The sequence below is a fragment of the Cuculus canorus genome, chromosome 19 (genome assembly GCF_017976375.1).
Source record: "Cuculus canorus isolate bCucCan1 chromosome 19, bCucCan1.pri, whole genome shotgun sequence".
Taxonomy (NCBI): domain Eukaryota; kingdom Metazoa; phylum Chordata; class Aves; order Cuculiformes; family Cuculidae; genus Cuculus; species Cuculus canorus.
The window spans coordinates 5,634,828-5,738,570 of NC_071419.1; the positions used below are offsets into that span (position 1 = coordinate 5,634,828).

At 57.1% G+C, this 103,743-nt stretch overlaps 3 protein-coding genes across 7 annotated transcripts; all 3 read right to left on the reverse strand.

Annotated features, from left to right (window-relative positions):
- Positions 1–6,184: 6,184 nt before the first annotated feature.
- ASS1 (argininosuccinate synthase 1) lies at positions 6,185–35,432 on the reverse strand. Of its 5 annotated transcripts, none has more exons than XM_054084424.1 (16): positions 35,357–35,432; positions 33,223–33,328; positions 32,393–32,504; positions 31,882–31,950; positions 31,426–31,614; positions 28,488–28,544; positions 27,927–28,001; positions 24,819–24,889; positions 24,438–24,468; positions 20,618–20,708; positions 18,521–18,605; positions 17,112–17,176; positions 12,481–12,612; positions 8,449–8,605; positions 6,983–7,048; positions 6,188–6,468 (listed from the first exon to the last, which is right to left on the reverse strand). In XM_054084424.1, the coding sequence occupies exons 1-16, from the start codon at positions 35,415–35,417 to the stop codon at positions 6,414–6,416; spliced, it is 1,422 nt and encodes a 473-aa protein (XP_053940399.1). In that variant the 5' UTR covers positions 35,418–35,432; the 3' UTR covers positions 6,188–6,413. The 5 variants fall into 5 exon arrangements, with proteins under 5 accessions (XP_053940398.1, XP_053940399.1, XP_053940397.1 ...); XM_054084425.1 differs by lacking the exon at positions 35,357–35,432 and adding an exon at positions 33,611–33,750 and having other exon boundaries at positions 6,189–6,468; XM_054084426.1 differs by lacking the exon at positions 35,357–35,432 and adding an exon at positions 33,611–33,629 and having other exon boundaries at positions 6,189–6,468; positions 33,223–33,295.
- Positions 35,433–36,328: 896 nt separating this feature from the next.
- On the reverse strand, positions 36,329–74,655 carry HMCN2 (hemicentin 2). Its single transcript, XM_054084475.1, has 82 exons — positions 74,180–74,655; positions 73,196–73,266; positions 72,114–72,272; positions 71,745–71,867; positions 70,756–70,927; positions 70,284–70,390; positions 69,950–70,070; positions 69,589–69,852; positions 69,281–69,425; positions 68,887–69,008; positions 68,509–68,781; positions 68,275–68,416; positions 67,538–67,665; positions 67,212–67,325; positions 66,915–67,064; positions 66,014–66,208; positions 65,779–65,874; positions 65,279–65,403; positions 64,849–64,993; positions 64,624–64,736; positions 64,214–64,370; positions 63,849–64,011; positions 62,251–62,378; positions 61,992–62,100; positions 61,466–61,635; positions 60,831–60,926; positions 60,547–60,723; positions 60,105–60,259; positions 59,624–59,747; positions 59,269–59,444; positions 58,924–59,011; positions 57,609–57,728; positions 57,278–57,439; positions 56,639–56,920; positions 55,884–56,051; positions 55,603–55,716; positions 55,325–55,411; positions 54,636–54,827; positions 54,009–54,182; positions 53,482–53,595; positions 53,036–53,178; positions 52,712–52,862; positions 52,285–52,503; positions 51,922–52,035; positions 51,668–51,855; positions 51,379–51,475; positions 50,948–51,109; positions 50,431–50,544; positions 50,178–50,309; positions 49,143–49,286; positions 48,891–49,050; positions 48,038–48,162; positions 47,771–47,954; positions 47,527–47,624; positions 46,941–47,213; positions 46,653–46,843; positions 46,498–46,579; positions 46,099–46,235; positions 45,843–45,984; positions 45,529–45,676; positions 45,304–45,431; positions 45,025–45,178; positions 44,799–44,920; positions 44,394–44,558; positions 44,198–44,305; positions 43,960–44,094; positions 43,472–43,606; positions 43,160–43,350; positions 42,567–42,780; positions 41,961–42,095; positions 41,700–41,890; positions 41,209–41,290; positions 40,793–41,062; positions 39,891–40,040; positions 39,556–39,693; positions 39,246–39,367; positions 38,911–39,148; positions 38,715–38,777; positions 38,503–38,631; positions 38,055–38,375; positions 37,271–37,808; positions 36,329–37,182 (listed from the first exon to the last, which is right to left on the reverse strand). Exons 1-82 carry the CDS (start codon positions 74,412–74,414, stop codon positions 36,840–36,842), a joined length of 13,032 nt encoding a protein of 4,343 aa, XP_053940450.1. The 5' UTR covers positions 74,415–74,655; the 3' UTR covers positions 36,329–36,839.
- Positions 74,656–76,813: 2,158 nt separating this feature from the next.
- NCS1 (neuronal calcium sensor 1) lies at positions 76,814–100,823 on the reverse strand. The gene is made up of 8 exons (XM_054084283.1): positions 100,632–100,823; positions 85,964–85,988; positions 83,770–83,908; positions 83,216–83,294; positions 82,993–83,081; positions 82,603–82,680; positions 82,110–82,226; positions 76,814–81,449 (listed from the first exon to the last, which is right to left on the reverse strand). Exons 1-7 carry the CDS (start codon positions 100,693–100,695, stop codon positions 82,128–82,130), a joined length of 573 nt encoding a protein of 190 aa, XP_053940258.1. The 5' UTR covers positions 100,696–100,823; the 3' UTR covers positions 76,814–81,449; positions 82,110–82,127.
- Between the last annotated feature and the right edge of the window lie 2,920 nt (positions 100,824–103,743).

Genomic DNA, 103,743 nt, shown 5'->3' on the forward strand with positions numbered 1-103,743 from the left:
GGAATGGGGCTGGGGGTGATGCCATAGAACTGGGGTTGAGGATGGTGCTGTGGGAGTGGGGACAGAAGTGATGCCATAGAACTGGGGCTGGGGGTGATGCCATGGGATTGGGGACAGGAACACTGGATTTTGGAGGCTTAGTACCTTCAGAGGTGAAATGCCTGCGTGGCATGTGAGAGTTGTCTGTATTTTCCACTGGGACTCGTGCATCCCATAGTGTGTGTTGGGAAGGACTGGATGCTGCCACCCTGGCTGTGTTCTCCCCGCAGTCCACTGCTTGGGTTTACTAAGCTTACGAACATCTTTTACCTTCACTTCCAATCTCCTGTAACAACACATCCAACACTGAATACACAGCTCAAAAATCACTCACCCGACTCCAAACCCCAGGCAGGCAGAAGCAGAGCCCGCTGAGCACTCTCCCAGCAGCCACATGCTCACAGCCATTGGCATCCCCCAGTTCCTCTGCCGGTCATCCAGACCCGGTGAGCACCCTGCACCCTCGCCCACTGCCACCCCCTGCGCACAGCACCCCCGACTCACGCTGGGTGGGGAGTTGAGGGCTGAAGCCACGCCAGCTCCCCAGGTGTTGGACCCAAAGGTAGTGTGGCCACTGTGCCACAGCGCAAAGCTCAAGACCTCCAGGCTTGGAGATGCCGAAGACCCCAGTCTGAGCCGACATCCTCAGTTTGGCGTCTCTTTCCCCTCCCAGGTCAACCAAGCACTAAACCAGCCGTAGGGCTGTGCAAACAAGCAGGACCCCCCCCATCCTCCTCCCCCAGAGGGGTCTTCCTTAGTCTTGTGGAAATATTGATCTAGAAAAACCAGGGACACACATTAGGCTCCCTGGAGGGGGGGGTCAGGAGATCATCGGCTCAGCTGGCCGCCTGTCACCCTGTGCCCACAGGGTCCAGGATGGGCAAGAGAAGCTCTGGGGCCTTGGGAAGCCCCTTGTGCTGCCAAGGGGGCTGAGGCCAAAGTGCTTTTGCCAAGGGGAGGTAAAACAAATCGATGAGGGACCGCCGTGACACTCTGACCCTGGCGCTGACAGTAAATCTGGGTGGGGGGCTCAGAGGCAGATGGCTGAAAGGGGGGAGGCGAGACTGGGCAGTCACTGGTGGGACGAAGGAAGTGCTAGAGCTCCCAAACCGAGTGGAGGCTGGCAGAGCCCCTCGGGAGAGAGAGGAGGTAGGAGAAAGTGGCTGGATACCAACATGGGGATGGCGGCACCTCTGCCATGACCAGGATGTTCCTCGTAGCCAAGCATTTCTCCTGAGTGGCCCTTCCTGCTGCCACAAGTGCCCTGGTCTGGCTGGGAGGGCTGTGGGCAGCCAGAGCAGAGATACCCCAAGGCTTTCTCCAGATCTTTTTCCATCCAGTGGAGAGGAAGCATCCCTTCCAAATGGAGCCCTCCAGCCCTCAGCTCCTTGCTCCCACCTCCCATCTCTCACCCCTGACCGAAGCCATAGGAGAGGGCAGGAAGGCACCAACGGCTGCGGATCTGATTACCTGCTGCCAACAAAACCTACCTGTCCCTTCCCGGCCCCTTTCCCAGCCCCTTCTTGGGGGCCTGGACCAGAAGGACCCCCTTGGCCCTCTCCAAGCATCGCCGGGTCGTTGCCCACTGCGATCGAGTGACCAGATGGACGCACGCAGCCTCCTCTGTGGGTCCCTTGTCCCCCCTCCAAGCCGCTGAGCTTTGACGCTCTGTCCCCCCGGGGCAGCCTTTTGTCAGGGGCGTGCAGAAGGGCCCCTGTGTCCCTCTGATCCCCGCCGGCCCCACGGCACCGGCCCCACGGCACCGCGTCCCCGGCCGGAGCATAAAGCTGGCTTTCAGGGATCTGGCATTGGGAAACTCCAGGGAAGAAGCAAGGGAGCTTCTTGTTATGTGGGGAGACAAAGCCACCTTGTTAAGGGGTTTACAAAGGCGACCATCTCCCCCTTTGCTTGGGAAGCTCGCGGCCGGCAACTCCCAACCTCACCGGGGGGGTGACTTTCCTTCGGAAAGATAGAAACACTTAATAGCTGTGCTGTAGCCCTGTGACCCGTATGCTCCCACAAATCCACTCCAGGCTGCATCTCCAAAGGAAAACAGAGACCAAATGCTCATCGCTGGGTCTCCCCTGATTTTCCCATGAGAGCATCGCTGGTAGTGGTGTCCATGGTGAGGGACACCATCCCCAGCGCTGCCAGACCATTACTAGCACACAAGGAACACTGCCTGCCCTAAATTATGTGACATTGGGCTGTACAAGAGAATTTTCTGCCCCTCTCTTGGAAGAGCTGGGCTGGGGTGCCCTCCCACACACCCTGCAGGTGGGGAGATGGAGCCCCAAGAGGGGACGTGATGGGGATGGAGTCCCACAGGTCACAGCCACACAACACCTCTCTGGTTTCCCATAGCCCCTTTTGCTCGCGTAGACCTGGTGAACCATTTCACCACCCAATAAAATGAAGTTTAAACAAAAGACCAGCAGCCCCACAGCTGCCCCATCCCCTTTGCGAATTTTCTCTTAACGTCCATCAGTTCTTACTGTCTTTTGCAGGAAACAATCCCTGCGTGCACAGAGGGATCTTTTGCACAACTGCTGTGGGACTGGACGGTTGCTCAGCTTCAGGCAGGCACCTCCAAGTCCCTGACCCCCAGTTTGCAGACCACACCTGGGGGCTCCTCATGCTGTGGCCATATCCAAGCTTTCACCCTTCATGCTGTGGCCACATCCAAGCTTTCAGGACTTATTGCCCAAACCTGTGCATTGTTCCGAGTTGTTCTTGGCAACGCTTGCACTAAAATCCACATGCATATCAAACCTTAAACCTGGTAATTACCTCTACCTCCAGAGAAACGGGAAAATTGATTTTGCCATAGTGATGCCCCAGGCTGCGGTGGCTGGTGTTGAACGGTCAGCTTGGAAACACCGTGACCCCCTGGGCGTGTACAAAGCCCACCAGGGTGCAACGGCCAGCTCGGCAGGAAAAGAGAAGACCTGTGTCTGCTAGCAGTCCGTAGGGATGGGCAAAACGGGCCAAGCCCTGTGCAGTGAGCCCTGCCAGGCAGCGAGCACATTGCCAGCAATGCCAAATTAACAGTGAGGCGTGTTCCCCCCTGCTTTTCCCTGTGGCACACGCTTGCCTCCCACCTACGCTTGCAGGTGGCACTCAGAGAGATCCACATCTCTCCTGGCATTGTCCCCAAATCCTCCTCCTCCTGTCCCTAGGGAAATGCCATCCCCAGGGGTGAACAAGGCTGAAGAACATGTCACCTTCTCTGCTTCGAGCCAGCAAATGTGAGCTGCTGTGGCTGCCCGTGCTGTGCGGTGCCACCCGTGGTGGGAAGCTCTGAGTTGAGGTCTGCACCCCGTGGGGTCGGGCTGGAGGCAGCTCTCCCTCGCTGGGACCAGCAATAAATTGGACTGCTGCAGCTTTAAAGAAGTGTGTCTGCTCCTTAGCTGGCTGCAGGGCTGGTGGCAGCAGGGAGAGCCGGAGGACACCTGCGGAGATCCTGTACAGCTGCGGAAGATTAGCCTTTTCCACTAGACAAGACCCATTACCATGTTCCAATATACCATCACTTCCGCTAGGAGAGCCTGCAGATGAGATATCGATTGCAGTGACCCTGGACAAGCCCTTCCCCAGAGCCTGTGAGGGTGGCACAGCAGCCCCACAGCACAAAGAAGGGGTGCAACTTTGCAGGGGCATCCCCAGAGACCCAGCCCCAGGGCAGCAAGCGGCAGCCTTGGAGCAGGCTGGGACTCGAGCCATGGGTGGTGCTGCAGGGGATGCACAGAAGAGCTTTGAAGCTCAGCAGTGACCCAGCTCCCTTCCTGAAGTCCCTCTGGGCTCTTACCAGCTGCAGCTCTGCCCTGGGATGGGGAGCCCTAAACCCACACTCTCTGCACTTACAGCCAGGTAAGTGTTGCAGAAAAAGACTTGCCACCTCAAAAGTCCAAAGCATTGTCCCCCAAATGCCTCTGCCAGGGGGTTACCAGGTGGTTCAGGAGCTGCTCACACAACTCACCTTCTTGCTTCAACATGTGGCCAGGAGCAAGAGAGGCTGACCCGGGCAGCCTCCAAAATACCACCCCAAGACAAGCTGGGTGTGGAAGGATGCTGGGAAACTGCAAAGGGGGCAATGAGAAACCACCAAATCATGGGAACTGGCAGGGCTGATGGTAATTAAAGTAGTAAAGTAATTAAACATGTGGGTTTTGACTCAGAGCATCCTATCACTGCAGCCTGCTCCACCTGCACCAAGGGAAAAGGCCAGGCAATTGCTGAGTCTTCTCTATCCTGTGACCCTGCGAGGATTTTTCCCTCCTGCAAGACTCACACTGGGTTTTGACTTTTTTGAACACACCAAGCTCTACTTTTCCAACATAATGCGCTTCCAGCTGACACACGCTCCTCTTCCAAGGCTGACCACAGCCACATCCTCCACCAGCTGCAAGAGCAACCCTGCACTGCCCAAGGAACAGGAGCTGCCGTGGTACACAGCATCCTCTATCCTCAGCAAACCCTCATCGCGCATCCCAGCGGGTGTGGAGAGGTGCAGGTCACCCTCGGGCCCATGCTCTGAAGCGTGGCAGCACGAGTGCTGGAGGAGGTTTGAGGCCTTGGGGTGAAATGGCTTTTTCCAGCCGATGCTTTAAGCATCCCAGGGAGAGGTGGCCCTGCTGGTCCGATGAGCCCTCCCCGAGCATGTCTAGCATTTCTCAGGCATTTGGACACAAGAAGCTTCTGGTGTGACACTGCCAAGCCATTTTGCTGCCAAGGATGGGCAGAGCAATTAACACCCACAGCTTACAGCGCTGCCTGTTGTCCCATGGGCCAGCTTAGCATTTTTCTCCAGCATTTGGGAGGGCAGCAGCCCTGTTCCCATCTAGGTTTTTTGGATGATTCCCCCCAGGAGATATCTCCTGAGAGGTTTCAAGCCCTTTCTCAACCCTGGGAAGAGGCTGCTGTGGGAGGAGCAGAGTTGGCTCAACAGCAGGCACCCACCCATGCCAGGGTGGGCTCAGCAGTACATCCTTGCTGACCACCACCACCTCCGCAGAGCTTCGGGACACTGCTCACAAGGGATCGTCACACGTAGCTGCGCTTTCTGCATGGACCTGCTGCTGAAAGCAATGGGATGTAGGGAACAGGGCAGCTCTGCGCTGCATCCCCCCTCCCACACCCCACGGGCAGGCTCCATCAGCCCAGAAAAACCATTTCTCTTGCCTTGCTTGACAACCCTCCACTGCTTTCTCCTCCCAAGATGGTCGCTGCCAGTAATAGCAGGGAAAGTCACATCCAAGCTGGGAAAATAACATGTTATTTTCCCAGCTGTGATGTCAGAGCTTGTCACACTTGCCAGCTCGGCAGCGGGGTGGGCAAGGCACGCCTGGACATCCCCAAATGGCCACTGGGTCTGTCTGCCCCCCTCCTTGGGGCTGCAAAAACATCCCCCTTTTTTTTAGCGGAGCTGTGTTTTGCTCCCCAAATGGGGAGGAAAGAACAGATGCCTGCCACAGGAACGGGGCTGCCTGGTGCTCCACAGCCATGCCAGGCACTGCAGGACACAGCGTGCGGATGCGTCGCTCCTGGGCCCCGGAGAGCATCTCTGCACCCAGCCTGGGGACAGCCACCACGCTGACATCCCAAAGCAGGTCCTTCCCCGTCCTTGGCGGTGCAAAGCAGCAATGCATCCTAGGAATTTGCATGGGTTAGAAAATGTTTTCTTTCTTCTCTCCTGCTTCCACCATACGTTTCAAAGCAGGTTACCCTCGCTGAAGCCATCCCTGCATCCCAGCAGAGCACTGCAGAGGAACACACAACCCACCTTGGCATGACGGGGGAGAAACCTCCTGCTCCTTGCCCCCTGCAACACCACCAGAGGATACTTCCCTTACCTTTTTCCTTTTCAACAAGCCCCCACCTTGCTCTTAAAATGCACTAAAACAAAGGACAAAGAGGAAGGTTCAAATCCTCTTAACCCATCCCTGCCACCCAGCTCGCCCCTCCGGATGAGCGCAGTGCGGGGCGACATCCCCTTCTCCCCACCTTCACAACAAGGTACCCACAACCTCCTCCACGTCCTTCAGAGCCACTTAATCCATTACAAATTTCACAAAGCCTGGCTTGGGGAAGCGCTGGGCCAGAAGAGCAAACAAACAAGGCAGGAATAAAGCCCAGCTCTCAATGAGCGAGCCCAGCGCGTGGCTGGGGTTTTATTTCTTTCCCCACTTCTCCTCCAGCCGACCACCTTTTTTTTTTTTTAAATGATTGCATTTCACTTGCTGCCCCATAACAAAGCCATCACCTCCTTCGTGACTCTGCGGAGACGAGTTACAATTACAAATTACCACCACAATTAGTGCTAGTTCTTAGAGAAATCAGAAAGGGGAGCTGAGAGGCTTGGGTGCGATTGATTGCTATTCATTCTGCTTTACGGTGACCTTGCTCTGGAGACGATGATATTCCTTCAGCCTGGAAACCGGATTAGAAAAAAAAAAAATTAATTGTAAATTAACAGTAATAACACACATTTCCTTTCAATTAATTTAAGCAGAATGAGGGGGCGTGAAGAGCAGGCGTTTGTTAAGGCCTGTACAGTTTAATTGTATTTTTTTTTTTTTCCACGAGATAATGTAATTAATTTATCTTAGAGGGGTGGGGGGATATGGCAGATCGGGGAGAACAAAGCAGTTAACAGGCAATGGAAAAATTAAGAGCCCATTATGTAAATGCAGCGTGTTTTACAGCCCTGGAGTCGGGGGGAGCATGGAGAAATAAGTAAAATAATGAGACTGTCTGTCCTGAGGAAGGGTGTAATTAGGTAGGGATGGTGGTGGGGGGACACTGGTTGCACCCCGGTGGTTGGCAGAGGTTAGGGGGAGGTCTTGGTGCACCCCAGAGCCTGAGCGTGAAGGGGGTCGTATCCCCCCAGCCAGGGGCGAACCCTGGGGATGCCGGGGGCTTCTCCCCTGTGCCCCCCACAGACCTCAGTGAGTTGATGTTGATGAAGCCGGTGGCATCAGCAGGCTCGTAGTCTCCTTGCACGTTCATGCTACGGAGAGAAGACACTGTTAGCGGGATGGGGCATCCTAGAGGGGTCTTGGAGCTGCCTTTTGGAAAGGGAGAGGATGCAGAGAACCCCGGAGCTGGCTGCTCCCGGCGGCTGGTGCCCGCTGCTGCCTCTCCTCAGCTGTGAGGGGCTTGGAGCAGAGACGCCAGCCCCGAAAAAGGAGCAGCAGAGCCACGGGATGGCTGTTCCTGGGCTCGTCAGGCCCTACTAGTGACACACGGCCCCAGATTTACCTCCATGGTCCTTCACGTACATCATCATCCTCCCTCCCTGTGCTCTTGCAGGGATGCTCCCCCTGCCCCAGAGCTGTCCCATGCCAGGCAGGGACAGGGGCTTGGGCAGGGGACATTGCTCCGGGGCATGGCACAGGGTCCTGGGCAGGGCAGCGGTGTTGGACTGTGCTGATGGACTTTATGGCCACAGCAGCTGGAGCCTTGGTGCAACCCCGAGAGCATCCCCCTCCCCAAAGCAGCAGCCACCCACCAAATCCCAACTCTGATTCCAACATCCCCAAAACACACGGCTCATTTCCCAGAAACCACAAACCTTAAAGGAGGAAGAGGGGGGAAATAAAGAAGAAAAAAAAAAAGAGAAAGAGTTTACAATGATTTTACCTCCCCTGACGGGCTACAGAAAAACCTCTGCGCTTTTATTTTTGCTCATTCGAGTGGTTCTGACCTGCTCTATAATTACGTTACTTTCTACCTACTGTGCAGAGGCATTTCCACACAGCTCTGCCTCTCACAGCTTTCTCTCGGGTTCCTGTGACGCCGTCACTCAAAGGCTTTCAAACCAGCGATGTAGAAATCAAAAAGAAAAGGAAAATGGTTGGAGACGCAGGGAGAATAAGTGCCCCTGCTTTTCTCTCCCTCTCTCTTTTTCCTCCGTCCCACCCCCCTCCATCCTCCTTTTTTTCCTTCCTTCTTTTTTTTTTTTTTTATACTTTATTCATTTAATCTCTCCAAGTGAGAGCACGAAGCATAATGAAGGGTTGGGACGGATTATTAGGAGCTGTTGATTTTGAGGGGGAGGGAAGGGGGGAAAAAAAGCCAGAGAAGAGAAAGAGAGAAGATAATTTGACATTTACTCCGACTGATCTAAACTCATTCGGGTGTATTTATGGCTTATAAAGTGTTTAGAGAGATTGAAAGGGGTTGAGGGAGGGCTTGGGGGGAGCGAGCAAGCGAGCCAGAGGGAAAACAACGTGAAAAAAGGGGAAAGGCCAGAGGAAAAAAAAGTAATATTGACTTAAAAACATGGCTTGTGCTTTGGCCGGGTGCTTGGCTGGGAGGACAGCATCACCAGTGCCTCTGGGGATGGGATGGAGTGGGGTGGGATGCTCACTGCCATCACTCCCTGCCCACTCCCCAAGCCCCACTCACCTCACCAGCTCCTCGTTGTAGAGTGACCGCGGGGACTCCCTGCCCAGGATGTAGACGTGGCCCTTGAAGACTGAGAGGCGCACGGTGCCCTCCACCGCCTCCTGGGAGCTCCTGATGCAATGCCGGAGGAACTCGCACTCAGGGCTATGCCAGAAGCCTGTGGGCAGGAGGCAGTGTCAGCAGGGACTTGGGGTGTCTGGGGTTCCACGGCGTGCCTGCGATGGGTGGTATCCCCTGGCTAAGCCCTGCAAGGCAGACCTTGGGTAGCTTGTGAAGGAAGGGATGCCATCGCAGGACCAGGTGAGGGAAATGAGCTGCTGGGACACCTGGGTTCAGCTCTGACTCCATGTAAATCCCTTTGTCTTGGTGGCCCTCGGGTTCCCCCCAGAAAGGAGACTGGAACCAGCTGATGGAAAAGCAGCAGCAAGGTTCTCCTTCCAGCTTCTCTGGGTCAGGGCATTCACAGGAATGAAAATCTTTCTTAAGTTATTAGGAAAGTGCCACTCAGACCCCGGCATCTCAGGAGGGTCAGGTGGAGACAGGCACAGATGTCTCAGCAGCCCGGGGTGGGTTTATCTCCCCGGCCCTTCCTTGGGGAGCGAGGCTCCACTTTTCCCTGCCACCATGCTCCCCTGTCACTGCTCACAGTTTGACTTTTTCCTCCACACTCCCAGAGAAAGGGCTGCCAGGAATTGGTGCCAGCACCCTCTCAAAGTTCCATCTCACCGTGACCTCGGCAAGCACCTCTCCCCCTGCCCCAGCTCCGGCTGTCACAGCAGCCGCCCGGCACCCCAAGACCCGGCAGCCGGGCTGAAGCCCAGGCTGGGACCTGGGGTGATGCGCAGTCACACTGTGCCCCCAAAGCGCCTCTTGCAGGAGCAGCTGTTGGCGTTGCCATCCATCGAGGCCACCGCGGGCGCATGGAGGGGCCATGGCCCTGCCCGCCACCGTCATCCCCCCCTCCTGTCCCTAAGCCAGGTAATTAGCCAGGGAGCCCTTGGAAACCTGGGATAAAGCCTGGGAGATGGAGAAGGAGATAGAAGCAGAGAGAGAAAGAGCCCATTCACCACCCTCCGGTCATCCCCAGGTTTTATCTCTCCCATCGCCCTGCCCGCTTGGCCGCACACCGGTGCCCTCTCACCTTTCCCTTCCCAGCTGGGCTCCATGGCTGAAGCCATTAAAGAAACAAACAATTTCTTTTGTTGTTTGGCGGGGCTGTATCCTGCAGCCTTGTCCCTGGGACCTGCATAGCCCTACTCTGAGCCTCAGCATCAAAGCCCTGCAACCTCCCAGCACCAAAACCATCTCCCTGACCCAGACCCACTATGGCACTGCCAGGGGGTTCAGGACTCCTTCCCGACAATCGGTGCAGCCATGCAGGCAGGGACCCCAGCAAAATACATTCCTCTTTTTGGTAAGCACGCTCCAGGTACAACCCTTCAAGCACCAGGATTGATGTAAGGCTGTTACATCCCCATAAAAATAAACCTGAGACACGTTAAAATAATAACCAGCTGCTTAAACCCCACCTCTGACAGCTCCAGGTGCGAGGATGCATCCCCCCTCCCTCCTCGCCCCCCACCGCAGACGCATTCCCCACTGGAAGCGATCCCCCTTAATGACCTTCCTGCCTTGTAACCATGATCCTGCCCTAATCACGGCGTGGGCAGGGGGACAATGGCATTTCCGCACCTGGCCGTACCTGCCGGGATGGGAGCTGGCTTCAAAGCCACCCGTCCACAATGGGATCAGTGGGAACAGGGGAAGATAAACACTAATTCTCCTAAAATCAGGGACTGGTTGCAATAATGAAGTGTTGAAGGAAGGGGAGCTTGAAAGCCTGGCCTCTGGCAGGGAGACCCACGGGTGCTGCTTGCACCCCATTGGGGTTGATCCTTGGGTCTGGGCTCGGCTGCCAGGAAAGCCCAAAGCCAGGGTGAAAATCCACAAGGATTCAGCATCTGGAGGCAGGGGAAAAGCACCCTTCGCCTGGCAGAGCTGGGGAGGGAGAAGCAGGACTATGAATCCCCAAGTGGCCCTTTAAGCTTGTGGCTTCTCAACAAGCAAGTGGTTAGAAATAAACGCACAGGTTTATGCTTAAACTGAAGAAAAAACAGGTCAAAATAAAGCCAGCCCAAACCAAAGTCTAATAAAACCAGCCAGAGGGAGTGAATTAAGGCGGGGGCTGTGGTTCAAGGGGAAGGTAGTTGAGATTTCATCGGACTCTGACGGACCCCTAAAATACAGTTTCATTCTCAAAAGGGTTCGGGCATCAAATGCCAGGAAGACAGAGGAGGGAATGTCCTCAGAGAAGGTGCTGAGGATGAGCACAAGCATCAGAAACTGCAGGGGAGCAGACAGCCTGACCCAGTGCCACCGGATCTGCTGCTCGAGCCCAACTGAGCTCTGCGAGTCAGGTTATTTCCATGGCAGATCCCATGGGAGTCACCCCAGCCCTCACAGTTAGAGAGCAATGTCCACAAAGTGATGGGAGGCTGAGAAATCAGGAAATGTTGTTTGAACGAGGGGCAGGAATTCTCCCGGGTGTGGGGTCTCCAGGGACGGCAGCTCTGATCTGGGCAGGGGAGGAAGAGCCGAGCCATGAGGAGACACCACTGTGCCCGGAGCAGGTGCCCAGGTGTGGGCACCAGGGTTTTGAGCCCACCTATGGCATTTTGGGCTAATCCTGCTTCCTTCCACTTAGCACTACTGACTGAGTCAGGGTTGATCCATGGAGCAGACGGCAGGGCTGTGTCCCAGGGATGCCATTCCCAGCCCCTCCAGGGGCAGCTGCTTCCTTCCAGCTGGCCGTTCCCTGCAGCACCCACCCCAGCAGCACGAGGGGACTGAGCTGAGACCCCTCAAACTCAGTGCATGCGGGAGGCTGAGCAGCCCCGAGTTGGTGCCACTGGGTGCGTCACAAGAGAAAGGGCAAAGATCTTTTCTGTCCGTAACTGGGGGTGCAAGCCAGTGTCCCCATGTCCCATAGAGCTCCCTCCCAGCAGTGCTGTCCTCCTCCAGGCCCCTGGAAGCCCCTCCTGCAGCCCCCGGCGAAGCCACAAGCCGCAGTGCCGCTGTGTGGGCTGCACACCACATAGCACAGCCAGGACCCTCCGTCCCCTCCCACAGCCCCCAGACCCTGGCAGCCAGGGCACAGGGAGACATCCCCTGGCTTCAAACCCCACCGCGGGGACAGCTGTGCCAGGACCTTAGGTGCTTCCATACCCCAGACGTGTGATCCGGTGGGGTGAGGACAGAGAGATGGGGGCGACAGCTGGGGAAAGGCGATGCGAGGAGGACAAAAGGGATGGCGAGTTACAACCTGGGAGACATCCAAGTGTGCTGGATGGGGCAAAGTGTTAGCACTGGGCTGGGAGAGATGCCAGGAGCATCTCCTGCCAGCATTCATGGAAGGCGGCAACACCTCCTGAATCATAGAATCACCAGGTTGGAAATGACCCGCTGGATCATTGAGTCCAACCATTCCTAACGCTCCCTTAAACCATGTCCCTAAGCACTTCATCAAATCGTTCCTGAAACACCTCCAAGGAAGGTGACTCAACCCCCTCCCTGGGCAGCTGTTCCAGTGCCCGATGACTCTTTCTGCGAAGAATTTTTTTCTGATATCCAACCTGAACCTCCCCTGACAGAGCTTCAGGCCATTCCCCCTTGTCCTGTCCTCAGTCACTTGGGAGAAGAGCCCAGCTCCCTCCTCTCCACAACCTCCTTTCAGGCAGTTGTAGAGAGTAATAAGGTCTCCCCTCAGCCTCCTCTTCTCCAGGCTAATGTGAAGGCACCTGAAGGCAGGTGTGAAGCCCCTTCAGGACCAAAGCAGACAGGGTATGGGGTTGAGCTCAGCCCTCGGCAAGAGCAAACTCATCTTTTCCCCCATGAGTAGCCTCAAAACCAACACCTGAATTTTACAGCCCTGAGCACAGGTACCAACAGGACCTACAGCCACCGGTAGCAGGGAAGGAGGATGAGGAGGGCTGAGAGGATGCTGACAGGGCCAGGCAGAAGGACCGTACATACCATTGTACACCAGCTCGGAGAATTTCGAGGCGAGCCCCTGCTTGATTTTCCGTACTTCTCGGTCCATGGTGAAGGCCTCGATATCTAAATGCGCATGGTATAGGATCGTTCCCGCTGGGGTCTCATAGATACCTAGCCATTTTTCCAGGCAGGGGGAAAAGCAGCAAAAGAGAAAGAAACGAATGAGACCAAAACTGTCAGCAAATGACAAAAAATAATGACTTGGCTGACAGAAGGAGTTGTGGTCGAGCGCATTCAGTCCCAGCTTGCTGTAAAATGCATCTGTCATTATATTCATGCTGGGGCCGAGACAGTCCACTCCGCACCTTGCGGAGAAAATTTCTAGATTCCCCTCTTTGAAGAGGCACTCTGACGAGGCTAAATGACAGGGTTTGGGAACCGATCCCCCCACCGATCCATGCCCAACGGTCTTCGGATGAAAACCTGTAATTAAAGGAACGACGCGGGGCACAGGCACGGGGAGCAGAGGGCCTGAAATACCCTCCTCTCCTCTCGGCTGGCGAGAAAGAGCCCTGTGCATCCACTGGGAAGCGATGAGGCTACCTAGGGGCTGGCAGCCCCTTTCCCCAGTCCCTGCCTGCCCACATCATTGCACAAGAGCTAAGGATGGAGTGATGCTTAATTATTTTGGTGATGGGGGCTAACACTGCAGGTGAGCTGCTCCCTTTGTTTCAGCTGCTTGGGGCTTATTTGCTGCGTAATATGTTTATTCGGTGTTTAAATACGTTGGCAGCCTTGCGCTGCTCCGCTCTGGGTTGGGTGCGGGTGAAACACTGAGCTAGTCCGGCAGCCAACAGGCAGTAGCCAGTGCTGTTCCACCAGCACATCCATGTCCCCTGCCCATGGGAATGGTCCCCTCGCAATGCCAGGCATCTGTGCTATGGGAATGGCAAAGGGCGTCCGCATGTTGGGTTTTGCTGGCACACAAAGAATCCCTGTAGGAAACTCTCCCCTCTGAGAGGGATGAGCTCCCAGTCACCCCCAGCCCCGAAAGGGGGAGAAGGGAGTCCACAGGGCTGCCACGGGGCTCAAAGCCACACCAGGCTCTGCCCACTCAGTGCCCTTGGAGAGCAGCTCAAGCACGTCCTGTCCCGAGATGGTCACGGGTCCCATGGGCACAGCATAAGTCCTATCAACCATGACAGACTAAGCTACTTCCATGAAACCTTATTCCTACCAGACTCCCACCAGCTCAGGTGTAGGACAAATCTCCACAGCCACCTCTCTGCAGGGACAACCCTAACCCTAATGATTTCTTGTAGACACTTCTCCTCCGCAGAGAATTGTCCCTTCTTGCACCAGGTCAGCATCCTACAGGATTGGGATGGGTCTCCATCCTAAAGGAGAGCCATTCCCTCCCTCTCAGGCCACCCCCGTGACGTTGCAGCCCTGGTGCTTGGGGGCAGGTCATGGGGTACTCACCAAAAAGCCATCCCCACGAGGCTGCAGGAGGAGACAGCCAAATTAACACCCAAAGCCAGCCGTGCTCGTGGACATGGTGGTGGCACAGAAGGCTGCTTTATGCTCCCTCCAGGTACCAACTGTGAAGCCAAACGTACCACTAACACAATAACCCCCTTTCCTTCCCCTTAAGGAGGCATTAAAGCCAACTTGGGCTAAGCAAAGGTTTGGGTTCACGCCTTGACACTCACCTCCTGCCCATCTGCTTGCACCCCATCCCATCCCATTTGACCTGATGATAGAGGACGGGGGACCGGAGCCTGACAGCCAGGGTGGAGGGGAGCTGACAGCCGCCTTCCCAGCCTTGCCACCGAGGAGACAAGAGACACCTTCAAACTGACACTCGCAGCATCTCCAAGTGTCTATTTTCATCTCCCCGTGTTTACAGGAAAAAGACAGAGGTGTCAGCACTGCAGCCTGGCGAAGCTTCAATCACCCCATAATTACCGCTGGGGAAGGGGGGGACTGGAGCCGGGGGGGGGAAAACATGGGGGGCAGCCAAGGAGACAGCTGCTGCTGCTTAAAATTTTCTAATTTGTAACCTCGGCTGTCAGTTCACCTCCATCGGAGCAATTTTTCCGCGTTGAGTGCGAGCTGTCACTCCCGACAACATCCACGGGATGGGATGGGATGGGATGGGATGGGATGCAGCGGCTTCCCGAGGGGAAGAGGAGGGTGATGCTGCCCATGGGAAAATGCTGCCTAAATTTCTCCCGCTGCTCCAGGGCTGAGGCTGAGCATGGCCTGGTCTAGTTTCATCGCAGGGAAGGGTTTTTCCGCTTTCTTCCTCCATCTGCCCAGCGCATCAAGGGAAGGAAAGGGGAAAAGGAAGGGGAGAGCAAGGCGAGGAAAAGCCTCAGCCAAAGGCAGCGCTCAGCTCTTTTGGAAGCAACCGTCCCCTCCTTCCAGCTTCCTCCCTACTGATTTCATTTACTTCACTTAATTAGCCCCCCTTCGGAGTTAAAAAGATAATTTGATAATGAGGATGTGAAAAGGCGGGAGAGGCAGGGCCGTGCTCCCGCTCGCAGCCAAGAGCCCCCGGCTGAGCCGTGGCCCCCCAGCTGGCTGCAGCACCGCTCCCCGGCACCCCATAATTACCCACCCCTCCTCCCACTAAAACAAATATGGCAAAATTGAGTTAATAGGGCTTAAAAGGCTGGCACAGGCACACTCAGCTCACCCTTCACCCATTAGGCCTTAACGAAGTTCAATTAGGAGCTTAGTAAAAATCAATGCAAATGAATTTTTCCCTTCCCCAACATCCCGGGTCCAGGAGGTGAGGAAGAGGAGGCACCTGGTAGGAGCCTTTGCTGACACTTCCGTGGCCGTAGGGTGTTCTTGCTGTACTGCTGCCTGCTCGTGCCTCAGTTTCCCTTTCAGAGCAGGGTTCCGTGGGGTGAAGGGGCTCATGTGTCATCTTGAGGAACTGCAGAACCCTGCGCTACTGGGATTTAAAGGACCATCTCCTATCACCCGAGAGCTCAGGTCCTGTCTCTTTCCCTGTTGACCATAGCACCATTTAGGGTCCAAAGTGCTCCTGAAGAGCAGTGATGGGGACCCCCCTGAGCTGCCCCGCACCCCAGAACCCTGTGGCGAGGCTCGTGTCGGCAGCACCCTCCTGCTCCAGCCCTCTGCCACCCCAGCTCTCCTGCAGAGCATCTCTTGGCAAGGTTTCTGCTGATCCCAAGGAGCAAAACCGGGACCGCGATCCTGCTCAAAGCAAAGGGAAAAAACCCACCACCAAGGTCTCGTCCCCGAGGCGCGTGCACCCCCCGCTGTCCCCAGAAAGCCTCTGTCCTCCCGCATCTGCCGGCGCACCAACACGGCAGCGATCGCTTGGCGATGTCACACAGGAGACAGACATGACAGTTAAATGGGGTTTAGAGAAATTATTAAATGCTGGAAGGGTCACTAGAGCGTGTCAGCGGCTCTTGAAAAAATAAAACAGATTTTGACAAATTACTCAGCACCCTGCACGCAAACGCGCGGGCTGGTCTGTGCGGTTTGGGGTTGGGGTTTCTTTTTCCCTTCTTTCAGCTTTAATTTGATTATTCAAACACAGCTCAAATGATTTGGGGTTTTGTTTCTCGCTGTTTGCGGCTGACGCTCTCGCAAAGGGGCTGATGCCCTGCGGTGGGGAGGGAAACCGCGGGCTGACTCTTATCAAAACATTTGTTGCCGCTGTGCACAGAGAGCAAGTTTGAAGATCTAATTAGTTATGAACAAGATTTAAAACAAAAGAGTAGGGGTAAGGAGATAAAAAACGATGAAAAGGTCACCTCGTTACTTAGTTCTTAGACCTGAGAGCAGCCTTCCCATTCTGAAAGGGGAAAGCTGGGAAGAGGCTGTTGATCAGGGAGAGCGGGGATAGGACAAGGGGGAATAGTTTTATGCTGAAAGAAGGGAGATTAAAATGAGATTTTAGGAAGAAATGTTTTCCAGTGAGGGTGGGGAGGCCCTGGCCCAGGTTACCCAGGGAAGTGGTGGCTGCCCCATCCCTGGAGGTGCTCAACACCAGGCTGGATGAGGCTTTGAGCAACCTGATCCAGTGGGAGGTGTCCCTGCCCATGGCAGGGGGTGGGACTGGATGGGCTTTGAGGTCCCTTCCAACCCAAACCATTCGGTGATTCTGCATGGGGCAGCTCGCTGCCTCTGGAGATTTCCAACGAAGCTGCCCTAATGGATGATCAATACCAAGAGTCACTGCCTCAAACGTGCATAGATAAATCAAAGAATTTGCTTTAAAAAAGCGTCAGTGACTCGCATTGGCCTTCTGTGCTTTGCACCTGCATTATAGAGCCCTGCGCTCTCTACCACCCGCCATGAGCATTCGCCCACCAGATTGGTGGTTTTCTCCTTGGAGATTGGTCTCACCCGAGTCTCTGGTGGCAGTGGGACCCAGGGCTCATGCAAACCATGGCGCTGGCAGCGAGCGAGCACCTGCCTTCGTTAGAGAGCAATCAGAAGTCCCTGCCATAGAGAAATCTTAATCAAAAGCTGATGGGGAAGGAGCAGTTGAGGGCTGCTGGTGTGACCGGAGCCAGAGCACCCCAGCAACGCTGAGCACCCACCACGTCCCATGAGGTTCTCCCTTTTTTTTTTTGCTGGTTTTAGGGTAGGGATGGCACCACTGGCAGGTGACTGCTCACCTCTGGACTTCATCCCGACGAAGCGGTTCTCCACGATGTCAATGCGTCCAACGCCGTGCTTGCCCCTGGCAAGGAGAAGGGAGGTTGCAGTAGCACCAGCCCGACAGTAGCATCTTGAGGGGGGACAAACCCTAAATGGCAGCATGGTCAACCCCTGAGCAGCATTGGTGACCATCAGTAGTGACCCCTAGATAGGACCAGCAGCAAGGAGGTGGATTTTCTCTCCTTTCCCCCTTCTCTTTGCTGTACCACTGCCTTCCCACCTGTGTTCACTGCTGGGGCTGTCACTGCAGGCAGCGGTTGTACTTGGGCTACTGGAAAATAAACCAGGTGAAGGGACAGGCCACGCTGCAGCTGTATTCCCGATGGCTGAAGTCATTTTAAAACCACTTAATTAACATTTAAAAAGCAAACTACATGGAAAAGTTCATTCCCATTCAGCGCTGGTGGGATAAAGGCAGAGGCACAACGGAGGATGTCCAGGGACTGGGTGGCACCAGGCACAAGGCAGGAACAGCGGGTGCCCCCATGGGTGTTGCCACATTTTTGGGCAAGCTCTTGGGGATGGTTTTGCCCAGTGGAAGTAGAAACTGAGCATGGGATGACACAGGGCAGGAAACCACGCAGGAGCTGTTGCTGTAGAGGCAGGGGGAAGGTCATGGGCTTGACCAGCAAGTCTCCATGCACCAAAAAAGTTGAGTCTCTCCACCTAAAAGGGACACTGAGGCCCCTCTGGAAGGCGAGATGAGGCAATGCCCCACCGGGACACGCTGAAGCTGCAAGCAGGGGCAAAAGGTGCCCTGCAGGCAGAGCAGCCCTCACCCAACTGCACAGCCGGGGCACACGGTAAATGCAGAGGGCTTTAATAAGACTTTTTAGCCCTTCTCATGCACAGGGAGCAGAACCCTAAATACCCCCGTGCTCCTGGCCATGGTGCTCAGCTCCGCTCACCGGCATGAGTGGCACAACTAGGACCCATCCCATCCTTACACTGTTGACCAGCATCCCTGGGCACACTGGGACGTGCTTGCTGCGAACATCCTGCTTCCATCCCACCCTGGAGACCCAGGGACACTGCCCTTGTCCCAGCTGCCAGCCAGAGACAGGGGACCCTTTATCAGGGAATACAGCGATAGGATGAGGGGATCGGTTTGCAGCTTAACGAGGGGAGATTGAGATGAGAAGAAATGTTTTCCTGTGAGGGTGGGGAGGCCCTGGCCCAGGTTGCCCAGAGATGTGGTGGCTGCCCCATCCTTGGAGGTGTTCAAGGCCAGGTTGGATGGCGCTTGGAGCAATAGGATCCAGTAGATACCCCCGCCCATGACAGTGGGGTGGAACTGGATGGGCTTTGAGGTCCCTTCCAACACAAACCGTTCTATGACGCTATTCTATGACACCGTGGTACTTACGCAATGTCATTCAGGTACACGAAGAGCTCCAAGGCTGAGCAACGAGTGGCTCCATCGCCGGTGTTGGTGACCTTCACGGGGACACCTGCGGAGGCAGGGAGGGAGGACGGGCAGGATCAGCCGGTGTCAGGATCCCCCCCAGAACATCACCCCGTAGGCGTTAAATAGATGTGACAGATATGAACTCTAAATAACTTCTTAAAAAGGCATATCCAAGCTGGTGCTGGGGGGAGGCGAGGGGTGGGGGACCCACCTCAGGAGAGAAGCGAAATAAATAAATAAAAAGGGCCATAAAAACGTCCCCTCCCTCCTTTCCCCTCTCCTCTCCCTCTCTCTTTTTTAGGGTCTGTGAAATTGCAACCAGGCCCTTAACTAATTGAATTTCACGCTCGGCAATTGTCTTATGGCACAGCACCTTCTGTCCCACCAGCCCCTGCGGGGGGGGGGGTGGTGACAAATGTCTCCCCCCACCTCCCCAAGCAGCACGGGGAGGGGGGGGTGCTTGGGGGGGGACCCCCACGCCGGGGCACGGCTGCTCGCACACGCACGCACACGCACCCCGCGGCGGGGTGCTCCCCGCCATGAATTAATTATTGCCCCCTTTTATGTGTTGGAGTTTTTTTTAAATTTTATTTTAACTCTTTTTTTTCCCCCCCCTTAATTTTTTTTTTTTTTAAGGGTGTTGGGCAGGAGCGGGGCGGGTAAAGGGGGGGGGGGATGCTGAATAGAAAGAGGCATTTTTCTTTAGCGGTGTGAAATGAGCAATAAATGTATTAGGAAGCTGACAAGGGGGCTGCGGGGCCCACAAAGAAAAGCGGTGCGGAGTTGGAGGCTAATCCCCCCTCCATCTGCCCTCCTCATTACCATTTAACGCACTATCAGTTGCCAATCAGACTCAATGCCTCCCTTTCTAGTCTTTATTATTGAGGCGCCCTGTCTTAGTGATGGGGGCTGTCAGGTCCCCCCCCTCCCCATCCCTCTCTTAAACCCCCTATTTTCCAGGGGTTTATAAACTCAGTTGTAAATTGCTATTAAATGTAACTCGCGGCAATAATGAACCTTAAGCTGCTTCTCGGCGCGGGCCCCCCCTCGGCGCCCTCCCTTCGCCCCAGCTTTTTCTATTCGCATCCTCTGCCGGGGAATTGGCCGGGGGTCCGCTCGGCAGAGAGCCGAAGTTGTCGGGGCTGTTGTTGGCGAAAGCTGCTTAGCCTTTAAAATAGTTAATAATTAGATTAAAACTTCAAATAAATTAACTAGGGGCTGAATGGGATGCTGGAGGAGAGGCTGCTCCTTGGGGGGGGCATCATTAGAATGGAGCAGGGATGCTGGCAGCAGGAGGGGAAGCGGGAGGGGGTGCCTGCTCCAAGCGGAGTCTCCCCAGCGCCGTCTGGGCTCGCTGCCGCTGCCAGGGTGGTGGCGTGGGGATGCCATGGGTGGCAGAGGTGGGAGATGTTGCCCTGTGTCTGCTCTCTGGGTGATAGAATCATAGAGTCGTAGAATAGTTTGAGTTGGAAGGGACCTTAAAGACCATCTAGTTCCAACTCCCCTGCCACGGGCAGGGAGATTCCATTGGATCAGGCTGCCCAAGGCCCATCCAACCCAGCCTTGAACACCTCCAGGGATGGGGCAGCCACCACTTCCTTGGGCAACCAAGGGGATAGCTCTGGGGCTGGGCCCTGCTCCCGGGACGGAATGGGGGTGTCCCAGTCTCCTTCGTGCGAGACTAATAGCTGGCCAGATCCTGATGGAGCATCTCTGCAGCTGTGACACCAGCTGGAGCCACCCAAAGGGCCACCCACGTGCCACCTTGCAGCAGAATGACCTTGTGCCCGCTGCACCTGGGGCAGGGGCTTGGATCCCTCTCCCAGCAATCCCCCAAGATATACCCAGACCCGCTACACACCTCGCAGAGCCCCAGCGTGCTGGAAACACCATCCCGATGCCACGATGTGGCCCGGTGCAACGAGTCGGGGCTCACCCCACCTGCCTCCACCCCGAGATGTTCTGGGCTGCCTGCATCTCCTGGTCCTGGCGGGGGAGTGGGGTTTGGCTTCAAGGGGCAGAGGTGCAAGGCGTTGGCTGCAAGGATGCGCTTACCCCGCTCAAACTCGATCTCCAGCACATCCGGGGTGTTGGGAGAAGTGGCCGGATCACAGGTCTTTGTGTAGAGCCCAGGTGGGGCCTGATTCTGCCAAGAGTGGGAAAGAGAAAAGGGAAAGTCAGTGGCATTGGCACTTCCAGCCCTTCCAGCAGCCCCAAACCAGGTGCGCATCCCTCATCCCAAAGTGTGCATCCCCCCCATCCCAAAAAGTGAGGGGCTGGCACAGCACCAGCGTTTACCGGGGCGCTGGGAACAAAAGGGTTGAAGAAATCAGCCAATTTTTCCCCTCAACTTGATCTCATCTTTTCCTCCGACCCCTCCACAGCTGGAGGCGGGATGGCTGCAGAGAAGCAAGTCAGGCAGGGAAAAGCGGGACGACGGTAGCGAGCGGCAGGGCGGGCACCCGCGTGTCCCTCCATCGCGGCCGGGCTTATTCGGCGTTGACCGAAAAAACTAATGAGGAGCCCTGACCCCAGCAGGTGCTCCAGGCGCACCGGCTCTTTCATGGTGTCCCCGGGGTTAATACACACAGGGGAAAATAGAGGAACAAAGCAAAAACCCATTTCAGAGCACATCAACCTTTATGTATATTATTTTTTTCCTAGATTTATAGGAAGGAGGCATCTTATCTCCGTCAGAGCAGGGCCACTGGAGGCTTGGGTGCCGGGGATGATTTGCCTCAATTGAAGCGCATGCCAGAAGACAGGGGGTGAAAATAGAATTAAAAAACCCCCGCTTTCCGTCCCAGAGAGCAAATGCTTTGCAATTTCGCGTGCCCCCGCAGCACTCACGCACGACATAGCTGCGTGCGCTGGCCCCAAAGCATTTTTAGAGCAGCGTTTGCAAAACTCCTGTTTCGAAAGAGATCCCCCTCCCAATCCTCAACCGCAGCTCCGGGAGGCACAGGGGAGGGAAACTGAGGCACAGAGTGGTGGAAAGGCAGGCAGCCCCTACAGAGCAGCGCTGGGTCAAAGCTGTCCTTGGCAGAGATCGGAGGGAACATGCAAAGGAGTCTCCAGCAGAGGAGTGCCAGCAACCTAACTCCCCTGTGCAAGCAGCTCCAGTGGAGTTTCTCCAAACAGAGCCTCTCCTGCAGGTGTTTTAGAGGATGGGTAATTGGTATTTCCCCAGAAAATTTGGCTGGTGAGAGCTGGAGCTCTGGGCATCCCAGGGCCCTGCCTGCAGCCTGCTCTGTGCCCCTCTGTTTCTTCTCTTCTTTCTGAAGCACAACTTGTCTCCTGTTCACTTTTGCTTTTTCTCCCTTCTCCTCCTTCCCAGACAGGAAAAAAGGGATGAGAGAGAAATCTTACAATTTTAAGCTTTTTTTTTTCCTCAAGACAAAATTAATTTCTCTGCCAAAATTTTCATCTAAAATTTTAAAAGATGAGGAATAACCTTTTTAGCGAAAACTTCCTATTCTATTTTTGGTCCAGGAAATAGCAAAGCCCAATCCCTGCCACATCTGAGGTCAGCCTGCCTGGCTGCAAGCATCCCTGCCATCCTCCGCACTAAAGGGAGCCCCCTTGCCTCACCCCAAATCCTGGGGTGCCCATCCTGGCAGCAACCGCAGCCAAGTCCTGGGAATGCAGGCATAACTACCCCAGCGCACTCTCCGGCAAACCCACCCTCAGGTTCCCATTTTATCTCATTTTTAGCCCCTTTCCCTTGTTTTAAACAAGAGGCGCTCACACGCGCTCTTCCCCCGTGCCCCCCGCGCGCGCGCACGCACAAATTACACGGGCTGCGGATTTCAATTTTACATCGTCTGGCCTTTCCTAGCCCTGATCACACTTATTAACTAGACGAACCCGCGAGAGATGATGAAAAACTTTGAGTTCAAAAGGAAAGACGGGGAGGGGGGGGGAGGCGGGAGGGGAAAAAATACTGGAAAGTATTAAAAACTCTTTACTAAACATTGGAAGTCAAAGTCAGGTAGTTTCCAATTTTCCGAGCCAACTATGAAAACCCCTATTAAATAAAATAACTAAATAGAAATAAAAGTGACATTTGGCTTGCATTCCATCATTACCGTGCGAGTCTGTCCTCTTTTTATTCTCTCCCCTAAAAGCACAGTTCAAATGACAAATAGTTTGTTGCAGTGTATCAATGCCTCCTATTTATCCCTCCCCGCAGGGGGGCTGGTCCTGCAATGTCATCTTTAAAGGGGAGAGAGGATAAAAAAAAAAGAGGGGAAAAAAAAAAGGGAAGAGTGTGTGGAAAGGGAAAGAGGGAGGGGGGAAGAAAGAAGCAAGAAAAACGGGGCAAGAAGAGAAGAAATTGGAAGCAAATGGTCCATGAAGTAAACCATGATGCAGAGCTATCGATGCCGCAAATGGTTTATTCATCCGGCTGATATTGTTGTGCCCGGGACTGAATGAACTCTTTCAGAGTGCCATATGAAGTTAAAGCAAGTAAATTTCTATCTTTCTCCGCATTAGCTGCCTCATTGCCCTTCAATCGGGCCTCACAGAGGCAGAAAATAGCTCAACCATCTGCTTTCAAATCCCTGCGTTTGGCAGGTCCCAGGGGTTTGGGGAGGGGAGCTCACCGTGCCTGGCACCCCGCGTCCTGCTGCGGCCGCCCCAGTGCCACCACTGCCACCACTGCCCAGGCTGGGAAGGGGACAGCGGTGACACCGCGCTCCAGGAAGGCATCTCCAGGCGCTCACTGGCAGAGGGAGAGATGCCGGAGCGGAGGATGCTCAGGGATGGGGTCAATGCTCTCCATGCTCTGCTAAACTTGCCCCGTTTTCCAAACAACTGGCTTTGGGAAGGAAGCGGGCAGAGCCTTGAATGGGAGAGTCTTCCCTAAGGTGAGAGGTGCTGGGTTGGAGGGGTGGATCAGAGGGCTGCACCGGGAAGGGCGCAGGTCAGTCCCTCGTTAGCTCTGCCTAAAGGCATCAAAACTCATCTCTATGCCAACCGCTCTCCTTTGGAGGAAGAGACCCTCCAAAGGCCTGGCTTTGCAAAGCCCAACCTGCAGACACCCTTTGGAGGGCACTGAAGCAGGAGCCGGACCTCCTTTCCACCTTCTCCTTCCTCACCTCCTCGCAGGAGGCATGCGCCAGCCCAGTCACAGCGAGGTGGCTGCGGGCTGCCGAGCTCCAGTCGGCTCCTCTCCCTCTCTGCCTTCCTCCCCCTCCTCTCCACAGATTGTCTAATTAGCACTGATGGATAGTTTAAGTAGCCACCGAGCATCTCGACCCGCTGGAGCGTGAATGGCGCAGGCAGGGGCCAGCAGGCAGCTGGACCACAGGCACAATCCAGACCACAAGCGGTAGCGGGAGGCAGCCCGGGATGGATCCACACCTCCGGAGGGATGTGCCACACTCACCGGCAGCACTCAGCCACATCACACATTGTTATGGGGCTCCAGGCTGGGAGCCAGCAGACCCACGGGTGCCCTTGGGATCTCCAAGCCTCCCATGCAAGGGGAGGTTTTACCCCGTTCCCCCTTGAATAGCGGAGATGGGAAAGCAAGGAGGGCTGCGAGAGATGCGGGCATGGGCTCCGAGCTACCAGGGCCAGCCTGGACCTCCATCGCCAGCCCCACTCTCCCACCAGTGCCTCATCTGTCTAATTGCTCTTTCATTGCTGCCCCGTGACATTGTCTCTTCCAGTGTCACCCTGAAATGGTCCCTTCCCCTATTCATGCCGGCAGCAATTAAAGTGCCGGGAGAAGTGGAGGGACCAGGGTGGGCGGCAGAGCCTCCCCATCGCACACCGCCCGCCGTGAAATTTCCAATTAGGCTGCAAATACACGAGACGCCCTCGGCCCTGTGGCTGCCACGCTGGCCGGGTGGCTGTGATCGATTACCTTGGGGTTCTCCAGGATCCCAGCTTCGTAGCTGTGGAAGGCGAGGAAGGAGAGAGAAGTCATTACAGTACCTGCAACCTGCAATCCCCAAACCTAGCGGGTAGACCATCCCACTTCCACCACACCATGAGGATGGGCGTAAACGTGTGTTATGGATCTCCAGGGGCTTTTAGCAGCAACTCTACAAGGAGTGATGGGCTTGGGAAAGCCCAAAAGATGGGTGCTGCCATGTGAAATGTGGAAAACTGAGCAGAAAGGAAGGCTGGAGGTTTTGAGACTGGAGATAGGAAGGGCTGTCCAGACCATGCAGAACAGAGGGATCAGGGCAGCAAGCTCTACATCTTTACCCCACAAGAGCTCCCTGCCCACCTGGCCTCTCACCTGATGTGCATGAGGTTCTCATCCATGCTCCAGGGTGTCTGGGGTGTCACCGGCACGGGGATCCCATTTTTCTGCAGAGAGGAGAAGAGTGGGGCTGAGTGAATCCATGGAGAGACACAACCTGTGCCAGCACTGGCTCCTGCCCAAATCAACCCTGATAGTGCAAAGGCACAACCCACGGCCACCAGCAAGGCAGCACAGAGCAAGGTAGACAGCTGTGTCCCTGGGCAACATCACCTCCCACAACGAGGGCCACCTCAAAGGGAACCTCAGGGGCACAGTGCTGCTGGGAAGAGAACAGATGCCCCATCCTCACCATGAGCAGAGATGAGGCCCCAGAGCACCCCATGCACCCAAGCGATGGAGGTGTTGGCCCAGACATTGTGTGCTTTTTCTAGCTCCAGGTCCAGGCTGGTGCCTGCTGAGCTCCTCATCAAGGGTTGGTGACACAGAGACAGAAGTCCCCAAACCACATGACGCTCTCCAGCCTAAACAGGACCGATGCTTTGCCACGAGGGGACAACACACATGTCCCCACACCTTGTGCAAGCCCATGGTGATCCAGGCACACGGGTGGCAGACCTCCCCCTGAGCCCAGCACCCTGAGTGCTCCGTGCCCAGGGCCACACGGCTCCGTACCGGCTGCCTCCCCGGCACAGCGCCGAGCCCAGCTCCCTAACAAGGTCACCGGCGCGTTCAATTATCCACTGACATTTCAATGGGGGAAATTGCCTGTGAAGACGAGGTGAATACGCAGGGGAATTAGCGGGAGAGGCGACGGCTGCGAGCTAACAACCAGAGCCAGCGGGGACGTTGCCCACCCTGCCGGCGTGCTGAGCCTCGGTGTCTCTGCTGTGGGACGGCCACGAGGAGCTGATCTAGAGGCGGCAGGAGCTGCGGGTTCCCACCATGCCTCAGTGTCTCCATACAACGCATACATCGTCAGGCTGCTCTGCCATCTCAGTGTCTCCAACAGCAGGGACATCAGCCAAGGGCATGGCCAAGAATAGAGGAGCAGTGCTGAGGAGAGGCTCCTTGTTTGCCAGGAAGAGCAGAAGGAAATGCTTTGGGTTTTTAAAACATGGTCCTCAAGCCATCACTTGAGACAGGAGCAAGGTCCTGAGATACCTCCTAGTGCTGCAGAGGGACCAACTAAGCCTCATCGTGGCAGGGATAAGTGTCCCAGGTTTATGGGTCATGGTTTGCTGGTCCCACACTGCACTCCCAGTGTGGAGAACCCCATCTTGGACCCTGGAGGTAGTTGCTGGCAACTTTCACCTCCTTTCCCCAGGACCTTCCGCAGGGAGGTTTTCTTTAACCTACAGACCTCATCCATGGGGAAGAGCAGGCAGGGCGTGTTGATGCTTCATATGGGCTTCAAAACACAAGTTGGACTTGCTGGGAGGGTCAGACGGTGCCTGCTGGGTGCAAGTGCTGAAGCTCACCTGACTTCCTCAGGAAAGAGTGAGAAGATGCCTCTCCCTATCCCAGCCCTTGGACAGATGGAGCTGTGGATGCCTCCCAGCCCTCCAGAGCCACCCCGAATGCTGGGAGAGTGCAAGGACTTGGGGACAGACCTCGACCCTTCTGTGTGGTCAGACCGCACTCCATCAGCACCTGCTCTCTTATCTTCATCCCAGTGCCCTCATGGATGTTGGTTTATTTTCCCAGCCAGCCTCCTCCTCCCTCTGCCTTCTCCCCAGGCCCATCCTTGCCCCACGTTATCACTTCAAAGGGGCTCCCCTGAGTCCAGACCCACGTTCCAGCATCCTCCAAGCCCAGGCAGCCTCGGCTGGGGCAAACATGCCATGACCAAGGAGATATTTAGTCTTCAGGGCACAGCCCCCATGAGCTCCATCCCTCCCTCCCAGTTCTGCCTATGGCTATGGCTCATCCTGGAGCAGCATCCAGCAGAGCTTTGCCTTTCCCATGGAAGTGTTTCAGCCTCAGCTGGTTGCAGGGATGATGCAGTTGCCGGAGCAAGGCAGAAAATCTACAGCAAGAGCTGTGCTGTGATGGCACAGATGCCCACTTTTCCTCAGCAGCAACCAACCCCTAAACATCATCGCATCATCTCCCCACATCCAAGCACTGAAAGGACCTGGCCATGCATCTCCCTCGCCTGGGTGTGAAAAAGAAGGGGAAACATCCTTCTTTTTTTTTTTTTTAATGCTGAACGTAACCAAGGACTGAGAGGCACTACAAACCCTCAACCCCAACCTTTTCTCTTTGAACGAGGCTTCAGCCCATTTCATTTCCCTTCGTCCCCCTCCAAACAACAGCACAAAAAAAAAATACCCCAAACAAAACCCCCAAACCCAAAACACATGTTCCATTTTCCATATAATAAAACCGCGGCACTCTTAATAACTCCCTTATTTGACAATTTGTTTGGCAACATATGGAAAGCTCTCGTAAACTCGCCCCTTCATAATACAACAGCAGATGGCAAACACAATCCTCAACACGCCACTCTCGGCGGCCTTAATGGGCTCGGAGGGCTCCTCACCCCACACCGCGTCCCTCTGGCTCCACACCTCGCCTTCCCAGAGATTACCCAGGCAGCCTCGACGGCAGCTATTTAAAAACTGAAGCAATTTTCTGGTTTATGCACAGAGCTGCCTTTTCCCTTTTGATTGATTGAGCCGAGTTGTCAAGCATTTCCATGAAGTCGCTAAAAAAGAAAGGTACCCTGATGGGCACGTAAAAACCTGATGCAAAACTTCTAATATGTTCTATTGCAACTTGTACTTCAAAAAGGAAGGGACAACAAAGGCAAACATATTTGCTTTATCTGTTGCTCGAGTCAGGGAGCTGGGACCTGTTTCCTTGGAAAATGGGTTACAATTAATAGACAGGTAATTATGGGGCTTTTAGAAAGGAAGGAGAAAAAAAGATAAAGGGGAAAAAAAATAAGTCCCCAAGCAGAAGGCTCCAGTATAGTGCTGCAGGGGTGTCGTGCAGGGCTCCCCGTGGTCACTGCCACGCTGTGAGAGGGATTCTATGGCCACCCTGAGCCTCCTGCAGTCACCTCAAGCATCCTGCGGCCACCCCGAGCATCCTGCAACCACCTCGAGCATCCCACAGCCACCTCACGCTGGCTCCTACCTTGGCATAGTCCATCAGCTCACGGCGCCCAGGGAAGCGCTGGTAAAACTCGGGCAACCTCCATGGTGCGATGACCTGATGGGAAAGCAGGAGTGTGAGACAAAAAGAAGCCCCCAGCCCCATTGCAGCCCTTGGGCCCCCTTTGCTCTTCAGTATCCCCTTGGGTTCCCCCCAGCAGAGGGCTCCTGACAACCCTGGGGAGCCAGGATCCAGGAGATGTTCCCTCATCTGAAATTGAATCTCCCTGCACAAGGGTGGAGTAACCTCAGCTCCTGACCCTAACAAGGCACTGGATGCAAGGGAGAAACAGGCAGCATCGATTATCCAGCAGCTGCCTTGGTACTGTTTCCTCTGTGGCCTCATGGTGTTTGGGGTAAAATTAGGTCAATTAAGGATCATTACAGCCCCCTCAAATGCCAAAGCTTTGCTTCGTACAGCTGGCAGTTTGTTAAAGCGAGGCACGGCCGCTTGCATGGGTGTTAAAACAGAATTCCCCACCAGTTGGGGAGGGGGCACCGAGCCCAGCATTGGGGTCCCAGGGGACAATTTCAGGTGCCTTACCTTGATGTTAGGACACAGGGCGTAGCAGGTGAGCTCGAACCGAACCTGGTCGTTGCCCTGAAACATGAATGGGAGACGCTGAGGGGTCACCCCACACCGGGCAGGCTGGGAGGTGGGTGCCCCCCGCCCTGATCCCACTGATGGGGAACAGCGCCTTGTCCCTGGACCAGCTCAGCCAGGGCCACGCAGCATCCTCAGGAGAGGAACGTGGCCTGGAAGGGCTCCGGGTTTGGATCTGGGGAAAGAAACTGCAAAATCTATGGGAACTGTTTAAAAAAAAAAGAAAACCAGAAAAAGCATTAAAAGCACAGATGACAAAACAGCAGCTCCTGGCTGTGCCACAGCCCTATAGAGCTCCATCTAGGGAGCCGGGAAGCTCAAATGCCACTAGCTGGGAGGGCACACGTGTGGCAGCGCACATACATGTGACAACACACCTGTACAGTCTTTGAGATGCTGCTTGGCTATAAGAGCAGCTCCCATTGCAAAGCTGGAGACCTCAGGCACGGTGAGCAAGAGGTCACCACCACCCTGCTCCGAGATGCTCTCCCTGCACAGGGATGGGACTAAGATTGCCCCACAGGGAGCTAGAGGGGACATGGCTCGGGGTTCTCAGCTCCACCCAACACAGGACAGCGGCTTGTCCTATGCCCACTGGGAAAAGCATCCCATCCTGTGGCTTGGGAGACCCTCGGCTGAGGAGGGAGTTTGCAAATCCCTGAGAGAGTCACCAGCCAGGAGGGACATCCACCAGCCTTACCCAGGACTTCATAGGCTGAGGGTCTCTGTGCAGGAGAGAGGTCACATTTGTTCCCAGTAATGCCACTGGGATGAGATTGCTGGTAATTTCCTCTGGAAAAGCAAGGTGTGAGGCCGAGGACCCATCTATCTCCTCTGCCCAGCACAGAGGCAGTGGTGGGAGGGGATGATAGTGGGTGGCAGGACCCAGGCTGGCTCTGTCATGCAGGGTCACTCCTGCTTCTTCTCCACAGCTGGTTTGAATCCAAATCCAACTTTCCTACTGCTCCTAATAGAACTGGGCACCAAGTGAATAAATCTCCGATGCAGCTCATTCACCCAGCTCCGAGGGAGCCCGGCTGAACCCGGATCAGCCAAGAGCTGCACTGTTTCCTGGGCTGACTCTCCTTAACACTGAACAAGCAGAAATCCAGATTGGAGTATTTCCCCCATCTCAAGCATCGGAGGACACGTGGAGAAGGGAAGGGGAGAAGAAGACTACAGTGCCCAGGAGGATGCAGTAGCTCATAATTAAATAGCTCTGAACCTCCCTTTATCTTAATTGGCCCTTGTTGATGAGGTCCTGCTAATGAGGCCAGGTATTCAGGAAGGGGCAAAGATCAAACCTGGGAGTTATTAGCATTTCCAAGGGAACAGCCCTCACCAAAGCCTATTTTCCACCAGCACCAAGGGATGTAAGGACCCCCCTCCCCTCCTCTTCACCCTGGCCTGGAGGATACATTTACAACGGGGCTGGTTAATCCCTGAGGACTATTACACGCAGGCAAGTACATCCACCGAAGCACTCATTTCCCTTACAGGCCCAAAACAAGTCCATCTGCTCCGGCAGTGGGGATGCCGCAGATGGCCCACATTTAAGACGCCGCAGCCGGGGACGGGGTGCAGCCGTGTCGAGTTACCCGCAGTTGGTCCCTGCCTGCGCCCGCGGCTTAATGGCTTGGGGAGCAGGCAGAGCCAGGGGAGCAGCCGAGGGTGCCCCTGTGCCAGCGGGATTGGCTGCTGCTGGTTGTGCTCTGGAGTCAAGGGGACACCATGGCGTTGCGGGTGTATTCCCCCCTGAGTAGGATCTTCCAAGAGGTGGCTGCTGGGGATGGGCGAGATGGACAGGGAAGGGGTGCAGGGAACGCGTTGCAGCAGGAGCAAGAGTTATTTCAGCCATGAAGTCCCCCCAAGCTCCACTGCTGCCCTATCTCCTCAGTGCTGGCATGTCCCTTGGCTATCATCCATCATCTCGGCTGTCATCGTGCCCCTGGCTGCATCTAACAACCCCCTGATAGCAGAGGACCCCCAAATCCAGACCCCTGCACCCAGACCCATCCAGGTGGGCACCTCTCCTTTGCCTCTAGGCTTAAGGTGAGCACAGTCTATGCTTCAGGTCCCTGTGGGACAGAGAGGAGGAGACATCCAGCAGGTCCTGGGCACACGCACAGCACCCGAGGGTCCCACAGAGCTGGGACCAGCTGGGCTGGTGGCCTCTGGTGACAGTGTCACCTTGCCCCGGGTGTCCCTGCCCCGGGGTGAGCAGCATGAGGGCAGGAGCTGGAGGTACCAGGAGGTGGTCCATGGTCACATCCTGCAGGTCTCACGCTCCTGGTGGAGGATTCTCGCTCCCCGGGCAAGGAGCTGATCCCGAGAATCCTTACCGCGGTCTCTGGCTGCCTCTAGCGGCAAAGGGTCCTCCCTGCGGCCAGCGGCGACGGATGGGGACAGGGATGGAGATGGAGAAAGGGATGGAGATGAAGAAAGGGATGGGGATAAGGATGGGAATGGAGAAAGGAATGGGGATAGGGAAGGGGATGGAGAAAGGGATGAGGATGGAGACAGGGATGGGGTTGAGGATAGGGATAGAGACGGATGAGGACATCTACATCCCGCCCTGGACTGCTGGCTCACCCCCTGGACCCGCAGCCGGGTCCTGTCCCCTGCACCCTATGTCTGTTGCAGCTTTTCAAAAGCTGGTGCCAAACCCAGCGCGTTGGACTGTGACCCGAGCCTTCCTGGCAGGGAACCAAAATTAGGCACAGAAATCCCAGAAGCGAGAAGGAAGTGTTGAAACATTTCCCCTAAGAGCACCCATAAAATGCCCTGTGGGCGCCTCCTGGCACCCACAGCCTGGTCAAGGGAGTGACTGGGTGTGCCCCACGCACCCCACGCCACCCCTGCCTCCATCCTCTCTCACCTTGCCCGTGGCCCCGTGGGCAACGTATTGGGCTCCCTCCCTCTGGGTGATCTCCACCAGCTTGCGGGCGATGCAGGGCCGTGCCAGCGCGGTGCCCAGCAGGTATCGGTCTTCATAGAGCGCGTTGGCCTGCACTGCCGGCCAGATGAACTCCTCCACAAACTCTTTGCTGATGTCCTCGATGTAAACCTGCAGGGATGGAGAGGCCGATGATGGGAGAGAAGCTGAAGCAGGTCCTCAGGTGGGGACAACACGATGAAGGCTCCTTTTGCCTCCCTTTTCCTAGACGATGCTGAAAGGTTTTGGTGCAAAACCTCTGGAAAAGGAAGTCCTCACCCGCACTGTCCTCCTCTGCAGCGACCCCAGCCATGGGCTGACCCTAAGGCTTATTCCAGCAGTGAGGAGAGGGAGCTCAGACTCCTCTGTGCACTTGGAGGGATGGAGAAATGCTGTTACCTTCTTGGCACCCAGCGCCAGTGCTTTCTTTCGTGCTGCCTCAAAGTCTTCCTTCTGCCCAATGTTAGCCTGAAAGGAGGGCAGAAAACAAGACTGAGTTTGAAAGGAGACCACAAAACTCAACACAAGCCCAAACTGTCATGAAAAATCGCCCAAGGCACTGTAGAGCCCATGCTGGCTGGGCTCAGGGCCATCCAGGATGGGCAGGATGGGGCTCCCCCCACCGAGATGACATATCTCAGGGCCATGTCTTCTTCTGCCAAGCCCTTTGGCTCCGTCCCCATGCGCTGCTCTCGTTAGCAGAGGGTCATTTGCGGCAGGGACAGGCTGTGCCACACAGGGCTGGCAGCTCAGCAGAGCAGCGCCCAGGCTGGGTGATGATTACCCAGCAAAAGCAGAGCTGCTGCCACAGCCACGCACACCCTAAGATCGCCGTCACCCACCCAGGTCCCCATCCCCGTGGCTCAGCACCCCCTCCAGCCCCCAGGGATGGGCTCCACGCAGGGCTCACCAGGTAGGCGACAACATCATAGCCTTGCTCCTTCAGCCACACCAGGATGCAGGAGGTGTCAAGGCCCCCACTGTAGGCGAGCACCACTGTGCCCTTAGGCTGAGCCATTGTGCTGGGAAAGCAAAGAGAAAGGGGTTCACGACCACCCCAACCCCTGCCCCGAACTTCAACCTGCTCTTGCTCAGCGCCATCAGCTGTGAAACCCTCCCCAGTGCCTCTGAACTGGCCGAGAGTCAGCTGAGCGCTGAGGGCAGCCAGGGGTGAGGGCTCTCCTGGGGATGGGATACTCTGGGAAAAACAAACAGATTGTCCAGTGGATGAATAACCAGGAAGCAAAAAGTGAAGCCCATAGCAAACCAAACACTCGGAGCCAACGGCAGCTCGGGTAGGTAGAGGAGCACACGGTGGAGGTGTTGGTGCCAGGACAAGCTCTCTGGTTAAAACACGGGCTCCCAGTACTGCCCTCGTTCATGGGCAGCAAGGGCTGCTGCCATCAGGTGCTGGTGCTCCTGCAGGACCAGGGCCACGGGCAGCACACCGGGGTGGACCATGCTCAGCCTGGATCTGGTGGAACCTCCTTCTCTGCCCGGAGCGCCAGGCTGGGGGCAGTGAGCAGCAGGAACGGACTCATCGCAGCATCAGGGGGGATTAGGTGGACCAAGAGCCCTCTCGGGGCTGCAAAAAGCAGGAGAGAGCACTGGAGCAGGAGGAAAAGCCATGGCACCACCACCAAGCTGTGTCTCTCAGCCAGGGAGGGCACCCTAACCATCTACCAGCCGGTGGGTGGTAGGGGGAACCAAAGGAACCATCAAGGCTGCTTCATGCCCTACCTTTGCTCCACAAGGTTCTCGCTCTGGCAATCCTGGCACAACCCACTCCACCCTCTGCAAGCACCCTGCGATGCTGGAGGGCCAGGGATCAGACGCAGGTGCCCAGCTGTGGTGAAGATACAGCCCGATGCCGTGCTTGGGCATCACCCGGCATACGGCAGCCCTGCGCCTGCTGCGGAGGAGCTGCGGCAGCAGACGGGCACAGCCACCCACCAGCTTGGCCCCAAGCACCCACCGGCACTGCCAGGTGTGTGATCACTGCGGGGCTGAGGTGCTTAGTAGCATCTCCACAGCCCAGCCTGATTTCTAATTAATGCTTAATGGGCATTTTTTTCCTAATTACGCTGCCCTGTGTTTCCTGCCAGCTTAGAGATTCAATGCCACTCACCCTTCAGTCAGCGAGATCAAGAACTTCAGCCAATAGCAGGAGATGATGGACGCGTCAGCCCAGAGCTCAGGGGAAGGGATGGGGGCGTCCCACTGTGGGAAGGGGTTCGGGGCTGTCCCTGCAGTCCCCACACTGGGCTGTGAATCCCAGGGCCCCGAGAGGAGGCGACGCCAGCTAACCTTTGCCCAGGGAAGGCAGACAGCAGAGCCAGCAGATCCTGTCCCAAGCAACTTTCCTGCTACAGAGTCAGCACAATCCTGCTCCTTCTGCAGGCAGGGAAGGCACCGTGCCCCTTTCAGAGCGGGATGTGCTGGGGTGTGTCCCAGCATCCCCAGTTCTGCCAGTGCAGCATGGGGCCAGCATCTCTCAGGGCATAGCTTGGAGCCAGCGCCAGTGCAGGATCTGACCTGCTTCTGTTTTCTTATTGAAGAATAAAGAGGTCTGAAAGCTCCATAAGCATAATTTAGTTTCCCAAGGCTGCCAGGCTGCCTGTGCAGGCAGCACCCAGCACCCAGGCTTGTGCAACTGGCGTTTCCCTAGCGGGTGTGCCGAGCTGGGTCCCTGCCCAGGGAGGCTGTGCTGTTCCCTTCCTCACCAGAGCATTTACAGGAAGGCAGCTGAATTTCCCGAAAGGGCTCAGACCATGCATGACCCTGCCCCTGCAGCTCCTCGCTAGGCAAATTCCATTCTTTACCCCCAAAATCGATCCCTACTGCAGCCGTCAGCGTTGCTGTGGTGGCTGCCAGCCTGACTAAGCACCTCTGAGACCCGGCACGCTCGCTTCACAAGTGACCTAGCAACAGGTTGGAGGAAATACCTCCAGCTTTTGCCTGTTGAGACACGCCGCGCTGCCCAGGCGATGCTGGGGGTACCCCGGGCACCTTGCCCTGTGGACACATCCTGTATCCCAGGAGCAGTGTGGGGGCACCAGCATTTCCAGCTCCAGAAACAGGGCTGGTGCCGAGCCTGCCTGCTCAGGAAGGGAGAGCCCCAAAGTTTTGGCGTTAGGTGGTAATAAATCAAAGCAAACAAAGCTCAGCAAAGCGGAACGTTGGGACTTTCTCAGCCCTGATTACTATTCTGTAGCGATTTCCGCCTGAGTTAGGGCACACCAGGGCGATTCTGGCTGCTCTGCTCAGGGCAAACACTGTGCTTTTGTTTTTAAAACCAAGAGAAAAAGAAAAGAGGATGGGAATAAAAAGCTTGAAACTTTGGTACAGGGAAAAGTGGCCTTTGACAGTGGGGCTGGAAGAGCAGCCGCTGCTCCGGTGAGTGCTGTGCGCGGGTTGGGATGGGGCAGGCAGCTCTCCGGGGGTTCCTGGGACAGAGTCAGGCAGGGATGTGCTCACTGGTGCTGGGTTTTCCCCCAGTATCGCTCCTCCACTTTGTAGGGATCCCATTCTGCCCTCTAGAATCCCCAGAGCTGAGCAGGAAGGGTACGAGGTGGTGTCGGTTGGGGTTCCAGCTCCCCACCCTGGGGGTGGCCAAGTCCAGAGTCCTCATCAGGGAAACAGAACTCGCTTGCAATCCCCCTCTTTCTAAAACTGAGCTAGGAGTGCCTTAACTGAAGCCCATACCTCCCAGGGCTGGGAAGGGACTGGACCCCCCGCTCTGCTTCTGCAGGAACCAGCGACCCTTCTCCAGCACCCAGGGGGGAGTGGGGAGGAAACAACCAGGGACAGGGGGTCATGTTCCCCAAGGAAAACAGCCCCTTTTGCCATCCTCACACATCATATCTGCACTCACCCTTTCCTTGGCTGCCCTCGACGCTCTGGTCTGGTGCCTGGAGCATCCTCCTCCTCCTCATCCCTTATACCCTGGTGTGGGCAGGCGTGGCTGTCACAGGGCTGTCCCCTGCGTGGGCACTGTCCCAGGACAGGCAGAAAGGGGGGGCAGCTCGCACCCCAAGCAGGGATAGAGATTGTGCCTGGCCCTAGCTCACGGCACTGCTGCTCTCAGTGCTGTCACCCTTGTGCCCCGACTCCTCCACAGAGCACCAAGGGAGTGCCCCCCATCCCAAGACCCCGCAGCCTGCCCCGAAGTGTGGGAAAACAAGGGACAACAACTCGGCTTTCGTCCCCAGCACAGTGACAAGGGAAGGTTGAATTTATTTGAAACCCCATAAGGGGGCAAAGCTGGAAGTTGGGAACTACAGATTCCAGGGAGGCTGAGTGGGGCGGGAGAGGATGGGGCAAACCCACCTCTGTCCTGTGTGCACAGGGAGCCCAGACCAGCAGCAGACCTGGCCACAAGGGACGGGAAAGCCCTAATCCAAGGGACAGGAGGCATTTTGGAGGCAGATCAATGCCCCCACATGCGAGCTCCAGCAACAGCATCTGACCATGGCACCTCCGCTTGGGTGCATGGCCACCATCCCCAACCCCAGCCTGGACACGGGGCTCAGGTCCTCGGGGCCAGCACTCCCCATCTCTCCAGCCAGCACCGTGGAGCAGGACCAAAACAGGTTTTTGGGAACAGCCTCCACGTGCACCACGTGCAGACAGGCCATATCCTGCTCTTGCTGACCAAGGGACCTGATGCTGGGGCAGAATTGGACCTTCAGATGCTGGACGTTGGACGTCCAGCATTGCCACATCCAGACAATCTTCTTTCTATGGTCCAAGGCTGTGCAGGGAGGTGCCCAAAGCCTCAGGAAGTCAGGGCTGGTGCAGCCCCCTCCCACATGCTGAGGACACTCTTTTCTTCAGGCATGGCTGATATTTATCCACAAAACACCTTTATTTGGAACAAAACCATAAATAAATATATGTGCACAGAAACCAAGTAGATTAAAAAAATGGAACACAAGGCTATTTCAATTTAATATATGGTTAATGCCAGGTGCTCTGTGCCATCCCCAGGGGAACCTTACTGGACCCTGTCACCCTGCTTATCATCCCTCTACCTCTATCTCAAGGCTGATAGTGACCAAGGCCATCCAGAGCTGTGTTTGCTCCGGGGCTGCCGTTGCAGGGTTGCAATAAAACCTGATTGCAAGAGACTAGAAGAACATCTTGTCATCCCCCCCAAGACCCTGCTGAGTCAGGGACTGGCCCAGGTGAAGGCAATGCAGGCAGGGTCTGGGGGGGCAGAGGAAAGCAAGGGGGTGTCTAGGAGGAGAGAGGAAAGGTGCAAGCTCAGCTCTCGCTGAGCCACGTGCTTGCACCGGCACGGTGATGAGGGACAGGAGGAGAAGTGATGCCGTGTCCCCTCCTGTCCCTCAGCTGTGTCAGTAGGGGTAGGGTGAGACGGAGATGATGATGAGAAAGATGCTGGGTGCCCGTCGCCCGCCCGGGGCCAGCGCCTGCACCTTGAGGCGGTGGGTGCCGGGGTCCCGCAGCGGGCGCAGGGTGGAGATGATGCCACGGCCCCGCTCGGTGCGGAGGGCAAAGGGGCTGCCAGGCTCCCGCTCCAGAAGCGTGAAGTCGGGGCGGTGGTGAAGGGCAGCACCCGGGGCGAGGTGCACCACGTCACGGCCGGCAGCGATGCCGAGGGGCAGGGTGAGCAGCTTGTACTGCAGCGTTGGGGGACCAGCTGAGCCGCAGTCTGGGGTGCAGCGGCCAACGCACAGCCTGCGTGAGAGCAGGGGTGTCAGGAACAGCCAGGGTGCCATGAGAAAGGGTAGGGGACGGGCACCCCCTGCCCCACAGCAGGGCTCACCCAGGGCTGGAGCTTCTCTGATACCCAGCCGGGCACGGCACATCCGCACACTGGGCACTTCCGCGGGTGTTGAAGCACATCTGATCTGAGCCACACTGGATTGTGCCCTCCACACACTCATCTATGTCTGTGGGCAGAGAGGGGATAGGTCCGAGCGTGCTCATGTGCCCTGGGCAGAGATTGGGATTCAAATCCTGGCTCTCCGACCTTTCCACACCCTGCCTGGGGTGCTGGACACTGGGGCAGCAGGGTGAAAGCACCCAAGCGTGGTGGCCTGGAGACAACCCTCCCCGGGATGGAGAAAGACTTGCAGCCCCAAAGGAATGACATCCGGGGCGCTGTGGGGACTGGGTCCACACTGTGAGGGACATGGGCACCCTGCCAGGGCAGGGCACCCCCCCAACACCCCCACACTGACCTTGGCAGGTCTTCCCGTTGGGCAGCAGCCGGTAGCCAGGAGGGCAGATGCAGCGGTAGCTGCCGGGGCTGTTCCTGCACTCGTGTTGGCACTGGTTCGGCATCTGGCACTCGTCAAGGTCTGTGGGGCGAGAGGGGTGAAAGCAAGTGGGAAAGCATCGACCCCCTCCACTGCCCCGGGCCAGCCTGGCCCTCTCCTCCCCTTCTGGGCACAGGCAAGCCCAGGGAGACCCCAATTCCATGAATGGGAGTGCAAGCAGGATGGGAGATGAAGCAGGAATGTGCACAGGAGGTGCCTTTTGGGCACAAAGTGGTCTCCAAACTCCCTGCAAAGACCTTCCTGAATATTTCCCCTGTGTACACTCACCGGTGCAGGTAGCATTCCTTCTGATGAAGCCCCTGGGGCAGGAGGGAGCCCTGGCACCCAGCCCTGCAGCCTTTGCCACGCGGCGGAGGGCGAGCTGGGTGAAGAAGGACCGTCCCCGGAGGTGGCTGCTTGGCCCCAGCCAGCTCAGGAGGAGGTCCCGGGGGGTGCTGCCCATCGCAGCCCCTCCATCCCCTCCTGCTGCTCCACACTTGCCACCCGGCAGCAGGGTGCTGCCCGGAGGGCACAGGCACTCGTAGGAGCCCGGCAGGTTGCGGCACTCGAAGGCACACGGTGGAGGAGACTGCAGGCACTCGTTTACATCTGGTGGAGGAAAGAGCTGAGGAGTTAGAGCTGGATAGGGAAACTGAGGCTGGAGCAGGGCTTGGGAGTGACCGTCACCTGACACCCTGTGCCCAAGGACGTGTCTCCTTGAGACCTTAGCTCGTACCCAAGCACGGCCAGCCGGCACCCAGCGAGTGGTAGCCGGAGGGGCAGGCGCAGTGGTACGTCCCTGCGGTGTTCTGGCAGAGCTGATTGTAACGGCAGACGTGGGACCCCTCAGCACATTCGTCAACATCTGGAGAACAGAGGGGAGATAGGATTGGGGAGGCAGCACCACATAAAATGTGCCCCTCACCATCCTCCCAGAAGGGACCCTACCAACGCAGTACAGCTGCTGAGGGCCCAGCGTGAATCCTGGTGGGCACTGGTCACTGTTGGCCCCTGGGAATCAAGCAGAGAAGGTGAGAAGGGATCTGTCACTGCAGGGATATGGCCTTTGCACCCACACAGCCACCCAGGGCCAATGAAGGAGCCCAGCATCTCCCTCCTCATCCCTAGGATCCATCTTGTTTACCAGCATCAAGCGAGACACGGAGCTGGAAGCGGAGCTCCTCTGAGGCTGGGTCATAGGTGGCTTTGACGGCGCTGGCACGAAGGCGCTGCACCCGGGGGGGCCGCTGGCCCGCGGGGGGGTCATACACAATAGTGTGATTGCAGCGGACACGGGTGAAGCGTCCATCCCGCAGGAAGCTGTGCACTGAGCTCCCCGAGAGCTGCCCTGCGCCCGTCTGCACATAGCGCTCACTGAAGTCCTGGGGAGAGGATGAGAGTGGGGATCAGGGCATGACCTCCTCCACGCTCCCAGCATGGGAGTCCCAAGCCCCCGTGGAGAATGGGAAGCACCAGCACCTTCAGCAGCACTGCAGCCTCGCCGATGCTCTCTGGCACAGAGCCGCTGATCGCACTGTTCAGCAGCAGAGCACCGGTGGCATCTGTGCCCCGGGTGAGGTGGGTGACCCGCAGGAGCTCCCCTGCCAGGCAAAAAGCAGTGAGCAGCATCACACAGCCCCCCAAAACGCAGCTCCATCTGCGGCTGCGAAAGCTCAGCCCAGGGGTGGGATAAGTTTCCAGAGATGGTGCATGGGAGAGATGGAGGCTGAGCTGGGCAGAACAAGGCATCACAGCCCCTGGCACGCCTGCGGCTCCTGGAATGGCTCACCTGTAGCAAATTCCAGCTGGGACTCGTGCCGGAAGGTGTCCCGGGTGAGCAGGAACCCACTCTGGGTCTCCCCACCAGTGTGTGCCAGGGACCAGTAAATTGGGGCGATGATGGCAACCAGCACCCGCATCAGCGGCCCTGGGGGTGAGGGAGAAAAGATGCCATCGCAAAGCCAGCACCCAACCTTGCCCAACCACCCCAGCCCCCCTCTCCCACAGGGCACTGCACAGACCTGGGGCGCTGCCCTTGAGGAGGAAGAGGAATTTTCTCCCCAAGGTTTTCACCTGACAGAGGTCAAAATCCTCGCCGGGCTGAGGGCAGGGGTGACCACCTACCGACAGCAGGTGAGATGTTGCTGATGCTGCTCCGGATGGTGGCAGTGCCGGAGTGTGGATCGTGCAGCACGCTGGCATCGATGCTGGCGATACTGAGCTCGTGGGTGTTGATGACTCCAACCAGGCTGCCCCGCACCCGGCGTGGTTCCCCTGGGGAGAAAGGGACAGGAGCATCGGCATCGAGGCTGCTCTCCCATGGGAAAGTGAGGCGGTTTCCCAGCTTCCTCTCATAATTTGTCCACCAAGAAAAGCTGATTTTCTGGAGATGAAGGCAGCCAGAGCAAGGTAAGCAGTAGCCCTACCTGGCTGCAAGCACAGCTCCCAGGGGTCCAGCACAGCGTCGAGCCAACAGCGGATGCTGCGAGCACAGCCTCGTGCCTCATACACACTAACACGCACCAACACCCCCAAAACCTGCTCCCTATCAGCCCCCGTGATCCTGGCTGCAGCCTCAAGCTTTTATTTGCTTCTCCTCTGGTGGCCTGGCAGCAGAATGCCCGCAGCCGCACAGGAGGCACGCAGGGCACTGACGCTTCCCCGACACTACCGGCCAGCTTGGCCCTCTGCTCCGTGGGAGGATGTGTCTGTACATTTAATGGAACCCCTGGGAAACGGGAATTCAATCATGGGCAGCAAATGCAGGAAGGCTGAGAAGTCAGGGGGTGCAGGCTGGCATACAGCGGCTGCTCCGGTAAGGGTTTGCCTGGACTCTGACCTTCAGAAGAGCAGCAGCAGCAGAGGGCCAACCAGAATGTGAATCAAGGGGTTTCGAGCAAGCAAGAAAAAGCAATATCCCTCCAAACCACTGTGCAGGTCTTACCCCAGGGTGTAATGGCACTGCGGGCAGCCCCAGCCCCTTAGACCAGGCAGAAGCCCCCCGAGACACTAGAGAAGACACCCACCTTGGACCACCAGGGAGGCGTGGGCGACAGCAGACCCCAGGGCATTGTGAGCGTGGCAGGAGTAGCTGCCAACATCGTGGAGGGCAGCGGCGGGCAGGAGCAGCGTGGCGTTGGGCAGGACACGAGCATGGGGACCGTCGGGCAGCGGCTCACCATCCCTCTGCCACTCCACGGACGGGGTGGGCTCCCCCGACACGGCACAGTGCAGCAGCACCCGCTGCCCGGCACGCGCCACCACTGCTCGTGGCATCACCGCCACAGCGGGGGCACCTGGGCAGGGAGAGGGGTGCAGGCAATGCCGTAGCATCCCTGCAGCGCTGGGGCATTTCCCCAGGGGTTGGGGTGGTCTGTGAGGCTGAGGGGTGATAGGATTTGCAGTCCCTCAAAAAGAAGGAGCACAGGAGGGAAGCACTCACTCTGCAGGGCCAGGGTGACCATCTTTGCTGCCATGCCCGCATCATTCTCAGCCACGCAGCGGTAGTGCCCGGCGTCGGTGCTCTAGCAGGACCAATAGCATTAGCACAGAACTTAACTTGGCCATGAAAGGCTGAGGGGAGACCTTATTGCTGTCTACAACTAGCTGAAAGGACGTTCTAGCAAGGTGGGTGTTGGTCTCTTCTCCCAAGCGATAGGAAATAGGACAAAAGAGAATGGCCTCAAGTTGCACCAGCGGAGGTCCAGATTGGACATTAAGAAAAATTTCTTCACTGAAAGGGTTCTCAGGCACCGACAGAGGGAGGTGGTGGAGTCCCCATCCCTGGAGGTGTTTAAAAAACAGGTGAAGTGCTCAAGGATATGATTTAGTAGTGGACAGGTACGGTTTAGCTTGATGATCTCAAAGGTCTTTTCCAACCTAGTGATTCTATAATTCTAAAGCTCCCACTGGCACCCCGCAGGCCCCACTCACCCGCACAGCACGGATGGTCAGGGAGCCATTCTGCAGCTGCTCCAGTCGTCCATCAGCTGCCACCCGCACCCCATCCTTGCTCCAGCGGATGAGAGGTGCAGGGTGACCCCGGGCATCACAGTCAAGGAGGGCATCGCCCCCGGTGGGTTCCACTTGGTAGGTGCTGGGGTCTCCCTGTATGATGGGTGTCTCTGGGGAAGGAAGATGAGTGGCAGAGGAGAGGGGCTGGGCAGGCACCCCAGTTTTCCCACCGGCACCTACCTCTGATGGAGACAAAGGCGGTGGCCCTGATGGAACCAGCGCTGTTCTCAGCTTGGCAGACATAGGTCCCACGGTCTGCATCGGAGGCTGCGTCCCGTCGCAGGGTGCTCTGTCCACTCTGCCCTGATACAACATCTGTGGGGTGCAAATCCCCCAAAAAAGTGTGGTTGGGGACCAGCTGGTAATGACCCCGCACAGCCAGACACGTCAGCGCCCCGGGGACCGCAGACGGTGGAACAAAGACTGGCATAGCACCAGGATTGTGTCTTCCCCCCAAGCTCAGCATCATAGAATGGCTTGGGTTAGAAAGGACCCTAAAGATCATCCAGTTCCAACCCCCTGCCACGGGCAGAGACACATCCCACTGGATCAGGTTGCTCAAAGCCCCATCCAACCTGGCCTTGAACATCTCCAGGGATGGGGCAGCCACAGCTTCTTTGGGCAACTTGGGCCAGTGCCTCCCCGCCCTCACGGTAAAGAATTTCTTCCTAGTGCCTAATCTAAACCTCGTGCTCTCCAGTTCAGTGCCGTTCCTCCTCATCCCATCACTACATGCCCTTGTAAGATGTCCCACCCCAGCACCCTCTCCACCCCCTTCCCACGCACCAGCGATGAGCTGCCCATTGGCCATCCAGGAGACACGAGGCTGGGGGCTGCCCGCAGCACCGCACACCAGCTCCAGCCTCTCGCCCCGACTCAAGGTGACGTTTCCGGGCAGGTGAGTGAAGGTGGGCAAGGTGTGAACGGAGAGGGAAAGCTGGCGAACAGCCCTCCCAGCCGAGTTCACTGCTGTGCAAGAATAGCTCCCGGCATCCCCTTCCTGTATGGGGAAAGGGGAGGATGAGAGGGAAGCAACTTGGGTCTGGGGCCCAGCAGCAGCCCTGGCTCACCAGGCTGTGTCTCTGCTGGCTGTTGAACACCTAAAAAGCTATGGCTTGGCCACGGCCACTTTTTCTAGCCCACGTTAGCAAATTCACAGTACTTTGTCCCATCAGGCTGTTGCAAAGGACTGAACAGGGCTCTCCCTCTGCCAAATACTTTTGAATGCAGCCGGGATGCAGCTTGGCTACGGCACCTTGTCCTGTTAGCCCCAGCCCAGGCACGGAACAACCGGGGCTTTCTTTTCAGCAGCAAGACACTCTGTTTCTCCAGCTCTCCAACATCACAGCTGCTCAGCTGCAGGAGGGGATGGTGCTCACCTGGACATCCTGGAGCAGCAGCTCCCCAGAGGGCAGGACGGTGGCTTTTCTCCCACCGCCTTGCACCGGGGCTCCCTCCCGGCTCCAGGACACGCGAGGCTCAGGGACACCGCGGGCAGCACAGGGCAGCAGCACCTCCAGCCCCTCCAGGACAGCCAGTTCCGCTGGGCCAGCCGCAATGATGGGGGGCACTGGATGGGGCAGGAGGACGGAGACTGACTTACACCTCAACAGTGACTTTTCACTGCGAGGCGTTGGGGAAGGAGCCAAACAGAGGAGAGGGCAAGTGCTGGAGTCCCGGTCGTGCCTTACCTTGCACAATCAGCCTGGTCCTGCCTGCTGCAGTGCCCGAGGGGTTGTGTGCCACGCACATGTAGGTGCCTGCATCCGCGGGGGATGCCCGGAGGAAATGGAGCTGCCCATTGCGGAGCACCTTCATTCCAGGCCCTGCAGGGATGAGAGGCAGGATGGGACAGAGCAGCCATCCCAGGGTGTGGATGGACAGTGTGCAGGAACTGCGGCACTTAATGATCAAAGAGGACTTTTCCAACCTAGTGATTCTATGGTTCTATGACTGATATCCCTGCAGGTGTCCCCCTTTCTGGAAAGTGACCAGGGAATGGCTCCAGCAGCTGCCACATCCACCGTGGATGGCAGCCAGGAGAACCCCTGCACAGCATCACCCAGCACCTTGCTAGCATGTCTATAATGCCCAGGCAGCTTGGTTGTACAAATCTTGCCCCTGGCCAGGGGCTGGCAGGCAGCACGGGCTCTGCAGCCTCTAGCAGGCTCCTGCTCACCTCCAGCGATGCTGACACCATCCTTCTGCCAGGTGATGTCTGGCCGGGGGACCCCAGTCGCCTCGCAGGACAGCACTGCGCTGGTGTTGACCATCACCATCACCATGCCAGGCAGGGGCTTCAAGGCAGGAGGCTCTGCGAGAGGCAAAGCAGCATTGTCCACCAGGGTTCCACCAAGGTGGGGCAAGGCACGGGGAGTGGGACCCCTGGGAGCAGGACCACCAGGAGCCGTGTGTACCATGCACTGCGAGCCGGATGTGTTTTCGGGCTGTGCCAGCAGCGCTCCTTGCTGTGCAGGTGTAGCGGCCAGCGTGAACAGGCAGCGCCTGCCTGATCTCCAGGGTCCCTGGGAGGAGAAAAGGCAGAGGGGAGGCAGCAGGAGGGCTGGCGGGGACCTGACACCCCACTGGGATGGCACTGCCCTGCGCCCATACCTGTGGGCAGGATGCGGTAGCCCCCTCCTCGGCTGCCCAGCTGAGCCCCCTCCTTGCTCCATGACACCGCGGGTGGGGGCACGCCGGATGCGTAGCAGGTGAGGACCGCAGGGGACAGCCGGGTGACAACCACATCTGTAACATCATCGGCAATGGTGGGAGGTACTGGAGAGATGAAGAAGGGAGGTGAGCAGGGCTGCATGGAAATGTGGAATGGGATCCCATCCTCACATGCATAGGCACAGATATTCCTTTTTTTTCCCTCTCTTATCCACCCCCCACTCCCGCTCCTCTAAAGGGGACCCAACTTTGGAGAAGGCTGAAGCGCTCTCATATCACACTCAAGATGGTGACAGACCCCAGGAAAGCCACTCTTGGCAAGACCCACAGCCCCTGGGATCTCACCATGTATGGACACAAGGAAGACCTTGCGTGCCTCTCCAGCAGCACTGGTGGCGATGCACTCAAACCGCCCCTCATCCCAAGGGCTGGGGCTGGTGATGAGCAGTGACCCCGAGGACTGCAAACTGTGCAGGCAGAGCACATATCAGAGTCAACCTCTGTCCCACAAAGGGGACAAACCCCACTCTATGGTAGGACCTTCTGGCAGGTGAGGCAGCCAGTGCTGTACCTGTAGGCACCAGGCAGATGTGGGTTCAGGAGGCGACCATCCTTCTCCCACTTGATATGAGGCTTGGGGGTTCCCCAGGCTTCACAGCCCAGCGTGACCGGCTGCTGAGCCAGCAGGGTGAGGTTGGAGGGCCCGGGGGTGATGGCAGGAGGGACTACAGAAGGGCACAGCAGCAATGAGCAAAGGACAGCAGCACATCATTACACCAAAGAGAGCAGCCCCAGTGGTGGGCTGCAGGGGGATGAGCCCAGGAGGGATCCATCTGGCTCTTCTGCTTACCCAGGACATGGAGATCCAGGCCTCGCCGATCAGAGCCAGCAGGGCTGGATGCCATGCAGAGGTAATAACCCGAATCCTGGACCCGAATGGGCTTGATTTGCAGGGAACCTCCGGGCAGGAGCTGCAGCCTGGGGAGGGAGAGCAAGGGAGCCCCATAGGAGCTCTCATGGCCAGGCTACAACTGAGCACCGCCTCCTGATTCTGCCAACACGCAGAGCCTCATACCTGTTGCTCCCATGGAGAGGCAAGAGCTGGCCATCCTTCCGCCAGGTCACCTGGGGAATGGGCCACCCCTCTGCCTGGCACGGCAGCACCACCGAGCCGTTCAGCAGCACCCTCACCTCCTCAGGGCCCGGCTGGATCTCCGGGGCCACTGCGGCAGCACCCAGGCAGCACCACAGAAAGACAGAGTCAGGGCTCAGAGGATGGAGAACACCAGCCCAAACAGCTGGGCACCATCCACTCCCACCTTCTCGTTACCCCCAACCACAGGACACTCCATAATATCACATACCCCTGACCTAATGGAAGGCACTCACCGTGAACCTCCACCTGGACGCGCAGGCTGATGTCCCCCAGCGCGTTGGTGGCCCTGCAGCTGTACTCCCCACCATCCGCCGCCCCCACATCACGGATCTGCAGGAAGCGCCCCTCGGCCAGGACCTGCCTGCGGGCATCCTCCTAACCCGCCCAGGAATGCCTGGTCAGCAGCTGCCCCAGCATCATCCCCACCGTGAGCATGATGGCGCTGGTGAAGGTGCATCCCAGCACCATCCCGGGTCCCATCACACGTACCTGCAGCGGGGAGCCCTCCCAGTGCCACTCAACGTGGGAGGGTGGCACAGCATCCTCGGGGCACTCCAGGATGAGCTGCCCTCCTGCCACAGCGGTGATACTGGGGGTCTCTCCAACGCTTGCAATGTCAAGAGGTGCTGCAGGACACATTCCAGGTGGGTCAGGGGGTGCCAGGCTTCCCCCGTTCCTGTCCCCAGGCTATGCCCATTCCCACAAGTCACAAACAGCTCCCCTCTGACCACCAAGCTGTGCTCCCAACACCCCTCTTGGAAGCTTACAGTCATCTGCTCTCCTTGGCAATCCCAAGAACGGGTGCATGGGATGCTCTGGTTCCCCAGAGCTCCGATCACAGCACCCTCTACTAACACCCTCCTTGCTGAACCGCTGGGGTCACAGTACCTTGGATGCTGATGTGGAAGCTCCTGCTGTCCTCCCCAGCGGGGCTAGTGGCCAGGCAGGTGTACAAGCCCGCATCAGCCACCTACACAAAGCCAGAAAAGGGAAAAATTAAGACATGACAATTAAAATACAGGTGGGGAAAGAAGAGCCCCTACCTTTGTGCTCTTGATGTGGAGGGTGCTCTCATTCCCTGACACGATCCAGGGCCCTGCCAGCAGCTGCCCATCCTTCTCCCAGGTGACAGTGGGCATGGGGACACCCGTCACCACACACGTCAGCTCTAATGGGGTACCCACAGCCATAGACATCTCAGTGGGATGGGATCCAGCCTCGACACGGGGAGGCTCTGCAAGGCACACAGTGAGGAGGGTGGACTTACCACTCCTTGCTCCCCAAAAAATTGGCCAGCTGTCCCTCCCAGATCCCAGGGGAAAGACACATACCCATCACCAGGAGGTGGAAGGCTTTGCTGGCCTCCCCCACCTCGTTGGCTGCCAGGCAGGAGTACACCCCTGCATCAGCTGGCCCCACGGCCACCAGGCTCAGCCGCGGGCTGCCTGGCACCCCGTTGCTGTGCCACGCCAGGGGCTCGCCATCCTTCAGCCAGGTCACCACTGGTGCTGGGGACCCAGTGGCTTCACAGGTGAAGGTGACATCGGAGCCCTCAGACACCACCTGCTCCTCACTGCTCTCCGGGCTCTCCAGGACGGGGGGCACTGAGGAGGGAACAGTCCACCTTAGTGGGGTCACGGAAGCAAATCTGGGTCCCCACAAGCACTGGGGATGGGTTTGGCAATCCCCTAGTGTCCTGTGAGCACCCAGAGGCAGCTCAGCCTCTCTGCAGGGTGGTCTGGGACTGCTTTCAGCCTGATCCTGCCTTGCTCCATTCTCTGAGCACAATTCGGCAGCCAAAGGCTGGATCGGGATCCTAATAGAGACGGAGCCACGAAGCGTGACGTGCTCTGCCAGCAAAATTGGTGCTCAGGTGCCCACTGCTCCGCTCTCCCCAAACCCCCAGATGCTCCATACCCTGTATCTGTAGGACGAAGCTGCGATCTGCCACTCCTGCCTGGCTGGAGGCAACGCAGGTGTAGAGCCCATCGTCAGAGGTCTGTGCCTGGGAGATCCTACCCCATGGAGCAGGGCATGGGGAGGAGGTGTCAGCTCCAGGTCCTGCCTGTCCCCCAAGGTCTCTTGGGGCCAACCCAGCACACAAACCTGGGTACCAGCCCCAAAGCCTGCTGCTGAACATCTCTCCAGGGTCACTTCTTACCGGAGGACGTGCCCATCTGAGAGCAGGGTGATGCGGGGGGACAGGCGCAGGGGCAGCCCATCCTTCAGCCAGCTCACATGCAGAGGAGGAGACCCTCGCGCCCGGCACTCCAGCATCACCGCTGCAGACAGGATGCCATGGACCACCTCCGAGTCATCGGCACCTCTCTCGATGGCGGGAGGGACTGGGTGAGGGGACAGAAGGGCTGATGGGGCTACCAGGGCTGCGTGGCCTTGCTGCTGCCCTGTAGATCCCAGTCCCTCTCACCCAGCACAGTCAGCGTGTGCAGTTGTGCGTCTTCGCCCACACTGTTCCTGGCCAGGCAGGTGTATGCACCCGAGTCAGCAGCTTGGAGACCCTCAAGGAGCAGGGAGCTGCCATCCGGGGACATCCTGTGCAGGAACAATAGGGCAGTGACCTGTGTGTCCATCCCTGACCTCTCCATGGGGCAGAGATGCTCTGTGCTCGGTTGCAACCCAGACTGCAGGTTTTGGGGCATGCTGCAAGGTCAGGGCAGCAGCTGGGATCCCGTCAGGGCGACAGTGACCACGCCAGGCTGCAAGCATCATCCAGGACATCAGGGCTTAACCCCAGATGACACTTCTCCAACAGCTGGGATGAGCATAAAGTCATAGAATGGTTTAGGTTGGAAAGGACCTCAAAGCCCATCCAGTCCAACCTCCTGCCATGGGCAGGGACACTTCCCACTGGATCAGGTTGCTCCAAGCCCCATCCAGCCCAGCCTTGAACACCTCCAGGGATGGGGCAGCCACAGCTTCTCTGGGCAACCTGGGCTAGTGACTCGCCACTCTCACAGGAAAACATTTCTTCCTAAGTTCTCAATGAAATCTGCCCTCTTTCAGCTTAAAACCATCCACCTCTCATCCTGTGTCTGCACTCCCTGATAAAACGCCCCTCCCCAGCTTTCCAGGAGCCCCTTTCAGCTCTGAAAGCTGCTCTAAGGGCTCCCCGGAGCCTTTTCTTGGCATGTCCCAGCCTAAGCAGGGAGAGTGAGAAGAACCAGTAGAGCTCAGCTGGCCCCGATCTGCTCTTTTGCACATGGGTAAACTGAGGCACAGACAGGGCTGTGCCATGGGTACTCCCCTGACCCCAGGCTCACCGGGCATGTGAAAGAGCCTGCAGCCGCAGGGGCTGCCCATCCTTCAGCCAGGAGATCTGAGGGCTGGGTTGCCCCTCTGCCCGGCACTCCAGCCTCACCCCTCCGCCCTCCAGCACACTGTGCTCACTGGGGACCCCCATGCTGGTGATCCGGGGTGGCACTGCACCAAAAAGAGGAAGAGGTTGAAGAAAAGGAAGGCTCCTCTCCAAGGAAGAGCCCATGAGAACCCCCACTGCCCTGGAAAATCCTTACCTCGCACCAGCACCATGAAGTCCTTGCGCATCTTGACGCCCGAGCCCTGCGCTAAGCATGTGTATTGGCCCTGGTGGGAGGGCTGCAGGGGGCTGAGCTGGAGCTGCCCTGCTCGGGACACCAGACCCTGCTCCAGGCGGCTCTCTGCGAGGACATGGGGCGAAGGGGGCTACAGCAGCGCTCCTCCGCCAAGCCCTCCACAGGCACCTTGTCACACTCCCCTGTTCCCGCTGCCAGGACCCAGGTTTGGAGCAGTTGTTAAAGCAGAGGTCATAGAATCATAGAATAGTTTGGGTTGGAAGGGAACTTAAAGCTCATCCAGTTTCACCCCTCCTGCCATGGGCAGCGACACCTCCCATGGGATCAGGCTGCCCAAGGCCCATCCAACCTGGCCTGGAACACCTCCAGGGATGGGGTGTCCACCACTTCCCTGGGCAACCTGTACCAGTGTCTCACCACCCTCACAGCGAAGAAATTCCTCCTTATGTCCAGTCTAAATCTGCCCCTCTCCAGTTTATCCCCATTGCCCCTCATCCTAGCCCCACAGGCCTTTGTGAACAGCCCCTCTCCAGCTTTCCTGTAGCCCCTTCAGGTACTGGAAGGTCACCATAAGTTCTCCTCGGAGCCTTCTTTTCTCCAGACTGAACAATCCCAACTCTCTCAGCCTGTCCTCATACAGGAGGTGCTCCAGCCCTCCGATCATCTTTATAGCCTCCTCTGGTCAGGGCTCTGCAGAACGTTTGCTCCATGTGTTGCTGGAGCTTCGCGAGAGCAGAGAGCTGACGGTTTGGCAGCAAAACCCCACCCCAGCAGGTCCCCCAGGGCTGGTACCCAGAAAGCTCTCTCTCACATCCCTCCGTCACATCCCAGAAGCCTCTTAAAAACATGCAGGGAAAACGCCATGCCTCTGCCATGAGGCCCAGCAGGTTTCTTGCAGCAGGATCAGAAATGGGGAAACTGAGGCACGACTGCTTCAGGTGGGGTGGCAGCAAGGCTCAGGATGGCAGCCCAGCACCGTGTCCCCTGTGCACATACCCAGAGGGCTCCCGTCCTTCAGCCAGGTGACAGTGGGCACGGGCACACCGCTCGCGTGGCAGGTCAGGACGAGGGGGCTCCCCACATCAGCGTGGAGTGTCTCCTGCTGCCGGTCCTCAATTCCTGGGGGCCCTGAGGAAGAGGAGCAGGGATGGGGCGGGTGACCAGGAACACACTGACCAGTTTTTGCCACCAACTCCTTTTTTGTGTGTGCTTATGCGGCAAATCTCACGGCCAAGCCCTTGCTGCTCACCACGGACGGTGAGGATGAAGCTCTTCTCATCGCGGCCAGTCTCGCTCAGTGCCACACACGTGTATGTGCCCGAGCTGGAAAGCTGCAGGCGAGGGAGCTGCAGCACACGGGAGCCTGGAAGGAGCAGAGAACAGGGAGTCAGCGCAGACTGGAGCAGGACCAGGTTTTTTTGAACCACTGTTCCACCAAGCTGACCCAACCCCAGCAGCCAGCCAAGCTGCACGCAAGAGGTGTCTGGCCACCAAAGTCTCTCTTTGAGGTCCAAGGCCTCACTGTACACAGCAGAAAGTGCTACGCTTCTGGGGAGTGGCAGCACAGAGTCTGCAGGGTGCAATCCTTGGTCCTCTGCATGAGGAACCACTCAGCGGCAAGTGGTGAGTGAGTGGTTACAGGTGAAAGGCTGAGCTTAAGTCCCATGTGTGTCATCCGGAACGGCAGTGTAGGGAAGTCAGAGCCTGCCCTTGGGGGCTGACAGCTGCCCGGTCACCGGCTGTCACCCTTGTGTATCCCAGCATACCTGAGGTGATCGTCACCTCTTCGCCAAGCTGCAGGATGCGGCCATCCTTGTACCAGGCAATCTTCGCAGCAGGGTGGGATCGAACATCGCACGGCAGCGAGATGCTCCCATCGACGATGCCATCAACGCTTTCAGGGTTTGCACCCACAATCCAGGGAGGTTCTGCTCAGCACACCCCAAAAAACAAGCCAAAGGGAAACGGTCATCGCAACCACAGAGGCTGAGTTCTCTCCAGGGTTTCCCAGGAGGAAACGGGCACCAAGCAGCTCTCCTGCTCAGAGCATGGTGGTACCTTGACCTCCTTGCACAGGGGGACAAGAGCAGGGGGACAGTGACAGCCACACGGCTGAGGAGCCATGGGAGACTCCAGGTGGCAGAGGAGGGGGGAGGCAGGTCAGTGACCTAGGGAAGGGTTGGAGGAGGTGCCTCACCCTGCACAGTAAGTGCAAAGTGTTTCTCCGCTGCGCCAGCTGGGTTCTCAGCCACACACGTGTAGCTGCCAGCATCACTCCCCTCCACCGCGGTGACCTGCAAAGGGGGAGCAGAGCCCTTCTGAGGGCTGTCCTAAGCCAGGGAGCTGCTGGAGCTCCCATGGGGACCTCAGCATTTGGCAACACCAGAGCAGCCTTTTCCAGGGGAAGGAAGAACACTCTGTCCCCTCTGCCTGGTGTCTCCAGCGTTGCACCCTGGTGCAGCTGCCCTGCCCGAAGGGACACCAACCTGCAGGACAGTGCCACCTTCCAGGAGCTGGTGCCGTGGGCCAGCAACAATGGGGACTTCATTCCAGAGCCAGGACATCACGGGCATCGGGTGCCCAGTGGCTTCACACTTGAAGCGGACGGTACCATTGATGGTGGCTGTTACCTCCTCAACCAGGTCCTCCGTGCCACCGTGGATGACCGGTGCAGCTAAAAGCAGGAGCTCAGGGGTCTGCCACGTGCCTCCATCCAGCCCCTGCCCCAGCCCGTACTCACTTAGCACCTCCAGCTCGTAGTGCAGGCGGTCCTGGCCCGCCGCGTTGGCCGCCTCGCAGGTGTACCTGCCTGCATCCTCCTCCCGCACGGCGGTCAGCTGCAGCACCCGACCCTCTGCGGAGCAGGGCAGGGGATGGGGAGTGCTCTGCTGAGCGTCAGAGGATACTCTTCAACCTCCCACTTCCACCTCCATGTTCCTGAACTCCCATGCAGCCCTGGTGATGTGGTCCTGGTCCTGCACGTGCTGGCCAGAGCAAGGGAACAGGATCCAAAACCCCCGCCCCATGCTATGGATGCTCTCAACCCGTAGAGTTGCTACAGGAGACCCCCCCAGACCTCACGCTGAGGGTCCATGCCCGTTACCTAGCAGCATCAGCACGCCGGGGCCAGGGGAAAGAGGCTCCCCATCCTTGTACCAGGTGAGCCTGGGGGGTGGGATGGCATTGGTGTCGCAATAGAGTGCAGTGGGCTGGTGGAGCACAGCCTGCCGATGCTCCGTCACCTCCCCATCCTGGTCTTCCTCCCGATAGAAGATCTCAAAGGCTTCAGTGGGATCTGTCTGCTGCTGGAAGAGGGGTGGCACTGTGGGGACAGGATGCGGTTAGCTGTGGGGAACGGGGAATCGCACCTCCAGGTGTTACCAGAACATCTACCCAGGCCTGACCAGAGCCAAAGAGATGGGGTTTTTTTCCAGCAGATATAAAACCTGTTCCTCCTCACCCTGTTCTGCTCCCACAAAGAACCCCTCCTTGTGCCGAGACACCCACTCCCCCGGGCACCCAGGTCTCACCTTGGACATGCACAATGAAGTCCCTGGCATCTTCACCCACAGCATTGATGGCCACGCAAGTGTAGTGTCCCGAATCTGAGACACCAGCTGGTTTGATCTGAAGGACCTGCCCATCGCTGAGGATGTGGAGGTGGTCAGTGCTTTCCAGGAGCTGCACAGGGACCCCAACAGCAAGGCAGGGAAGAAAGAGAAAGGTGGGAGAGGATTACATACCCAGGAGTGGGAGAGAGACCAGCCAGACATATAAAGGGTATTTCCACCTCTAACCACCTGGAAGAGTCCCCAAAACCAGCAGCTCCTCCCTGGTCACAGTTAGAACCTCACCTGCTTGTCCTTGTACCACCGGATCGTCGGCTCAGGCACAGCCCAGGTCTCGCACTCCAGCATCACCGTGCTGTTGACCTTGGCTTTCACCTCTTTCATAGCAAATTCCCCCAAAGGGTCATCTCTGGCAATCCAAGGAGGAACTAGTGGGGAGAAGCGGCATGGCTGGGGTGAGAGAAGAGCCCCCAGTGCCTCACTGTGCCCTAATCAGCAACAGGCAATACCCTCAGGGTGCTGCTGACATCACCAGGTGGACCTCTTTGCCCTCCCCAGAGTAGACCAGAGGCTTTTAGGGGCCACACGGCAACGTGCATGTGACTGAGCACCAGCTGCAAGAGAAGCAGCTCCCCCAGTTGAAGGCACAGGAAGGGAAAGTGCACTGGCCAGGTTATGGTGGTGGGATCATTACAGGGATTAGGAAGGACACAGAGAGTAGAAACCCGCACCCAAGACCTTCACAGCATAGTTCTTCACAGCCTCCCCAGCTTCATTGGCCACGATGCAGCTGTACGTGCCCGCGTCCTCCTCCTGGGCATTCAGGATCTGCAGCCCATAGTCACCTGGATGAGGGAGGCAGGGGGGTGGTGGTCCTGAAAGGGTCGCCACTGACAGCCACAGTTATCTATTCCCATGCAACACAAGAAGGCATTTTAAGGGACACCCTGATCCCCTACAAGCCCAATTTGAGGGGTTCTGGTGCTCTTCTAGAGCCCATTTTCCAGGCTTGGAAAAGCCCGTGCTGTCTCACTGATGCTGCTGAGGATGCTTTAGCTATTGTCAGACGATGCAGCACCTGCAAGATCAGCATCCACCTGGTAGCCTGATCATCCTGTAGGACCCTAGAGGCTAAGTTCTCATCATCCCACTGCCTTGAACCACAGCCAGACCCAGAAAAAGCCCCACTCCCGCTTCCCTGGCCACAGAGCAAGGGGCCATCACAGTCATGCAGGGCCAGTGGACACCAGTGCAGTACCAGGAAGCAGGTGGACGTTTCTAGACTCTTTGAGGGGAACCTCATCCTTGAGCCAGGTGATGTTGGGAGATGGGTGTGCCAGAGCCTCGCAGACGAGGGAGATCGGGTTGTTGATTTTCACCGTGACTTCTTCTGTGGTGGCATCGTGGGCATCTCCAGCAAATGTAGGAGCGGCTGCAGAGATGTGTTTGCACGGCGATCAGCATTAACACCCACGTGGGCTTCCTAATGCTTCATCCTCCCACCAGAGAGCATAATCCAAGCTCAGGGAGTTGGACTTGACTGCAGTATACAAGCCGCACAGCACGTACAGCTTCGGACTCTGCCCTGTCTCGCTGCTCTCCAAAAGCACAGGGGACACAGAGGACATATTCCCCTCGTTCCCACCAGCCACCCTTAGAGACAGACCCTGCACCATCGGAGGGGGATCCTGCACTAGATGTGCCCTTTATGCTCCTCAGAGGGGTCTCAAGTGCTTTCTGGGAAGGCCAGGGCGTCATGCCATGCCGCTGGCCGTAGGCTTAAGGGTTCCTCACCACCTACTTGGGGCAGGCAATCAGAAAGCCCTCTCAGTCCATGTCCCCTGCTCACACCTGAAACTCTGCCTCCACCTAAAGCATCTCCTACCTGAAACATCTAGCAGGTAGTGCTTGGTTTGATTCACCCCAGCGCTGGAGGCCACACAGGAGTAGCGGCCACCGTCGGGCAGGGAGGCTTGGGGGATGTGGAACACGGATCCTCCAGGGGAGATGGAGAAGGTGTCTTTGTCAGGCAGAGGGTGGCCGTCTTTCAGCCAGGTGAGCGTGGGCTGGGGGTTGCCTGTGAGGGGTGGAAAGCAGGTTTTGGCCTTTGTGCAAAACTTTTCTGTGCGCAAGGATAGTCTGACTGGGGTCACTGAGCCGGAGCTTTTCTGGGAAGCAGGGACATCCAAGCCCTGTCCAAAGTGATCACGATCTGGATTAGGCTTTTAGAGACTGCTGGATGAGCCAGCGAGAAGAAAGAAAACTGTCCTGAGTAGGAGGTGATTAATTATTCCCATCACTAAAGGAGAAACCAGATAAGGGGAATTTTAGCTCAATTTGGGAAAGAATGGAGCTTATGTCGTGGAACAAGCTCTCAGCGTGGGCCCAGTGCTTCCCGGACAGCCCAACTGCAAAGCCAGGAACTATCCTAAAAACCTGCTTCAGCCAATTTTAGCTATTTTCATGTCATCGACTGGCGCCATCCCTTTGCTCCACACCCCAAAGGGAGACTCAGATCCCTGAGCCCCATCTCCCAGCTGCTCGTGCCGCCTCTGCTCCCCATGTGATGCTCACCTGCAGCCAGGCAGGACCAGGTGGCAGAGTGACCCTCGGGTACTTTGATGGTCTCTTCTTCATCTGCATTCTCGATGTGGGGAGGAACTAGGAATACAAGCCACATGGGATCTCAGCAGCTGGTCAGCTTCACCGAGTCTCCAAGATCACACGCCCAGGCATGAAAGACTCCAGCACTGCAGCTCTCACCATGCCCAGTCTTAACTCATCACTGTTCCTGTGAGGATGGAGTTCTGAAATCCCACCAGGAATCTCACAGGTGGAGGATCCCTCCTTACCTAGGATGTCCACATGGAAATGCCTCCTGGCCTCTCCAGCTATGTTCCTGGCCAGGCAAGAGTAGTGGCCACCATCCTGGGTTCGTACACGGGTGAGCCTCAACACCCAGCCTCCTGGAAGCATGGAACAGAGAGGTCTAAGAGCCCTGATCCAGGCACCAGCCCATCTCAGCAGTGCTCCTGCAGGACTGGAGCTCCACCACCTTTAAACCCATCAGCACTGGAGCAAAAGATGCTCCCAAAGTGCTCATCTCTAACGGTATCCATGCTTTGTCCCTGACCTGAAAGCACATGTATGTGCTCACTGGGGGTGACAGGGGAGCCTTCCCTGGTCCAGGTGACTGTGGGCAGGGGAACGCCGGTGGCCTCGCAGGTCAGTGTCAGGGTTTCATGCAGAGACACACTGACATTTGTTGTCAAACTTGATCCTTGAATGAACTCAGGAGGAACTGCAGACACAGAAAAGGATGGGCATCCGTTTGCAAAGCAGTCTCTAAACCAGCAAAGGAGCAAGGCAAGTTGACTAAACACAGCTTGTTCCCACCCTCCCGCTTCTATAGTTTGAGGACACGAGCCCAGAAGAAAGATAAGCATCATCTGAAGCTGTCAACTTCAAAGGCGTTATGGGACAGATGACTTCCAGCAAGTATGTGAAACCTACCCACACCTCTAAGCCCACACTTACAGGCGTGGCACCAAGGTAGCCACACACCCAGAGCCACCTCAGGCCTTTTCCAGCTCAATTGCATGGGACCTTGACCCTTGGGGTTTCCCCAAAGCCTTGCAAAGCAGATGACTTTATGAAGTGTGAGACAGTCTGCTCTGATGACCCTGGAAAGAAACTCCTGCCTGATAGAGCCTGTTCTATAGCTACACCTAAAGCATCCCCCCTTTCGACCCAATATCTTCTGTGTTCTGGGTCATCCAAGACTTCCATGCCATCTTGTTCCCCAACTTGTGGAGTGCCACAGCACCACCCTCCCAGGCCTCCCTCCCTCCACACCCCTCGGCTGCCAGTCCTGTCCTGCACCCCTACCGTGCACCACAACGTCGAACTCTCTCTGCTCCTGCCCTGCAGTGTTCGTCACCAGGCAAGCGTAGCGCCCTGCAAGGGCCACCTCTGCCTTGAGGATGCGCAGCCGGGTCCCCTGCTCCGTGAGCAGAAGCCCATTCCCACCAGCCACAGGCTGCCCGTCCTTCATCCACGTCACTGTGGGTGGTGGCGTCCCCGTGGTTTTGCACTCCAGAACTGTCTCACTAGCCTTGATGACAGAAACCTTCCTTGGAGCTTTGCTGCTGCCCTGGATCGTCGGCAGCACTGCAGGCAGAGACACAAGGCAGAGGTGATGCTGTAGCAACTCTCTTGACCGTATGCAAGTGGCAAAACAAACACTGTTGGTCTGGATGGCGCAGCAGGAGAGAGAAGAAAACGTGAGCAGATGCAACAGGTGCAATTGGGTTGCTGGAGTGAAAGCCAGCTGCAAGTAGCTTGGAGCCAAGAGGGAAGCTGGAGGAGCAGAGCTAGCCCAGCTAGCAGCATCCTTTCCAAAACACCCAAGGCAGCAGGCAATGGCTCTGAGCCTTTGGGTCCAGCTGGACCTTGCTTTGGGAGAGATCATGGCACCTCCAGCCGTGCCCACAGGTCTGCGGTGTCTCTGGGGCCCCTCCAGCTCACCATTCACCTCCAGGAGATGCTCCTTGCTGATGCTGCCAGCGGCATTCTTGCACTCGCAGGTGTACGTCCCCTTGTCCACCAGTTGTACCTTCTCGATGTACAGCATGGTCCCTCCCGTGGACACCAGCTTCGGGCTTCCAGGCTGAGTGGAGAGGGGCTCACCTGCCCGGGGAAGGGGAGAGCAGCATCCTCTAAGGTTGCCAGCAAGACCAATTCCCACCGAGAAGCTGGATACTGCTCCAAGTTAAGCACTCCTTGCTCCAAGGAGACCAACTTCTGTCTAGTGGGTCAATATATGCGTGGGGAGGAATGAGAGTGAGAAGGACCCTACCATCCTTCCACCAGCTCAGGGTGGGGAAGGGGATCCCATGGCACTCGCAGGCCAACCTAACGGACTCCCCCTCCAGCATGGACACGGTGACAGGCTCTGCCGAGGAGAAGGACGGGGGCACTGTAGGGGATGAGAGAAGAGCAGCAGCTCAGCTATGGTGCCGGATGAGTGGAGAGGAGCCGCTCCCTGCTGGACTCCTATCCTGCTGGCTACACATCACCCGCAACTCTGCTGGGCTCCACACAAAGAACCAGCAAGATTCCCCTGCACTGGCTCCATGTGGAAATAATAATCTTCACTAGCTTAAGAGCTGGAGAGTCTTGCTTTTAATTGCACGTGGCCTGCAGCAGAGGACAACTGAGCATCCCATGCCAGCCACACAAGGAGGCCAAGCCCAGGTTGGCCAGACACAGCCTTATTAGGTAGCACTGCTCCCTGGGAAGGTTACCTAACTCTTTCCATCATCAGATGCTGCTCTCTGTTGCTCATAAATACAGCTGGCTGGAGAACAGTGACTCCTTCCCATGAGGAATATCAATTTGTAGAAGAAAAACCCCAACACCCAGAAACCCCTGAAAAACAAAAACAGCAGAACCCAAACAATCCACCCAAGCCAGGACGCCAGATGTGCAAAATGTTTCCCTGGGAAGGAACCACAGGAACAAGCCCAGATCAGGAGAACTGGATTTTCTCCACTCCCTGGCTACCTGCCTGCAGGATTTCCACCAACTGGCCCAGAGCATCTCTGAGGAAAGCCAGACCCTGGCTCAGCCCCCGGTGCTGTGGGTGTGCTGAATGGGCCGGGAGGCTGTAAGGATGCTCGAATAAAGCAAGAAAGAGCAGCTGGTGCCCGTCCTGGCAGTGGACTAGGACCCACCACTGGCATCATCCTGACTTCGACATGGGGAGGGAAGGGGAACGCCACCTGCAATGATCACTGTGCTGACCAGGTAGAAAGAAAGAACAGAAAAAAACCCAGCAATGGCCAGGAAATCCCTTCCCTCTCCTGCCTGAATTTTGGAAAGACACTTTTTCTGCATCATGACTGAAATCTGTCCCCTAAGACTCAGGCGAACATTGGTTTCTTCCCCTCTGATACCCATTCTGGTGGGGATTCCCTACCACCTCCAGCTCCACTGTTCTGCAGAGGCTTAATATCTTGGGCTTAGTGTTTGCCAAGCCAGTCCCTTACCCCCGGTACACGGTATACGTACAACAAAAATCACATATAATCTATTATATTTGTGTGTGTACATGTGCTCACACACACACTATATTTGCCCTGCCGAGCTATTTCAGCCGCAGTGGCCCTTACCCCACACGTCGAGGTTGTAGTGTCTCTCCGGGTGACCAGGCACCCGGCACGTGTACCTGCCTGCATCCTGCATGGTGGCTCGCTCCATCTGCCGGAGAAAGCACAGCCACTGAGATGCTCTGCAGCAGAGCTGGACCCATGCAGCCCCTCCGTGGTGGGACTTTTGTGCCAGTGAAAGCCATGGGCATGGGATCAGCATGAGGATGGAATGGTCCTGAGCCACAGGCAGCAGGAAGGGACATCCCATCCCTCTGCATCCATTCTTTTCCATGGGTGGAGAGGGGGAAACAGGGTTTTTCAAAGCTTCGTTTACCACCCATCCTCTGTGATACTTTGAAACATCACCTGGAACTTGGTCCCCCCTGCAGACAGCTGCACGCCCGGCTTTGGGGTGAGCAAGTTCCCATCCTTCAGCCAGCGGGACCCCTGAGAGGGGACCCCAGGAGCCGGGCAGTCCAGAGTCACTGGCTGATTGATGATGACAGAGACGTTCTCCTCCTCGCCCAGGGTGGTGGGGGGTACTGGAAAACAGATCGACAGGGCAATACCTTCCCCTTTAGTACCCCTCCCCAGGGCTGCTCCCCCACAGCCCTGCACGCTTGCGAGGGGTCAGCAGAGCAGCCTCATAGCCCCGAGCATCACCTCCAGCCACATAACCACACACTGGTGGGAAGGGGCTGGGGATGCACAGGGTACTTACACTGCACCTCGAGGGTGGCCTCACGTCTGTCTTCACCCACGGTGCTGGTGGCTATGCACGTGTATGTCCCGGAGTCCTGGAGGTGGGCAGTGGGCAGAGACAGCACGCGTCCACCAGAGAGGATCTGTGCTTCCCCAAGACACAGTAAGAGCCCAGATAAGCATGAAACCAGAGAACCTCACAGGCAGCTGGGCTGCAAGCCAGCACAAAGGAACAGGGATAGGTGGGCATAAGCCTGCCTTGAGCCCATCCTCGTCACATCCTGGACACCCTCTGCCCATGCATGCTCCTCATGGTAGGAAAGACCAGCACAGGGCTGAGCAGGTCCATGCTCCCATGGACCAAATGAGGGTCAGAGAAGGGCAGCATTGCACGTACTCAAATCCAGCAATTGTTGTTTAAAAGAGTCAAAATGGTAAAAGAAGCATCTTCTTGAAGGGACATCCCTAGTGAGCCCTGACTCCTTCAGGAGCTGCCTCACCTGCACGCCATCCACCCCCATGCTGGGCACTGGATTGCCATCCTTCAGCCACAACAGCACTGGAACTGGGACCCCTGTGGCATTGCACTCCAGCATCACCGGCTCGTTCACCACCACCGTGAGGGATCTGGGGCTAGCTGTGATCCGCGGGGGCACTGGAGCGGCAGAGAAATATTACCAGGAGCAGTGGGGGCAAAGAGGGGTGAGTAGGACCAGACACTGGTGTGGACCAGACCATTCCCATCCCTGGGACCATGGCTTTCTAGGACATTTGGGGTGAACATAGGGCAGCACATGACTGGGTGTCCAAATGGAACAGAAGATGGAGTTCTGCTAAAGTTGTCTTGCAGGGACGTGTGCTGAGGGCTGGGACAGCCCCGTTGGTTCCCATGCACCCAGCTTTCAGGCAGCTGTGGTTCTTCCCCTGCTCACCACAACTCACCAGTCACCCGCAGGCTGTACCAGAGCTTCGCAACACCGGCTACGTTGGAGGCCACGCAGTGGTAGCTGCCAGTGTCAGAGACCTGGGCGCGTTGGATATCCAGGCGCTTCCCATCCCTGGAGAGGGTCCAGCCCGGTCCAGTCGAGACCTGTTCATGCCCCTTGTACCAGGCAATGTCTGCAGGGAAACAGGGAGCCTGGCTGTAAGGAGCGATGCTGCTGCTCCTCTCACCAAGGGGAGCCAAGGGACGCATGAGCGAGAGCTGAGGAGAAGGACCAGCTCACCAGGAGCGGGCAGCCCTGAGGCCAGACACTCTAGGGACACTGTGCTGTTCTCCAAGACGGCCAGGTCCACCGCGCTGGGTTCGATGTTCGGAGGCACTGCAATCCAGCACACACAGTCATCGGTTCTGCGCAGCCCAGGCCAGCTGCAGCCACACAGTGCAGTGCCTTATGGCACAACTGCGCTCACCGAGGGCTCTCGGCACGCACCGAGTCCTGGAGAGCAGCAGCCAGCACTCAGTCCCCGCTCTGGGGAGCGCCTCTGCTGCTCCCTAGGTCAGCTAGCAGATTTGTGCTCTGCCCCAACGAGAGATTCATCCTTCCCAGGCAGGGATCTCCATTCCCTGCTTGGTTTCCCATTAGGCACCTTCAGATCACATCCTGCGATGCTAAGGGATGCTCTGGCCAGAGAGCAGACAGGGCAGGGGACAGATTCTCCACCACAAAGCACGCTTCAAGGATGGATGCTACGGTTTACTGCAGTGCCAGTGGCCATCACTTCTCAACCTCATTGGCAAAGGGATCAAGCTAATGATCCTACGCCTCCCAAAAAGCCAAACGAAGAACCCCCTTGGCTAGGCACGTTCTCCCTGACATGCGGGATGGATAGCAGATCTGGCCCCAGATGCTTCACTCACCTTGCACCGAAACCTGCACCTCCGCCTGGGCTGCCCCTGCCCAGTTGCTGCCTTGGCAGATGTAGAGCCCTTCGTGACCAAGCCCCACGCGGGTGATCAGCAGAGTCCCACCATCCTCAGAGATCACCACACCGTCCTGCTCACCCAGAGGATGCCCATCCTTCAGCCACCTGCGAGGAAGGGAATAAGCAGAAAGTTCTTGGTCTGTCCTGCTACCTTCTACCCCCCCATCACTACACCAAAGGAGTGAACAGTGGGATGCTGGCAGCGAGGGCTGTCCCCTTGTCACCTGGAAAGGGGCTGACAGTGCTCAGATTATTTGGCAGAGAAAAATCCCAGGGAAAGGAGCAGGAATGCATATCTCCTATCCTAGGCGATACCCCAAGCCAGAGGTCCCCATCACTCATCCTGAGCTCCCACTGTGATCTCTGCCGCAGCTTTGCGTGTTGGGCTGCACAGCACCCCAAGTGAGTTAAGCAGCTCTCGAGGGAGCTCAGGGCAGGACCCACCACTCCACAGCACTCACTGGATCTGGGGTGCAGGAACACCCGTGGCCCGACAGCGAATCCTCAGGGAGTCATTTGTGACAGCAGTCAGGTGGCTTTCCCCATCACCGATCAGCAGCTGGGGAGGCGCTGGAGGGGAAAGTGGACCTCAGGCTGGAGCCACCCTCAGACCCTGGCACAGGGATGTGGGAGCAGCCGAAGGCTTGGAGAGTGCAGGACCCCAGTGGTGCGTGAAGACCCGCAGCCACGGGAGAAGCATTTTAACCAGTGGCTGTGAACCTTGGACACGCAGGCGGTAGCTGAGCGAGGCGTTCCCTGCTGCGTTGGTGGCTGTGCAGGTGTAGAGGCCGGTGTCTGTCACCTGGGGCTCAGCCAGCTGGAGGGACCCTGACGAGAGGATGCTGTATCTTGGGGAAGAGGGAACAGGAAAGCTGGATGCGAGGAAGAGCTATGCCATCCATCACCTACCCCTGGGCAGAAGCTAAGGGCTAAGAGCTCACCACTGCTTTGAGACAGCCGAGAGAAGGTCCTGCACAAGGAGCATAGCAAAGCTGCCCATGGGTGCAAATCCCCTTTGCTCGGCTCCTACATGAGCTCAGCGTGAGGCAGCGGCGTGAGCCACTCACCTCGGGGGTGAAGTGGGATGGGGGTCCCCACGGAGCACAGCTGGAGCTGGCCATGCTCTCGCTCCCAGCTCTGTCTGCGCTTCACAGACATAACATCATCTCAGCCCACGGCTGCAGATTCCTCCTCGTGTGCTCCCATAAATCACTGGGACACGTGAGGACAAGCCAGCTGAGATGTGGGGAGCAACACAAGTCAACCAGGAGCAGCCGTAGGGAACCAGACAATAAGAAGAATGCAACAGAGTCCCTCAAGAGGAGCAAAACCAAGATGCTTTTCTGCCTTCCCAGGCCACAGCAATCCTCATGTGCATGGAAAGAGGTCATTAACCCCAAGATCAGGATCCATGAATTTAGGGAGCGTGATGCTAATCTACTGAGAAAGAATATCCTGCTTCTAATGGGGAGAACCAAGACACTTGATAAATACATATCCAACCACTCTCCAGGTTATCTTTTCCCATCATACTCCATTAAATGACCATCTCAAGGCTGTCATCAGCCTCAGCACCACCACCAAGTGAATTTGGCCCTCCAGAAGTCACCCACTGGCACAGAACTGGGCTTTAAACCCACACTGCAGACAAAGCTGGGCTCACAACTGTGCTTCTGCCAAGCTTTGTCCCAGAACCATTTCAATGCCCAAAGCCCATGAGGTCACCCCAACACACGGGCTGTGAGGGCAGTGGAGCACCCTCAGCTTCCCTGGCTGCCTTTTCTCCTCTCCACGCTGCTCTCCTCCTACTCCAGACCTCAATATTCCTCCTGCTCTGTGCCCTGCAGCCACCTGGGTGTGGAGCAGCATCAAGCCCTGATCCAACATCTCCCAACGGAATCCACCATCTCCAGCCACATCCTTGGCCTCGTTGCCTCCAGCACCATGACGGCACAAGGCAGGAATGTGCATGAAGGCGGATGGGTGAGTGGGGCCGAGGAGCTGTGCTGGAGCCGTCTAACCCCAGCCCTGCATCCAGGGCAGGCACGTGGAGGGTCAGGAGCAGCTGCTCCATCCTAGCAGATGTTTGTACAATGTAAAAAATGTCTGGTGGTTCTTGCTCTGCTTTCCTTGAAGAGCAGAACTAACATGTACCACTTGACTGCCTCAGCTCACTCCACAGCAATGAGCATCATCCACTTATGCCAAGGATGCCTTTCACATCCTCCCTACCAAGCAGCTGAGACCCTTCATGGACCCAGCATCCCTCTGAGGAGATACACAACCCCAAGAGACCACGGCCCCACCACTCTCCTCACCTCGCAGTGGCAAGAGGTAGCAGCTGGGACTCCTGGGTCCACACCACCAAGGGAGAGGGGTAGCCTTGAACCTCGCAGGGCAGGGTGGTCTCCTGCCCAACCACAGCCAGGATGGTTATGGGGTCCGATGCCTGCGATCCATTCACGCTGATCCTGGGCTTTGCTGGGTGGAGAGGGAACGCAGCTGGTGCAGGAACACTTCAGGTGCCCCTAGTTGATGCTCTTCCCATCCCACAAACCCATCTGGCACCTGGCTAAGCGGCCCAAGGAAACAAGGAGGGTCCCCAGGTGATTGTCTCCCAGTCAGTCACCTTCTGGAGCTGCTTTACTGGGAGCTGGTACCAGGGCCAGTCCTGAGCACTCACTGATGATGGAGAGCTGCATCTCCCGGCTGGAGAAGCCTGCTGCGTTGGTAGCTGTGCAGAAGTAAGTCCCAGCATCTTCCGGGGAGGATGAAGGGATCAGGAGGGTCCCATTGAGGTCAAGGTGGTAGCGTGGGCTCAACGAAATGGGCTCCGTGCCCTGCAGGGGTAAAAGAAGGGAGAAAGACAAGCAGCAGAGACTCTCCCACTATCTGAGCAAAGACAAGAAGAGGGCTTTGGACCCATCAAGTCACCTCCCGGTCCCAGCTTCCCAGAGCCCTCAGTGCTACCTCCCCTGGCAGCCACAGCCACGCTGTGAGCTACACCCCTTCCAAGCACGTCACCCCACACCCAAGAGTGGCCCACAGTCTGGCTGGCGTGAGGACAGCAGCCGGCCCGTCCCTGTCACCTACCTTTGCCCAGGTGATAGTAGGAGGGGGCACGCCTGTGGCATTGCACTGCAGGGCAACTGCCGCTCCCTCGGTGGCGGTGACAAGGACAGGGCCAAGCTCAATACTGGGAGGAACTGGAAAAGAAAAGAAGCAGCTCACGCTGCACGGCCAAGGCCACATCTGCTGGAGAGAGCAGTCCTCTACCACTCACCGCAGAGCGGAGATGCTCAGCATCCTGCCACTTACCATGGACGACCAGGGAGACATCCAGCTGGTGCGAGCCGAGGGCATTGGTCACCCTACAGGTGTATCTCCCCGCATCCTCCTGGGATACGTGGTCCACATGCAGGCTCCCATCAGCCCGGACAGTGTAGCGGCTGCTTGGGGCTACCTGGGCGCAGGCAGAGAACAGAAAGTGGGGTAGATGAGGAGACCAATCATTACTGTATCACTGGGTCTTTTGGGCATATCTAGGAACAGATCCTCCAGCAGCAGGAACATCCTAATGTGGCGATAAGCCCACGTTACCCTCCCAACCTAAATGTTCTCCTGGCATTTCACCAGCAGCTTTGCTCCTGGGAGGTTGGGGCACCCATCCTGCAGCAAAACCTCTGATGCAGGTCTGTGCTCGCAGCTACCCACCCACTCCCCATCCCAGCAGGTGCAGAAGCCTCACCGGCTGCCCATCCTTCAGCCAGCGGCGCGCTGGGAGCGGCCTCCCAGCCAGGATCACGCAGGGCAGCGACACAGGCTGACCCGGGAGTGCGCGGACCACAGGGGAGGAAAGAGCTATTTCTGGGGCTGCTTGAGAGACGGAAAAGGGAAAAGAATACTAATTAGAGCTAAATTGGCCAGAAGCACTCAGGACAACAGATCTGGATTGTCTTTCTTCCAAGATCCAAACCATGGCTCAGCACAAGCTACATCTGATATTCAGCTGCCTGAGAATTCAGAGATTTTTGTCTGCAGTTTGGGTTCAAGCACATGTCAGTGCATTAAGAAAAAGATGTGGAAGTGCATTATCTGAACCTCAGGCTGGGAAATTGTTGCTAAGCATTCACCACGGCCAGCTCGGAGCAGACGTGGCGGCGTGGCTCTGCTGCTCACTCACTGCTGGCACAGCCAGCGCTGGCCGCAGCCTGGATCGATAACCAACAAAAGCACGTAAATGCAAACCGTGTCCAGTGACCGTGAGCTTGACCTCAGCTTGGATTCTCCCAAACTCGTTCTGGGCTTTGCAGATGTAGATGGCTTGGTCGTCCAGAGAGGCACCTGGAGCACAGCGGGAAGAAGCCTGAACCCAGCAATGCCAGAGCACAGTGGGACTGGAGAGCCTCACGCAAGCTCCAGGCAGGATGCCCACGCACGCTCTCCACCACGCCAACATATCTTGCGTGCTCAGCTCTCTTACTGTCAATGAGGAGCTTGGCAGCCTCCAGCTGGCTGGAAACACCGTGTGGCCCGTGCCAGCCCATCACGGGCTTCCCATCCCGCCGGGACCAGGTGACCCATGGCAGGGGAGAGCCCTCGGCACGGCACAGTAGGCTCACGCTCTCCCCAACCTCGACCGTCACGTCTCCCAGGGGCTCAGGAAAGTGAGGGGCAGCTGGAGAAGAGAGCAGCAGAGAAGGGGGGGGTCAGACAGGTCCAACACGCTGGCTTTCTCACAGCAGGCTGTGCGCACAGCCGAGCCCAGAGAAGAGACAGGGCTGCAAAACCCATGAACCAAGTGCCCTGACAAGTTACGAGATCAACTTCAAATGTTTGGTGGTTTTCCAAAGCCATTATAGCCATTGCAGTTTCCATCACTTCCAGTTACCTTCTGGCACCCCCTCCACCCCCAACAAGGCAAAACCTCTTGCACTTTTCCACCGTTAACCTCCTCAAGCCTTACTGCCCCCAACTCTGAACTTCCTTCTCCTCTTTCCCAGGCTCTTCCATTACCTTCTGCCTCTGCAGGGAAGCCCTGAGCACCACTTGGGATACCTGGGGTTTCAGACACACAGAAGTCATCCCCCACCTCTGCCTAATCCTACTAACTGCACTTAACGTCCCCAGTTTAGTCCCAAGCTGCCTTGTCCCTATGCAGCAACATCTGCACTGGTTGAGCCTCTTCCATCCTCCTGACCCTTGGAAATCCTGCCAGGCTTCAGCTTACTTGTGCTGAGCACCAACACCCCGTGATGGGAAACACAGGAGCTAGGGGAGAGAGGCGACTTGGGAAGCAATAACTGGAAGATGGGTTGGGAGGGAGAACAGTGGAGATCATCTTGAGTGCTGGACGGCATCCAAAAGGAGAGGCAGAGACTTACACCCCACATCCAGCACGGTGCTGTTGAAGGCAGTGCCAGCCTCGCCGAGAGCCTTGCAGATGTACTGCCCTGCATCCTCCTTTCGCACCGCCTGCAGCCGCAGGACTCCTCGCTGGGTGCCGGGTGGGAATGCCACCACCACCTGCTCGCCTGCCCCGAGACCCCACGGTGTCAACACCCCAAGTGCCTCCAGGGGTCCCTCCTGCCATCGGCCTGGGGGACCCCACGTGTGACATCCCTTCGGGCAGCAGAGGATGCACAGAGGGGGTTTGGCCCCCACACCCATCCCAGCTTCACCTTTGTGCCATGCAACGCGGGGTGGGGGCACTCCCGAAACCCAGCACTCCAGGGTCACATCTTCTCCTACCAGTGCCTTCATGCTGGGCGTCACCGCAAGGATGGCAGGAAACTCTGAGCCATGGGGAGAGAGATGGCTTTGGTAACTTGATGTGGTGTCATTCACCCCAGGGGGGACCCCAGAGCCCTGGGAGCTGCCCCCCAACACCTTCCATCACGGACAGCCTCATCCCATGACTCGCATGCTACAAGATCCCAGCTGGCAGCCAAGAGACAGCGATCCCTGGCCCTTCCAGGGATGCTGCCAGATGGCAGGGAGTGGGTACCAGTGAACTCCAGAGTGACGGCTTGCTCGTCCCAGCCCAGTGCGCTGGCAGCGTAGCAGCTGTAATTCCCCGCGTCCTCTGGGACAGCAGCTCTGATGTGCAGAGTGCCCTGAGCATCGGTGAAAACCCTGCAGCAAACAGGGGAGAGAGGAAGAAACGAGCGCTGTGAGAATGGAAGCCAGTGAAAGATGCACTGAAATAAGAGAGCGGGCTTAAATCCATCCTATTAAAGCACATGTGGCAAGTTCTGAGCATTTGATGGATGTGGGTTAGCACTTAAAACCAGCTGCTGCAGGGAAGGATGTTTCTTGGAGCCAGTGAAAAGCCTTGAGAATTGGGCTTTTTTCATCTCCAAAATAAAAACCTCTACCTTCCCCAAAGCCCACTCCAGCGTTCAGCCCGACACAGGCAGGGAGGTGGAAGCCAAAAGCAGAAGAAATGAAGGGAAGCTCAGGGAGTATTTTGAGACTTGAGCACACACCAGGAGTGCAAAGCACCTCAAGTGCCCCTTGGTGGGGACGCTGACCTGGATAAGGCAGGGTGGCTTAAAAATAAGTATATGAAATGAAGGCTTAGCAGCCAAACAGGCAGTCGGGCGGGGATATTGCCCTGCTTTCTTCTCTTCTTTCCAGAGCTATGGGAAATTCAAGCCCCTCAGCCCGAGCACCCTGCGAGGGAAGCGCCATCCCCACAATGGGACAGGGAGGATGAAGGCACCCTGGTCTCCCTAAGGTCACCTCTCATCCTGCTCCAGCGCCCAGCCCCAGCGCTTCCAGGTGGTGTGGGGCAGCGGGTAGCCCCCAGCCGTGCAGTTCAGCCGCAGCTCCTGGCCTCTGCGGAAACGCTGCGGGCTGGCATCCACCTTCACCCACGGCGCCTCTGTGTGGGGTTGAAGAAGGGCTCAGCCCCCGAGTGCCGTCCCACAGGGAACGGCATCACCCGGGTCATGTCCTGCGCGGGGCAGAGCCTACCCTGCACAAAGAGCCAGAGGGAGGCGGTGGCGCTGCCACGGGCGCTGCGTGCCATGCACTCGTACAAGCCCTCATCCGCTGGCTGCACGTGGCTGATCTCCAGTGAGCGGTTCTGCAGCAGTCTGGTCCGTCCATCCGCTGGCCACGCTGCCCTCCCGTCCCAGCTCCACGTCAGGTTGTAGGGCACGTCGCTCAGAACCGGGCAGGACAGGACCACATCTTGGCCCCGTGAAGCAGTGATGTTGCCAGGGGCTATAAGACGTGGCGGTGGGTCTGCAAACACAGACCCGGAGGGGGTGAAACACAACACAGAGGGGTGAAACGAGCCCTTGTTCAGCTGCAAAGCCAGCACCGAGGCTTGCTATGAGCATCCCCCACCTGAGACAGAGATGTAGGCGTGAGCCCGCGTAGCCCCGACTTTGCTCGTGGATGTGCACTCGTAAAACCCTTCATCACTCTTGGACACAACAGGAATCAACCAGCTGACGTTCCCCCAGCCCCTACAAAGAGGGAGATTACAAGGTCATCCTCACTCGGGGGCACAGAAGCTTGGGCCACCCTGCTCCAAACCCTTAGGACTCTTTTCCATCTGAGTCAGGCAACCAGATGCATCCCCACCCCCCAAAGCATCATGCAGACACATCCCTCAGGATTTTCCTCTGCTGCCTTGGGATGTTCAGGACTTGCAAGCCCCCACCCATCACAGTTCAGGGAGCTGTTGCTGCCCACATGGGTCCACCACGGAGCCCACTGGGCCAAACTGGAGGCTCACCTGAAGAACCGCTCTTCCGCAAGCTTCATCCTACCCCGGCTGAGGTGCACACGGAAAGGGAGCTCACTCCACACGGAGCACGAGACCAGCTGTGGCTCACGGTTATAAGCCTGGATCTTGCTAGAGATGTTCACTTTGGGTAGACCTGGAAGTAGTTGGGGACACACACACACAGAACACTCCACAAGAGCTCACCAAGAGCTGCACTGGGAAGCAGGATAAAAAAACCCAACAGAAACCAAAACAGAGGCGATGCTGGAGCCTTGGGTCTCTTCTCAGCACCTGTGGGGAGCGTGGGCACCACTCACCAGGGACCACACTGGTGTAGGTGACCCCGGAGAGACGGTGCAGAGGGTGGCCCTGGCTGTCTTCACCCTTCACCTTCAGCAGAAAGTCACCAGGGGGGACGCGGAGCGGCGAGCCCACCCAGAGCTGCCCTGAGGAGGTGTTGGAGAGACGCTGCACAGGCAGCGAGAGGAGGGCATGGCCGGAGGTGTTGAAGAGTTCAATCTCCTGCAAGTGCCCAGGTGGCTTCAGACCAGTGCAGTTCACCACCACGGAGATGGGCAGACCTGGTGATGGGGAAGGAAAAACACACACTCAGCCACATTCCCAAGCGCAAGAAGCCCAGAAACAGCATCCACATCCATCGGGCAGCACCAGCCTCACCCTGCACCGGCCGCTCTCCGGGCTGGCTGGCATCAAACTCCAGCTGGGTGGAGAAGCTGGCTTGAAAATTAATGTTGCTGATGCCAGTGATCCTCAGCGAGTGGCGGCCGCTGCTCTGGGTCTGGAAGCGGAGCAAGAGGTGTGTGCTGAGGGCAGGGGAAGGAGGGGGCGAGGGAAGGGTGGAGGCGCAAACTGCCCCCTTCTAGGATGCTCATACATCCTTTGCCGGGCTGGAGGAGGACAGGGGAAAGCCCACGCCTGGCAAAGCCTGGCTGGCTAAATATCCACCAGGGGACGGGTAGGGGACAACGTGCAGGGTCTGCCATCAGCCTACCGTGACCGACCACGTCCCTGGCTCACGGGGCTCCACAGCCACCACCACGGCTGAGTTGGGGATGCTGAGCAGTTCCTTCAGACCCTGGCCTTTCTCGAGGACCTTTCCTGCAACAGCGAGAGAACCTCTGGGATGGGCAACCTGGCTGCATCCCACAGTGCCTGCCGCTGGCCAGGTGCCCCCTCCTTTGGGGGTCCTTGTGGTGCAGAGCCCATCACAGAGCTCTCTCAGCCTATACGCATTGAAGACCCTCCAGAGATAAATCCAACACAAGAGTGGAGCAGAGCAGATGCACTTAGTGCTTAATGAGGGTTTTAGATCTCATTGCTTTTTTTTTACTTAAGTTTTTGGCACAAAGTTTGACAATTCCCATGCCTGCAGCCTCCTGTTTGTCCTGACCTACAGGGATTCTCTGGTGGCTCTCTGGGAGGTAAAGCATCACCGCCATCCCCTCCCTGAGCCAGACTCCTACCTGCTGGATTCCGGACCTCAATCCCTGGGGCTGGGCCACTCAGGGAGATAGTGACCTCCTTCAGGCTAGGGTCGAAGGGGACAGGCCACGTGTGCTCCCCGCCGTCCTCATGGTCCGTGGACAGTAAGTGGACTTTGGAGGCCTGGATGGCTTCTTCCACCCACTTCAGCACCTGGGGATACAGAGGGGAGGATTGACCCTGATCCCCCATCACCTGCATGGCCAGTTGGGGAGCAGGGCTGTATCACACCAGGTCAAAATCCCAGGCAAGGGTGCAAACCAGCGCCCAGGTGAGAGCCCAGCCAGATCCAGTGGGTGCCAGCATGAGGGTGGCATAGGGACAGGCAGGCTGGAGGTGACAGACCCAGCTAAGCCTTCCTTGCCACCAGCAGGTGCAGAAAGAATTAGCTATTTTGGTGTAATTGTTATTGCCAAGTGTCTTCTGCTCAGCTGTTTGGAGCAGGCACATTGTTACCCCCCAGCTCGGTCATGGGAATAGAAACCATTAAAACCCACAACTGCCAGAGGCTGGGCAGGGGCTGCTGCTGGGGGGCTGCTCCGAGAGCCTGCCCAGTAACCAGCAGAAAAGCACTTGGTGCTTCCTCAGATCTCATGCTGGTCAAGAGTTCCAAAGCCAGGGACAGGCAGAGAAGCTCCTGTCCCCACAGCCAGGCCATCCACCTGATGCCCAGGATGCAGAGAGCAACAGGTACACCCCAACTTCAGCCTCAGCCCCAGGCAGACACCTCCCTCCATGGGGAAGGCGAGTCAGCCCATCACAAAATTAACACGAGCAGCCTGCAGCAAGCAAAAAGCTTTCTCAAGTCCTCATTTTGCTTTCAGGCTAGAGCTTGGGGGGCTTCCAGGGAGGAATTTGGAGGCACCTGGGGCACAAGGATTAGCCTCAGGAGAATATAAGAGCAGCCAAGGTGGGCTGGACCACACATCTCATCCATGTTATCCCTGCTCCCACAGGTCTCCCCGCTCACCTCGGTCACCTGCTGCTTGTCCAGGTGGAAGATCTGCCCGGAGCTGGTGGCTGCAATGCGCTCATACACGCGGTACCCGGGGTGAGTCCTGTCCCCGCAGTCTCCCGTCAGCACAAACACCACCTGGCACAGCAACGTTCCCCGTAGCATCGCACAGAGGCACGGGGCTGTCATCCCAGGGAGGGATGCAGCCAGCACCCACCAACCCCCGGCACATGGACCCAGACCAAGGGATGCAGAATTCACCCCACTGACAGGCGGCGGAGGGGAGTTTATTGCTGTGGGACATTGGCAGGAGCTGCTGCTGTGCCACTTCAGTGTCCCCCCAAGGTGGCCGTCACAAGGAAGCCGGTGGGCAGCACCTCTTACCTGGGTCTGCTTGTGTTGCAGAAGCCGCAGCAGCTCCTCCTGCTGCTCATAGTCCTTGGCCCGAGCATCCGAGAAGACGTAGATGAAGGAGCCGGGGTGTGAGACCTCCACTGCCAGCCTGATGGCTCCCACGCTCATCTCTGGACAGTCCCCTCCACCCTGCCACACACAGGGAGGGACGTGGCACAGGCACCAAACTACCCAATGCCCAGTCTGTCCTTGCTGGGCTCCCAGCAGGATCCCACCCAGGGGCTGCTCACAGGGAGGAATTGCACCTGGTTCAGTGGGATCAGCCCACATGCCGCCAGAGCAGCATGATGCAGGGACTCACAGGAGCACAAAGACCTGTCCCTGTCTCACCACTAATGATGATTAAACCACCCATTTAGAGATACGGACTCGCAGAAGCTGCTGCCTTCTCACAGACACCTGCAATGGGCACATTGATGCCCACCCCTATCACCCCCCCACGCCTGCAGAGCTGGCCACGCCAGGCAAGCACAGAGGCATAGTGACTACCAGGAACCGGTTCCTCAGGGCTTTGCACCCTAAAGGGCTGTGAAATTATTTGCCTTCACAGCTTTACACCTCCTACCAAAACACCACAGCTGCGCCCGAAAGGAAACACCACAGGGATTTCACAGTGCATGGGAGGCAAGGCAGGAGTGAGGATGGAGAAAGCATGATTAAACTCCTGGAATGCGTTTCAACTGGCAGAATGCAGCTGTAATTGTTTAAAAAAAACCCTCAAACCGTTTTCACATCGCGTTTCTAGAAGGAGAGATTTTCTTCCAACGAGAGTTTGTACAAACTCTCCCAGGAAAAGCATTCCCACTATTAGACAAGAGCAGTGAACTGAGAACACTCTGCCCTGTTACAGGAGCCCGGGGCGCTGTGCCAGCATTACCCCCTCACTCTGCTCCCACCCAGCAAGCCCAGCTCATCCCTGAGCCCCCACCACAATCCCAGGGGATGCCAAGCTGGAGGGGAGCAGGGATTGCTCCCAGGACCCACCACCGTGCAGGAATGCAGAGCTGGGCTTCCCACCAAGCCAACAGCAGTGCCAAGCTGAGGATGCCTACCTGGACGTGGAGCTCCCGCAGGCGCTGCTGGAAGAGCCGGGGGTCTGCAGTGAGGGTAGCGGGTCCCACTTCTGCAAATACACCAGCACCACCGCCTCAGCACCCCTGACCGCTGGGCACCAGTTCTCTCCAGTGCCACACTGCCAGTGCAACCAAGCGCCCGCCCTGGCTTCGACGCCCTTCAGGACCTGTGAGACTCAGGATTAAGCATCTACCTCATCTTGGCACAGGACAAGATGTTGGATTTGGGCAGACCAGTCCATAGCCGGTGGCACAGCCTACCCCGGGGAAGCTCTCGGCCACAGTGTGTTGCAGACTCAGTGCCCTTTTTTTCTGCTAGGGGAAGCTCCCAGCAAAGCGCTTCAGAAACCCATTTATTGCCTCTGCCTCCTCCCCCATCCAGCTCCAGCGGTTTTCATTCAAACCCAGCGTTTCTGCTGGAAATAAAGGCTCAGTCTTGCTCTCCTTGTAGGGCGTTGGGGCTCTTTTAGAGCTGCTGCTATTCATGGGTGTGCACAAACATAACATAGCAAAGACTGGGACAAAAAGAAATTCTTCTATTGCAGTAAATTAGGAAAAAAACTCTTAGCAAGTAATGCTTTTACTGAGGAAACCTGAAAGCATACTGTGGACTGGTACAGAAATGCCCCCTCCCTGCCTCAATTAGGCTGGAGAGATCGGCACAGGCTGGAAATAGAAAAGCCACCCACAAGAGCGCCAGCATCACTGGGATTAACCCAGTGAGAAATGGTTTGCCCCATGGGATGGGAGCCCCTGCCCAGCACCGTGTCCCCAAGCTGCAACTCACCCTGTGCTGGCAGCCCCATCGCAGCGGTCACTGGGACGTGAATAAGTTGGAGAAGGGACAGTGCAGGCACTTAGGAATTGCACGCTTCAGCCCCAAACCTGAGCAGAACCACAGCCCAGCTCCCCGCAGCCCCGTTTCCCGGACGGATGTGCATCCCTACCATCCCCCAGCCCTACCTGGGTCGTGGAAGGGGATCAGCGCGTAGTTGCTGATGGGTTTCGTGCTTCTGCCGAGCGTCCGCTCCAGGATGCGCGAGGCCCCATCCATCACCTGCACCAGGTCGTCGTACATGGAGCCAGTGATGTCAAAGACAAAAGCCAGGGTGACCCCCGCTGTGCCAGGGGTGTGCTCGGCAAAACTGGGGGCCAACAGCAGCCAGAAACCCACAAACACCCCTCCATGGGGTGGCATCGTGGGGGGAGAGCTTCGGGTGCCAGGGACACCCCTCCTGTCCTCGCCCTGTCCTGCCCGTGAGCCAAGGAGGGCACGAGGTGCAAGGGACACGCGTGGCGGGGCCAGAGCAGGGACCCTGGGTGGGGGGCACAGCCGCCCACAGCTGCAGACCTGCTCCTCCAGAGCTCAGTTTCTGGGAGGGACGGAAAACAGGACTTTTTGAGCCAGCAGCGTGGCGGGGAGGTGGGTGGGAGTGGGAGGAAACTGGAATGGGGATGCAGGGATTGGGAAGCAGGTCCTTCAGCCCATAGGATTGTCAGAAACTCTGCCCAAGCCCCCTCCCTGGTCTTGACCCCCCCCCTAGTTCCGAGAGCCCCCCAGTCTGCCGGGGGGGGGAGATAGGGGTTAGGGAAGGACACGGGGGTTCGCAGCTGAGCGCCTGCGAGGAAACCCTGCCAAACCCACAGCAGGAGGGAGGAGAGCCAGCTGTGAAAGCCATCCTGAGGGGACAACCATCCCTCTGCCCCGCAAAGGGATCCCCCCCAGAATAGCGGTGTGCGATGGAGCGCGGGGCACAAGGGGCTTGGGAATGGGGTGCTCCCCAACACAGCCACCCTGGGAACAGGGAGCAAACAGCCACGTAAAGATACATCCAGAGCCAGGACAAAAGCTGGAAAAGGCAGCCCTTGGCTGGGAGCGCTGGCAGGGGGCTGTGGAGCTTCTCCTGGAGTGCTGAGCTCACGGCTGCTCCAGAGGGATGCTCTGCTCTTGCTCAACTCCCCCGCAGCGGAGCCCAGCGAGAGGCTGTAGCCAAGGCTTGGCTCCAGGTGAGACTGTGCACCAAGGGATGAATCCTGCCCCACGCTGAGCACCTCTCCTCAGGCCCCAACACCTCACAGCATCAGTCCCGCTCCTCCCAGACACGAGGGCTGGGGGAGATGAGGGACCACCCATCCCACAGCCCCATCCGCAGCACAGAGGGACCCTCCTGCGCATCCCCCTGCCCCACGCGTCCCTGCACGCCTGGGCTCAGCCCAGCACGGGCCCAGGGTGGCCAAGGGGCAGCCAGACAGGGCTGAGTGTGAGCCGTGACCATGGCCTGTGCCCTCCTGCCCCACAGCCAGGCTTGAGGGCAGCCCCTCGTCCTCCTCATGCTTTGAGCCCCCAGCCCCAGAATCATAGAAACAGAGAATGGTTTGGGTTGGAAGGGACCTTCCAGTCCCATTCCGTGCCATGGGCAGGGACACCTCCCACTGGATCAGGGTGCTCCAAGCCCCATCCAACCTCGCCTGGAACCCCTCGCAGGGATGGGGCTCCATCCTGCCCCCCCCCAGCAGGAAGCACCTCTCTCCCAGGCTGCTGGCATCCCAACAGCTTCCCTCCATCACCAAATTAATTCCAGCCACAGCCACACCCCCTCCAGTGTTCCCATTCCCAGGAGCACCTGCACCAGTTGGGCTTTAACCCCTGCCTTGCCGTGGGCTAAAGCACAGCAAAGCCACAACTGTTCAGAGCCTGCGCCCCTCCTCCTCCGCTCCCCAGCGCAGGGGATAAATCCCTGGGTGCCCCCCACCATGTGCTGGGACCCGGCGCTTCCGAACAAAACCCCTGTGCGAACACAGCCTCCTTGTTTAGACTGGTAGGGCATCTCCTCCGGCCTCCCAAAAATAATTAGTCAGCCTCGTTAGGAGAGCAAATAAACGAAGAAGGGCTGGCAGGGAAGCCTCGCAGTGCTTGTTTCCAGAAGACTTGGCACAGCGGAACGGCAAACGCGATCCCGTGGCACGTGAAAAGCCTAATCCAGGCTGCGAGCCCCCTCTGCTCAGCCAGCCAGCCGTGAGGGGGCTGCCAAGGGGCACCTCCGTTACGGGCTGGAGAACAACTACAAAATATTAATATCAAGGTTTTTCGGCAGCCGTCGTGCACCAAAAGCAGCCTGATGGGTCTCAGCCTGCCGCATCGCCAAGGGGCTCGGAGAAGACAGGGATGGCAGAGGCACAGCTGCAAGGGCTTTGCTGCAAAATGGAAATGGAATAAAGGATGAGGGCACCAGGGATGATAGGAGCTGGCAGAAGAAAAGCTGTGTTTAGGTAATGAGAGGTGCAAGGTGCAGTGTTAAGGGGGATGAGCAGTCCCTGATGTGCCTGGAGCTGAGACCTGACAGCTCATCACAGCACAGTTCAGTGTTTTTTCCCATTTGCAGCCACGCTGGCACTGCCCGGGCTCTGCTCGCTGCTGCTGCAGCCCCACACCTGGGGCACGGGGCTGTCACACACCCTGTCCCCCGAGCCCCGCTCAGGGCAGCTCTGGAGCCTGCAGGAACCTTCGAGCCTGCCTTGTACCCCACCAGAGCCCACCTGCCTTCCCCCCTGCTCACCCCACAGCGCATCACAGACCACAGGATGGGGGGGGCTCCGTTACTGTCATTAAGCTTTTATTTCCACTGTCACAAAATTCCTGGGTTTTGTTTTGTTTTCTTTTGTTTTTTTTTTTTAAACCGTTTCGTTTGCTTGGTTTGCTCTTGAATTCATCTCAAGACAAGGCAGCAGGGCATGCAAGCCGAGACACCGGCACGGACGCACAAACAGGCTTCATCTTTACACACAAGGCTTTGCTGGAGCTGCTGTTTCAGCCTGGGGTTCAGCTGCCCCCCCCGGGCAGGGGTCCCGCACGACACAGCACCCACACCCGGGGCTGGCGGCCGCAGGAGCAGAGAGGGAGAAGGGAAGGATGGCTTTCCTGGAACAGGGGCTGGCGTTGTAACTGAGACCCCAAAACTACTCTGTAAGGTGACCCTGAGCTGCTGCACAGTGATCGGGGCCATCGGCTCCCTCCTTTGCCCCCAACCCTTTGCTCCCACCCCACCAGCCACCACCACCGCCCCGATTGGCGAAGGAAGGGTGGCTGATGTCCTGTCAAAATATCCCAGATCCCCCCCTGACGCTGGGGATGATAGGACAGCAAGCTGGCTCTGGGTCACCCACCCACCCCATCCAACCCCCCCAAACCCTAAATTATGGGAAATGAGCAGCTCTGCCCCCATACCCTGCTCCAAGCGGGGCTCAGCCCCAGACTCCAAGCCCATTCCACCCCCTGCCCCACGGCAGCCAGTTTCTCACAACCCTGCAGGCTTTTGGAGGGGCAGCAGCTCTGGGATGGGGGTCCCACAGCCTCAGTCCCCCCAATCCAACTCGCTGTCCTGGCATGGGGGACAGGCACTGATGGGCACCCGCTTCTGCACAGGAGGGTGAGACGCTGCCGGTGCCCAGCACACACGGGCCCCCAATAAGCAAACCCTTCACCCCCACAAACCCAGCAAGGAGCAGTCCCAGGAGCCACTCGGTCTTGTTACAAACGGCAGCAATTAAAGGGCTGCTCCACAGCAAAAACCCACTTTGCTCCTCTCTCTCCAGTTCTGGTTTGTGCTGGGATGAGAAAGTCGGGGGGAATCTGCCCCCCAAGAGCCTTCTCTCCCACATCCTTGCTCTCTGGGGGAAAACAGCTCAGCCCAGCCTGGCCCCAGAGCTCAAGGAAAGACAGTTACAAAGCAGCAAACAGTCAGCGCACGAACAGAAAATTGAAAAGAAAGGAAAACACAGATGCTGCATTTCAATGGGGCAACACGGACGGGGACAGATGAGAGCTGGGGGGACACGCTGGAGTCACCGGGGCTGGACCCTCGCCTCTGCCTGGCTGCGCTTCGGGTCCCCTTCCCATCAGCAGGGCTGCAGCCGGCTGTATTCCAGAAAGGCATTGGGAATGCAAGTATAAACAGAAACAATCCAGGTCTTGTCGGCTGTCTGCTTTTAATGACGAGCAGGTGTTAAAAGAAGACCGAAATGAATTGTTCGGCGATGTAAATCCCTCCCCAGCAGTTCATGCCCTGCTCTTGGTGCTCCACATGTTTCTGATGTTCGGAAGGTCCTGCTAAACCCGCCTGGTTGCAGCTGTGAACCATACCCAGCATCCTGGGCACAAATCACTCTCCAGAAGGGGGATGGCTCCCCAGGCCATTTCACTGATGGGGAAACTGAGGCACGAGGAGGTTAAGGCCAACATTTCCAAGCGTGAGATGCATTAAGCCTTATTTTCAGCAGTACCAAGAATCTTCAGATCGTGGTGATGTTCAGGAGTCGGGAACCCTCAGTGCTCCCCAAAGTGAGATTGGATGCATCCAAGCCAGGGTCCCGAATCTGCACACAAGGGGGAATACTGGCACCAGAATGATTTATTCATGGATGCTCAGCATGGCAAGAGTGGGGCAGGACAGACCCCACGCTGGGCCCCAGGACAAAAGCCAGCCTTGACCTTGCAGGAGGGGGTCTGTGCCCAAGAAAACTCACCGTCGCCATCAAACCAACAGGATCCTCGTCAGCCATCACAGAGCTTTTGAATACAGGGCAAAACCTTCGTTCCTTTTTGCTCTTTCTTTAAATTTTAACATGCAAACATTTAACAAGGGGCGAGGGAGGACGAGGCGTTGGGCTCCATCCCTGAGCCCGCCAGCAGCCGCAGCAGCAGGCGGTTGTTGATAGCGATGGCAGCACTGGCCTCGTGGACACTGAATTTTGGCGTTTCTTGGGTCTGAAGCTCTCCCAAGCCAATGCCGGTTCCTCATCCCACCCATGATGGTGGCCACAAACCCATTGCCCTTCACAGGACTGCTTCCCCGGTGTGACATCAGCAAGCACTGGTGGAGCTCAAAGCATGGCAGGTCCTCCAAAAATTAAAAGCCATTCACGGGAAAGTGTCAAGCAAATGAGGTTTCCTTTTGCCGAGGAATTCTATCAAACGCTGCGGGGTCCATCATTCATCAGCGGAGGCGATTACAGCAGTATCACATTCATTGGCAACATCAATTGGCACTGGGAAGGAACTGGTCTGGCAGACGAGCATTAGAGAAGTTGGAGGCACTGCAAAGATCTGCCCAAAAGAGTTGCATTTTGGCCACAAAGCATCAAGAAAAAGGAGTTTCCATGGGAGGAAGCAAGGTGACAATCTCCAGAAGCCCCCCACAATGAAACATGGGCCTCCTCAGGGGCAGGAACTGCAGAAGAGGCAGAAATATTGCACGTGGTGGTGAGGTCAGTCTCCTCGGGGTGGGGAAGGGTGTTTTTTTGATGGGCACCAGAAAGTTTCACCAGCACACGGCCCCGAAACTGAGGAGTGGAGCTGCACTCCCCCGGCACGCGGGGAGGATTCAGACCCCATTGGGGGACCGCCTTGTCTCCTGCATCGTGGGACACCTGTGAGAATGTCCTCCACATCCAGATGTCACCTCCCACTGCCACGGGGACAGTCCCTTGTCTGGGGTTGGCCACGGGAGCTGCAGACATCTCTGCAGACAACAGGGTGGAAAGATTCCACCAGGAATGGAAGGGTGATCCCCCAGGGTAGTGGGAGAGCGGCATCGGGGTTGCTGGGCCAGGAATAAATCATATTGAAGCAGGAAGGGTTTGCCTCTTGCCTTCAGCGGTCCCACAGGTGTCTTGGACTTTGCTCCCAGCTAAATGCCAATCTGTCCTTATCCAGGGCAGGGACTGAGGTGGATGGAAACGGAGCCGCAGCAGCAACCGTTAAATGCTCATCCTCCAGCAGATGCCAACTGTGTCCCCCAGCAGGGCTGAGTCCTGCTTGGGCTCATCTCAGTCTCCAGGTGCGTTTCCTCAGCCTCCCCCGAGGCAGAGTGGGCGTAACTGGCTCTGCTTTGGGGCCTCGCTTTTCACTTATGGCAAAACCTCCCACAACCTAAACGAGGAGCCAGGGGATAAGGAAACACCCCAAGCTCCACGTCTCCAGCTGGGCATTCCCGAGGCAGGAGGTGCTGCATCACTCCAGCTGGGATGGAGGACGGAGCAAGACGTTCCTTGCAGGCATCCCCTCTGCTCCCCGAGCACAGGCTGAGTCACAGCAAACCAGAAAATAGTAAAGGAATCCGCTTTAAAGCAAACCCCAACTCTCAGCTCCATTAATACTTTTCCATGCAGTGAGAAGATGAAAACCAAAATGGAAATAAGGATGTTCTGGTGCCTGGTGGTCTCCTTGCCCTGCCTGGCTGAGGGATGGAGTGGGCTCAGTGCACTCGGAGCCTGGGCTGAGCTCACAAAGAACGGGATGAGTGAAGAGAACAACGCAGGGAACGGGGGAAAGGGAAGAGGAAAGGAAGCTACAGCATCCCCTTACAACAGCAGCCAGCCCACAGAGCTCGGGATACAGGGGTGGGAGGAGAGAAGGAAAGGTAGATTTTTGGCTTCATTATTATTGCAGGCTCCCGGTGCCCCGCAATAGTGTACGAGCATGTAAACCTTACACATCATCACCTAGATGGTCGGACACACACACGAGAGACTAAACACGGCAGCAACATTTACAACAAATAAATAAGGATATCGATCGTTGAGACAGGCATATAATAAAAAAAAAAAAGCCTCACTTTTTTTCCACCAAAGGAAAAAAAAAAAAAGAAAAACAAAAGAAAAAGCACAATACTGTCTCACCAACAAAAATAAAATAATAATATAATAATATATATCCCTAGTGAGCCGGGCCGGGCTGCCAGCGGCATCGCAGGTGACGCCAGGACTGTGTTCCCAATCGCCGTCGGTGCTTCGGCTCCCCGGCCGCCCCGCGCAGGCAGCACCTTGGGGTGCACGGCCCCCCGGTACCTGTGGGCTCCGTCTCCAGCTGGCCGCTTCCCAGGACAGGACCACGGCAACGCATCCGCAGTCCCATAGGAAATGTAGGAAAGGGGGAGCAAAGGGAGAGAGGAAGCCGGGGCGGGGGCTCTGCCTTCGGCGATGCTTGAGCACCGGTCCCCTGGCCATGAAGTCTCAGGCGTTCGCTGCCGCTCAGACTGGGATCTGTCGCGGGTTTTTGTTTGGAAAAAGCAGAAGTTGGCAAATGGCAGCGGCTGGTTCAGAGTGCAGAGAGGGGGAGTGAGCTCGCGCTTCGAGGGCATCCTTCGCTCGCAGAACAGAAAGGAAGGCCAAGAGGGACAGGCAAGCTTCGCGCGGTGGTGGTCGGATGGCACGGAGAGCATCTTCCCCCAGGCATCTGCAGGAGAGAAGGAAAAACCTGGGTGAGAAGGACGGGCAGAAAGCCTTGCAACCATCTCGTGTGACACCAATGCGGCTGGAAACAAGGCAAAGATTTTTGAAAGCTCAAAACACCAGCGAGGTTTAAAATAAACACACAGCTGGGCACTGCCTGGGCCATGAGGCCCCAAATCAGCCCCAAATCAGCCCAAAAGCCATCTCTGCACGGCCCCTCAGGGCACAGCAAGGACCATGGGATGCTCAGAGCACTGACGCTGGCCATGACAAACCCTGCCAGCTCCAGGGCGTAATGTAATAAGATATAATATAAATAAAACATGTAATGTAATATCTCTCTGGAGCATCCCCATGCCCCCAGCACATCAGCTGCCTCCTCTGCAGCTGAAAGCATGAGTTGCGCTACAGGCAAACACCTGCTCACCGGGCAACTTGAGCTGCATCCTCATGGGCTGCGGTCCTCGGGTGCTCTGTAGGAACTGGGAAAAACCCACCGGTACGGGGAAAACATACCCCCTCCCCTCGCCAGATTTCATGGAGATGCCCAGGCTTTGATGCTTCAGCACAGGAAAACCAGCCACCCATCCCCAGGGAGGGTGGGAATGGCATCAGGTGGGTGGGAGATGGGGCACCCCCAGACATCCCCCTGCCCCACACTCACCGCCGCTCGGCCCCGGGACTATACAAGCCCATCGTAGAGGGACAGTGCCTGCACGATGGAGGGGTCAGCCTTGGAGCCCTCCTGAAACTCCTGCAGCGTCAGCTTCCCATCCGCGTTCTGCAAAACACGCCTGTTGTAGTGCCGTTTTGCCCTGGCAAGGGAGATACTGAGCACCCCAGGACCCTGATTGCACCCACACCATCCCACCCAGCGCCCGGATCTCCCTCAGTGCCGCAGCCTCAGTTTCCCCATCAAACCACCCATGCCTGCAGGCAGAGGAATGCCACGGAGGGTGCAACGCTACCTTGGGGACCCTGAAATGCATATGGGGGTCCCAGAGGGATGCAGGGGTCTGCAGGGACTCTGCAGCTGCCAGGACCTTGTTTTCACAGGAGAAAGAGGTATCCACAAGAGCCAATACGCAGCAAGGGGGCCCATGACTCTCTCCTAAATCCCTTCGCCACGGGAAAAAAAACCACTCAAGCATCCTGACCTTGTCCATCATGGCAAAAATCCGATCTACCCTCTTCTCAGGTGTGTTCTCTTCCTCAGGAAGCTCCACTGTGTTTCCCTGTGATGGAAGGATGGGACCCAGTCACACACCCAGCTGTGTCCTGCCTGGATGGTGTCCCCAGGAGAGGACACACGCTTTGCCCCGGCCCCCCCCCCCCCCACATCAGGACACGGTGCAGGGGGGCGGCGTTCACGCCAGAGCCATCCTCAGTCGCCACAATGGCCACAGCCCCCCCCCAAAAAAAAGCCCAGGGAGGGAAACAGGGTTGTTTCAGCGTCTTCCCCAGGGTCGCCCCACCTCAGAGCTGAGCTCCAGCCCAGAGGGGACCCCCAAGGGCTGCTCACCCCATGACCCCTCCCCACCGCTTACCACCATCTGATAAATCGCATCCACAATGTCCAGCATCTCATTCCTCGTGATGTAGCCGTCGTTGTCCAAGTCGTACAGCTTAAATGCCCCTGCAAGCCAAAGCAACACCGAGGTGCTCAGCACCGCAGTCCCTGCCGGACACCCACACCATTGCCACCCTCGTGCCACCCCCTCGCCGTGCTGGGGGCTGCGGGGCTGAGCCCATCATTTGGGGGGTACTTACACCTCAGCTTCTCATCCAGTGTCCCCCGGGAGGTGACCGACAGCGCCTGGATGAACTCTGAAAACTCGATCCTCCCATCCTGAGGGCAGAAAGGAGGGAGTGAGGGTGCTGCTGCCACCCCTGCCCCACAAAGTCCTCCCAGCCCATGCGTGCCTGGCACTGAGTGCCCTTAGTGGGTACATCCAAAGGCAGTGAGGAAGGAAAAGTGATGCACGTTTATCTCCAGCAGCAATATCCAGCCGCTGTGCCCAGCCCACCGGCGAGCATCCCGGCAGGAGCGACTCCACGGGTCGGCTTTTGTCAGCAGCACCGAAACATCGCGTTTTTCCTCTCTCAGCTGCCACTTCATCGCCTTCTCCCACGTGACTCTCATCGAATAAAATAAGCATGGGAGCTCGCTCGCTGCAGCTGCGCCACTTTAATTTCACGCCCCAGGAAGCGCTGGAATATTTTGCTCCTCTGGCGCCACGCAGCCGCGTTACTAAACCCATCCCATCATCGCCACGGGCCCAGCGCCGACCCACCCAGATCATGCCAGCAGCTCGCAGACTTACTTTATTCTCATCGAAGACATTGAAAACAAAGGTGGCGAATTTGGTTGGGTCACCAAAGGGGAAGAACTGCTTATAGATCTTCTGGAAGCCGGCGGCATCGAGCTGCCCGCTGGGGCAGTCCTTGATAAAGCCCTTGTACCTGCAGAAGAAGGACAGAGGATGGGCACCAGGCGGGTCTCCCCGCTGAATGCAGCCTCCCAAGCCCTGAGGAGCCAGGATCTCTCTACAACTACCTGAAAGGAGGTTGTGGAGAGGAGGGAGCTGGACTCTTCTCCCAAGTGACAGGGGACAGGACAAGGGGGAATGGCCTGAAGCTCCGCCAGGGGAGGTTCAGGTTGGATATCAGAAAAAAATTCTTCACAGAAAGAGTCATTGGGCACCGGAACAGCTGCCCAGGGAGGGGGTCGAGTCACCTTCCCTGGAGGTGTTTAAGGAAAGGGTGGATGAAGTGCTTAGGGACATGGTTTAGGGAGTGTTAGGAATGGTTGGACTTGATGATCCAGTGGGTCCTTTCCAACCTGGTGATTCTGTGATTCTGTGATCTTGGGGCTAGAGCTGCTCCCAGTTTTGCTTCCAACACTCACCTGCCACCTCCCAGCCCCATGGGATGAGGTCCCTGTGGGCATCACAGTGAAGGTGGCAGAAGGGAGAGTTTGGAGAAGCAGCGAGCAGCAAGTGGTGACACTGAGCGGTGCTCACTATGCCTCTCAAACCCTGCAACCAAGCCACAATCAGGCTCCTGTTGAACATTGTCCAGGACCTGGGAGGGGATGGGAACCCACTGCCCAGCCAGGAGCACCTGGGACAGTCTGTCAAACCTCCTCTGAAATAAAAACGCCTCTGCAGAGAGTCATCTCCTACCAGCGTGGCCACATGGCAGGCAGAGGTACCAGGGCAGGCGATGCCTGGCTCAGCTCTGCAGCCCTCACAGGGCCAGCAGCGGAGTGTTTATATCCCTTCCTCAGACCTTCAAACGCACGCGGCTCCCGAGCGAGAAGCTTCAAACAGAAAACTTCACCCAAGGGCCAGAGCTTCCCTTCCCCTCCAGCGCTGTGGTTTGGCCCCGCTTCATCAGGTGCATCCAACCGGCTCTCCGGCACCAAGGGAGGCAGCAGAGCTCTCCCCAAGCTGCTGCACCACCGCAGGCAAAGGATTTGTGATCGGCAACAACCCCACGGGCAGTTTGCAACCCACTGCTCGGCACATAGGTGCTCTGCAGCCGTGCTCTGGTCCAACCAACAGTGCGGTGTCCTGAAGCACCCAGGGCAGCCGAGGCTCCACGATGGCATTTTTTGCACAACCTCAAGTGAAACCCGCTCAGAGGAACTGGGGGGCACAGCGGGGTTACTGCATCCTCAGGGTGGCACAGCCAACAGCATCTCCCAAAGCCCATCAGTGCTTCAACATCCCCAAAAAGCCCTCGGTCGCAGCTCTGGGCTGGACTCGGATGCTGCAAAGTGTCACCCTGGAAGGTGCAGAGGAAGGGGTTTGATGGCTCCATAGGCACGGGGAGCACACAGGGATCACGCAGGGACCACGCAGGAGGCGTGAGCATTATGCAACGTGTCGCCCAAATCTGTCAGGCACCCGTTGCAGCGGGCCAAGGGCTGGAGGAGGAGGGGAAGGGGGTGGTGAGGTGGGAAATCGAAGTGCCGGTGACATCTTTTTCACGCTGCTGCTGCAGCTATGACTCATTGGAGAGGGCGGGGGAAGGATGAGAGAAAGAGATAAAGAAAGCAAACCTTGACTGGTGGGATAGGAAGATGAAAGGGAAGTGGTGGCTTTTCTAGGTCATGGAATAGGGTGGAGGGGATGGGGTGAGGGGATGCTGCTGGCGAGGCATTGCAGCTCCAGCCCTTGCCAGCCTCTGTGGCCCCCACTGCAAACCAGGGCTATGGCCAACAACTGGACAGTCCCCACATCCCCACACCCCTCATCCACCAGCGGAGAGGGAGCAGGAGAGAGAGATGCACCATCCCACACAGGTGGCCAAGAGTAGCAGAGCCCCACTATGTGTGGGGTGTGTGGGAAACCCCACCCTATTTTCTAGTCTCCCCTCAATGAGCTAACACCGGCACCCCAAAACACCTCCTGCACCCTTTGCTGTGCACAGCTCGTGGGGATGCTGAGCACCGCCAGCTCCCAGCCCCGCGCCCCAGCAGCTCCCCACCGCGCCGACACACCGGACACTCACCACTGCTGCACCTCCTTCTCCGTAACTGCAAGAGAAAACAAGAGAAAAGAGAAAAAGAAAAGAATTTAGCACTTTCCCAGTGACGGCTGGTGGTTTGCACTTCACAGAAGCGATTTCCCTGGAGGGGATGCCCCTGGGCTCGCTCGCTCCAGGCACTGCTGTGTGTTACACACATGCAAGTGACTGCCTTCGAGGCAAATCCTGGGCCAGTCCAGGCAGTTGATGGGGCCCGGAATGCAGGTTCTGGGGTCCACCCAGCCCCCAAACCAGGGAGCCCACCGAGATGTTTTGCTTTCTGCCCAGGGAACACAGCATTTTCACTGCAAATTGCCATAGACCACAGTGGGGTTGGGCTGGTTCATGCCTGGAGAGGACCCAGCCCTGCCCTCCCACCTCCACAGAGCCAAACCATCCCTGGAAATATCTGCCGAAACAGCTGCCTGCGGAAGGCACCTGATCGGCCCCGACACACGGAACGCAGGCATGGGCGCAGCCCCAGGGTCAGCATCCCCCATGTACCAACTGCCTCTGAACTACAAGGAGAAACACCATCACATCCATGCCAGCGCCCTGGGAAGCTTCACCGGGCTCCAGCGAAACCCAGAAAACGTGACAAGCTAGAAAATGGTGAGCGTTGGCAACCCTCAGCGTCCCCAGCGTGGGGACAGCTGCTGAGACTGCAAACGTTCTCAGCAGAGGAAAGGCTCCGATGGGGTGTGGGATGCCAGGGAGCCCGAGGAGGCGGGGGGCTGGCACCCATCCCTGCGCATCCCACTGCAAGAGCAATGCCTGCCGGAGTGCCAGCGGGGAGCCCGGTGCCAGCAGGCGGGCGCAGGGGGAACGGCCTCATTAGTCATTTCCTTTGCATCGTGCATCTAAATAATAATAAAAAAGCAATAGGTCTGAAACGCGCTGGGATAATGAGGCGGAGTGAAGATGTGTCAATGTGCAAACAGCTGATAAAAATAGAGACCCAAGACACATCAACAGATGCCAATTACCTTGGATGGCAAATAAAAGAAAGCAATTTTCCATCAGAAAGATTTATAACGTGCCTGGCAGAAGGTGCAGACCTCAGAGGCGGAGGGCTGGCAGGGAGCAGCAGTGGGGTGGCCAGGAGAGCAAACGCCAACCCTCACCTCGCAGCCAGCGGGGTGCTGGCACCCACACCCCCATGGGCAGGAATCGCTGCATCCAAACCTGTCTCCTTGCATCCTGGGGTCCCTCCGTCCCAGCTCGAGCTGCAACTCCCTCCCAGGAAGGGTTTGGCATGGGGCAGAGAGGCCAGCAGCCTCTCCCTCTGCCTCCCCAGCGAGCTGGCAAAGGGCTGCGATGGCCATGGCAGGAGGGCAGCAGCACCCGCTGTGCCACTCTGGGATGTCGACAGACGGCAGCAGCTGGGGACGGCGTGGGGAGGGAGCCACAGGGATGTTCGGCTCCTGGGCTGAAGGGCACTGAGGGCTCCGGCCGTGCCGCAGGAGGGATTTGGAGGGATGGTCTGGCAGAGCTGTCAGGCAGGAGGAGAGCAGACAGAGGAAAGGACAGAGATATCCTGGCAGCAGGGAGCCAGGAATGACAGACTTGCTGCATCCCATGGCTGAGCTGGGGCGGGGAAAAACAACAATTGTGTTGGTCCCAAAGGATCTGCATCCCAAAAAGAACGGTTGCACAGAAGCATCCCTCCAAAAGCGAGGTGCTGAGTGATGTCTCTAACAGAAAGAGGCTTCCCCACACCGTTCCCTACAAGCATCGAGACACGAGCCAAGACCTCCCCAGCCCGAGGATGCTCAGAGGTGGAGGTGCCCCAGGTACCCGCTCTGCAGCCCTGATCACCTGCAGGTGTCAAAGAAGGTGAGTGGGAGGAGGAGGACGGTGAGCAGCAGGACTTCCAACAGCCCTTGGGGCAAGAGAAAGGGGCAATAGCAGCAGCCCAGGGCTGCAGCTGGGGCTCAGCCCCGCTTCCCCTGGGCAAATTACCTCTTACTTGCTCTCTCTCATCCGCCTGTGTTTCCCCCAGAGTGCTATTTTGGGCCTGGGAGCTGCCTTTCAACTCCAGCAGGAAACAATTAAGAAATCCGTGCTTTTTTTAGTACAGGAGAAATGCTGCTAACGATGCAGGAGGAGAGGGATGGAGCCGGCTCTCCTCATGCCTGCAGGAAGGATGCGTGATGCTCCCACAAGAGGCTCTTCCAATGGAAGGGAATGTTCAGGTGCAAGCCCAAAAACTGGCACCGGGCTCCTAAGGTGGGATTTGTTTCTGTGCATCCCTGGAATGGGGCTCTGCAGATCCCCATCCCTCCTCCAGCGCACTGGTACCAGTACTCTTCCTCCTGCCCTGGGTGTGAGGAGAAGGTCTGCCCTGGGCGGGGGGAACACAGCCCTATCTCGCAGCTCCTGAAAAACCATCCACCTCTGGGTGCATCCCTCTGCTGCCACAAAATCTTGTCTCTCCCTAAGCCAGAGCATTCCCAGTGCAGGGAAACACCCTGGCCTCAAGCCCAGCATCGCTGCGGCAGGGCAAGCTGGGGCTGCGCGGGTACCTGCCTCCCCAGAGCTGCAATTATGGATCCAAGACAGATGACAACTTCACAGCTGCTGCTTTCCAGCCGCTCCGACCTCGCTGGGTGTTGACGCTCCAAGCAGCAGTGATTAGTAACGCTAATGCCTGTCCCTGAAGCAGATACCCATAGACAGGGAAGCCGTGGGGACACACCACTCTCCTGGCCAGGCTGACCCACCCATCCTGGGGCTGGGGACAGGGGACACAGGTAGGGGGAAGGTTGTCTTTTTGCTCTCTGCAACCCATCCTCTGCAGCTCTGTGGCACGCAGAGCCCAGGCAAGCTCACAGAAAGCACCCGTGCGGCGGCGGCTGCTGCATTTCCCTCCCCTGGCATTGATTACGGCGCGATGCTGAGATGATGCAAATCAATTTGCAGCGATATAAATCCCAGCCAGGTTTGACCCTGAGCGCTCAAGGACACAGGGATGACCCGCAGTGGCTCCGTTGCAGCATCCCACCGGAGCAGGGCTGGCTCCCTCCCTGTGCCCCCGCCGAGCCTGGGCTGCGGTTGGGCTCAGCCCCCGTGCCATGCTCTGCAGGGACCGCCGTTCCGCAGCCGCCATGGGGATGGCTATAAATAGCGCACGTAGCAGCTTGATAGTGGATGCAGCGTGCCCCGGGATCCTTGGGGATGAAAGGCGCTAAATAAAGGGAAGATATTAGCATTTGTTATGAACCGCAACGCTGGAAGAGGCATCGCCAAGCTGGGAGCCCCGGCTACGCACCGCAGACGCCCTCCCGTTTGTACGATGCCACACGGCAGCTCGTGCCGGCAGCATCTTTGTTTCCGTAGCTCTTAGCAAAGCGCAGGGCAACGCTGAGTGCAGGGCTCACACCTTGGGCAGGGGCAGGCAGCTGGCACAGGCAGCGCGGGCACTCGCCCCAGAGCAGCACAAGCCAAGCGGCAGCTTCTGGCCCTCGTGGCGCCATCCCCACTCCCACCTTGACTGGGAGAAGGGTTTCAGCCACACATCCCACGCAGCACACAGGGGCAAAGACTGCCTTTAAGAGAGTTCACTGCAAGCAGCCCCCCAGCCTCCTCCTTCCAGCTACCAGCACCCAAAAAACCCCAACTCCCTCCCGCCACCCTTCCATCAATCCCCAGCGGCACAGGCGAGAACTGACAGCTCCATCACCACCCGCCCTTCGCGTGCCCCCTCTCTTCCCACCACCCAGCTGCCACTGCAGCAAGAAACAGCTCTGGTTAATCAGTGCTCAAGCCCGTTAATTTGTGTTTGCCAGGCAGCGAGAAGAGAAGGGACCCAGGACCGCGAACCCCCATTCCTCGCTCTGCTCACCAGGGAGTTTGTTGCTCACTGGATCACGGCAGGGATAGGGTGGCAGCAAGGAGTGCAGGAGAGGCAGATTTGAGGCAGTTTGGGGACCCCTGGCCATGATGGGATGCATGAGGTGATGTGGTGCTCCAGCCCCACAGGGCTTTTTTTTGTGCTGCCCTCCCATTCCGTAGCCACCTCTTCCCCTGTCTGCACCAGGGCAGGGGGTTAGCCACAGCCGCAGGGCTGGAACGTGAGCGGGTGTGCACGCTCAGCCTTCCCCAATGAACCACAGCCGTGGCACAGGTCTGTCCTCATGTGGGCTCGGGCTCCCAAAAGGCTCTGCAAGCACTGACCCCACGCAGCAGCCAGCGAGGAGTCTCCTCCACCAAGCCCCCTGCACGTCCCCTCTTGCTCCAGCCACAGCACCACTGCCTTATCAAGGAAACCAGAGTTAATCATTTCCAGCCACAGAGCGGTTCCCCCGCTGCTGCAGGGCACTCCTGCTCTGCCAGGCCATCAGCTCCACCACCAAGCCATGGGGGAGTAGCTCAGCACCACCACGCCCTGGTGGCATTTATTTCTCCAGGGCATCACTGCAGCAGCTCCTTCCCAGGGTCCCCACACATCCCGGTCCATGGGACCAAACGCAAGCCCCTCACTGGGGCTTCCCTGTGGGTTTGGGACTGCCTAAACCTCCTGTGGATGCTCAGCACAGCACCCAGATGAAGGCAAATTGGGCGCCCACGCCTGAGCAGGGTGGGTGCTCCCGTGTGAGCAACACGGGTGCTCAAGCGTGAATTAAGGGGGTGCTCACGCCTTCGCTAACTGGGCACCCATGCCTGAGCTAGATGGGCACTCATGCAAAAATGAATTGGGCGATCATGCATGGACTAATTGGGCACTCATGCATAAATTATTCGGGTGCTTCTGGGTGAACTAATTGGGTGCTCATGCATGAATGAACAGGGCGCTCATGCGTGAGCTGGCTGGGTGCTCATGCATGAATGATTCGGGCACTCGTGACTTTATTGGGCGCCCATGCATGGACTAATCGAGCATTCCTGCGTAAAGCCAACTGGGCACTCCTGCATGAACTAATTGGGCATTCAGGTGTAAATTAGTGCAATTAGTAGGTAACACGTTTCTGCATGTACTAATTGGGTGCTCAGGTGTGAACAGATCAGGTGCTCATGCATAAATTAATTGGACACTCAGGAAGAGACTGATTATGGGCACATGCACTGATTAATCAGGCACCTATGCATCAAACAACAGGGTGCTCACGCATGGACCAGTGTGTGATCCGGTGGAAATTAACGCGGAATTATGCCCACGCATAAATCAACCGGACACTCATATGTAAATTAATTGTGCACTTGGGTCTGTATTAATTGGATGCTCATGCGTGAACTTATTGGGTGCTGATGCAGAAAGGACTGGGGTGCTGATGCATGAGCTAATCAGCCCCTCATCGGTAAACACCATGGTGTTCCGGGGTTAACCCCCCACACTTTGCAATTTATGCCCAACACACTCCACCCCTTGCCTCTGCGAAACACATATTTAAGAACTGTCTGCACAGAAATCTGTCACAGACTCCACTTTCAACATCATCACAATGTTAATATTCACCCATTACATTAGGAACTCTCTACTCCAAGCGGGTGATAGGGCTCAGCAGTGCATGCACGTACTCTCTTGGATTTCACTCTTTGCCCCCCAGGACACAGATTCGAGGGTCAGCATCAGAACGTGGACAAACCCCCACCAGAGAAGGAGCTCATGGTGCCCACAGACCAACCCCAGGGCTCACAGTACGGCAGTCTGAACACATACTCCGTGCACACCTCACACCTTGCTCCTGCAAACACGGATCTGGAAAGGTCCCATCAGTCATCACAGAATCATAGAATGATTTGAGCTGGAAGGGACCTTGAAGATCATTCAGTTCAATTTTCCCTTCCATGGGCAGGAACAGCTCCCACTGAACTGCAGACAGACCTATCCCCAGCACCAGCCCTGCACAGCGAGTTACCCGCGGTGACTGCATCGTAATCCCAACAGTTATTAACAACTTCAGGCCTTGTCCCTATAAAACACGTAGCCAAGAACACAGCAGCAGCTCAGGCTGTTGGAGGTACCAAGTGCAGTAGCTGTGGGGCTTCATCCAGCCCCCAAACTGGGCACAGGGCAGCATCCCTTTGGCGCAGCACAGGCATCTCCCAGCGAGGAGAGGAAGGGTACCCTGCAGGCAGGACCCACCACCTGCCAGGGATGATCTCTGGCTGTTGGGTGGCTTTGCTCATGGAGAGGAGGGGTGAATTACCTCCTGGTCCTTGGGGATGGCTGGAGTGTGGGCACGAGACTCCCCCAGCAATGTGCTCCCAGCGCACCGAGCCCAGCGCCTGCAGGAGCTGCACTGGGGCAGGGAGGAAGAGAAAGGGTATAACACCACTAAGGCTGTCGCAGACTCAGCCCTCACCTCAAGACCATCCATCACCCCATCCTGAGGCATCCTGGAGCTCGGTTGGGTCCTCATTTGATGACAGTAACTTTTAAGATATGCTGCACATCAGCACTTTGGACATTTGGGTTTGTTTGACCCTGGTGACTCAGTCCCATTAAAATTCAGGTTTAAATAAGTAACCAGCGTCCTGGCTAAACATTACAGAGCTCACAGTCCTCGTGGCCTCATCAGCGCTCGGTCCCAGCTTGGTGCTACCAGCCTGCCCGCTCCAGCTCTCGGGCTGGCACAGAATAGGTTTGGGGAAGCAGCATTAAAATACAACCCCAGCAAAACCTGGCTGCAACACTGGGGTCACCCCCACGGAAATAAGCACGGCGAGAGCCTGCTGATGACATTTTCTTTGACTCCCAGAGATGATCCACAGCAGCTTGTGCAAACCACTGTACTCCATCTCAACCCGCGCACCCCAGCAGTGCCCAGTCCCCACTCCCAGACACATCGCGCACGCATCAGGGCTGTCCCCATGCCAGGCTCATCCCCGTGCAGGTACTTGTCCCTACAATATCCCATCGCAAAGGGATATTGGAGCAGCCTCACCACACAGGCACCAACAGTGTCGGAGCTGCCTACCTGTTGGAGCAGGACAGCCCCATCCCAGCTTGCCCATCTCCCCGTGGACTCGGCCAATTTGGTTTATCTCCCCATCAGACACAGACATCACCAGCATCACGGCGGGTCTGGGAGCCTCCAAGACATCCGGAGCGGAAGCCCAATGCTGTTATTGGTGTCGTTTGTTACTGCTGAGACACGAAGCAATATGCAGAGAGAACTGCATGTGCGTTTGGCACTCTTCTCCCCGGTGGTTGCCATTAGTGGTCTGTCTTGCTCCCAGACTGGATAAACAGGTCCATGAGCAGCCCTGTTCTCATCTCCCCCGGGGCTGGTACCAACACGAAAGCCAATATGCAGTTAAAATCCTTTTTAGGCTTTATTAAATATTTAAGGACTCGACATCTGGCTTTGGAAATCGGGTTCGGGGAAAAAGCAGCAGTTGTTCTTCGCAGCAAAGGCAGCAGAGGAAGGGCAAAGGACAGTGCCTTCATTTGGGAATTGATGAATCGGACTGAAACATGCCCACAGCAGGAGCTGGTGGCTGCAGTAGGTCCATCCTGGGCTGGGTTTAATCCTGGCTTCCCCACAAGCCAACACAGCAATGCCCGACAGCCGGGCAGAGCATCTCCAGTGCTGCCAGGAGCAGGGATGGAGCAGCCCCCTGGTCTGGCCGTGCCTGCCCCGCATCCTGCCCCCCTGCTCCAGCCTCCCCTTGGCTACAAGGATTTTGGCAGGGCCTGGGGCCATGAATTCTGCCCCAAGCAGAGGAGACAGCTCTCTTCTGGATCCAGTGCGGGCAGGGGATGGGAAGTCTCCGTGACTCAGCCATCAGAAGGTCAGGAAGATGCTGCAGGGCAAAGCCTCTGCTCCCTCCCTGTCTCATGGGCAGGGATGGGGCTGTGTCGAGGGCTCACGAAGCACTGAACACCCGCACCTCCACGGGAGGAAACACAGACACCACGGGGTCCAGACATACAAAGAAAAGGCTGGAGAAACACAGATGGATGAAGCACAAGCAGCCCTCCTACCATGTAGAAACCAAACACATGCCTTGAAGGGAGAAAAACGTACAGGAGGCATGGGGAGTGGCGGGAATCCACAGCAGCGGTGGCGATGGGAGCAGCACACATCATGCCCCAGGGCTGAGCATCCCTCCCACCCCTGGCCACTACTGCTCTCAAGCAGGCAGAGGTGCAGGGCACGGACCTTGGCTCCTAAAATCCTGTCCAGCTCTCTAGAAGACTCGGGAAGACAAGGAAGGAACAAAGCAACCCCACAAATGTCACCCCGATAACAGAGCAAACGCATCTGTGGGCTCCTCCCTGAAGCAGCCATTTCCTTTGATGCCTTCAGAGCTTCTTGTTTCACAACCTTAATTATAGCGGCAGCAGCAAAGGTCAGGAGAGTGGTTAAGCAGATCCATTAACATGTCAGGGGATAAATGAAATGCGATTCTTCTGATGCCGGAGCAGCAGCAGACAGTGGTGCAAGCGTGGCCGGCAGGGACGGCTGCTCCCCTCTGCCGCAGAGGCAGCCCTCAGAGCCCTCGGTCACGTCTTTCCCATTCCCACCACTTGCAAGCATCTCCTAGGGACCACAGGGACACCCCAAAACTTGCTTCACTTGCATCTACCTGCAAAGCACCAGGTCTGTGCACACATGGGATACCTGGGAGCAAGTCGGAGTCTCCTTGGGGAAGGCGCTGGAGATGTCCCCAGACCATCGCAACCCTCCAGACGCAGCACATCAGGTCCCCACTGAGCTCACAGTGAACCTGCCCCGCAGCTGCCACCTTCACAGCTCTGGATAACAAGCAGCTGTAGTAAAACCAGACCCCAAACGAAAGCCATCCCTCCAGTGCATCCTGCCCATCGCCCACCCTCAGGGCCCCCTGGATGGCAAACCCGCTCTGCTCCCCTCTCCTCAGCGCATCTCAAGGCTGCTTGGGCAGATGCTCTCCTCCTCCCCCATAAAACTTCCTTTTTGGGTTCCTGCAGATGCTATGACACGTGGAGCGCGCTTGGAGCAGGCACACTCACCGGGTCAACCAGCCAGCAGCAGCCTCAGCTTTCCACATCAGGTGAGCACCCACCTCGGCATCCCGGTGCCCTGTGTCTCCCATCCTCTCTCCCCAGGTCCCTTGGGTGGAATCCTGACCCGCAGCTCTCTGACCGTGATGGTGTCAGTAACCCCAAAAATGGGTGCTTGTAGGGCTGAAGGAGCCGAGGGGAATGGAGCCAGTGCTGCAGTGGTGAGCGTGGGCGTTTCAGCCGGGCTGCAGGGCTCTGCGCCTCCGATATTCCACCCATCATTTGCCGACGAGGGATAACGGGCGCGTAACCACCTGGCCAGTTTACCCCGCTTTCTGCTGGATGAGCAACAGGAGGGATTTCAACACAAACCAACCTGGCAGAGAAACTCAGCGCCCAGGGCCAAACACTTCCAAGGCTAAAAATAAATCAAGATCCCCCCTCTGCTCCTGCCCACCGCCCTGGCCAGCACATTTTCCCATCACCAGGGTGGCACAACGGAGCAAAGCCCCAGCCCGGTGCCCTCAGCAAGGAATTAACCCCTTTTCCTGGCTGAAAAGGGCTGCAATTGGAGAATTTTCTTTCTTTTCCCACAGAATTCCACCCGCCACCACATACCCCATAACTACAATCCAATATGTTTGTTGTTTGCTCTTAAACTTATGCCCATTAATTCAAGGCATTACTGTTGAGCAACAGAGCCAATTTTGCGGCTTATTGTAAAAGAGCAGAAAACGACGATGCCAGAGCGAGTTGAAAATCCACAAAATAGATCACAGTGGGTGGGATGCGGTTGTTGGGAAAAGAGCATCTTCCTCTCCCCACGCCCACTCGGCAGCTCAGGCCTCCCAGCGCCAAAGGCATCGTTTTGGCACCGTCGCCGCTGCTCTCATGCCTTCCCTGGAGCCTCACCGCGGTCTCTGGAGCATCAGGACCATCACCCTGACCCTGTGCCCGGTTCTGGCAGCGATGCTGTTGCACCTACGTGGCTTCAAGTGTGCCTGATGGCACAGCTATTGCAGCCAGCGTTGGAAAAAATACAGGTTCAGTAGTTCTGGACAAGGGAAATAGTTATGAAAAGTGAATGCTGGAATCTAACATCCCCCCAAAATGACAAACCCCAGCTCTTCTCAAACAAGCTCAAATTTTTAAGCCCGTTTCATGATTTTAAAGGTTGCCGATGCTGTGGCTGGCCTGGGACAGGCGAGTAAGTCAGGATGTTTGGCACTGCATTTCTTTCCTAATTTCTCTGCCAGGAACCCACATCAAGCCATTTCCAACACACATATTCTGCACCCGCAACCGCCCAAGTGCACTTTACGCAGCTTTACGCAGGCGCAGGGAGCAGCACTACCCCGGGACCTACATAAATCTCCAGCTTAGCAGAACCATTCGACCGCAGCCCCGCAAGGCTCTTTAGCACAATCCCAAATCCCAGCGTGGTGCTGAGCTGCAAGCACCTGGTCCAGGCTAAGCCCAGGCTTAAACCCCTGCAAAGAAGGGCCAGTAGATGTAATCCAAGTAGGACGGTGGTTCCTTCAAGTCTCGGGCATTATCACCTCCTGGGACAAAACACACAGTGGCCAAACTGCATCTCTGAGCTACCCTCAATGAGGCATCAAAAGAATTAATAAATTAATGATTATAAAGCACTTTAAGAACTTTTGGATGAAAGGCTCTATGGAAGTACAAAGAATTACATAATTTATTATTCATTATTATTATTATCACTTAGTGTTGGCTTCTCCCACACGCTCCTATAGGGCACCAGTGTGGCCTCTGAGGAAGGTTAAACCCTCGCCCCGCAGCCGGGCTCTCCCCGCCAGTGCCTGGCAGAACAGGGAGCTTCGCACTGCCAGATATTCCTGGGCACTCATGTGCTGGAGGTGCTCAAAGGCACACGGTGATGGGTCCAAATGAACAGGACTTGGGCAGCCAGCACTTCAAAGAAGCCCTCAGATGTCCTTCTGCACCTTTAGGCATCCAAGTATCATTAAAATCTGGCCCTGGGCACTGTAAGTCAGGAGCAGAGTGGAGAGGGAAGCCAAAAGACAAGGTTTCCAGGCTCCTGCCCTTCCGTGTCCAGTTCCCAGCAGGGCCCGGGACAACCTGTTCTGAATATCCACAGTAAAATAATTTTCTCATCTCATGGAGGCCACTGATGGCAACCCTGCAGCATCCCTGGCACGACCACCACGCCTGCGATTGCCCTGGTCCCACGCTCCTCTCCTGGCTGCTCCCACCGCCTGCTCAGCCCCCGACTGCCACAACCGAGGCACGGCCAGAGAAACGCCACAAACAGGAGATAAGGAGACCAGAGGGGACAAGGGACAATGGCCAGAGGACACAAGAAGCCACCAAGAATTGGAAGAGCCTTGAGGGGACACAACATGGGCTGCGGGTCCCTCGTGTTCCTGAGATGAGATAAATCTGCAGAAAAGCCGCACGGGGCAGGGAGAGGGGTTGACATCTCCCCACCTCCCCGATCCTGCAGAACCGAGAAGGGGTTTTTTTTTTGTTATTTGCTTAATTTTGTTTGGAAATTGCACAAATAGAAAACGGAATGAAAGGAAATCCCGTCATGGGAGAAACCCTTCACGTAGAGCAGCCACAGCTCATGCGGTCATAGGAACCTTCCTAGGAAAAAAGTAGGTCCCCTTCATTAGGTGCCACTTACGGGCTCCTGGAAACATCTGCCCAGATGTGCTGTGACAGCAGCAGAAGCAGCACCACACACGAGGCAGGGCCTGTGCCTGCTCAGTAACGTGGCAGCCAGCGTGTGGAAAGGGCACCACGTGTCAGGGATGCTCCTGAAGGATGGATATTGCCTGTCTGCCAGAGAGGTGCCGGAATTAGAGAATCACGGAATCCTAGAATGGTTTGGGTTGGAAGGGACCTCAAAGCACCATCCAGTTCCAACCCCCTGCCCCAGGCAGGGACATCTCCCACTGGATCCGGTTGCTTCAAGTCAAAGTGCCGGAATAACCCAGTGCTGTGGCGTAAAACCTTTCTCACACAGATCCCAAGAAATTCCCGAGTATGCCATGGATTTGGGGGCACCACTACCCCCTGCTCGAGCCGCTCTACTAGCACAGACCTCTGGATCAGCCGCTCCCACGGCTCTCGATGCAACCCTGCACTCCTACCTCCATCTCCTCTGCCTGGATTCCCCAAAACACAGAAATAAGTTAATATCTTTCCAATCTCCCAGGGTCAGAAGATAAATCAGAGGCTCTCAAACATGCCTGGAAGGGCCCTGCAAAGTGTTTCGCCAGACAACGGAATGTGCGCCTGCCTTGACAGCTGCAGAAAAGGGGCAGAAGCGCTCTGCAAAAGTAATTAATCCCAGAGACGAGAGGTGGAACGAGCAGAGCTTAACAAACAGAGCCTGGTATTAATGACGGCTCTCCTTGACAGGCAGCGCGCCGCTGGCCGCATGCTGCTGGGGCACGTTGGGACGCTGCACCAGGCGGTGTGAAGGGCCACCGGCTGCCTCACCTGCACGGGCACACGGGTCTGGTGTACCTCAAAAAAAGGAGAGGCCTGGAACTCATTGAGAGAGCAATCAGAGAAAGGAACCTTTTTTGGAGAGGGGGTGAGAGGCGGAAAGGGAAAGGAACCCGAGAGAGAGGAGCAGAAAGTTGGGAATGAAGTGATTCAAAAGGTAATGATGCCATAGTGGCCTCGTCCTGCAAAACAGACATCCCTGTGCCTGCAGACGATGGTTTCAGCAGCACTGTGTTTGTTTGGCATCAGCTGCTGCTAAGACACAGGGCATCACTGCCCATGTGCCCCATTGGCTTCGGTGGGGTCAGCACTGTCCCTGCAAAGAGAGAAACCACTCCAGGGGTCCAGAAAGCCCAGGAGACCACCAGCAGACAAGGCTGAGCCAGGCCTGGCTCTTTCCAGATCCCTCTCCATCAGAGACTGGATCGTCACGGTGGCTGCAAACCAAGCGAGCGATTGCAGCACGGCAATAACCGTACATGGCCCAACGCGGCTGCACCCGCCGTGGGCTACAGCTGCAGCGAGGACACCAAACCCCAGAGCTCAGCTCCTGCTGGGGTCTGCGCCCAGCCGGCACTACCACGTTCTCACTATTTTTTCTCCCTAAGCTTCTTTGAGGAAGCCCAGCCGGGGTATCTCAACCTCTCCAGCCATCACTCGCGGTTTGGCTCCGCAGACGTGTCTCGCACAACCTGCCCTCCTCCTGCCTGTGCCACGACGAGGGAGCAACCCGGCGTGTAGGGTTGTGCAATGCACCAGTATTGCCTCTTCTCCATATGGGAGAACTTGCTGCATCCTCATCTATTGCCTTTTTGGGTAAGCGCTGCCGTGGGACTGCAGCAATGACAGCGGGGGGAGAGCTCGCAGGTCTGCTAACACGTTAGCGGCTCCCTGACGAAGCAAACGGGGGTATCTCCAGCCTACGAGCGGAGAGGTAAACTTCAACCATCAAAGCCTTTGTTTCCTTCGTGCATCCTTCAGGAAAAAAAAAACCAAACAACCCACTGATGTTGCTAAAACCGCCTGGCTCAGGCGCTAGCCGTGTTAATAAGATTACAGCAGAGGTTCAGATGAGAAAACCAGTCACGTAGAAAATCAGGTTATTAAACTGATACTGAGATGCTCATAGGAAAATAGTGAACTCCCCCGTGTCGAGCTCTTCGCTTCAAAGCAAAACAACAAAGGAAACCCCTCCAACAAACGCACCCAAACTTTAAAAGCCACCCAGACGGTTTGGCTCCCTGTTTCGGGAGAAGATGCCTGGCTCCAGGGAAGCAGCGAAGGGGAGAAAACCATCACGGCCAGTCCCTGGGCACCCGCCTGGCAGCAAAACCCTGGGACCAGGCGGCCCAGGATGCTCCGAGCGGGGAGAAACGATGCTCGGAGCAGGTGAGCAGGGAGAAAGGATGCTCGGAAGCAGGAGCAGGAGGAAGAGGGGTCAGGAAAAGGACGGCGCATCGCTCAGGGTGGGCACACAGGGTGGGCAGGATGCAGCCTTTGTCCCATGGTTCCTGGAGGTTTTGGAACAGGCCACGGAGGACCGTTTCCCTAAGGAAACTGTGTGTTCCTCCTGCTCCCCTGCCCCTTCTCGCTGCCTTGCAGGGATATTTTATCCTCCCAGGCTCGTCTTGGAATTCCTGCAACAAAGCACGGCGGAGCCCGGGGAGCGGCTGTGCTGATGCCCAAAGAAATCCTGGCTGCCTGCTCCAGAGGCAGGGAAAAGCTGGAGCGGGGAAGGGGGAGAGGGGGAAGGAGAGGGAGGAAGGGAAGAAGAGGAAGGAAGGGAAGGAGAAGAGGTAGGAGGAGAGGGAAGAAGGGAAGGGGGGAAGGAGAAGGGGAAGGAAAAGAGGGAGGAAGGGACGGAGAAGGGGAAGGTGGAGAAGGAGAAGGGGAAGGAGAAGGGGAAGGTGGGGAAGGAGAAGGGGAAGGTGGGGAAGGAGAAGGGGAAGGGGAAGGGAGGAAGGAGAAGGGGAAAGGGGGGAGGGGAAGGGGGAGAATGGGGAAGGGGAGAAGGGGAAGGGGAGAATGGGGAAGGGGGAGAAGGGGGAAAAGGGAAAGGAGAGGAAGGAGAAGAAGGAGGAAAAGGCGAAGAAGAAGTAGGAGGAGGGGAAGAAGGAGAAGAAAAAGGAGCGGAAGGAGAAGGAGGAGAAGGGGAAGAAGAAGGAGATGGAGAAGAAGGGGAAGGAGGCCGTCGCCGCATCCCCGGCCACTCACAGTAGGTTTTCCTGGTGAGCTCCTCCACAACTTCAGGCTTCAGCTTGCTGTTGGATTTGCCCATGGCGGCGCTGGCCCGGCCCGGCGGGCTCACTGCGGGGGCGCGGGGCGGCGGGGGGGCCGCGGCGCCCGGCCCGGCTGCATCCCGCGGCGGGAGCCGGCTTTGTCAGCGCCCCGAGCCGCCCGCAGCGGCCAGAGCGGCCCCGCCCCGGGGAGGGACCGGCGGGCGGGGAGGGGCGGGATGGGGATGGGGATGGGGTGGGATGCAGGGGGGTACGGCACTCGGGGAGGATGGGGGGATACGGGGATGGGATATGGTGGGATGAGGATGGGGATGGGATGCAGGGGGGTACGATACCCGGGAGGGATGGGGGGATATGGGATACGGGGGAATGGGATGGGGATGAGGATGGGGATGAGGATGGGATGCAGGGGGGTACGACACTCGGGGAGGATGGGGGGATACAGGGGTATGGGACAGGATGAGGGGAGATGGGGATGGCATGCAGGGGGGTACGTCACTTGGGGAGCATGGGGGGATATGGGGAGATGAGATGAGATAGGATGAGATGGGATGGGATGGGGATGGGATGCAGGAGGGTACAACACTCTGGGAGGGTGGGGGGATACAGGTGGATGGGATGGGATGGCATACAGGGGGTACAACACTTGGGGAAGATGGGGGGATACGGAGGAATGGGATGGGATACGGGGGGATGGGAGGCGGGGGGAGTGAGATGGGATGGGGAATGAGGATAGGATATGGGGGAATGGGATGGGATGCAGGAGGACATGACGCTCTGGGAGGATGTGGGAATAACAGGGGGGGATACAGAGGAATGGGATGGGTTGGGATACTGGGGGGGGGGCACGGGAGGATTAGGATGGGATGTAAGATGGGGGCATGGGGGGATGGGATGTAGGGGGGGGGCTCTGGTACAGCCCCTCCACCCCGAACCCCAATGGGATGGGATGCAGGGAGCAGGACACAGTCTCCAGGAGGATGAGGATGGGATGCAGGGAGAGTGGGTTCCATACAGCCCCTCCACCACAAAGTGGAAATGCTGCTCCACCACACGCAACCTGCAGCAAGGCTGAGCACAGGGCCTGGGGGACCACGAGGACCTTGTGAGAACACCAACACCTTCCCTTGTAGAAGCATCTCCCAGCTCCTGGCTGCTCCCAACTGAAGGCAGGACGCTGCTGTCTCCCCAGGATCTCTGGGGTCCTTGTGAGCCTTCATTCACTCTCTGCAACGTGCACTTAGAGACCGAGTTCAACCTCTTCAAAAACCCCACAGATTCAACCCACAGCAGGTTTGCAGCACAGCCAGGAAACCATCCCAGTGCTAAAAGCGGTGGCGCTCGGCTCTTTTCCACCACAAAAAAATGCAGTTGCTTTATGCCTCTACAAAAGCTCTCCGTGTATGTGTGCACACATTCATTAACTGTACCAACGCACGCGATAAACACGGTTTTCTTCCTGCCTGTGTTGCAACGAAGGCCCTGCTGGAGCTGCCCAGGCATGCCTGGACTTCTGTGGTAGCAGCCAAGGAGGGTGAAAAAAAATTGCTTGGATACAGTCAAACCTGTCTGCGAGGCTGCAGAGAGCACAACACAAAACAGACCGGGTATTTGCAGAGGGGACGAGGAGCACAGCTGATGCAGCGCTGCTCCCTGCACCTTGTTTTCTTCACCAGCCAAGGGTTGCCTGACGCTCGCTTCTCCTGGGATGCATTCCCCAGGCAGGTGTTTCTAAAATGCATAGTCCTCTGTTAGCCAGCCTTCCACAAACAAGCTCATTAAGGCAGAAGAGTACAAAAACACCATCAGGGCATCCCAGCTCGGGCACCCAGGAGCTGCACACCCAGGGGATGCACAGGATGATGGCACGGAGCCAACGGGGATTTGCAGCACACGGCTGCGGGAAACACAGAATGGTTCGAGTTAGAAAGGATGTTAAAGTTCGAACCCCGCTGCCATGGGTTCATGGCAGCCCACTGAATCAGGGGCTCAAAGCCCCATCCAACCTGGCCTTGAACACCTCCAGGGATGGGGCTGCCATCCCTTCCCTGAGCAGCGAGGCTCCTGTCTCCCTCCAGCATCCCTCCCAATCGCTACCAGTGTTGGTACAGCTTTTAGGGACAGAGGCCTGCTTGTGATTCGGGCATAAAATCATGGAATCATAAAGGTTGGAAAGACCCTCAAAGATTATCAAGCCCAACCATCAACACGATACCAACGTGCCTACTAAACCATGGCCTGAAGCACCACATATACTCATTTTTTGAATTCTTCTCCAGGGATGAAGACTCCATCGCTTCTCTAGGCAGCTTCTTCCAGTGCTTCGCCGCTCTTTTGGTGGAGAAATTTTTCCTAATATCCAATCTAACCCTCCCCTGGTGCAACTTCAGGCCATTTCCTCTCACTCTATCACTTATTACTGGGGAAAAGAGACCGACACCCACCTCACTGCACCTTCCTTTTAGGCAATTGTAGAGAGCAACAAGGTCTCCCCTCAGCCTCCTTTCCTCCCTCAGCTGCTCCTCACAAGCCTTGTACTCCAGCCCTTTCACCAGCCCCCACGGGATTTCAGTTTGGTCCTCAAATCTGCTGCAAAACAGCCTGCGCAGCGCCTTCCATTGCTGCCCATCAGCAAAATACCAATTTGTGCAGCATTTCCCTTCCTCCGTGGTCCCTGGGCTGTAGCCGCGGTGCAGAGCACGACCTGTCCCACACTCGCCTGGGGAATGGGCGAGGATTGCATCCCAAACCTTCCCTGCACAGCACAGGCATTTTAGCACAAGCTCTCTGGATGCAAAACTGATGTTAAAGGGATTTAATTCTATTTAAAACTCTACCCTGCCTCCACCGTGGGGAATGCTGAAGAGAGAGCTCAGATCACAGACAGAGGAGAAAAGTAATCGGAAACTGTGCAAGCCAGTCACTTTCTCTCGCTAATTATTAGCTTTAACCCTATTATTGCTTAAATAACACCACCCCTGGCATTTTCTGGGAGGCAGTGACTTTTCTACCGCCAGAGGAACACAGCCACAGCCCAGGAGGACTCATTGAAATGTGAACAGTCACTGGGGCACAAACCCATCCTGACC

Coding starts and splice junctions, on each gene's coding strand:
- NCS1 (XM_054084283.1), bottom strand. CDS start 100,695: ATGGGCAAATCCAACAGCAAGCTGAAGCCTGAAGTTGTGGAGGAGCTC. Junction 83,082..83,215: donor ACTGGATGAGAAGCTGAGGT/GTAAGTACCCCC, acceptor TTTGGCTTGCAG/GGGCATTTAAGCTGTACGAC. Junction 82,227..82,602: donor TTTTTGCCATGATGGACAAG/GTCAGGATGCTT, acceptor CGTGTTTTGCAG/AACGCGGATGGGAAGCTGAC.
- ASS1 (XM_054084422.1), bottom strand. CDS start 33,939: ATGCTGGGACACACCCCAGCACATCCCGCTCTGAAAGGGGCACGGTGC. Junction 24,469..24,818: donor GAGAACCTCATGCACATCAG/GTGAGAGGCCAG, acceptor CGCCTTCCACAG/CTACGAAGCTGGGATCCTGG. Junction 17,177..18,520: donor GTGTACCTGAATGACATTGC/GTAAGTACCACG, acceptor TCTCCTTGCCAG/GGGCAAGCACGGCGTTGGAC.
- HMCN2 (XM_054084475.1), bottom strand. CDS start 74,414: ATGCCACCCCATGGAGGGGTGTTTGTGGGTTTCTGGCTGCTGTTGGCC. Junction 45,985..46,098: donor GGGAGGGCTCCCCGCTGCAG/GTACGTGTGATG, acceptor TGGGCGGGTTAG/GAGGATGCCCGCAGGCAGGT. Junction 41,291..41,699: donor TGACCATCCGTGCTGTGCGG/GTGAGTGGGGCC, acceptor TGGTCCTGCTAG/AGCACCGACGCCGGGCACTA.